We start from the raw sequence: 119,273 nt of genomic DNA, 5'->3' as shown, positions 1-119,273 counted from the left end.
CATGGTGCAGTCTGGTTTGCTTAATATGAAGAATTTAAAATTATTTATACTTTTACACTTATGTATATTTTACTTATGTGCATTTACTTTTGATACTTAAGAATATGTCAAAACCATATACTTTCAGACTTAGTAGTATTGTACTGGGTAACTTTTACTTGAGTCATTATCTATTAAGGGATCTTTACTTTTACTCAAGTAGGACAATTGGGTACTTTTTCCACCACTGTCTGTAACTAAAGTCTCCATTGGCCTCATAGTGAAATCCCTGAGTGGTTTCCTTCCTCTCCGGCAACTGAGTTAGTAAGGACACCTGTATATTTGCAGTGACTGACTGTATTGATACACTTTATGTGGTGTATGTATTAACTTCACTATGCTCAAAGGGATATTCAATGTCTGCTTTTTTATTTTACCCATCTACAAATAAGCACTGGAAAACCTCCCTGGTCTTTGTGGTTGAATCTGCGTTTGAAATTCACTGCTTAACTGAGGGACCTTACAATTATCTGTATGTGTGGGGTACAGAGTTGAGAGAGTAAAAAATCATGTTAAACACTGTTATTGCACACAGTGAGTCCATGCAACTTATTATGTGACTTTTTAAGTAAACATATTTAGGCTTTCCATAATAAAGGAGTTAAACTTGTCTTAACATTTCATCTTTAAACGTTTTATTAATTTGAAAAAAAGTAATGCCACTTTGACATTATGGGGTATTGTGTGTAGGCCAATGATAACAACAACAAAAAATCTTAATTTAATCAATGTTAAACGCAGGCTGTGAATTTTGGGGGGAAAAAGTCAAGGGGTGTGAATACTTTGAAGGCACTGTATCAATAAATCTTGTGACCTTGTTGATGCCTAATATGTACTCATAGATCACTTCCGGGTTGGAGCGAGCGGTCGCATCCGCATTTCGCTCCGCAGGTAGTATAACTTTTTCATTACATTTCATTATATCACAACGGTTTGTTTTGTCTAATCTTAGCAATTTCTTCTTAGCTAGCTACATAGCCGTCTTTGTATCAAAGATAATTGCGTAATTATCGTATTTCGCCGTCCTAACGTAGTCTTCACTAGCCAGCTAGCTAACGTCCACCGATTAGCTGCACTGTAGAACTATTACACTCAACTGAACGACTTGATTAGTGTAGTGTAGTGTTAGCTAGCTACATAGCTGTCTTTGCTGTCTTCGTATCCAAGATAATTGTGTAGTTTAGGGTGTGTAGTCTTAGAGTGATTATCTTAATTTACCGAGGTTAGCTAGCCAGCTATTTGTCGTCCTTAACGTAGGAGACTCTGCTAGCTAGCCAACAGCTAGCCAACAGCTAGCCAACAGCTAGCCGACAGCTAGCCAACAGCTAGCCAACGTCTACCGAATAGACTCACAACCCGGTCGCATTCACAGGTAGTATCACATTTTCATTTCATTTCATTACAGTACAACGGTTTGATTTGTTTGATCGTAGCTAGCTACATAGCTAGCTACATAGCCGTCTTTGTATCAAAGATAATTGTGTAGTCTAGAGCGATTTTCTAGGTTAGCTAGCCAGCTATTGTCTGTTATGCAGGTGAATGAGGACCCAAAAGCGACTTGGCGAAAACAGAGTCTTTATTCCAGTAAAGGAAAATAGGCAATACTCCTAGACAAATCGGAGCAGAAAACAAAACATAAAAAACTAATTCCACTCGTAGTGACGAGGACAGACTGGAGACTCGACCATAAACTGTAGGTTGCCTCGGGAAGGCACCGACCGTAGCAGACTCAGACACCTGCTCACACGCAGCATCTGAGGGAAACAAGACACAGCACGGCGAACAATATACAAGGATCCGACAGGACAGAAACGGAAGACAAGGGGAGAAATAGGGACTCTAATCAGAGGACAAGATAGGGAACAGGTGTGGAAAGACTAAATGAGTGAGTATGAGAATAGGAACAGCTGGTATCAGGGACGGAACGATAGAGAGAGGAGAGAGAGGGAGGGGGAGAGAGAGGGATAGAAAAAGGGAACGAACCTAATAAGACCAGCAGGGGGAAACGAACAGAAGGGAAAGCATAATGACAAGACAATATAAGACAAAACATGACATTGTCGTTCTTTTAACGCAACGTAACGTAAACAACACTGCTAGCTAGCCAGCTAGCCCCCGAATAGCAGCACTGTCGAAACTATTACACTCAACGGAACGACTTGATTAGTGTAGTGTCAACAACGCACCCACTGCCAGCTAGCCTACTTCAGCAGTACTGTATCATTTTAATCATTTTAGTCAATAAGATTCTTGCTACGTAAGCTTAACTTTCTGAACATTCGAGACGTGGATAAGAGCGTCTGCTAAATGACTTAAATGTAATGTAAATGTAAATGTACTCCCAATGATATCCCCTCTGTGTTGTGTGCAATCAAACTTGCAAACAAGGTTTGCCATAACAAAGGAGTGGAATATTCACTCAAGCCATTTCAGTTTTTCATTTTTAATCAATTTGTTGAAATCTCTAAAACATAATTCCACATTGACATGATGGAGTATTGTGTGTAGGCCAATAATGGTATGGGCTGTTTTTCATGGTTCATGCCGCATAGTTCCAGTGAAGGGAAATCTTAACGCGACAGCACACAATGGCATTCTAGACGATTCTGTGCTTTGTGGCAACAGTTTGGGGAAGGCCCTTTCCTGTTTCAGCATGGCAATGCCCCAGTTCACAAAACAAGGTCCATACAAAAAAGGTTTGTTGAGATCGGTGTGGAAGAACTTGCCTGGCCTGCACAGAGCCCTGATCTCAACCTCATCTAACACCTTTGGGATGAATTGGAATGCAGACTGCGAACCAGGCCAAATTGCCCAACATTATTGCCAGACCTCACTTAATGTGCTTGTGGCTGAACGGAAGCATGTCCCCGCAGCAATGTTCCAAAATCTAGTAAAAAGACATCCTGGAAGAGTGGAGGCTGTTATAGCAGCAAAGGGGGAACCAACTCCATATTAATGCCCATGATTTAAGGAATGAGATGTTCGATGAGCAGGTGCTCACCTACCTTTGGTCATGTAGTGTAGCTGCCACCTGGTAGAGGGCCTGCTCATTGGCGGTGCGGCCCAGGCCGGACTGGGGATCAGCCCTGGGGATCAGCTGCTGCAACTCCAGCAGCTTTGGGTCTCCTCCCATGGGTGCGCAGAGATCTGGTATATACTGGGGCCATAGGTTTCTTTGTTGGACATGAGGATGGCATAAATGCCGGTCATGCAGGATATGAGACCGGTGAGGCCTTGGAGAATATGGATGCCAGACTGGTCTTGGATCCTGAAGCTGTAACGTGTATGCAAAGAATTGGGAAGCAAGTATAGGGAGTGAGTTTTAAAAAACCCCGGAACGGAACAAAACAAGAAACATGAGTAGCGTACAGACGTGAAACACAGAAACAGAGTCAATAACGCCTGGGGACAGAACCAAAGTAGTGACGGATATAGAGGAGGTAATCAAGAAGGAGATGGAGTCCAGGTGAGTCTCATGAGGCGCAGGTGCGCGTAATGATGATGGCAGGTGTGCGTAATAATGAATAAACTGGCAAAGTCGAGCGCCGTAGAGGGGGAGCGGGAGTACATTTACATTTACATTTAAGTCATTTAGCAGACGCTCTTATCCAGAGCGACTTACAAATTGGTGCATTCACCTTATGACATCCAGTGGGACAGTCACTTAACAATAGTGCATCTAAAACTTAGGGGGGGGGTGGGGTGAGAGGGATTACTTAACCTATCCTAGGTATTCCTTAAAGAGGTGGGGTTTCAGGTGTCTCCGGAAGGTGGTGATTGACTCCGCTGTCCTGGCGTCGTGAGGGAGTTTGTTCCACCATTGGGGGGCCAGGGCAGCGAACAGTTTTGACTGGGCTGAGCGGGAGCTGTACTTCCTCAGTGGTAGGGAGGCGAGCAGGCCAGAGGTGGATGAACGCAGTGCCCTTGTTTGGGTGTAGGGCCTGATCAGAGCCTGGAGGTACTGAGGTGCCGTTCCCCTCACAGCTCCGTAGGCAAGCACCATGGTCTTGTAGCGGATGCGAGCTTCAACTGGAAGCCAGTGGAGAGAACGGAGGAGCGGGGTGACGTGAGAGAACTTGGGAAGGTTGAACACCAGACGGGCTGCGGCGTTCTGGATGAGTTGAAGGGGTTTAATGGCACAGGCAGGGAGCCCAGCCAACAGCGAGTTGCAGTAATCCAGACGGGAGATGACAAGTGCCTGGATTAGGACCTGCGCCGCTTCCTGTGTGAGGCAGGGTCGTACTCTGCGGATGTTGTAGAGCATGAACCTACAGGAACGGGCCACCGCCTTGATGTTAGTTGAGAACGACAGGGTGTTGTCCAGGATCACACCAAGGTTCTTGGCGCTCTGGGAGGAGGACACAGTGGAGTTGTCAACCGTGATGGCGAGATCATGGAACGGGCAGTCCTTCCCGGGAGGAAGAGCAGCTCCGTCTTGCCGAGGTTCAGCTTGAGGTGGTGATCCGTCATCCACACTGATATGTCTGCCAGACATGCAGAGATGCGATTCGCCACCTGGTCATCAGAAGGGGGAAAGGAGAAGATTAATTGTGTGTCGTCTGCATAGCAATGATAAGAGAGACCATGTGAGGTTATGACAGAGCCAAGTGACTTGGTGTATAGCGAGAATAGGAGAGGGCCAAGAACAGAGCCCTGGGGGACACCAGTGGTGAGAGCGCGTGGTGAGGAGACAGATTCTCGCCACGCCACCTGGTAGGAGCGACCTGTCAGGTAGGACGCAATCCAAGCGTGGGCCGCGCCGGAGATGCCCAACTCGGAGAGGGTGGAGAGGAGGATCTGATGGTTCACAGTATCGAAGGCAGCCGATAGATCTAGAAGGATGAGAGCAGAGGAGAGAGAGTTAGCTTTAGCAGTGCGGAGCGCCTCCGTGATACAGAGGAGAGCAGTCTCAGTTGAATGACTAGTCTTGAAACCTGACTGATTTGGATCAAGAAGGTCATTCAGAGAGAGATAGCGGGAGAGCTGGCCAAGGACGGCACGTTCAAGAGTTTTGGAGAGAAAAGAAAGAAGGGATACTGGTCTGTAATTGTTGACATCGGAGGGATCGAGTGTAGGTTTTTTCAGAAGGGGTGCAACTCTCGCTCTCTTGAAGACGGAAGGGACGTAGCCAACGGTCAGGGATGAGTTGATGAGCGAGGTGAGGTAAGGGAGAAGGTCTCCGGAAATGGTCTGGAGAAGAGAGGAGGGGATAGGGTCAAGCGGGCAGGTTGTTGGGCGGCCGGCCGTCACAAGACGCGAGATTTCATCTGGAGAGAGAGGGGAGAAAGAGGTCAGAGCATAGGGTAGGGCAGTGTGAGCAGAACCAGCGGTGTCGTTTGACTTAGCAAACGAGGATCGGATGTCGTCGACCTTCTTTTCAAAATGGTTGACGAAGTCATCTGCAGAGAGGGAGGAGGGGGAGGGGGCGGAGGATTCAGGAGGGAGGAGAAGGTGGCAAAGAGCTTCCTAGGGTTAGAGGCAGAAGCTTGGAATTTAGCGTGGTAGAAAGTGGCTTTAGCAGCAGAGACAGAGGAGGAAAATGTAGAGAGGAGGGAGTGAAAGGATGCCAGGTCCGCAGGGAGGCGAGTTTTCCTCCATTTCCGCTCGGCTGCCCGGAGCCCTGTTCTGTGAGCTCGCAATGAGTCATCGAGCCACGGAGCGGGAGGGGAGGACCGAGCCGGCCTGGAGGATAGGGGACATAGAGAGTCAAGGGATGCAGAGAGGGAGGAGAGGAGGGTTGAGGAGGCAGAATCAGGAGATAGGTGGGAGAAGGTTTGAGCGGAGGGAAGAGATGATAGGATGGAAGAGGAGAGAGTAGCGGGGGAGAGAGAGCGAAGGTTGGGACGGCGCGATACCATCCGAGTAGGGGCAGTGTGGGAGGTGTTGGATGAGAGCGAGAGGGAAAAGGATACAAGGCAGTGGTCGGAGACTTGGAGGGGAGTTGCAATGAGGTTAGTGGAAGAACAGCATCTAGTAAAGATGAGGTCGAGCGTATTGCCTGCCTTGTGAGTAGGGGGGAAGGTGAGAGGGTGAGGTCAAAAGAGGAGAGGAGTGGAAAGAAGGAGGCAGAGAGGAAAGAGTCAAAGGTAGACGTGGGGAGGTTAAAGTCGCCCAGAACTGTGAGAGGTGAGCCGTCCTCAGGAAAGGAGCTTATCAAGGCATCAAGCTCATTGATGAACTCTCCGAGGGAACCTGGAGGGCGATAAATGATAAGGATGTTAAGCTTGAAAGGGCTAGTGACTGTGACAGCATGGAATTCAAAGGAGGCGATAGACAGATGGGTAAGGGGAGAAAGAGAGAATGACCACTTGGGAGAGATGAGGATCCCGGTGCCACCACCCCGCTGACCAGACGCTCTCGGGGTGTGCGAGAACACGTGGGCGGACGAAGAGAGAGCAGTAGGAGTAGCAGTGTTGTCTGTGGTGATCCATGTTTCCGTCAGGGCCAAGAAGTCGAGGGACTGGAGGGAGGCATGGGCTGAGATGAACTCTGCCTTGTTGACCGCAGATTGGCAGTTCCAGAGGCTACCGGAGACCTGGAACTCCACGTGGGTCGTGCGCGCTGGGACCACCAGAGTAGGGTGGCCGCGGCCACGCGGTGAGGAGCGTTTGTATGGTCTGTGCAGAGAGGAGAGAACAGGGATAAACCGACACATAGTTGACAGGCTACAGAAGAGGCTACGCTAATGCAAAGGAGATTGGAATGACAAGTGGACTACACGTCTCGAATGTAGACGTGACAGAAGCGGAAGGTCAGGAAAGGGGCGAGATACCTGTATCCCGTGAAGCAGGCTGTGCAGACCATGACCCCCAGGGCGTAGGCGGCTGAAGGGGAGATCATCATGTCCACGGAGGCCCCAACAGTCACACCACCCACCAGAGTCACATTCTGAATGTCGGCCATGGTGATCTAGCCTCTCTTGTTGAATAGGGCAGATAAGGCCGAAGGCTGTCATCGACAAGGAGCTGAGGCTTATGAAGGTCTGCAGGACAAGCCTGTACTGGTCAAAGTTGAAAGAGGGTCAGAACACCCAGAGAACCAGGGTGCCCATCACTGACAGGATGTCTGACTGGTAACTAGTCATCCCTTTGACGTGGCCATCGTTCAGGCTTGGCTGGTACAGCACAAACGTGACCCTCAACCCAAAGTAACAGACAAACAGATGAGGATGGAGCCACCTGCGTCATTGTTCTTTAGGTATTTCAGCACAGCCCACTCTGTCACAGCAAAGATATGGACCTCTAGCAGGTCCTCTAGCGGGCTGTTCTTTCCCAGCACCGCCCCAAAGGAGATAAGCACCACGCCGCATGTAAACTCAGCATTGACCAGGTTGACGACCCCAAGGTGGATCTTTCCATCGGAGTATAACTGGAAGTAGCCATGGTCCAAGTAGCCCTTCCCACTAGATGGCGAAGTTGGCTGTCAGGAAGTTGAAGACCATCCCGCTAAAGCCGCAAAGCCACATGAAGGCCAGCAGGCAACTGCAGGAAGGCCAGCAGGCAGCCAAAGATCATCATCTGCATGTCAGGGAAGAAGCGACAGTCTCAATACAGGGAGTTGTCCATAGGGTTGGTCTCATTGTTACTGAAACTTGCCGTTGGCATTGTCGTCATAGGTGACAAAGCTGGCACAGAGACCAAGGAAAACCACTTCCATCACCAGTTCCAGCACTGGCAAACGCACCCTCAGGCTAGTGGACTTATTCATGGTGCAATGGACAGCTCACAGAGACCAATTACTCTAGCAGCAGCACTCTCTCCTTCCCTTTCTACCTCTCCTGCCAGATAAGTGTCTACTGGCATTGTGCAGAGAGCAGACGCATGCACACCACACAGCTACACAAGGACTCCACATCTCTCCCACTCAGGACAGAGTTGTACTTTGGTCCCTCAAATTAACCCGCATGTTCTACAGTTTCACAACACAATGTGTACTGATGGAATTGTTATAGATTCAGATAAAATAAATTGGTAGGGTTGTCGCCATGCAGGGTCTATTTTGATTAAGAATGTAAATGTTTTTTTGGTGGGTTTTTTGTGTTTACATTTTTTTTCTATCCCCTTTTTCTCCCCAATTTTGTGTTATCCAATTGTTAGTAGCTACTATCTTGTCTCATCGCTACAACTCCCGTACGGGCTCGGATGAGACGAAGGTTGAAAGTCATGCGTCCTCCGATACACAACCCAACCAAGCAGCACTGCTTCTTAACACAGCGCGCATCCAACCCGGAAGCTAGCCACACCAATGTGTTGGAGGAAACACTGTGCACCTGGCAACCTTGGTTAGAGTGCACTGTGCCCGACCCGCCACAGGAGTCACTGGTGCACGATGAGACAAGAGCATCCCTACCGGCCAAACCCTCCCTAACCCCGGCCGGTTACGACATGGGCGCTGGTGGCACAGCTGGCTTGGTGTTTTTGTTTTACTTCCCAACTATTTGTCACTGTAAGCCTCAAATTAGAATTTCTATTGTGAGAGGGATTCATTTTTTATTTTCTATTGTTTTATTTAACCTTTATTTTACTAGGCAAGTCAGTTAAGAACAAATGCTTATTTACAATGACGGCCTACCAAACCGGACGACGCTGGGCCAATTGTGTGCCGCCCTATGGGACTCCCAATCACAGCCGGTTGTGATACAGTCTAAATTCTGTAAAAAGCACTGAGCTAATGCCTTCAAGGTATTATAGTATTCAACACTTTTACTAAACAAAAGAATGCCCAAACAATTTACTTGGATTTTATGTATTCATTGCAATTACTAGTAATTCTACTTCATTAGAATACAGCACAATATATTCCACAACATATTTCTGCAGTCCCACCCACCAACGAATTTCTGACTACACCTCTGCGTTGGAGTAAATACCTTTGCTTTAGCCTTTATCAGTGAACAGGTGTTGGGTTGGTAAGTGATTTTGTAAACGTTGACGCACTGCAGGCAAGCTCTGTTTCAAATTGTGTTTTATTGTGGGAATATGTTGACATCTAGTGGGAATACATCGACATTACAGGAACTCTCTACAACAGTGGTCCTCCAACATCGACCCCACCTGATATAGTAATTATTTTTTGTATTCTCACAATTTGTAAGCTATGATTTATTTTCAGGGATGACATGCACTATTTTGCTGTGCCATTTTCCCACTCAGTTTAAGAGTAGGCCTACTCATTCTCATCTATGACATCTCTGAGTGGGGTTTGAGAAAACCCCAAAACTGTTTTCTTGATTTGTGCATGTCATACAATAAGATTTGTAGATTTGGCATATTTTTGCGTGTGTAATGCTTTCTATAGGATATTTAAAATGTAGCCTAGGATAACATTATCTAGCCTATCTCAATTTATCACCAACCGCTTTCTAGACTAGCCTACCCTAGCCTACGTTTTAGTTTCACATATATTAGGCATATAGGTAGCAGCCTATAACTTTAAACATATTTATCGGCAGGAACCTGCTCTAAGCTCACCAATTGCCGTTCTCCATTGTGTCCCTCACTCCCTCAATCTATCTATGCTGGCTGGGAGGAGAGGGAGAGAATCACACTGGTAGACTAGACTAGACGTAATATAGTAAATGTAAATCTGTAATACTGTAAATTAGTATGATATGTTACGTTTGGAATGGTTACTTAAGACAGATGGTTCCATAAAGCAAAAAACAAATTATGGTGTTTGGTCGGTGTGGATGGGTGTGTCACGGTTCATGAATCCACTGCCTCCCTCTCTCTTTCTCTCTCTCTCTCTCTCTCTCTCTCTCTCTCTCTCTCTCTCTCTCTCTCTCTCTCTCTCTCTCTCTCTCTCTCTCTCTCTCGTGTTTGTGTGGGCGTGGTTCCCAATCTCGGCCTGATTGTCTGCGCCAGCTGGAACCACTTATCTTCCCTTTATATGTTCTGTAACCAGTGTTTCTTGTTGTCAGATCGTTGTTACTTCCCTGAGGTTGTGTCGTTACTTCCCTGAGGTTGTGTCGTTACTTCCCTGAGGTTGTGTCGTGTGTCAGTGCTCATCTCTCGCCGCCCTTGTGTGGATTATCTGCTGTGCTCCTTCCTTCCCATCAGGACACACTCCCCTGGATTTCTCAGCACGCTATCACCGGAGGATGCGCCCTAGTCCCTGCGTCGGATTCTGTCTGAGTACAGTCTGTCTGTCCTGTTGCTGATATAATTGTATTCATTAAACCATCGTTGCTTGCATCTTGCATCCGCCTCTGTATTGTCACAGAACGATCTGACCAGACCATGGATGCAGCGAGTTCAACGAGTCTGACCGAATTCATTTCCTGCAGTATCACGAGAATAGATCAACAAGAGGAGAACGTCTCCAGCACAGGTCGGGCAGTACAAGCCATTGCGACGCAGGTATCCCAGCTGACTCAACAATTACAACATCTGAGGGGTTCCGCTGCGCCACCTACACCGGCAGTTCAATCCGCCCCGCCAGAGCCGGATTCCCAGCTAGAGCCACGGCTACCGACACCAGAGGGTTATTCAGGTGATCCTGACTATTGCAGAGCTTTTCTTACGAGATGTTCCATGCATTTCTCGTTGCAGCCACGGACCTTCAACCGTGAACAGTCTAAGGTAGCATTCGTACTCACACTGCTATCAGGCAAAGCGGCTCTTTGGGGAATGGCGGTGTGGGCGAACCAGGACCCATGCTGCACCTCTTTCCAGACACTCTCCGAGGAAATGAGAAGGGTTTTCGATCGGGCCGTGGCGGGTAGAGAGGCGGCCAGACTACTCGCTGACCTTCGCCAAGGAGACCGTTCCGTATCGGAATACTCCATCCAATTCCGCACTCTGGCCGCAGAGTGTCAGTGGAACGAGGAGGCGCAGTGGGCCATGTTCCTGCATGGGCTGGAGGACCGGATCCAGAAGGAGATTTATGTTCTGGACCTTCCCAAGAGTTTAAATGGACTAGTGGAACTAGCCTTGAGGGTCGACGCTCGTCTGAGTCGTATTGGCCGCCGAGCATGCCCTAACAGACCGTATAACGACACGGAGGGCTGGTATGCCAGCGGCGGGAACACGGCCAGTTCAGCCTCCGCTCACGAACCCATGCAGCTGGGGAGAGCTCGCCTCTCTCGGGAAGAGAGGGAGAGGCGGAGATCCCAAGGACTCTGTCTCTACTGTGGTAGAGCGGGCCATTTTATCCACTCCTGCCCGGTAAAAGATCAGGCCCGGTAGTAAGCATGAGGCTACTATCGGGTGGTGTCACCACAGAGAAGACCTCATCATCTACTCTCCTCCCGGTAAGACTAAGATGGGCCACCCACACGCACAACACCCAAGCCTTACTGGACTCAGGAGCAGAGGGTAATTCCATGGACACCAAGCTCGCTCACAAACTCCAGATTCCTATCAACTCACTTACGCACAAGATATCCGTCAACGCTCTCAATGGTCAAGAACTCCCCAACATTTCTCACACCACTGAACCTATCACACTCATCACTTCTGGCAATCACACTGAGACACTATCATTTCTACTCATGGACTCACCCCTTGCACCATTAGTTCTCGGCCACCCTTGGCTCACCCAACACAACCCCAGAGTTGACTGGGTTCAGAAATCTATATCCATGTGGAGTAGCAAGTGTCTTGAGTCATGTTTAGTGTCTGCTTGTTCGTCTGTGTCTGATTCTGTGTTTCTAGAGGAGGCAGTGGATTTGTCTAACGTGCCCGTTGAATACCTTGACCTGAAGGAGGTGTTCAGTAAGTCCCGTGCTGCTTCTCTTCCTCCGCATCGTCCCTATGACTGTGCAATAGAATTATTGCCAGGTGAGGCCCCGCCTAAAGGCAAGTTATATTCACTCTCTGTTCCTGAGAGGGAGGCTATGGAGAGATACATCTCTGATTCTCTGGCATCTGGATTCATTCGTCCTTCCTCTTCTCCAGCGGGGGGCGGGGTTCTTCTTTGTGGGGAAGAAGGACGGATCTCTGCGTCCTTGCGTTGATTACCGTGGGTTGAATAACATCAGAGTGAAGAATACCTATCCCTTACCGTTGATGTCCTCAGCCTTTGAAAGGTTACAGGGAGCATCCGTGTTCACTAAGTTGGATTTACGTAATGCATATCATTTGGTTCGCATAAGGGGGGGGGGGGGGACGAATGGAAGACCGCGTTTAACACCCCCAGAGGGCACTTCGAATATTTGGTCATGCCTTTTGGGCTATCCAACTCCCCAGCGGTTTTCCAGGCACTCGTCAATGACGTACTGAGAGATATGATTGATCAGTTCATATATGTTTACCTGGATGACATACTGATTTTTTCTTCTTCTCTCCAGGAACACGTTCAGCACTTCAGACGAGTGCTTCAGAGGTTGTTGGAGAATGGACTTTTTGTCAAGGCGGAGAAATGCATTTTTCATGCACAATCCGTTCCATTCCTAGGTTACATCGTCTCGACTGAAGGTATTCGCATGGATCCTGACAAGGTTAAGGCTGTGGTGGATTGGCCTAGCCCAGATTCCCGTAAGGCCCTACAGAGGTTTCTGGGATTCGCCAATTTCTACCGGCGTTTCGTTCGCAACTTTAGTCAGATAGTCGCTCCTCTTACCGCCTTAACCTCCCCCAGAGTGACGTTCAGGTGGTCCGATACAGCCGAGGCTGCATTCGCCAAACTCAAGAGCCGCTTTGTTTCGGCTCCCATCCTCATAGCTCCCGATCCCTCGCGTCAGTTCGTGGTGGAGGTGGACGCTTCAGAGGTGGGGGTAGGTGCGGTACTTTCCCAACGTTCCTCTTCTGACGACAAGATGCACCCTTGCGCGTTCCTTTCCCATCGGTTATCACCTGCGGAACGCAACTACGACATTGGCAACAGAGAGTTGTTGGCAGTGAAGTTAGCACTGGAGGAGTGGCGCCATTGGTTAGAGGGGTCGGGGGTACCTTTTATAGTTTGGACCGATCACAAGAATTTGGAATATATCAGAACCGCTAAGCGACTCAACTCCAGGCAAGCGCGGTGGGCACTCTTTTTCGGACGTTTTGACTTCTCTCTCTCGTATCGCCCGGGTTCCAAGAATGTCAAACCCGATTCCCTTTCTCGCATTTTTGACCATTCCGAACGCCCATCCATTCCCGAGTGCATCCTACCCGGGACCCTAGTGGTCTCCACACTCACATGGGAGGTTGAATCGAGGGTCAAAACGGCCTTAGAAGGGGTAACGCCTCCGCCCGGTTGCCCGCCTAATCGGTTGTTTGTGCCGGAGGGGTGTCGGTCCGATGTTATTCGGTGGGGGCATTGCTCCAACGTAGCGTGTCATCCAGGAGTCAGCCGCACTAGCTTTTTGGTTAAGCAACGCTTTTGGTGGCCACTGATGGCTCGTGACATTCACAGTTTCGTCTTGGCTTGCTCGGTTTGTGCCACTGGGAAGACTTCTAATCGACCCCCAGATGGGTTACTCCAACCGCTGTCGGTCCCTTCGAGACCCTGGTCCCACATCGCGCTAGATTTTGTTACCGGCCTCCCGGTAACACAAGACGGTTGTGTTGACCGTGGTGGACCGGTTCTCGAAGGCGGCTCATTTTATTCCCTTGCCTAAATTACCATCTGCCAAGGAGACAGCGGTAACTGTCGTGGATCACGTCTTTCGCTTACATGGCCTGCCGATGGACGTAGTTTCTGACAGGGGGCCCCAATTTGTGTCCAAGTTTTGGCAAGAGTTTTGTAGGTTACTGGGAGCGAGTGTCAGCCTGTCTTCAGGGTTTCATCCCCAGAGCAACGGTCAAACGGAGAGGGCCAACCAAGATTTGGAGAGAGTGTTGCGATGTTTGGTTTCTAAGAATCCCTCTTCCTGGAGTCAACAACTCTCTATGGTTGAGTACGCTCACAATTCGTTGCCAGTGGCAGCCACGGGTCTCTCTCCGTTTGAGTGTAGTTTAGGTTACCAGCCACCTATCTTTCCCAGTACGGAGTCCGAGGTCACTCTTCCCTCCGCTCACGCTTTCATCCAGAGGTGCCGTCACGCATGGAGCAGAGCCCGTGAGACTCTTCTCCGGGTGGGGGCGCGCACCAAGGCTAAGGCCGATCGCCACCGGTCGAAGCCTCCGGTATACGTTGTTGGCCAAAGAGTGTGGCTTTCTACTAAGAACATTCCACTCCGATCCGTTTTGAACAAGCTTTCCCCCAAATTTATCGGCCCGTTCAGAGTCACCAGGATCATTAGTCCGGTGGCGGTCCGGCTCAAGCTTCCTCCGGCATATAGGAGAATTCATCCTACCTTTCATGTGTCTAAAATAAAACCTGTGTTTCAGGCACGCATTAACACGCCGGTCCCGGTTCCCCTGCCGCCACGACTTGTTGATGGGGAACCCACCTTTTCTGGCAATCGTATTTTGGACTCTAGAAGGAGGGGACGCGGATTCCAGTACCTGGTGGACTGGGAGGGTTACGGCCCGGAGGAGAGAAGTTGGGTACCTGCTAGGGACATTCTGGATCACTCCCTTATCGATGATTTCAATCGACAGGTAAATTCGCCTGGGAACGCCAAGAGGCGTTCCTAGGGGGGGGGGGGGTATTGTCACGGTTCATGAATCCACTGCCTCCCTCTCTCTCTTTCTCTTTCTCTTTCTCTCTCTCTCTCTCTCTCTCTCTCTCTCTCTCTCTCTCTCTCTCTCCCGTGTTTGTGTGGGCGTGGTTCCCAATCTCGGCCTGATTGTCTGCGCCAGCTGGAACCACTTATCTTCCCTTTATATGTTCTGTAACCAGTGTTTCTTGTTGTCAGATCGTTGTTACTTCCCTGAGGTTGTGTTGTTACTTCCCTGAGGTTGTGTCGTGTGTCAGTGCTCATCTCTCGCCGCCCTTGTGTGGATTATCTGCTGTGCTCCTTCCTTCCCATCCGGACACACTCCCTTGGATTTCTCAGCACGCTATCACCGGAGGATGCGCCCTAGTCCCTGGGTCGGATTCCGTCTGAGTACAGTCTGTCTGTCCTGTTGCTGATATAATTGTATTCATTAAACCATCGTTGCTTGCATCTTGCATCCGCCTCTGTATTGTCACAGGGTGAGCGTTCAATGTGAACGTCTAGCAACACAAAGGTTGCGAGTTTGAATCCCATCATGGACAATTTTAGCTAATTATCAACGTTTCAACTACTTACTACTTTTTAGCTACTTTGGAACTACTTATCATGTTAGCTAAACCTTACCCTAACCTTAACCTTTAACCCTTCCCCTAACTTTAACCCTTCCCCTAACTTTAACCCTTTTAGCTAACTCTTCCCCTAACCTTAACCCTTTTAGCTAACCCTTCCCCTAACTTTAACCCTTTTAGCTAACCCTTCCCCTTAACCTAACCCTAACCGTAAGCCTTTAACCTAAATCCTAAACTTAACCTTAACATTCATCCTAACCCCTAACCCAGTGGTTTAAAGTACCTAAGTAAAAATATTTTCAAGTACTAATTTTAATAGTTTTTGGGGTATGTGTACTTTACTATTTATATTTTTGACTATTTTTACTTCATTACATTCCTTAAGTAAATATTGTACTTTTTACTCCATACATTTTCCTTGACACCTAAAAGTACATGTTACATTTTGAATGCTTAGTAGGACAGGAAAATAGTCAAATTCACGCACTTATCAACCGAATATCCCTGGTCATCCCTACTGCCTCTGATCTGGCAGACTCACTATACACACATGCTTTGTATGTAAATGATGTCTGAGTGTTGGAGTGTGCCCCTGGTTTTCCGTAAATTAATGCAACAAGAAAATGGTTTGGTTAATGTTAGGAATTTGAAATGATTTATACTTTTACTTTTGATACTTAAGTATATTTTAAACCAAATACTTTTAGACTTTTACTCAAGTAGAATTTTACTGGGTGACTAACTTTTACTTGAGTCATTTTCTATTAAGGTATCTTTACTTTTACTCAAGTATGACAGTTGGGTACTTTTTCCACCACTGGGCCATAACCCATAGCCTAGCTAATGTTAGCCACTTAGTCACCTAGCTAGAAGTCATAAACATTTCATACATTTTTCTAATTTGTAACTTATTGTACATTTTGCAAATGCTCGACCTGTTGTTCGTTTTGCAAATTCGTGACATTTAATACAAATTGTAATTCAGAACATATCATACGAAATGGGTGATGGACATTCACAAATGAATACATGCCATACATATCATAGTATATGATATTTCTCGGATTTACGTACACAATAATAGGAACTACTCTGAGACTAGGTTGCAGCGTTGGGTTGGTGTTGGTTAAGTAGACTGGAACTGACCTTTTTTTTCAATGATGAACGGCCTGAGTGAACTATCTTTGTTTAGCCACCTTCTTTGACTACTTGGGAGGGGTTGTCATGTAGAAATATCTTGCTTGTCAACTCCAAATGGCTCATATGCCTCATTTATTTGTCTAGATTTTTCCACGACTTTTAAATCTTGCATTGAATTGTGACATCATTCTAATCATTTAAGCAACATAAAAGACAGTACCCGTACGTACCCCTGTAGATTATTAGATATGGGTGTTCTTCTTCTGGTGATGTAGGCCTATCCCAGTGGGCACAGATGTCAATTCAACGTCTATTCCACATTGGTTCAATGTAATTAAATTGAAATGATGTGGGAACAACATTGATACAACCAGTGTGTGCCCAGTGGGATGGTTCTGATAAAGCTGTGGCTTTCCCTAATCTAGACTTCAAAAAATTATTAGGTTTAGCTATTTCATCTGGGTGTCACGCCCTGGTCTTGGTATTTTGTGTTTTCTTTATTATTTTGGTCAGGCCAGGGTGTGACATGGGTTATTTATGTGGTGTGTTGTCTAGGTGTTTTTTGTAGGTTATGGGATTGTGGTTAGTTGGGTTGTCTAGAAAAGTCTATGGTTGCCTGGAGTGGTTCTCAATCAGAGGCAGGTGTTTATCGTTGTCTCTGATTGGGAACCATATTTAGGCAGCCACATTCTTTGAGTATTTCGTGGGTGATTGTTCCTGTCTCTGTGTTTTGTTTGCACCAGTTGGGCTGTTTCGGTTTGTCATGTTACATTTAGTGTTTTGTATTGTTCGTTATTATCTTTATTAAAGATGTATCGAGATAACCACGCTGCATTTTGGTCCTCCTCTCCTTCGACGGAAGAAAACCTTAACGGAATCACCCACCACAACAGGACCAAGCGGCGTGGTGACAGGCAGCGGCAGCAGGAGCAGCGAAATCCAGATTTCTGGACATGGGAGGAAATCTTGGACGGTAAAGGACCCTGGGCACAGCCAGGAGAATATCGCCGCCCCAAAGAAGAGCTGGAGGCGGGAAAGGCAGAGAGGCGCTGGTATGAGGAGGCAGCACGGTGACGCGGATGGAAGCCCGAGAGTCAGCCCCAAAAATTTATTGGGGGGGGGGGGCACACAGGGAGTATGGCTAAGCCAGGTAGGAGACTTGCGCCAACTTCCTGTGCTTACCGGGGGGCTAGAGAGACCGGGCAGGCACCGTGTTATGCTATGGAGCGCACGGTGTCTCCAGTGCGGGTGCATAGCCCGGTGCGGTACATACCAGCTCCTCATATCAGCCGGGCTAGAGTAGGCATCGAGCCAAGTGTCATGAAGCCGGCCCAAAGCATCTGGTCTCCAGTGCGTCTCCTTGGACTGGCTTACATGGCACCAGCCTTGCACACGGTGTCCCCGGTTCGCCTGAATAGCCCAGTGCGGGCTATTCCACCTCACCGCACTGGCAGGGTGACCGGGAGCATTCAACCAGGTAAGGTTGGGCAGGCTCGGTGCTCAAGAGCTCCAGTGTGCCTGCACGGTCCGGTCTATCCAGTACCACCTCCACGCACCAGCCCTCCGGTGGCAGCTCCCCGCACCAGGCTTCCTGTGCGTGTTCTCTGCCCAGTACCACCAGTGCCAGCACCACGCATCAGTCCTACAGTGCGCCTCGCCTGTCCAGCGCTGCCAGAGCCTTCCTCCTCTCCAGCGCTGCGAGAGTCTCCCGCCTGTCCAGCGCTGCCAGAGCCTTCCTCCTCTCCAGCGCTGCCGGAGTCTCCCGCCTGTCCAGCGCTGCCAGAGCTGCCAGTCTGCAAGGAGCCGCTAGAGCTGCCAGTCTGCAAGGAGCTGCCAGTCTGCAAGGAGCTGCCAGAGCTGCCAGTCTGCAAGGAGCTGCCAGAGCTGGCAGTCTGCAAGGAGCTGCCAGAGCTGCCAGTCTGCAAGGAGCCGCCAGAGCTGCCAGTCTGCAAGGAGCCGCCAGAGCCGCCAGTCTGCAAGGAGCCGCCAGAGCCTCCAGTCTGCAAAGAGCCGCCAGAGCCGCCAGTCTGCAAGGAGCCGCCAGAGCCGCCAGTCTGCAAGGAGCCGCCAGAGCCGCCAGTCTGCATGGAGCAGCCAGAGCCGCCAGTCAGCATGGAGCAGCCAGAGCCGCCAGTCAGCATGGAGCAGCCAGAGCCGCCAGTAAGCCAGGATCTACCAGATCCGCCAGTCTGCCAGGATCCGCCATTCAGCCAGGATCTGCCATTCAGCCAGGATCCGCCAGTCAGCCAGGATCTGCCAGAGCCGCCAGTCAGCCAGGATCTGCCGGAACCGCCAGTCAGCCAGAACCACCAGCCAGCCAGGATCTTCCAGAGCCATCAACCTGCCTTCCTCTCAGTCCCGAGCTTCCTCTCAGTCCTGAGCTTCCTCTCAGTCCCGAGCGTCCTCTCAGTCCCGAGCTACCCCTCAGTCCCGAGCTACCCCTCAGCCCCGAGCTATCCCTCAGTCCCGAGCTATCCCTCAGTCCCGAGCTGTCCCTCAGTCCAGTGGGGCCCTTTGTTAGGATTACTAGGCCAAGGTCGACGGCGAGGGTCGCCAATCTAAGGACGCGATGTAAGTGGACTAAGACTATGTTGGAGTAGGGTCCACGTCCCGCGCGTCAGCCGCCACCGTGGACAGACACCCACCCGAACCCTACCTATGGGTTTAGGTGTGCCCATAGGCATAGGCACTTAGTATTTTGTGTTTTCTTTATTATTTTGGTCAGGCCAGGGTGTGACATGGGTTATTTATGTGGTGTGTTTTGTCTGGGTTTTTTTTGTAGGTTATGGGATTGTGGTTAGTGGGGTTGTCTAGAAAAGTCTATTGTTGCCTGGAGTGGTTCTCAATCAGAGGCAGGTGTTTATCGTTGTCTCTGATTGGGAACCATATTTAGGCAGCCATATTCTTTGAGTGTTTCGTGGGTGATTGTTCCTGTCTCTGTGTTTTGTTTGCACCAGATAGGGCTGTTTCGGTTTGTCACGCTACGTTTAGTGTTTTGTATTGTTCGTTATTATCTTTATTAAAGATGTATCGAGATAACCACGCTGCATTTTTGTCCTCCTCCCCTTCGACGGAAGAAAACCTTAACACTGGGATGAAATATAGACTACTGTAATGAAATGAATATTAATAGATACTGGAGTGGCCTAGCCAGTCTCCAGACCTTAATCCCATAGAAAATCTGTGGAGGGAGCTGAAGGTTTGAGTTGCCAAACGTCAGCCTCGAAACCTTAATAACTTGGAGAATATCTGCAAAGAGGAGTGGGACAAAATCCCTCCTGAGATGTGTGCAAACCTGATGGCCAACAACAAGAAACGTCTGACCTCTGTGATTGCCAACAAGGGCTTTGCCACCAAGTACTAAGTCATGTTTTGCAGAGGGGTCAAATACTTATTTCCCTCATTAAAATGCAAATCAATTTTTAACATGCGTTTTTCTGGATGTTTGTTGTTGTTATTCTGTCTCTCACTGTTCAAATAAACCTACCATGAAAATTATAGATGGATCATTTCTTTGTCAGTGGACAAATATACAAAATCTGCAGTGGATCAAATACTTTTTTCCCTCACTGTATGTATATCAGCTTTTAGTTTTGTTGCACCGTATTTGTGGAACAATCTTCAAAATGTTCTTTAATTTGGTGTTTTGGTGCCTCTAGGGCAATTCAGAAAGATAATTGAGGACCTTATTTCTAATGAATGTGTTTGTTTTTTATTACCTTTTTCTTCTTTCTGCTTGCATTTTGTATTTTATTTTGATGTGTGTATTTTCTGTAACTTATGTAATTCAGGGCTCATCTGTAAAACAGACCTTCGTCTCAGTATGACTCCCTGATAAAATAAAGGTTAAATCATATTTTGTTTTAAAGGTTAGGCTACGGGTGTAGGGAAGGCACTTCCAAAGGATGCATGATAGCACTGATCATCAACAAATTGTGATGTTTGAGGACCACGGTTCCGGTTCAGGAAAAAGATGGAGGAAGTGGATGCTGAGTTCGAATCAAGCAGCGCGTCGAGCAAAGTTGGTGAAAACAAATGTTCTGAATGGACAACAGTAATAGTGAAAACTGGAACAAAATGTCTAAATTTGGATACATATATGAATGATAATGAGTCGCTTCTTGTTGGGATGCGTTTGTTGAGTCAGGATGCATATTTTGGAAACCCGTTTGAGGTGTTGAAAGGTGAAAGTATGCGCTGGGAAAAGTGGAGCCTGTCAGAGTGACCAGGAGTGGTCTTATTTTGATTAATTGTATTTCTGAAGAGCAGCAGGAGATTGCAGTGGGCCTCACAAAATAATCAGAACAACGTAAGTTTGTGATTTGAACTTCGGAGTAGAGCACCCGTCAAAGGAGTCATCTCATGGGTGATGATGGATGTTCATGTTGAATACCTGAAGGCAATTCCTGGTGTGGTTGGTGCCCTGCGTCTGACCCACTGGGTGAATGGAGAAAAATAAGAAAGTCTGTCGTACCTGTTGTTTTTTTGATAAAGAGCAAATACCTACGCATGTGAAGCTTGGTTATAAGATACACTGTAAGATACACCGTAAGAGCTTTTGTTCCCCAAACCACTGCAGTGTAAGAATTGTAAAGGATTTGACCATGTTTCAAGTGTGTGCAGATAGACAGAGTATAATGAAGAAAGGTGTGTAGGTAGGACAACGGTGTTGCAATTGTGGTGGGGATCATGACCCCGAGTACCTGGAGTGCCCTGCAAGGGTGAAGGAGATTGCGGTGGCAAAAGTCAGAGCTGTCAATTGAATCTCCTATGTGAAGATGATTAAAAAAGAATTGAGGAAACAAGTGATGCTAGTGAAGATATGGTAGTGGACGCACCACACCTGTTGTAAATGTTTGCTGCCAGTCAAAATATACCCTGTGTGTTAAAAAGGTGGATTTTGTTGCATTCATTGCCACAGTTATAAACTGTACAGCACAAGTCTCAAAGAAATCTAAAAAACTGGACATTATTGTGGCTGCGACAGAAAAGGTTTGGGGATTTTATATCTGGGGTACTGGCGCCTGAAGACCCGACCTCCCAGGTTCCTCTTGAACCTGTGTAGGGATCAGATTTTTAAAAAAAGAAAGAAAAAACAAGTTGTATTTATTTTTTGACAGTTAGGTAGTTATTTTTTGGTGTATTTTGTTCCATTTTGGGGAATCCTATTTCCATCCCACACGTTATGTGGCGGGATGCTCATTAAAATCTGCGATTGCGAAGAAGAAGAAGAAGAGGAGTTACGCTTTCCCATAATGCATTGCAATGCCAACGTAGGCACATCTGCCATTGCCTAGCTATTTTTCAACATGGCCACCGGTTTTTGACATCAGCTAGCATTCGTAGCTCTTCTCAATGGATTTAATTTGAGCTGACACATATTTTCCATACATTTTAACTCCACAACTTTAGCAAAAAGTCATATCGAACTAAGCAAGCCAGACGCTTTCTACATTATCCGGCCTGGTAAGAGACTAGCAGTAGCTAACATCAGGCAGTTGGCTACCGGCGTTATCTAGACGGCTAGCTAGCTCCAGATACACAATATATCATACATAGACTATTGGATGCCATTCAGCTTGGTAGTTGCTGTCAGTTCGTATTTTCATTGTTTTCGAATAGTGTTGATATGTCTGTCCAAGGCTGCCTAAATGACCCGCTAGCTAGTGGTGCATTGATGGCTCGTTGATAAGAGGGAAATGGGACGTGATTTCTTCGTAAGATTGTTAATGATTACTCTCTTTCAGTGTCAGTCAAAATGGCAAGCCCAAGGACTAGAAGAGTTTTGAAGGAAGTGAGAACTCAGGAGGAAAACAACGTGAGTAACTACTGTTGGATAGCTAACGACATTCGCTTGCTGTTTGAGCAGTATAGCCAAAGATAGTATTCAGACCCCTTGACTTTATCCACATTTTGGTATGTTAAAAGCCTTATTCTAAAATTGATTGCTGATTTTGAATTTATTCAATCTACACAATACCACATGGTGACAAAGCAGAAAGAGGTATTTAGAATGTTTTGCTAATTTGTAAAAAAAAAAAAAAAACGTATTTACATTAGTATCCAGACCCTTTGCTATGAGACTGGAAATTGATCTCAGGTGCATCCTGTTTCCATTGATCATCCTTGATGTTACTACAACTTGATTGGAGTCCACCTGTGGTAAATTCAATTGATTAGAAATGCACATGCCTGTCTATAAGGCCTCAGAGTTGACAGTGCCTGTCAGAGCAAAAACCAAGACATGAGGTCGAAGGAATTGACCGTAGAGTGTTGAGACAGGATTGTTGTCGAGGCGCAGATCTGGGGAATAGTACCAGCAGCATTGAAAATCCCCAAGAACACAGTGGTCTCGATCATTCCTAAATGGAAGAAGTTTGAAATCACCAAGAGTCTTCCTAGAGCTGGCTGCCCGGCCAAACTGAGCAATTGGGGGAGAAGGGCCTTGGTCAGGGAGGTGACCAAGACCCAATGTTCACTTTGAATAAGCTCCAGAGTTCATCTGTGGCGATGGGAGAACCTTCCAGAAGGACAACCATCTCTGCAGCACTCCACCAATCAGGTCTTTATGGTAGTGGCTAGACAGAAGCCTCTCCTCAATAAAAGCCAAATGACAGCATGCTTGGAATTTGCCTAAAGGACTCTAACCATGGGAAACAAGATTCTCGGGTCGGATGAAACCAAGATTGAACTATTTGGTCTGAATGCCAAGCACACATCTGGAGGAAACCTGGCACCATCCCTACGGTGAAGCATGTTTGTGGCAGTATCGTGCTGTGGGGATATTTTTCAGCGACAGGGACTGGGAGACTATAGCTGAAAATAGCTCTGCAGCAATACTCTCCATCCAGCTTGAGAGGATCTGCAGAGAAGAATGGGAGGAACTCTCCAAATACAGGTTTGCCAAGCTTGTAGCGTCATACCCAAGAAGAATCGAGGCTGTAATCGCTGGAAGGTACTTAAAAAAAGTACTGATTAAAGGGTCTGAATAATTATGTAAATGTGATACTTTTAAAAATAAAATTGCAAAGATTTATAATTTAAAAAAAAACGTTTTTGCTTTGTCATTATGGGGGTGTTGTGTGTAGATTGATGGGAAAAAAACAAAAATGTGATCCATTTTAGAATAAGGCTATAACGTAACAAAATGTGGAATAAGTCAAGGGGTCTGAATACTTAGCAGATGCGGATGAAGGTAGGACATTACTGATTGACTGACGCAATTGGAATTGAAATTATTTTGCATTTACCGTGAGTATATTAAATATTAAGAACCCCCAGTCAACTGTTTTGACTGGGAAGCATGCTTCACAACTCACACTTTAGCCACGACTTGATTGCTCAGGGCCTAGGGTGAACTACCTAAGGTTTTATATGGACACTGGAGTTAAAACAGTAGCGAGGTCTGAACAATCTCTGCTGATATATTCAATGTGATAACTGTCCAGTGTCCATATTCACTTTTTCAATGTCAACAATGACATCAAATGGTTAGACAACATTTCCCCCTCCTTTTCTCAGCTTTGCTTTGAGTGTGGGGGCTTCAACCCTCAGTGGGTTAGTGTTACCTATGGGATCTGGATTTGTCTGGAGTGTTCTGGCAAACACAGAGGCTTGGGAGTGCACCTTAGGTGAGTTACTTTAAAGTTCCAAGATGACAAATTTGATTGTGTTGGGATTTATGCTTGCCAGCAGAGGCATGTGCATGAATGTCAAAATCCTCTCTTATCCTAGATAAATTGTTTATTGCTTTTAGCCATGCTCTTCTATGAAAATGATTAGCAGTTATGTGCTTTGTTAACCCACCACAGCCAGAAGCCATCCACATTAATTCTTTCCTGACTGTTAGTCAGTGTGTTTGGAAGTATTGAACTCCTGATGTGATCTCTATACTGTAGCTTTGTGCGCTCTGTTACCATGGACAAGTGGAAGGACATTGAGCTGGAGAAGATGAAGGCGGGAGGGAACGGAAAGTTCCGTATGTTTCTAGAACTCCAAGATGATTATGATGCCACTTGGACCATGCAGGACAAATATAACAGCAGAGCTGCTGCACTTTTCAGAGACAAGGTGAGGAAGTCTCACTCTCATGAGTCATAATTGAATGATCATGCTCAGCACAGTTGCTGGGGACACTCCAAATGTCCATTTATGGATTTCCAATGCTAATATCAGGCAGGACATATTGAATGGTCTCACTCACTGAATTCCATTCCTATGTATTCCATTGACAGGTTGCAACCATTGCAGAAGGGAAGGAGTGGTCTATTGAAGCTTCCTCTGCCAAGGACTGGACTCCACCCCAGCCCAAGACAGGACTTTCGTCGTCTCATCGGTAAGTAGGGCTGGGCGGTATCTTTTATTTATTCAAATTCATGTTTTTGTGCGATATTCCAGATGCCTGTATTGGAAGAATCAAGGTTTTTTGTAATTCATTTTTATGTCCGCTTGTATTCATGTTGTCTTTTTGGTTTTGTCTACTTCGCTCCTTCTGTGCTGTGTGCACTTTCTCATTTACGCCAGAGATCTGAATATAATGACAAGCTGTTCATGTCTCCGCCCTAACAATGGGAGTCGTTGTCCCAAAGGCGGGAAGGTAGGCAACAAGCATAAGTACAAAATAAGCCCATAGAAATGTGTTGGACATATTTTTGTTAAGTGAAACCTCCAGGGTATGGTCATGACAATCCTAGAAAAGTCATAGAATTTTAAAATGTTGTTTTCCAGGCCTGGAAAATTCAGAAAAATGATCACATCTGTGATGTTTTGGAAAAGTCCTGGTGTCGTGGAAATTTCCTCTATTTACCAAATCATGGGAGCAAACCACACACACACACACACACACACACACACACACACACACACACACACACACACACACACACACACACACACGTCAGAGTTAGTTATAAAAGTCCATCTTTAATTATGAGCTCTATCACAATCCTGTGACTTTCAGATAAATTCAGTGTCTCTCAGTGAATTCTCTGAGAGCCCCCTTACAATGCAACTGAGTTCCTTTAATAGCAAAGACACACATAGTCAGACAGCATAGACATAATTCATCGTTCAGCTTTGTCTCCTTTCCCAAACCCCAGAACCATAAACCAAATCCTCCATATCAACAGGCATATCAAATTGTCATTTAGATACAACAAACTCAAAATACAACCTCCTGGACAAACTCACGGAGAGGAGGGTGAGGCTATAGGTTAAGATAAAAGCAACATTAGAGGGAGCATAGAATGATTCCAGACACTGCAACCCTCCTTTTCCCGCTGGGAAAAGGGTAGGGAGTAAAAGATAGGTTTACACATGATGACACTTTGACCTCTCCCCTCTCTGTGGCCCATGCAACTTAGTTTTGACATAGAACAGAACTGCAACCTCGCCACAGTATTATACAAAAATACCATTCTGATGAGAATTAACTTACACACATTTGATGAATATTAAACATCTTACATATGTTACCAACAAATTCTGATCCTTCCACGACACTGGAAATTCATGTAATTTTTGTTAATGTGATGTATTTAATCACCGTTTTAAAGTATTTGATCAATCAAATAAAAATCAACACAACAGCCAGGATCAGAATGTTTGTGTGCATAACCTGCATGTGTGCAAGACGAGTGGGCTGTTGCTTAAAGGCGTCCGCATGCTTCCCAGCCGAAACAATTTGGAAGGGTTTGTGCATATACACTGAACAAACGCTACAATTTCAAAGATTCTACTGAGTTACAGTTCACATAAGGAAATCGGACAATTGAAATACATTTATTAGGCCCTAATCTATGAATTTTACATGACTGGGGATACAGATGAATCTGTTGGTCACAGATACCAACAAAAAAAATTGGTGTGGTTCAGAAGTCAGTCTCTAGTGTAGAGGTTGACCGATTATGATTTTTCGATGCCGATTATTGGAGGACCAAAAAAAGCCGATACAGATTAATCGGCCGATTGAAAACCCCCCAAAATATTTTTAAAACTTTGTAATGACAATTACAACAATACTGAATGAACACTTATTTTAACTTAATATAATACATCAATAAGATCAATTTAGCCTCAAATAAATAATGAAACATGTTCAATTTGGTTTAAATAATGCAAAAACAAAGTGTTGGAGAAGAAAGTAAAAGTGCAATATGTGCCATGTAAAAAAGCTAACGTGTAAGTTCCTTGCTCAGAACATGAGAACATATGAAAGCTGGTGGTTCCTTTTAACATGAGTCTTCAATATTCTCAGGTAAGAAGTTGTAGTTATTATAGGAATTCTAGGACTATTTCCCTCTGTACCATTTGTATTTCATTAACCTTTGTCTATTGGATGTTCTTATAGTCGCTTTAGTATTGCCAGTGTAACAGTATAGCTTCCGTCCCTCTCCTCACTCCTCCCTGGGCTCAAACCAGCAACATGACAACAGCCACCCTCAAAGCAGCAGAGCAAAGGGAACAACCACAGGCTCAGCGAGTGACGTTTGAAACGCTATTAGCGCACGCTAACTCGCTAGCCATTTCACTTCGGTTACACCAGCCTAATCTCGGGAGTTGATAGACCTGAAGTCATAAACAGTGCAATGCTTGAGGCACAACGAAGAGCTGCTGACAAAATGCACAAAAGTGCTGTTTGAATGAATGTTTACCCGCCTGCTTCTGCCTACCACTGCTCAGTCAGATAGATTAGATACTTTATGCTTGTATGCTCAGTCAGATTATATGCAAGGTAGGACACGCTAGATAATATCTAGTAATATTTACATTTACATTTAAGTCATTTAGCAGATAATATCATCAACCATGTGTAGTTAACTAGTGATTATGATTGATTGTTTTTATTGCTCGCTAGCAACTTACCTTGGCTTACTGCATTCGCGTAACAGGCAGTCTCCTTGTGGAGTGCAATGAGAGAGGCAGGTCGTTATAGCCTTGGACTAGTTAACTGTAAGGTTGCAAGATTGGATCCTCCAAGCTGACAAGGTGAAAATCTTTTGTTCTGCCCCTGAAATAGGCAGTTAACCCACCGTTCCTAGGCAGTCATTGAAAATAAGGAGGTGTTCTTGACTGACTTGCCTAGTTAATTGAAGATTAAATAAAGGTGTACCTTTTTTCCTCAAAATCGTTGTCTAAAAATACTGATTTCCGATTATTATCAACTTGAAATCGGCCCTAATTAATCGGCCATTCCGATTAATCGGTCGACCTCTAATCTAGTGTGACCACCATTTGCCTTGTCCAGAGGATCCCAAACATACTCAATGGGTGACAGCTGTTCAATCAGCTTCTTGATATGCCACACATGCCAGGTGGATTGATTATCTTGGCAAAGGAGAAATGCTCACTAACATTCATGTAAACAAATTTGTGCACAATTTGAGAGAAATACACTTTCTGTGCATATGGTATACTTCTAGGATCTTATTTCAGCTCATGAAACACGGGACCAACACATGTTGCATGTATATTTTTCTCAGTATTTTGTGACATTTTGGACTTCGGTAAGGTTTTTTTTGGTTGTTCAGACAATGTTTTGAGGCAAGTCTGTCGGTAGCCGACATCTACGACCCTTCATAGATGATTGGTCAACAGTAATGATTATTTGTCATTCATTGAACTCGTTTTCATGAAAAAATGTCATTGTGAAATACTGCACCAAACATGTTATTTAGATGTAACGTTGAGCGGCTAAGATCTCCTTGGTAAAAACATCCTATGTAATTACATTTCTTGCGTTATCTTGGATTAGTTGTGACTTTTGAAGTGTATACTGGCTACGGTGTCTCGAATGAACAAACGGTAGTCTTTTTTAAGGGAGTATGGGAGTATGTGAGTGCACTCATCGAGAACAGGAACATCCCCAAAGTCATCTATTAGCATCCCACTAGCTCATGTCTCCAAGGAAGGGGGAGACCAAGAAGGTATCCCTACAGAGTGTCGGCTGTGGACAGCCGACACGGTGGCGACACTTCCACCAGAAAGGCATCTGGCTACTGGGGTAAAAAAAAAGTAGGCGGGCATTTATTTTCCCCAGTAGCTAGTGTAGGTTCGCTACTTGTTTGCTAAGAGTAGCCACTTCACCCCTTTAGGCTTCTGCAAGCTACATTGAAAGTCCAGGTGGTCCACATTGTCCTGGAATAAAGCAAAGTAAACACAGCTCCTGCAGCGTTAAACGTTCAATAGGGACTTCTGTTTGAGACTGCCGAGCTAGCTGGGTTTCTGTGTCTCTACACATGGAATCTGGCAGGATCCCGGGACGGTAGCTTTCACAGCAACTGAGTCCAAGAGTTAGAGATTCTGCTAATGCTTTCCTTTGTTCATGCTTCCCACTTTGTCAGAGCTCTGCGTGTCATGTCTTGTCTGTGGCATTGGCAGGCAAGCTACAGAAGGACAAGGTGACAACTCCCCATTATCAGTCAAATTGACGGGCAACTAGCTGAAAAAGTTTGAGGGTTTATCTAGTTTTCTGTCATTAGATTTTAGCTCAACTTGCTCTGGCTAGCATTAGTTGTTGATGTACATAACTGATGGATAGAGAGCCTACCATTTTTCATAGTGGTTTGATCAACAGGACTTACATTTGGAAACATTACAAAGGACTCCCATGGTGTTTACTTATTTGCAGAAATCTATTCTGGTGGCTTTTGGCGACTGTGTTGTAATGATCTAAAGTCACGATGTTGCAACTGCCTGTAAACACACGGTCCAGTTCAAAGTGAATGATGGCAGGACCCTGTGGCAAATGGCTTGTTTGTATATAGGTTCTACTGTAGCTCTGATTGGCTATAGCCTTCCTGGACAAGACGATGTTTTATTTACACCAGTGTCTATTAATTGTCCAAACGCACAGCTGCTTTCTCACTATATTACTTAAGAAATTTCACAAATGCCTAAAATATACGTAATTCCCAAACATTCAACGAATTTATGAATATATGAAAATTATGAATATGTGAAAATGAAATCTAAGTGGTTTTTGTCAATGTTTAAATAAGTGATTCTTCCTGGCAATGTATATGAACAGATTTTAATAAGATTTCATGTTGCTAAAAGGTTTGGTCCAACAGAATGGGTCATATGGACACCAATACACATTGAGACATTATTTTACTATAATAGAGAAGTTATCCTTTCTAACAATACCCTTTTTTAAAGATCTCAACTACTCAAATTGTATGCAAATAAGATGCTACTTAAACAGGAGTATTAATGAACATTCATTCTGAAAAATGTATGTGCATTTTGTCAAGCGCTGTATAAATGTGGAATAAGCATACGTTTTATATAAGGAATCGGAAACTCCTAAAGTAGGCCACTTGATTTCAACATCTGAACAAAGTGGACAGACCTACATGTTGTTCAAACCATTGGAAGTGAACAGAAGTGTGTTCATAACTGTTCTGTGTTGTTAGCAAGCAAATAGATCCAAGTTGACTACACTTGAAACGTAAAGAATAGCTGCTACTCACGAGCATGCCAGTTTGCCCTTGAGAGATTGTTTGAGACCTGCGTTAATTTTCTCTAGTTAGTGCTACAAGAAGGGTCATTATTAGTGAATGCATTATGTATGGGTCTGGTTACATTAGTACATTTTTTTTCTGACATTTTCATAGACTTGAAAGCCAGATCTGTGATTATTGCAAGAAAAGCAGGTTTAACTTTTTTTAATACAATTATACAATTATTAGTGGGGCTTATTTAGCCTAATTTCATGTGACCTGAATTCATGAGATTATTGCTGGTTGTTTGAAATGCAGTGTATTTGACCTTTTTAATTGTACAACAAAGCTTATTTAGATAACTTTTTTTTTTTTTTTATCGCTATATATTGTGAATTGCCCATAATCTAGGGCTGGGCGATATGACCTAAAAATCTGTGATAGTGTTATTTAGCTAAAGTATTCGACTACTTGAATATTTCCAAAGTACTGATGTCCAATGTTATCTAGTCTCATAATATTCTGTCATCTGTTTTCCAATGTAGCTCAGGGGGCCTGGGGCAGAACTCGGGCAAACCTTCAGACAAGGCCTTTGAGGACTGGTTGAGTGACGATGTGAACTCTTATCAGAGGTGAGACCATTGTATCAATGACACTCCTCTCTGAGGCAGCTGCACAGCTTTTCTCTTATAGTACACATAAAGCACATTGTCAAAATTTCGAAAGATTCCACAACATTTTTGTTTTGTTTAAAGATGACTTTAATCTGCTTTTCTCTTATGTAATGTATTCTTAACCCTAATTAAAGAACTTAACAACTTTAAGGACTTAATCTGTGAATGCTCACCCAAAATGTAGCACAGGGTCTTAAAACAAAAGATGCCACGGAATACAACATTTTAAACATTTTGCTTAAAGCTCAATTTCATCCATATTGTTTTCTTTCCTGCTGGGGCCACCCATATGTGTATGCATGATTGTAAGTTGCTTTCCATAAAACCATTTGCTAAATGGCATATTATATGTTTTTGGTCACCTTATGAGGACTTGTCATTTATGCAAATTTACCATTTCCTCTGTAGTGGTGGCAGTTATAGTGGGAATCAGGAAAACCGTTATGTTGGCTTTGGGAATACGCCGACTCCAGAGAAGGAGGATGATGTCCTGAACAACGCGCTCTCTTCCATTTATTCGGTATGGCAGTAATACGGCACAGAATTTAGGGATCTGCATAGCTCTGCAGTAGACGGGTCTCTCTGTGTGTGTGTGTGTACAGTTGAAGTCTAAGTTTACATACACTTAGTTTGCAGTCATTAACTTGTTTTTCAACCAAATTTCTTGCTAACTAACTATAGTTTTGGCAAGTCGGTTAGGATGTCCACTTTGTGCATAACACAAGTCATTTTTCCAACAATTGTTTACAGACAGATACTTCACTTATAATTCATTGTATCACAATTCCAGTGGGTCAGAAGTTTACATACACCAAGTTGACTGTGCCTTTAAACAGCTTGGAAAATTCCTGAAAATGATGTCATGGCTTCTGATATGTAAATTAGCCTAATTTGAGCCAATTGGAGGTGTACCTGTTGATGTATTTCAAGGCCTAACTTCAAACTCGGTGCCTCTTTACTTGACATGGGAAAATCAAAAGAAATTAGCCAAGACTTCAGAAAAAATGCAGATCTCCACAAGTCTGGTTCATCCTTGGGAGCAATTTCCAAATGCCTGAAGGCACCACTTTCATCTGTACAAACAATAGTACGCAAGTATAAACACCACAGGACCACGCAGCCGTCATATCGCTCAGGAAGTGACGCTTTCTGTCTCCTAGAGATGAGTGTACTTTGGTGCGAAAAGTGCAACTCCATCCCAGAGCAACAGCAAAGGACCTTGTGAAGATGCTGTAGGAAACGGGTATAAAAGTATCTATATCCACAGTAAAACGAGTCCTATATTGACATAACCTGAAAGGTCGCTCAGCAAGGAAGAAGCCAGACTACGGTTTGCAGCTGCACATGGGGTCAAAGATGGTACTTTTTAGAGAAATGTCCTCTGGTCTGATGAAACAAAAACAGAACTGTTTGGCCATAATGACCATCGTTATGTTTGGAGGAAAAAGGGGGATGTTTGCATGATGAACACCATCTGAATCATGAAGCACGGGGGTAACGCATCATGTTTTGGGGGTGCTTTACTGCAGGAGTGACTGGTGCACTTCACTAAATAGATGACATCATGAGGAAGGAAAATGATGTGGATATATTAAATCAACTTCTCAAGACTTCTGTCAGGATGGTAAAGCTTGGTTGCAAATGGGTCTTCCAAATGGGCAATGACCTCTAGCATACTTCCAAAGTTGTGTCAAAATGGCTTAAGGATGACAGTCAAGGTATTGAAGTGTTCATCACAAAGCCCTGACCTCAATCCTATAGAACATTTATGGGCAGAACTGAAAACGTGTGTGCGAGCATAGAGGCCTACAAACCTGACTCAGTTACACCAGCTCTGTCAGGAGACATGGGCCCAAATTCACCTAACTTATTGTGGGAAGCTTGTGGAAGGCTACCCAACACGTTTGACCCAAGTTAAATAATTTCAAGGCAATGCTACCAAATACCAATGTAAACTTCTGACCCACTGAAAATGTGATGAAAGAAATCAAAGCTGAAATAAATAATTCTCTACTATTCTGACATTTCACATTCTTAAAATAAAGTGGTGATCCTAACTGACCTAAGACAGGGAATTTTTACTGGGATTAAATGTCAGGAATTGTGAAACTGAGTTTAAATGTATTTGGCTACGGTGTATGTAAACTTCCGACTTCAACTGTATGTGTGTGGAGCTTTTAAGACAACTGAGAACTCTGTCCCCCCCAAATGTCAAATCGTGGTGTGTGTTCTTCAGGTCAGAAAGTCAGAGCTCTAGGAAGATGCCCTGAGTTTCTGAGTTGGATGAGTGTTCCAAAAGTTTTTTTTTTTTCCAGTTGGAGCTCCCCCCAGTTGTCTTGAACGCACTGAAGTCTTAGATTTCAGAGTTCCCAGTTTTGAAGCTGTAATAGTACCATTTGGGAGGTATTATGACTCGTATGACATGTTTTGTTGTATAGGGCTGGAGCAATTTCACCATCGGAGCTAGCAAAATTGCTGCAGTTGCCAAGGATAATGTAAGTATCTTTAAGGAAAGTTGTTATCCTGTCATAGAACTTCATTTTATTGTTTATTAATTGCTTTAACACATCTTTTCACTGAAACAGACCGCAAAACTTGCAACTTCAGCAACCCTAAAGGTATGAATTCCTTTTGTTGAACCGTTATTTGTAACTGATGAGTTTTGTCTTTAGTTACTACCAGGGTTTTTTCTGCATAGTGTTTTTTTTGGGTCCAGTATGATTTTTTTCCCCCTCAATTTTCATTTGGCCTCATTGTAAAATTGCAGGAAATCCTTTAAACCAGCAAAACTTTCTCTCTGGCCACGAGGACCTAAAGTTTTCAGTTGGCAACTATGCCCATTGCCCCTGGTAACCTAAGCCATTTTTATCCTGAGAAAAAACCCTGACTGCGAAGATAACGTTATGAATAATGTTTTTACTGGCATAATTTTGCAATTTACTGTACACGAGCTCTAAAAACTTAGATGTATTTAGATGAGACTATTTACATGAATGTGTAGATACAAATTTTCACCCCAATTTTTTTGGTATCCAATTGTCCTGTCGCCCAGAGCCGTGCATCCCCCGAAACAGCCAAGCCATACTGCTTCTTGACACAATGCCCACTTAACCCGGAAGCCAGCCGCACCAATGTGTCGGAGGAAACGCCACGCTCACTGCGCCCGGCCCGCCACAGGAGTCGCTAGTGTGCGATTGGACAAGAAGATCGCTGCCAGCCAAACCCTCTAACCCGGATGTCACTGGGCCAATTGTGCACTGCCCCTTGTGATCTCCCGGTCGTTGTCGGCTGCCACAGAGCCTGGACTAAAACCAGGATCTCTAGTGGCACTGCGATGCATTCCATTAGACCACTACTCCACTCGGGAGCTCAAACAAACTATTTTAACCTTACAAGTCTAAGATGCCATTTAACAATGTTGATAAAGACGTGATTGTATGAATCCCCTTTTGTTGAATAAGGAAACCATTCATATGCTCATTCTCTCTCATGGCTCAAGTAATAACTAACATGATGCTCTGCTAAAGAGAGACAGTTCTAGCCCCCCTCTCTAAGGAAATACCAAGCTATGATAATTGATTTGAGTGATAAGACATTTTCATTTATCATAATTCAACCAAAGCGATATATTGATTGAGGCTCAGTCTCCTAATTCCATGTGATGTACCCACTGAAAAATATATTCTAGAACTTAATTGTTTCTATGGATGCCCTTAATGCTTGCTATTCCCTCTGCAGCAGAAACTGCAATGTAAATGTTTAGCCTTCAGAGCTCATGGAACACAATTTGTTTACCCCCCACATGTTTCCCTTGTATTTTTGCTCATAAATTAACTGGACAGAAATGACTGACCTTAATCTGTGAATTTACCATGTTGGAACTGTTTGACGCTTTTTTAACCTCACTTTCTCGGAACATAGTTAAGGGGCTATAAGCCGCCCCCAGAGCCGGTAAAACCAATAACAAATGCATGCTCTTTGTCCGTATGATACCTGCATATCTCATTTACTTACTGTTTTTATGAATGCATTCATTCCCAACCACCCAGAGCTTGTTGGCTGGTCATCAGTGTCCTGTCTGATATTCTATGTAAACATTTCTAAACCCACTCCTGTGAAATGGTGGATGCATACAGGTAGCCCAACCTGTACTGTTACTGTAAGCTTTTGCTTGGCTGCAGACTAACATTGTCCGGTCCCCTTTAAATTTTTTTATTGTAATTGTTAAAAGATGATGGATAATCTTACTGTCAAAGGTTGTAGTGTTAAATGTATTTATATGAAGTTCTTGGTCACTAACTTTGGTGGCTCATAAAACCAAATGGTTTAGAACCTGTTCTAGGAGTGTCAACATTCATGTCATTTACAAAGAAAGACATGATATCATCGTTAAAAACAAAAAGCATTTTATTTGTCACGTGCCGAATACAAGGGGTGTAGACTACTGTGAAATGCTTCCATAAGCAGAATAAAGTACAAGAACAAAGCAATATACAAGGAGTACCAGATTAATGTGCAGGGGTACGAGGTACAGTGGGGCAAGAAAGTATTTAGTCAGCCACCAATTGTGCAAGTTCTCCCACTTAAAAAGATGAGGCCTGTAATTTATCATAGGTACACTTCAACTATGACAAACAAAATGAGAAGAAAATCCAGAAAATCACATTGTAGGATTTTTAATGAATTTATTTGCAAATTATGGTGGAAAATAAGTATTTGGTCAATAAGTTTATCTCAATACGTTGTTATATACCCATTTTTGGCAATGACAGAGGTCAAGCGTTTTCTGTAAGTCTTCACAAGCTATTCACATACTGTTGCTGGTATTTTGGCCCATTCCTCCATGCAGATCTCTAGAGCAGTGATGTTTTGGGGCTGTTGCTGGGCAACACGGACTTTCAACTCCCTCCAAAGATTTTCTGTGGGGTTGAGATCTGGAGACTGGCTAGGCCACTCCAGGACCTTGAAATGCTTCTTACGAAGCCACTCCTTCGTTGCCCGGGCGGTGTGTTTGGGATCATTGTCATGCTGAAAGACCCAGCCACGTTTCATCTTCAATGCCCTTGCTGATGGAAGGTTTTCACTCGAAATCTCACGATACATGGCCCCATCCATTCTTTCCTTTACACGGATCAGTCGTCCTGGTCCCTTTGCAGGAAAACAGCCCCAAAGCATGATGTTTCCACCCCCATGCTTCACAGTAGGTATGGTTTTCTTTGGATGCAACTCAGCATTCTTTGTCCTCCAAACACGATGAGTTGAGTTTTTACCAAAAAGTTATATTTTGGTTTCATCTGACCATATGACATTCTCCCAATCTTCTTCTGGATCATCCAAATGCTCTCTAGCAAACTTCAGACGTCCAGTACATGTCCAGGCCCATGTAATGTCCCTGGCGGCATAGTGTGTTACTGATGGTAGGCTTTGTTACTTTGGTACCAGCTCTCTGCAGGTTATTCACTAGGTCCCCCCCAGTGTGGTTCTGTGATTTTTGCTCACCGTTCGTGTGATCTTGCGTGGAGCCCCAGATCGAGGGAGATTATCAGGGGTCTTTTCCTAATAATTGCACCCACATTTGATTTCTTCAAACCAAGCTGCTTACCAATTGCAGATTCAGTCTTCCCAGCCTGGTGCAGGTCTACAATTTTGTTTCTGGTGTCCTTTGACAGCTCTTTGGTCTTGGCCATAGTGGAGTTTGGAGTATGACTGTTTGAGGTTGTGGACAGGTGTCTTTTATACTGATAATAAGTTCAAACAGGTGCCATTAACACAGATAACGAGTGGTGGACAGAGTAGCCTCTTAAAGAAGTTGTTACAGGTCTGTGAGAGCCAGAAATCTTGCTTGTTTGTAGGTGACCAAATACTTATTTTCCACCATAATTTGCAAATAAATTCATTAAAAATCCTACAATGTGATTTTCTGGATTTTTTTTCTCTCCTCATTTTGTCTGTGATAGTTGAAGTGTACCTATGATGAAAATTACAGGCCTCATATTTTTAAGTGGGAGAACTTGCACAATTGGTGGCTGACTAAATACTTTTTTGCCCCACTGTAGATATGTACATGAAGGCAGGGTAAAGTGACCATTACTTTCGTACTCACCAACCATAGGGTTATCCATCCATGCATGACAATTCCATTGCTCAGTACCCTTTGGTCAGCTGTCCGTCCGCTGTGCTGACTGCTCGTTTAACATCCTAGTCAATGGCATGACAGTTCCCCGCCTGCCTCGGCTGCCTACTACTCAAACTCAGTGTCTTGTTTTGGTGTGAATGTCGATTGTTCGTTTGATTCACACATTTTCTCCCTCACTCCCAACTAGGCCACAGAGTTAGGACAGACATTAAATGAGAATGTTATCAAACCTACCCACGAAAAGGTAACATTGTGTTTGAAGTTAATGTTAATGTGGTGGTGGGTCCCTATAGGCTAATATGCTTAATTGAACCAGCTTTAAATTTGAATGTGCATTGTGTCCTTCGGAATGTCTGCTGTGGTGACTGACTCGATAGGGTGCATGTGTAATAGCTAATTGCTTGATGTTGAAACATTCCACATAGCTGCTTAAAATGGATGTTGACTGAGACTGAAATCACCTGCTCTCTCCTTATAAGTAGGCTAATCACCACATTTATTAATGTCCTCTCAGTAAAATATTGAAGCCTAACTAACCACTGCTCACAGTAAAATATGTACTGCTCTCAATAAGAAATATTGCCTGAGCTAGCTTAAGTGGGTGATGTCTTTATTTACACGCCCAACTCTTGATGCTGTGAGTTGTCTCCATTTCAATTAACGGTGATTTGGCTTGTTCAGGTAAAAGATGGCAAGTTGCTAGATGAAATGTCCGTCAGCATTGCTGGGCTGGCATCCAAGGTAGGAGAAGGCAGACCTCTGCCACACTGCAAACCGACAACCAGTCTCCTGAGCAAGGGTCATGGGAAGCTAGGCATTCATTAGAAATTTTCCCAAGTTTAGAATGACTAAATATTCAGGTGCTGTCACCCCATTACGTATCCTGAAAAGGAGACTGGTTTGGGTGTGTTGTATATTTTGAAGATAATTCAATTTGATCTCCCATTTCTCTTGCTGCCATTGTTATTCTGGTGGTGAGTATGTAGATTTGAACTACCTGTCTTGTATATCAAGTAAAGGACAATGTGATGAATACAGAGGTCAATGATTTGATTTCATTAGTTAACTTTTTATTAAAGTAATTTCATATCTAGTGATGTTTTTTGGAGTTTGACGTGTGCCCTCTTCTCAGGTCCAGGGCGCTGGTGCAAAAGGCTGGAAAGACATGAGCGACTTCTTTGCTGGAAAGCCAGAGGACGGGTAACGTCAAATATTAAAATGGACTTTGGCTTGGAGATGTGACATATCATATATGTTCTTAGTTAGGTGGGTGGCGTTATTTGATTAGCCCTCTCCCACAGGTCAGAAGGAGAGAGCTACCAGAACATGGACGCCACTGAGGGTTACCAGGGCAACTCCTCAGGCCCAGAACCAGGCCAGGCCCCTGCGCAGGACTTCTGGGAGACCTTTGGGAGCACCAGCTCCTCCAAGCCCAAGAAGTCTCCAAGCAGCGACAGTTGGACCAACGTCGACAACTCTGCCACAGAGAAGAAGAGCTCTGACAGCTGGGACAACTGGGGCTCGGAGGTAGCAACCAACAACAAACACAGCACTGGAGACAGCTGGGAGGCCTGGGACAACAACTGGGACAACAGTGGCAGAGAGACCAAAGGCAAGAAGAGCCCTGCTGCTGCCCCTGACAAACCTGCTGAGGAAACCTGGGACAATGCAGACTGGTAGAGGCTTCTCACTCCCTCTCCTCACCTGCACTATTTCTCCCTTTTTCTCTATCCCTCCTTGCCTTTTTTTTTCCTTCACTGCCTTTCCTTTTTTCTGGCACTTTTACAGTTGCACAGTCCTGTCTCTAACCTGGGCTGCGCTCAATGCCAGTTTTGTGGTGTTATTCCTCAATAAGAATCAATTGAAAGTAAATTGAGCTCCATGCATATGGAGTATACCTGAATATTCACAAACTTTAAAGCAGTCTAGTGTTTTATTTTTGCTGGATGTGTGTAAATAAAGTGACCTTTAATTGCAGGAGTTCAAAAATCAAAGTGAGAGCAGGGGAATAATCATATGTAATATTTAAAGTTGTTTCCATATTAGAAGGCAAGGTGCAATCTTGGTTTTATGACTCTATAGCAGGGCTATTCAACTATATTCTTACAAGGGCCAGATGTAAAGAAATAAAGGTTAATTGCAGGGGGGCTGGATATTTCCCATGCGATTATTCTAAGGAGACACCAATAAAGACACTTTGTCCAATTTTAAATGTTGCCAAAAGTAATTAGAAAAGAAGTGGAGGGTGCCTAACCAAAGTGAGTCTAGGTGCAACCACTTTTTCTTTATATAATTGATAAAGAAAAGGTACAATGCTTGCTCACCATTTATTTATTTAAACCACTATTAAAAGCTTCTTAAAAGTAATTAGGCCATTAGAAAATCATCCAACTAAGCATTTCAATAAAAACCATTAAAAAAATAAAGTTAATGCCAAGTATTCTTTGAATTTATTTCCCTCAGTCATTAGGTGCATGTTTTTGTCAATCTTTTCTAACGAGTCCCTGTGAGCGTCAGCGAGGGAAACAGAAGTCATGTACGTGTTCGTAGCGTTCAGGAATGGGGTCATAATATTTTGTAGCTTAAACCGTTCAAACACTAGAGACATTCATATGAACAAAAAATTATCAACATGCCACCGATGTGCTAAAAATGCCCAAAACTACACTCTAGACAACCACAACGCTGCTTGTCATTTTGGCTGGGTTTTTTTTTTGCAGATCTTTTATAAATGTTCAGAATTGATCAAAGGGCCAGTCTAATTTAATAAATGGGCCGGATCTGGCCGGCGGGCCACCAGTTTGAATAGCCCTGCTCTATATTCAGGCGTTAAAGTAATTCTAACTAAAGATGGCAGCAGTCACCTACTGAACCAGTGTCTAGAGTGAGAGGAGCTCACTGGTTGGCCCATGAGAAACGGGGATTTCCACTTTGTTGCCACATGATGCATAATGAAGTTGACTCTAGTGTGTTTGTCATGTAAAGCCAGCATCCCTGGATTGCACCCCAACAGTGCTTTAATTTAATTTAGTTTTACCAGGCAAGTCAGTTAAGAACATATTCTTATTTTCATTGACTGCCTGGGAACAGTGGGTTAACTGCCTGTTCAGGGGCAGAACGACAGATGTACCTTGTCAGCTCGGGGGTTTGAACTCGCAACCTTCCGGTTACTAGTCCAACGCTCTAACCACTAGGCTACGCTGCCGGTGTTGAAACTTAGACAAAACGTTCTGTTGTCAATTTATGACTGCAACTAACCTTGGTAGGATGTAGTTGCTGGTAAATGTAGTAGTTGGATTCATATGATGCAAGTACATTATTTGAACAATTTTTTTGATCTTATACATTCTTAGCCCTCTTTTAATTGAAACCCTAAGAGAAGACTGAGTCAGTACTACTTGGTTATTTTGATGAACAGGTGAAGTACATTTTGGTATATAGGCCATCGTAAATAAAAATGTGTTTTTAACTGACTTGCCTAGTTAAGGATAAATAAATATATACAACCCTGTCTAAAGAGGTTGATAGTATAAAAGTACTATTCCACCACTCAATCAGTGGTTGTTGATTGTATTAATCTCATCTGCTAACTGTAATATGAATGATCATGTGTTCATTTAATGTACAGTATGTATGTATGTTAATCTAACATGATTGTGTGAACTGGGAACATTTGTTTTTGGGGTAACTTATGCTTAATTGCATGTATGTAATACTGCCAAACCTGTGGGACCACCACAGCAGCCTTCTGTGACCTCTGAACTTCATTGACCCGTAGTGGGATCTAGTCTGTTGTGTCTGTCCTCTTAACACTAAAAGTCAACGCTTTCTTAGTGCGCTGAGCTTTTCAGTCTCAGTGGTAAGTGTTGCATCTGAATTTGTTGATCTCCAAGTATGCATGTTTATGAACTCAAATGTTGAATCAAACGACGGTCAAAGAACACATCTCAGGCCATTCATGTAATCTTTAAAGGAAAGTTTGATATAAAATTCAGATTTGTGCAGTGAATTTCTGACACTCATTCACTTCTCAAGGAGTGATGTTGAATACTGCTTATTTGAAAGCAAGCTATTTGCTGGACTCCTAAAATGAGCCACATGTTTTACATGGAAGTGCAGAATAAGGTGGTTCCAGAGATTCACTCCAAAATCAGCCATGTAGGCTTGGCTAGGCCTAATCATGGCCTTGTTCGAGTTATGCATGTTTTGAGTGACTTTTAAGGTCACTTTTAACAGATTAATTAAAGTTGTTTGCAATCTCCCATTGTAAGGAGGTGGAACCCTCAATTTCACCCCTGTATGTGTGTGAGAGTGAGGCGTTGCTTAGATAATTATTCTACTCCTGAGAAAGATGACGAGGCTACTATTTCTTAGTTGCACCAGATTGTTGGCATTTCCTTCCCCTGGCTTTTTTTGGTGGAACCACAGTTTATGGGCTGATGCGGCATGGCATGCATTGTCTTGTGTGAAAGAGAAGTGCTTCTGCTAAAAGGGCAACAAAGACCATCTGTTAAGAGTTGCATGTTTTCTGAACAAAAAAATCATAATGACTGGAGATGTAAACTAGGATAACTGTGCAATGTTTGTGTAGTAGTGCATCTTCTGTAATAGTGCTCCATCTCCCCTGCCCTCTATTTTAATGTTACCAGCCTTAGAGCTGACCTGTCTATTGATAAACCATTGTCCGTTTGGTTTGAAGTGTGTGTTCTCCCGTCTTAGCTGGACAGCATGTATGATAAAATATTAAAGTAAAACGAGGTGCTGCTGTTTAGTTTGCCTCCATATTTCTTATGCTTTGTTGATTTTTTTTCTTTCTTGTACTGTAAATTTTATGAAGACTTAACATTTTCAGTTAAAACTAATCAGTCTAGTGGAACCAGCTTGAAGGTGAACGTAGTGATCATGCTAGTTCCACCAGGGAAAATCGCATCTTATACAGTCCCAAAATGTGTTTATTTATTATCAATGAATTCCAGTGCTTTAAAGGATGTTTAATGTTATATCCTATTTATAGATCTACAAAATCTCACATATCATGTGGTATGTGTGAAATATAGGCCTAAAAGAACTAATCACAAAAGTACTATATGTGCTCTTTGTCTTCATGTTTTGATTGTCACATTGGAGATTGCAACCCACAATATTTTGTAGATATCATTGTTCAGTCAAATTGCTATTTTTCGATATTGTAAATTAAATGGTTATTGCATCCTAATGTAACTACGGTTTGAAGAAACAAATAGTTTAAGAGTATTTTTAAAAACACAATTGGTATTTGTAAGTGCATTGGGCGTTGGCGAGTTTTCTTTGAGTTCCACTAATTTATCTGTCTATACACGCGTTCTATAATGGTGATTGATTGAAGATCATTTTCTCCAGTGCCCTTAACCCAAATGTAAACCATAACATTACGGTAGACTTGACCCTTATAGTACTGTACTCTATAAATACTCTATAAATATATAACAGTTCCGGTTGTGGGTGTATTTCTGTGCACCACCTGTTGTCTGTATGCTAAATAAAAACGTATTACATGTATGTTTTTACTACTTTTTTCTCATGGTGGATATCTTTTTAGAAGATGGTGTCATGATGTCAATTGACTCACATTACGAGTTATATTAAATGTTTACATGTATTTCGCTGCACATGCACTGATTTAAAAAATCTAAGTGTATAAAAGACGGGAGTCTTGTGCAGCGCGGTGGACACAGACATCACCACGCCTCATAGGCGGGACACAAGGTATCATCTTACCACAGATGCTCCATTGGTGGAAGTATTAAACGGCGGCGATCAGGTCCAAGCCATGGGGTAAGTAAATACCGTTACGACGAACGATTTAATATGAGTAAATTAACAATTAGGATAAATTATCATCTGGTGGTTAAAATTGTAACTTTCGCGCGCCTGCAAACCAATAAGCCCATCGGCAATAGCCTGCTGAAAGATGTTTGCGAAGGAACAAATCTCTCGCTGAAGGAATATCGCGTGAAGGCTTTTTTTCAGTGTAGCGATTCCCTCTTGAGACGGATACGTTCTGTAAATGTAATACATGTTCCAAGTAATTCAATTACTGGGGATTCCAGTTTGTAAATATGAATGTCCTTAAACGTTTTCAATTCACTACTGGTAACAATTTAATTTAGGCTCGGTGTTTCGCCCCAAAATTAGTAACGATTTACATGGTTTGCGCGATGCGGCTCATTTGCAGCCCACTGCCTTCGTGGCTAGCTAATTACGAATGGTCACTGTATGTGATATCATGGCTTATAAAATGGGTACTAATATATATTTCACAATTGTCCATGCTTGCCATGTTTTCTAAAAATATAGCGTTGACAGCAGGAATGCCTTTTTAAAGCCAGCTCAATCCAATTAATCAAGTTACAGCCAGTCACTATGCATCCTGGCTGCAGCTCAGTCTGTCTTGAGTAACAGTGGTGGTGGAGAGCAGTCAATAACATTGTTACAAATGTATCCAGCTGCCTTGTGACATCTATGAGAGACGGAGACTCTGTCCCCGTCATTCTACAGAAGGTTCAGTATCTGTCCTGCGAGCTGGATACATTTTGTGACACAGTAGCCTATTAGATCAGGTACCTACCTACCTGTCATAATAGAATGTCAAGGTGCCAGGATCATGGATGTGATTGCGTCCTGAAAACAAAGGATGAAAGACATTACTGTACTATTGTCACTCGGGCATTGCAGTGGTAGGTAGGTGGGCTATGGGGTCTTTAGGATCAGTTATTTGGAGTCTCACATACCTTTCCTAGATTAGGTAGGCCAGTGGTTGCTAGAGTAGCTGAGCTTCGAAGCAGTAGTACTGTCCCCTTATTTTCAGCTAGGATGCTGTTGGAAATTCTTATTTTACCTTGCAGTTTTTCCATTCCCACATCAATATGAAATGCAAGACAATCCCTCCCTGGCTATAAAATAATACATTAAAAAAACTCAAACAATATCAGTTGAAAGCGTTCTCCGAGATTGAAAACAATCTGATATGTAACTGAAGCAGCTTTAGATTAAAAGTTTGTATGAAAGCAGGTTGTCAGTATTTGATTTGTTGTTAACATCAAGAAAAGACTGAAGGGAACTTCTCAAAGAAGACATTTACAGGAGTGCTCAACATAAACCTCAGAGGGTGAATATTTGACTGTACTACAGTTCCTCTGACGGTTATTTGCCCGTCTGACTTTGCAGGGGAGCTGATGCCATGTTCTGAACTGTGAGACTGCGAGAGCGAGTGAGGTGCCCACTCAACGCTCCAACAGGTGAGGTCCGGTCGCCATATCTCGTTAAGACCCAGGATCAGGGAACAGAAACAATGTACCAATTTAATGGTTTTAAGTGATTAGCAACACAGAGTTGAGATTTGCCTTTTAGCATTAAAAAAGAGCCCTGGCTGAGACTGCTCTTCAAATGTGTGGGGGAAAGTTGTTCTAGGCAGGAACAGCAGTTGTTGTTGTTGTGAATTCATGTTGAACAAGATGGCTGCTGAGACTGCTGAGCCTGAGACTGCATAGTCGTTGTTATAGGGAGAGGGGAAATCCTGCTAAATTAAGAATGGCTCTCTCAGGCTTACTGGGCATCTGTTTTCAATTCTCTCCGTAATTGCCCGGGCATATAGGTCCTGACTTGTACTGACTGTCTGATCCCCCCCCCCCCAACCTAGACACACACGGTCTCTTTCAACCTCTTAGCCCTTTCCTTCATGGACTCTGGTTTCTTAGTGGTGCTTAGTGGGTTTTCACACAATTGTGGTCGGGAGCACTTGGCCCTCTGTCAACTAATGGAATTCACAGTTGATATTCTGTCGGTGTCCTTACTATGCTGGACTTGTGTTTCATGCCATTATTGTTCACCAGGAGAATATTGACTCGGCTTCTAATTCTTTCCCTCATTTCAAATTCAATTATGATCTAGTGGTCTGACTTTTGCTACACTTGATTCAAGAATTTGAAAGACCCTCATTTAACGATTTTTGTAGAGATATTCCGTGACCTAATATAATAATAATAATAATATATAATAATATAATAATAATAATAATATAATAATATATGCCATTTAGCAGACGCTTTTATCCAAAGCGACTTACAGTCATGTGTGCATACATTCTACGTATGGGTGGTCCCGGGGATTGAACCCACTACCCTGGCGTTACAAGCGCCATGCTCTACCAACTGAGCTACACAGGACCACAAAATGAACACCATTTTGCAAGTTCATGGTATCAAAAGTCAGTTCACAAAGTGGAGCTGACAGCAACTGTACAGGTCTGGTGCTGCTCTTCAAACTGTCATTATGGAGGTTACAGTCAGTGGCTTTGGGACTGGGAATTGTCCCAAATGACACCTTATTCCCTATATAGTGCACTACTATTTTTATTTTACCTTTATTTAACTAGGCAAGTCAGTTAAGAACAAATTCTTATTTTCAATGACTGCCTAGGAACAGTGGGTTAACTGCATGTTTCAGGGGCAGAACGACAGATTTGTACCATGTCAGCTCGGGGATTTGAACTTGCAACCTTCCGGTTACTAGTCCAACACTAATCACTAGGCTACCCTGCCGCCACTATTGACCTGAGCCCTATAGGCCCTAGTTAAAAGTAATGCACTACATAGGGAATAGGGTGTGATTTCAGACTGGGAATGAACTTCTCTCATTTATACCCCCAGACAATGGCAGCATTGTGGCCCAGTTGATATATCATGGCAGGAGTTCCTGTGTAGCAAGGTTAAAGGTAGACTCAGCGATATTACATAGATGCAGAAAGTAAATAGAATAGTGGGTTGATTTCCGCAGAAACTAAAACCGTTCTAGTGCGAGGCTCAACTTTTCCGCTGTTTTGGTGCCCATGCACATATGCAGGTACTGTATGTGACTGTTAGAGCCAAATCTTGCATCTCGCTCATCTCAATATCTGCGCTGCTGCTTGTGGCAACGTCATTTCACTGAGTCTACCTTTAATTTATCCATTACATGTAGAGCCGGGACGATACCAGTATCACCATACTCGTTAGTATTTTATTATTTTACCTTTATATAGTATCGTGTCAAGGAAACAAAACACAAGGCGGATTTAACTTCTCTAGGAAAACAACCCTAGTGTTGGAAACTAACATCATGTTGTCATCCAGAGTCACATGTATTATCCAAGCTATAGCACACAATATTTGACATAGGCCTACAGCTGATTTTTAAAGGACCAAAGAGTTTGGTCTACATGGTGTTTTCATTTTTGCCATTGAAAACAATATTGTGATACTGGTATCATCCTGGGCCTAATTACGTGTGCCATGTGTCTATTTTCATGTTGATGTTTGCCTCAAATGCAGTGACAGCATGGAAAGAAAAAGATGTTAGTTGAAATAAAAACATATTACATGACTTTTAAGGAATTAAACCCTCAAACAATCCCCAACACTGTTGATGTGTTCATATAAAACTGTTTGTGTAATTCCATGCAGCAGTGGAGCATAGACTACTAGCATAAGCTTTTTGTGTAGTAGAGTCAGAGTCTCTGAATGTACACTGTTGATGAGCTATCCTGCCCCGGCCAGTCTTGTACTCAATTCTTAGTATTTCTCTGCAGCTTTTTCACAGCCTGTTTAGGAGTGGCTTTGTTGCACAATGCCCCATTATTCACTCAAAGGAAAGTCTCATTCCTGATTGTGGTTTGACTTGTTCTCATTTTGCAAAATTCTCCTATCCCCTTGAGTTGCTTAACTTGGAGAGACTCATGTATGGATATTATTGCCAGATATGAGAGCAGAAGTAATACTTTATTCAAAGGCAATATAGAATTGGACCCAGCTTGTTATTAGAGGTGTTACGAATGGGATTCCATTTTCCTCAAAGTTAACAAGTGTTGCACAGACCACTTCAGTTGATCATTATTCAACTACTGCAGAGTAATAATCACAGATTATGATTTCTGAATTGAACTGCATTTGCAGTTCAGGATTTTTTCAGTAGGATCAATCGATAATAAAACTGGTGCTTGAATTTATTAGTTCACAGAACCTGTAATTACCCTGAGATTGTATCTGCTTTGAAAATATCCCTCTTGAAAACTGTCTAGAAAACAGCAAGAGAATCAAGCCAAACAAACAGGGACACTTTTAACCACGGCCATGACAACCCACCAACAGGCTTCCCAGCCAGAGTGGGGCCCCCGGAGACAGAGTGAATTCTGGGAGAAGGATTGTTCACTGATGTCTTTGGATGCCTTCCAGTCATTGTGCATTTGGCAAAAGACAGTGTACAGACATTTCCCTAAACAAAACAGTTTTTAGAACCTCTTTCTCTCCTCCCACCGCCCAACACTCAACAAAAAGTGTTGGTTCGGAGAGTGCAGACATCTGTACCGTGCAGTGAAAAGCCCTGCTTGATTATGCGTTGTGTGGTTCCCCAGTAAAATGGAACTGATTTCTACTCCTTTGATGCGCACTCATCTGTCATCGCACTGCCTGACGACAGCCAAGTGCAGAGCAAAGATTCCCTGTGGATTTAGAATAGGGAGGCTAGCAGGGATAAACCTGAGCTCTGTGGTGCTGTTGTATCTGCAGTATATTTCGGGGCTGTTGTATCTGCAGTAGATCAGGGTGCTGTTGTTTCTGCAGTAGATTGGAGAGCTGTGGTGCTGTTGTATCTGCAGTATATTTTGGGGCTGTTGTATCTGCAGTAGATTAGGGTGCTGTTGTATCTGTAGTAGATTGGAGAGCTGTGGTGCTGTTGTATCTGCAGTATATTTCGGGGCTGTTGTATCTGCAGTAGATCAGGGTGCTGTTGTATCTGCAGTAGATCAGGGTGCTGTTGTATCTGCAGTAGATCAGGGTGTTGTTGTATCTGCAGTAGATTGGAGAGCTGTGGTGCTGTTGTATCTGCAGTAGATCGGGGAGCTGTGGTAAACCAACCCAGCCCACTTACAGGTGCTAGGACTCCTGAGTGGGAGGACTGAGCCTGCCAGAGATATGGATATGTGAAACCTGCTGTTTCTAACTACCCCAGATACCGTGCGTGTATGTGTGTGCCTGCATGCAAATCTTCTGTACAGAAATGTGCAGAAAGAATCTTGAAAGGTTCTGTAGGCGTCTGAATACAATGTTGATGAATGAAAACGTTTCTGTCGGCAACAACAGAGAATTTGACCGTATAGTGGAGTAAACACAGACCGACAAAACATTGTGTATTTAAACAGCAAGACATTGTTTTTCTTTGTCAAATGGTCATCTGGTTTTAGTGCTAGACTATTTATGTCAGGGACACAGCTGAAGTTAAGTTCAGGTTACATATGCATAATATCAGCCTGTTTTCCACTTGGTGGTCCAGGGCTTTGATGTTAAATCCCTGGCCACTGATATTTAGGGGATGTCCACATAAAAGCCCTTGTCTCCTCGTTGATGGCCCAGACCACCATACATCAGGCTGTTAAAATGGCTCTTAGTTAAAGGCAAACAAAGTGTGTAGCTACTAGCTACTTCAGGTATTGTATCTGAGGATTTAATTACACTGATAGATGCTACGACAAGCCACTACAGCCGTAAAAGCAGTCCTGGTCCCATCTTTCTACCCTAGCTCACTCTCATTAAAGTTTTGTATTGTCATGTGGGGAAGGACAAACTGGACTGTAATGAAACCAAATTGAATGGATGCTGTTTGGCAATGAAGAGAAGGGTATTCGTCTGACCTTGTGCCACTAGTAAGGAACCATTTTGATACCATGAACTGGTGTTTTAAGCCACATTTGCGCCAACAGAATGAGTGATTTAACTATGAAGTTTAAAAATGGCTGTGAAACGTTAATGCCAACATAATGTGGTCATGTTGAAATATCTAATAATGTAACATGGTGGCGGAAGTGGGATCATATCTAATAATGTAACATGGTGGCGGAAGTGGGATCATATCTAATAATGTAACATGGTGGCGGAAGTGGGATCATATCTAATAATGTAACATGGTGGCGGAAGTGGGATCATATCTAATAATGTAACATGGTGGCGGAAGTGGGATCATATCTAATAATGTAACATGGTGGCGGAAGTGGGATCATATCTAATGATGTAACATGGTGGCGGAAGTGGGATCATATCTAATAATGTAACATGGTGGCGGAAGTGGGATCATATCTAATGATGTAACAGTAATAAGGTGCTGTTTCTTCTTCTCTGTGATGTCTGTCCTCTAGTGGTGTGTGAGAAGACAGCAGCCATGCCACCCCCCTCTGACATCGTCAAGGTGGCCATCGAGTGGCCCGGTGCCAACGCCCAGCTCATGGAGATTGACCAGGTCAGTGTCCAGTCTAAAAACACCACTCGACGACAAGACATGCCAACATGAACATCAGCCGTGCACAATAGATCGCCTGCTGGGTATCGACGAACGTTGGCGATTTCAACATGTAGAATCCTAGAGAAATGAACAGAAAATGACAGCCTCTGTGGTCAGAGGCCATAGGGCAGCCAGGCACTGTGCAGTGCTGATGTTTCTGTTGGTCTGTTTTGTCTTTAACAGCATCAATCCTCCACTCTGTCTTCTCAACCAAACTTTTTATAGAAGTCTGTTTTCCCTGTGCCAGATACTTCAAATACAAGAGACTCCACATTAAATAATTGAAGGGAAAAGAAAGCTACAGTATGTTTTTTTTCTTCTGCTCAGACAAGTATAAACTACATCACTGAGATTTTGTTGGTGAGTCTAGCTCTAGCACATATCTTATTTCTCTGTATTTTGCTGGCAACACAATACAGTGGATTTGATTTTGTCCAACACAATTTCAACAGTGCCTACCCACCAACAAATCCATCAACGTTTATTTTCCTCTGATGAAAGCCAAGCAAAGCAAGGAGTGAGAAACATTGTTAAACTTATAAAAGGCTATTTTCTGACCAATCAGCAACTTTCCTGTGATTCCAGTGGCAGTGCAGAGTTTTTTTGTCTGTCGTCTGTTTTGCAGAAGAAGCCCCTGTCGTCTATCATACGGGAGGTGTGTGATGGGTAAGCACCAGCTCCACACCCAGCTGTTTCTGCTCTCGCTGGAGCTAATGGCGTGTGTGTGTGTGTGTGTGTGTGTGTGTGTGTGTGTGTGTGTGTGTGTGTGTGTGTGTGTGTGTGTGTGTGTGTGTGTGTGTGTGTGTGTGTGTGTGTGTGTGTGTGTGTGTGTGTGTGTGTGTGTGTGTGTGTGTGTGTGTGTGTGTGTGTGTGTGTGTGTGTGTGATATGAATACACACCCTGCGCTCACTTGCGTAAGACTAGTGGTAGCGAGATGGACTCAGCGGGAGTCGCATGTATAGCAGGTCCATTATAAGAACACGCAGAGAAATGTTAGTATGAGCCATTACACATGGACTGGATCACACATGTTCTTCATTACAATGCCAAATTTCTTATTATATCATTAAAGTGCAACTGACAGCATTTTATTTATTTTAAATCTGTTCATATCATTCATATCCCCAGGAAGAATATGAATAATTTGTCACACTGTGGCACGGACTCACATCATAAATTCATAAAATGTTTGGGAATGACATATAGTAAGGCATTTGTGAAAATGTTATAGCTACATAGAGTGGGAAAGTGGCGGTGTGTTTGGACAATTAATACACTGTAGTCATTAAACATAATAAAAACATCTGTCCTGTCCAGAGGACCAGAGTCTACACAGACCGTGTGACATAGTCAATCAGAGCTACAGTAGGCCTATATGCAAATAAACCATTTTCCAGATGGTCTGCCATCATTCACATTGAACTGGATTGTGTGTTTACAGGCAGTAGCAACAGCGTGACTTTAGATCATTAGAAAGCATTCGCCAAAAGCCACAAAATACACCTGAATGGATTTCTGCAAATATGTAAATACCACGGGAGTCCTCTTACATTTGGGAACTTGACAAACCTGTTGATCAAACAACCAAGAAAAGGTAGGCTATCTCTCCCTCAGTTGCCTATGCACATCCGCAAGATCAACAACTAATGCTAAACTAAAATCTAACGAGGGAACATTAGATAAACCCTCTCAAACGTTTTCAGCTAGTTGGCCGATAAACGATGGGGAATAGTATTCTGCTCGTCTTTCTGCAGTTTGCCTGCCAATGCATGCTTGTTCCAACCCATGTTTTGACAACTGAATGGGAACTTGCCTGTACGCCCATTTGATCGACAACTAAGAGATACAGTATGCTATCCACAGCTAGCTAGAAAAGCAATTCACATTTCTTGCTAGCTAACCAAATGACATCTGCAGCATTTCTAGCCATAGCCAACGAAAAACAGTTCCTTCAGAAAGTATTCATGCCCCTTGACTTATTCCACATGTAGTTGTTACAGACTGAATCCATCTACACACAATACCCTATAATGACAAAGTGAAAACGTGTTTAAAGAAAATGTTTTCAAAGTTATTGAAAAGCAAATACAGAAATGTCTAAGTATTCACACCCCTGAGTCAATACATGTTAGAATCACCTTTGGCAGCGATTACAGCTTTGAGTCTTTGTGGATAAGTCTCTATAAGCTTTGCATACCTGGATTGTACAATATTTGCACACTTAAAATAATTCTTCAAGCTCTGTGAAGTTGGTTGTTGATCATCGCTAGACAGCCATTTTCAAGTCTTTCCATAGAATTTAAAGCTAATTTAAGTCAAAACTGTAACTAGGCTACTCATGAACATGCAATGTTGTCTTGGTAAACAACTCCAGTGTATATTTGGCCATTTGTTTTAGGTTATTGTCTTGCTTGAAGGTGAATTTGTCTCCCAGAGTCTGTTGAAAAGCAGGCTGAACCAGGTTTGCCTCTAGGATTTTGCCTGTGCATAGCTTATCTCTGTTGCATTTCTTTTTATCATATAAACTCCCTAGTCCATGCTGATGACAAGCATACCCATAACATGATGCAGCCACCACCATGTTTGAAAATATGAAGAGTGGTACTCAGTGATGTGTTGGATTTGCCCTGAACATAATGCATTGTATTCAGGACATAAATTTCATGTCTTTGCCTATTATTATTCTTTTTTGGCAGTTTTATTTTAGTGCTTTATTGCAAACATGATGCACATTTTGGAATATGTTTTATTCTGTACAGGCTTCCTCCTTTTAACTCTGTCATTTAGGTTGGTATTGTGGAGCAACTACAATGTTGTTGATCCATCCTCAGTTTTCTCCTATCACTTCCATTAAACTCTGTAATGTTTTAAAGTCACCATTGGCCTCATGGTGAATTCCCTGAGCGGTTTCCTTCCTCTCTGGCAACAGAGTTAGGAAGGATGTTTGTAGTGACTATGTATATTTATACACCATCCAAAGTGTAATTAGTAACTTCACCATGTTCAAAGGGATAGTCAATGTCTGCTTTTTAAAAAACCTATCTACCAATAGGTGCCCTTCTTTGCGAGGCATTGGAAAACCTCCCTGGTCTTTGGTTGAATCTGTTTGAAATTCACTGCTCGACTGAGGGACCTTAAAATTATCTGTATGTGTGGGGTACAGAGATGAGGCAGTCATTCAGAAATCATGTTAAACACTATTGCACACAGAGTGAGTCCGTGCCACTTATTGTGACTTTTTAAACAAATGTATACTCCTGAACTTATTTAGGCTTGCCACAACAAAGGGGTTGAATACTTTTCATTTTTAATTAATTTGTAAAATTGTCTAAAAACATAATTCCACTTTGGCTTTATGGGGTATTGTGTGTAAACCAGTGATACATAATCCCTATTTTAAATTCAGGCTGTAACACAACAAAATGTCAACGGGTGTGAATGCTTTCACATGGCACTGGATATACAGTACTAGTCAAAAGTTTGGACACACCTACTCATTCCAGGATTTTCCTTTTATTTGTAATATTTCTACAGTGTAGAATAATAGTGAAGACATGAAACCTATGGAATCATGTAGTAACAAAGTGTTAAACAAATAAAACCATTTTTTATGTTTTAGATTCTTCAAAGTAGCCACTCTGCCTTGATAACAGCTTTGCACACTCTTGGCTTTCTCTCAACCAGCTTCACCTAGAATGCTTTCCCAACAGTCTTGAAGGAGTTCCCACATATGCTGAGCACTTGTTGGCTGCTTTTCCTTCACTCTGCGGTCCAACTCATCCCAATCCATCTCAATGGAGTTAAGGTTGGATGATTGTGGAGGCCAGGTCATCTGATGCAGCACTCCATCACTCTCCTCCTTGGTCAAAAAGCCCTTACACAGCCTGTATGTGTGTTGGGTCATTGTCCTGTTGAAAACCAAATGATAGTCCCACTAAGCGCAAACCATACGGGATGGCGTATCGCTTCAGAATGCTGTGGTAGCCATGCTGGTTAAGTGTGCCTTGAATTCTAAATTAATCACTGCCATTGTCACCAATCACTGACATTGGCCCACACAAGCTTCTTCTTATGGGTGTCCTCCAGTAGTGGTTTCATTGCAGCGATTCAATCATGAAGGCCCGATTCACTCAGTCTCCTCTGAACAGTTGATGTTGACGTGTCTGTTACTTGAACTCTGTGAAGCATTTATCTGGGCTGCAATTTCTGAGACTGGTAACTCTAATGAACTTATCCCCTGCAGCAGAGTTAACTCTGGGTCTTCCTTTCCTGTGGCGGTCCTCATGAGAGCCAGTTTCATCATGGCGCTTGATGATTTTTGCGACTGCTCTTGAAGAAACTTTCAAAGTTCTTGACATTTTCCGCATTGACTGACCTTCATGTCTTAAAGTAATGATGGACTGTCGTTTCTCTTTGCTTATTTGAGCTGTTTTTGCCATAATATGGACTTGGTCTTTTACCAAGTAGGGCTATCTTCTGTAAACCACCCCTACCTTGTCACAACACAACTGATTGGCTGAAACGCATTAAGAAGGAAAGAAATTCCACAAATGAACTTTTAAGAAGGCACACCTGTTAATTGAAATGCATTCCAGGTGACTACCTCATGAAGCTGGTTGAGAGAATGCTAAGAGTGTGAAAAGCTGTCATCAAGGCAATGTGTGGCTACTTTGAAGAATATTTTTTGGTTACTACATGATTCCATATGTGTTATTACATAGTTTAGATGTCTTCACTATTATTCTACAAAGTAGAAAATAGTCTATAAAGTAAAACCCTTGAATGAGTAGGTGTGTCAACTTTGACTAGTACTGTATATTATCCTGTGTAGAAATTGAACAGTTTGGAGTAACTAACTACCTATTGGCATACTGCTGAAGGTTCTGCACACAAAAACAAATCCCATTTTGAATGCCTTCTACAGTCTTGCTCCATCATACCAATTGATTCTAGTGATGCTATACTGATTCACTATGCTACGTTATTGTACAAGTTCAGAATGATTTTACATTGGATGCAGATATTTATTCAATAAAATACTAGACAGTTCAGCGTAATCCCCAGATACACATAAATGCTCTGGTACTCCACCCTTTCAGAGCTTACTCATATACTACTGCCAATAAACAGACACAACCTTTAGCCAATACTCAGGCTTCACTCACTAAGTCCAAGGTATGCCACACAAGAATATGTCCCAAATGGCACCCTATTCCCTAAATATCTATGGAATTGGGTGCCATTTGGGATGCATCCAAGGTGACCTTAATCTGCTTCTAGGCCAGACCCAGTCTAAGTAAGTGGAACCGTGTGCTTAGGGGTTCAATTTGTTTTGCTATGTTGATATCTGGCTAATGGAGTTAGGGTTATATTCATCCATTTCATAAACATTTTGATTTATTTCCCTCTTTCTCCCTATTTGTCTGAATGTTCATTTATCGCTTTCTCTTTCTGACTCGTTCTCCCCGAGTGCCTCCTCTCATTGTCTTTCCATTTCCTTTGTCTTCTAATCTACCTTGTCTGTCCATCATGAATACTGAGACTTTTGCTAACTCCCTACTTCTCCTTTCTCGCTCTCTCTTCTCTGCTTCCTCCCTCTCACATCTGAATGCATTAGATTTTTTTCTAACACTTAACGCCCACTGAATATCTCCTTGTACAATGTTCTCCATCTGATCTTCTGGCAAATAGAAATGCTGGAGCATCCGATAAACACTTTTGTTAACCTTATGCACATGGTATGTATTTTCTGTAGGGTGGAAAAACAAACGCACATCATTATAGTAATAGGTCTTATTGAGAAATGTATGGGTTTAGCTTCTGTCTGCCTCATTTTTAGGGAGGTCAGTGCGTTCTGGTATTAAGTGGAAAATTGGTGAAATCGGTCACCTACTTTTCAATAGATGTTGTGCGTGTGTGTGTCCACAGCTGGTCTCTGTCTGGCTCGGAACAGTTTGCCCTGCGTTATGCTGACGGTCCTCAGCTCTACATTACTGAGCAGGTGAGCCTCAGCGCCATGGCAGAATAAAGTGCTGTTTACAATTCTTCACAATACACTACATGGTTCCTTAGTATGTTACTATTTCTATGTGATATTACCAATGACTCTAGAGAAGTGCTGTGGTAGTAGCAATGTTCACCATTTTCTTTCTTTCCAGAGCCGTAGTGAAATCAAGAATGGAACCATCCTTCGATTAGCCATATCTCCTGTGAGACACTCTTCTTGTATATGGAGTTATTTAATCCCCCCCAAATAAATTATATTTGATTAATTCTATATAATGACGGCTTTACAGTTCACAAAAATGGTTGCTGCATTAGATAAACCCTATTGCTACGTTATAGATTTCTCAGCAACGGTTGCTGCCTGCATATATCAAGCTAATGTAGTCAGAGGTAAACCGGGTAAAAACATTAAATATAACGGCATACCTGATTCCCCCCCCCATAGGCCCGTGCAGCGCGGCAGCTCCTGGACAGGATCCAGTCCCACGGCATAGACGCCCGCCTGGAGGCCCTGAAGGAGCTGGCCAAGCTGTCAGCTGACTCCACCTTCGCCACTGAGTTCATCAGCATGGAGGGCATTGGAACCCTGGCGCGCCTGGTGGAGAGTGGCACCCAGTGAGTCTCATACAGACAGACAATCCATGGGTCTGTTGTCTAAAGCGGGGGTTTCAAACTGGCGTCGCTCAGGCCAGAGTCAGCCTCCAGGGCAGATTTAGATTGAGACCCCTGGTCTAAAGGTACTTCTACTGGCTACTAGAAATATACCTAGTCAGTTGTACAACTGAATGCATTCAACTGAAATGTGACTTCCGCATTTAACCCAAACCCTGAGAATCAGAGAGGTGTGGTGGGCTGCCATAATCGACATCCACGTCTTCGGAGCCTCTCTGGAGATGGTTACTGTGGGTTAACACTTATTGGCCCATACTGATAGCATGCTGTTTGTGGCTGTAGTTGGTGGTGGCGCATAGGAAGAGTTGACGTAGGACTTTGTTGGTGAATATGGCCCTATTTAAAAATATATATATATATTTTTTTTACATTTACATTTAAGTCATTTAGCAGACGCTCTTATCCAGAGTGACTTACAAATTACTCAGTGTGTATATAGAGTGTTGTCCTCTGACTCTAGTCTGCTCTCTCCTCAGCTTTGGGGAGATGCTGGCCTTCACTCTCACAGCCTTCCTGGAGCTGATGGACCATGGCATTGTGTCCTGGGACCTTATCTCTCTGTCCTTCATCAAACAGGTTAGAACTCGCCTCCTTACTTCCACAAAACACAACACTCTGTAAAACTTGGCATATAAGGAAGCCCAGATGTTAGATTCCTACACTGTCTGCAATGGAAAAAATGTGTAATGTATTTCTTGAATAGTTTGATGAAACTTATATGTGGAACTTTCTTCTGTAGATTCGTTTTAGTATTTTGAGGCCTATCTCAAAGTCCTCCCCTTATTTATTTTTTCTCTCTTTTCTTGAATTACTTGACATTCAACCCCTCATTGGCTGCCAGAACTGAGTTTTTTGCTGTTACCTAGCAACCCCCCCATGTTATTTGGAGCTCTTTCAGCTGTATCTTCTGTGAATGTTTTTCTCCCCGATGAAGTCCTATGATGTGTTGCACAACAACAAGCACTGTACAAGGGTTAGGGTTATTATGTATGGATAGTTTTTTTGCCAACTGTATGTCATTTGACAGACATGTTTCAAATCAAAATGTATTAGTCACATGTGCCGAATACAACAGGTGTAGACCTTACAGTGAAATGCTTACTTACGAGCCCCTAACCGACAACCCAAAAATATGGATAAGAATAAGAGATCAAAGTAACAAGTAATTAAAGGGGAGCAGTAAAAAAAATATATATATATACAGTTAGGCAAAAAAGTATTTAGTCAGCCACCAATTGTGCAAGGTCTCCTCCCACTTAAAAAGATGAGGCCTATAATTTTCATCATAGGTATACTTCAACTATGACAGACAAAATGAGGGGAAAAAATCCAGAAAATCACATTGTATGATTTGTGGCGAAATCTGCTCGGAGCCTTCACCGTGCGCTGCCACTTTAAGAGCGCATGAGCAGTAAGGAAGGAGGAAATAAAGAGAGCTTGTTCAGCTGTTTGGGGAGGAGCTCTTGGGAGGCGCGACAGTTTGATTGTGTGTGCTGCAGAAGTTTTGTTTGTTTTCAGCGTTTGAAGTTTATAAAGTATTTAACTCGATCATCGGTGTGATCGCTTTAGATCGTGGTTGTTTTTGTTTGGGACCGCGCCCGTTATGGATCGCATGGATTAGCAGCAACATTGTTGCGAAGCTTAAACCAACAAACCATCGGACAGTCAGACACCGGCAGGCCTGAAGACCACAGCTAAGATTGATCTTTTTCTCTCTCTTTCTCTTCGCTCTCATTCCAGTGCTTTACCCTGCAACAGACTCTATTTGTTAAATGCACTGCCCATTGAAGTTCATTAGAGCTGGACTATTATTTCCCTGCCAGAAGTATTTGGATGGACATTTTAGTAGGTTACTTGCAAGCTGTATATTATGTGAACTGTTGAGGTGGGGTGTACTAATGACATGTGGCCGTGAAGACTGTGGACATTTTTAAGGCCTTTGTTGTGTCGATGAACACCCCCCACATTCATACCCTCTGCACTCACCCACTAGAAAATAATACAGATTATTGCAAATCCTATATTGATGACTGGGTTCGTTCTTGTATGAAGTTGCTGTTGAATTGCTCTGCCATTATTAGTATTAGTATTATTGTATGAGGTATTCGTGTTTGGGTTACCCCTGTGCTGTGATGTGGGTTTTATATGGTGTGTATTCTTTTTTCTCTCCACTGGCTATCTGGTAAACAGGCTACACTCTAGGCAGTCTCTTCTGCTGATGTGTGTGGGTCTGGTAGTGGTACTCTCTCTATTCTACTCTTTTCCTTTTGGCAGGGTTAATACCTGCCTGGCGCCCGAACAAAATCTTTCTTTACCCCTCTCTTAAGAAATACCGCTACAGATTTTTTATGAATTTATTTGCAAATTATGGTGGAAAATAAGTATTTGGTCACCTACAAACAAGCAAGATTTCTGGCTCTCACAGACCTGTAACTTCTTCTTTAAGAGGCTCTTCTGTCCTCCACTCGTTACCTGTATTAATGGCACCTGTTTGAACTTGTTATCAGTATAAAAGACACCTGTCCACAACCTCAAACAGTCACACTCCAAACTCTACTATGACCAAAGAGCTGTCAAAGGACACCAGAAACAAAATTGTAGACCTGCACCAGGCTGGGAAGGCTGAATCTGCAATAGGTAAGCAGCTTGGTTTGAATAAATCAACTGTGGGAGCAATTATTAGGAAATGGAAGACATACAAGACCACTGATAATCTCCCTCGATCTGGGGCTCCACGCAAGATCTCACCCCGTGAGGTCAAAATGATCACAAGAACGGTGAGCAAAAATCCCAGAACCACATGGGGGGACCTAGTGAATGACCTGCAGAGAGCTGGGACCAAAGTAACAAAGCCTACCATCAGTAACACACTACGCCGCCAGGGACTCAAATCCTGCAGTGCCAGACGTGTACCCCTGCTTAAGCCAGTACATGTCCAGGCCCATCTGAAGTTTGCTAGAGAGCATTTGGATGATCCAGAAGAAGATTGGGAGAATATCATATGGTCAGATGAAACCAAAATATAACTTTTTGGTAAAAACTCAACTTGTCGTGTTTGGAGGACAAAGAATGCTGAGTTGCATCCAAAGAACACCATACCTACTGTGAAGCATGGGGGTGGAAACATCATACTTTGGGGCTGTTTTTCTGCAAAGGGACCAGGACGACTGATCCGTGTAAACGAAAGAATGAATGGGGCCATGTATCGTGAGATTTTGAGTGAAAACCTCCTTCCATCAGCAAGGGCATTGAAGATGAAACGTGGCTGGGTCTTTCAGCATGACAATGATCCCAAACACACCGCCCGGGCAACGAAGGAGTGGCTTCGTAAGAAGCATTTCAAGGTCCTGGAGTGGCCTAGCCAGTCTCCATATCTCAACCGCAAAATCTTTGGAGTTGAAAGTCCGTGTTGCCCAGCAACATCCCCAAAACATCACTGCTCTAGAGGAGATCTGCATGGAGGAATGGGCCAAAATACCAGCAACAGTGTGTGAAAACCTTGTGAAGACTTACAGAAAACGTTTGACCTCTGTCATTGCCAACAAAGGGTATATAACAAAGTATTGAGAAGCTTTTGTGATTTTCTGGATTTTTTCCCCTCATTTTGTCTGTCATAGTTGAAGTGTACCTATGATGACAATTACAGGCCTCATCTTTTTAAGTGGGAGAACTTGCACAACGGATGGCTGACTAAATACTCTTTTGCCCCACTGTATATTCAGCGGGGTGCCGGTACAGAGTCTATGTGCGGGGGCACCGGTTAGTTGATGTAGTATGTACATGTAGGTAGAGTTAATTAAAGTTACTATGCATAGTTTACAACAGAAAGTGGCAGTGGTGGGGCGGGGCGGGCAGGCAGGCAATGTGAATAGTCTGGGTAACCATTTGACTAGATGTTCAGGAGTCCTATGGCTTGGTGATAGAAGCTGTTTAGTAGCCTCTTGGACCAAGACTTGGTGCTCCGGTACCGCTTGCCGCGTGGTAGCAGTGAGAACAGTCTATGACTAGGTTGGCTGGAGTCTTTGACAATTTGTAGGGCCTTCCTCTGACACCGCCTGGTATAGAGGTCTTGGATGGCAGGAAGCTTGGCCCCAGTGATGTACTGGGCCATACGCATATGCCTTGCGGTCGGAGGCCGAGCAGTTGCCATACCAGGCAGGGATGCAACTAGTCAGGATGCTCTCGATAGTGCAGCTTTAGAACCTTTTGAGGATCTAAGGACCCATGCCAAACCTTTTCAGTCTCCTGAGGGGGAATAGGTTGTGACGTTCCCGCTTCACGACTTTCATGGTGTGCTTGGACCATGTTAGTTTGTTGGGGATGTGGACACCAGGGAACTTGAAGCTCTCAACCTGCTCCACTGCAGCCCCATCAATGAGAATGGGGGTGTGCTCGGTCCTCTTTTTCCTGTAGTCCACAATCAACTCCTTTATCTTGATCATGTTGAGGGAGAGGTTGTTGTCCTGGCGCCACCCGGCCAGGTCTCTGACCTCCTTCCTATAGGCTGTCTTGTCGTTGTCGATGATCAGGCCTACCATTGTTGTATTATCGGCAATTTTAATGATGGTGTTGGAGTCGTGCCTGGCCGTGCAGTCATGAGCGAACAGGGAGTACAGGAAGGGGATGAACACGCACCCCTGAGGAGCCCCTGTGTTGTGGATCAGCGTGGCGGATGTGTTGTTACCTACTCTTACAACCTGGGGGCGGCCAGTCAGGAATTCCAGGATCCAGTTGCAGAGGTAGGTGTTTAGTCCCAGGGTCCTTAGCTTATTGATGAGCTTTGAGGACACTATGGGGTTGAACGCTGAGCTGGAGTCAATGAACAGCATTCTCACATAGGTGTTCCTTTTGTCCAGGTGGGAAAGGTCAGTGTGGAGTGCAATAGAGACTGCGTCATCTGTGGATCTGTTGGGGAGGTATGCAAATTGGAGTGAGTCTAGGGTTTCTGGGATGATGGTGTTGATGTGAGCCATGACCAGCCTTTCAAAGAACTTCATGGCTACAGACGTGAGTGCTACGGGTCAGTAGTCATATAGGCAGGTTACCTTAGTGTCCTTGAGCACAATCTTAAAACATGTTGGTATTACAGACTCGGACAGGAAGAGGTTGAAAATGTCAGTGAAGACACTTGCCAGTTGGTCAGCGCATGCTCGGAGCACATGTCCTGGTAATCCGTCTGGCCCTGCAGCCTTGTGAATGTTGACCTGTCTAAAGGTCTTACTCACATCAGCTGCGGAGAGCGTGATCACACAGTCTTTCGGTACATCTGGTGCTCTCATGCATGTTTCAGGGTTATTTGCTTCGAAGCGAGCATAGAAGTAGTTGAGTTTATCCGGTAGGCTCGTGTCACTGGGCAGCTCTCGGCTGTGCTTCCCTTTGTAGTCTGTAATGGTTTGCAGGCCCTGCCACATCCGACGAGCATCAGAGCCGGTGTAGTATGACTCGATCTTAGTCCTGTATTGACGCTTTGCCTGTTTGATGGTTCGTCGGAGGGCATAGCGGGATTTCTTATAAACTTCCGGGTTAGAGTCCCATTCCTTGAACGCGGCAGCTCTAGCCTTTAGCTCAGTGCGGATGCTGTCTGTAATCCATGGTTTCTGGTTGGGGTATGTAGTCTTAATCTCAAACCTTAGTAAATCAAAACTACCTCATAAACCTAGCTGTAATCAACAAGCCTCTAGTTATAGGTGTCCATTTTAATGGAGTGTTTCCCCTCCTGTCAGATTGCGAGCTACGTGAACCAGCCGATGGTAGACGTATCCATCCTGCAGCGCTCACTGGCCATCCTGGAAAGCATGGTCCTCAACAGCCACAGCCTCTACCACCGGGTGGCGCAGGAGATCACCGTTGGACAGCTCATCGGGCACCTGCAAGTGTGAGCACACACACACGCACTGGGGCCTCCCACATACAGCTGTGTGGGGGATGTAGCCTGAGTTAGTGTGTAGAAATGTAGTGGCGTAACTAACTAACGTCAGTGCAATAGAGCGTAGATGACAAGCCTTGCCTTGCTCTGCCTACTTGTAATTATGACTAAGCTTAGAAGTGTAGAACCCCAGACTAATACTATATGAGTACTGTACTTTTACACTTAACCAGTGGCAACTTAATGTTTTTGTGCCCCTGTGAGAATTCCTAGAACCAGATGCTTCTAACTGGTGTTGCTGTGTCTGATGTGACTTTTAGGTCCAATCAGGAGATCCAGACATACGCCATCGCGCTCATCAACGCCCTCTTCCTCAAGGCACCGGAGGACAGGCGGCAGGTCAGTACAGTACCTGTTCACCAGCACACCGGAAGGGTCCTCTTGCAAAATATTTATACTGAACTACGATCACTCATACATGAATACCACCTATAAAGGTTAGACAATGTCTTAACCTAGTTTTCATATATTTTAGTCACTAGTACATGACCCCCACTGAACTGGTCCTCTGCAACATATTTACACTCAACCATCGTCACTCGTACATGCATAGCACCTATAAGGGTTAGAAAGTCATAACATAGGTCTCATATATGGTACAATCATTAGCACACACATCAGGGTAATGTAATACATATCTCACTGTTACATCACACTTCATGGTCACTCACACATATCATGGTCAGTAATAAATAACCCATGTCATATAGGCCAACCCCACTGTCACCGAGTTTAATAATCTCTGGTCATTCTGTGCTCTACTCTCTATGCTTAGTTAGTCCACCTATTTTCACCTTAGTCAGCATCTATTTTCCTTATTGAAGAAAGTCTTTACCTTGAAATGTGCACACACAATATGAAAGGTGGTGTTCTGCCACCTCTGGTCTCTTGGCCCTCCCACCTCTACGGGAGGGCAGCTCCCACTCAGCCCAGTCCAAGCTCTTCTCTGTCCTGGCACCCCAATGGTGGAACCAGCTTTCCCCTGAAGCTAGGACAACCACGTCCATGCCATCTTCCAAAAACATCTGAAACCCCTACCTCTTTGAAGAGTATCTTAAATAATCCTACAGCACCCCCCACCTAGCTATTTTAAGATCTTAACTGTAAGTCGCTCTAGATAAGAGCGTCTGCTAAATCACTAAAATGTAAAATGTTATACATCATAAAGTAAACTGTCAAGCAACCACTCTACTCTGAGAAACAGTGTGAGACAGATGTGGATACAAGAGTTTGTGTACTATGACATCATGTAGGAAGTCACCCACGCAATACTTTCTTCTCCTACATCCTATCCTGTCTGGTAGATGCATGGGAAAAAGATATAAGATTTTGATTTCCAAATTTGACATCATGCAATTTAAAAGAGGCAAGCTATTTTAAATTTGATGTCAAATTTGGAAATCACAGTGTAAAAAAAGTAATTATTGTCAGACTCAGAACTTTATCGAAATACACTGAACAAAAATATAAATACAATATGTGAAATGTTGGTCCCTGTCAGTGAGCATTTCTCCTTTGCCAAAATAATCGATCCTCCTGACAGTTGTGGCATATCAAGAAGATGATTAAACAGCATAATCATTACACAGATGCACCTTGTGCTGGGGACAATAAAAGGCTAATCATTACACAAATGCACCTTGTGCTGGGGCAATAAAAGGATACTCTAAAATGTGCAGTTTAGTCACACAACACAATGTCACAGATGTCTCAAGTTTTGAGGAGTGTACAATTGGCATGCTGACTGCAGGAATGTTCACCAGAGCAGTTGCCAGAGAATGTCATTTTAATTTCTCTATCATAAACTGCTTCCAACATCTTTTTGGAGAATTTGGCAGAACGTCCAACCAGCCTCACAACCGTAGACCATGTGTAACTACACCAGCCCAGGACCTCCACATCTGGCTTCCTCATCTGCAGAATGGTCTGAGACTAGCCACTTGGACAGCTGATGAAACTGTGGGTTTGCACGACCAAAGAATTTCTGCATAAACAGTCAGAAACCTCCTCAGGGAAGCTCATCTGCTTCCTCGTTGTCCTCACCAGGGTCTTGACCTGACTGCAGTTCGGCGTCGTCACCGACTTAGGTGGGCAGATGTTAACCTTCGATGGCCACTGGCACGCTAGAGAAGTGTGCCCTTCACAGGTGAATCACGGTTTCAACTGTACCGGGCAGATGGCAGACAACATATATGGTGTGGGCGAGTGGTTTGCTGATGTCAACGTCAATGCCCCATGGTGGCGTTTGGGTTATGGCATAGGCAGGCATAAACTATGGACAACGAACACAATTAATGGCAATTTGAATGCACAGAGATACCGTGACGAGATCCTGAGACCCATTCTCATGCCATTCATCCACCGCCATCACCTCATGTTTCAGCATGATGATGCTGAACATCTAGGAGCAACAACGGCTCAGCCACGAAGTGGTAGGCCAGACAAGCTCACAGAACGGGATCAACGAGTGCTGGAGCGGGAGTTCCAAACGGCCTCTGGAAGCAACGTCAGCACAAGAACTGTTCGTCGGGAGCTTCATGAAATGGGTTTTCATGGCCGAGCAGCCACACACAAACCTAAGATCACCATGCGTAAAGCCAAGTTTTGGCTGGAGTGGTGTAAATCTCACCGCTATTGGACTCTGGAGCAGTGGATGTGCATTTTCTGGAGTATTGAATCGGGCTTCACCATCTGACGCCTCTGGGTTTGGCGGATGCCAGGAAAACGCTACCTGCCCCAATGCATAGTGCCAACTGTAAAGTTTGGTCGAGGAGGATTAATGGTCTGGGGCTGTTTTTCATGATTCAGGCTAGGCCCCTTAGTTCCAGTCAAGGAAAATCTTAACGCTACAGCGTTCAATGACGTTCCACACGATTCTGTTCTTCCAACTTTGTGGCAACAGATTGGGGAAGTCACTTTCCTGTTTCAGCATGACTATGCCCTCATGCACAAAGCGAGGTCCATACAGAAATGGTTTGTCGAGATCTGTGTGGAATAATTTGACTGGCCTGCACAGAGCCCTGACCTCAACCCTATCAAAGACCTTTGGGATGAATTGGAACACCGACTGCGAGCCAGAACTAATCGCCCAACATCACAGCCTGACCTCATGAATGCTCTTGTGGCTGAATGGAAGCAAGTCCCCACAGCAATGTTCCAACATCTAGTTGAAAGCCTTCCCAGAAGAGTGTAGGCTGTTATAACAGCAAGGAAGGAACTCACTCCATATTAATGGCCATTATTTTGGGAAGAGATGTTTGACGATCAGGTGTCCACATACTTTTGGCCATGTAGTGTATTTGTGACCAACCGATGCATATCTGTATTCCCAGTCATGAAATCCATACATTAGGGCCTAATACATTTATTTCAACTGACTGATTTCCTTACATGAACTGTAAGTCAGTACAATCTTTGAAATTGTTGCGTTGCGTTGCAAAGATTAAATTTGACATCCAACCTACATGCATACTATTCATACAACCAGAGGAGCAGGTCAGTCTGAGCTGTCTTTCGGCTCTAGACTCCATGCTATGCTGTACTGTGCTCTGCTGTGCATGCATTGCCACATAACACTGCATTGTTGTACATCTCATTCAGTGCTGTGCCATACTACGCTGTTGTGTCTAGAGGTCGACCGACTATGATTTTCCAACGCCGATACCGATTATTGGAGGACCATAAAAGGCAGATTTTGTATTTTTTTTAAATGTTTTTTAAATGTATTTATCTTTTTTTCTATTTAAAAAAAATGTATCTATTTGTAATAATGACAATTATAACAATACTGAATTAACACTTTTATTTGAACTTAATATAATACATCAATAAAATCAATTTAGCCTCAAATAAATAATGAAACATGTTCAATTTAGTTTAAATAATGCAAAAACAAAGTAAAAGTGCAATATGTGCCATGTAAAAAAAGCTATCGTTTAAGTTCCTTGCTCAGAACATGAGAACATATGAAAGCTGGTGGTTCCAGCTTGGTTAACATGGTCAACATGAGTCTTCAATATTCCCAGGTAAGAGGTTTTAGGTTGTAGTTATTATATAGAAATTATAGGACTATTTCTCTCTATACCATTTCCATTTCATATACCTTTGACTATCGGATGTTCTTATAGGCACTTTAGTATTGCCAGTGTAACAGTACAGCTTCCGTCCCTCTCCTCCCCCCTACCTGGGCTCGAACCAGGACACATCGACAACAGCCACCCTCGAAGCATCCATTACCCATCGCTCCACAAAAGCCTGCAAGGGGAACAACTTCTTCAAGGTCTCAGAGCGAGTTACGTCACTAATTGAAACGCTATTAGCGCGCACCCCTCTAACTAGCTAGCCATTTCACATCGGTTACACCAGTCTAATCTCGGGAGTTGATAGGCTTGGAGTCATAAACAGCTCAATGCTTGAAACACAGGGAAGAGCTGCTGGCAAACGCACGAAAGTGCTGTTTGAATGAACGTCCCACCAGGCCAACATCCGGTGAAACTGCAGAGAGCTAACATTTTAAATACACCATTTGTTGTATTAAACATTCTTGTAATTACATGTATCTTACATCGTTTAAAAGATGAACGTCTCACACAAGTATTACTAGCATTTTCCAACCAAGCATTAGCGTCACGAAAGTCAGAAATAACAATAAAATCACTTACCATTGAAGATGTCCTAACTACATAGTGAATGTCCGTTTTGTTTGATAAAATCCATTTTTATAGCCTAACACAAAACATTTGTAAACCGGTTGTGTCGTGATTTCCGTCTCATTCAACTTTTGACGAAGCGTTCGTGGTAATTACACACAATAAACAAACGTTTATCCAGTCATGGTTGGTTTCATAGCAATCCTCTGGTTGTTACTAACACAACCATACATGATGGTTCTTTTCCCGGGACGTATTGACCGAAACAAACCGATTTGAACACCCCAATCAATTTAATTTTAATTTTTTAATTTTACCTTTTTAATTTTACCTTTATTTAACCAATAAGAACAAATTCTTATCTTCAATGACGGCCTGGGAACAGTGGGTTAACTGCCTGTTCAGGGGCAGAACGACAGATTTGTACCTTGTCAGCTGGGGGGTTTGAACTCACAACCTTCCGGTTACTAGTCCAACGCTCTAATGACCTTATTGCGCACCAATGGTAGGACCGGGCTATTGTTGATTGACTGTATTTTAGCCCAATGACCACTGATCATCTTGAAATCTAGCTTGGAAGATAGCCAATGAGCTGAGGTAAACGGCAATATGTAATGGTCATACGTTCGAAGACCAGCCTTTGTCGTAAACTCTGGCGTAAAAGAGGTTCATTCGCCATTGCAAATCCTACTTGACGAAGCCACGAGTGTTACGCATAGCAGTACATATTCAATAGCATTTTCAACAAGTTTATATATTTAAATTATGGCGAATAAATCAGGAAAAGCTCATTCAAAGTCTAGGTATACAAGTCTGGACAGCCCCCTATTTCACAGCTAGCCTTCAGGGACTGCTCATCCAGGAGCATGCTAGCTACAGCAAGTCCACTGCAGCACCTTCTGCTCCAACCAGTGGTGTTCACCTGCCCAGATTCATCTCTGCAGACATTAATGTGCCACAGGGCAAAATGGGCACAGTAGGGAGACGTCCTTGTCACAGGAAATGCCCCATCACCTGCACCACCTGTTCAGTAAGCCTCTGCTTTACAGCAGAAAGAGACGGCTATGGGCCATGGCACCAGCAGCACAATATTGTGTAGAGGACTGAGGGTCTTCACAATATTGTAAATAGAAAATGTGTAAATAGTTACCCGTGTTATTTGTTTGTTTATTTTTCTTTTTTTTCATATATATATACATTTTTGGGGGGGGTGTTAGAATAGCATTTATGTATTTTGTATGTAGTTCTTTCCTTCAAAATGTATCACTGTACCAATTCGGCCACTTGGGTACATTTGTGTGGGACACCTGTGTGACTTCATGCTCAATGCCATGTAGCTTGCTCATTTTTGAAGTTATCTGTCTAAAACTTTGCTCGGCTATTGTTTCCATCTTATGTTCTTCATTCAAACCATCCACAGCATCCTATCTGTATGTTTGGCTGTTCTTGGCCATTTGAAAGATAATGCAGCAACAATAAAAAACAGAAAACGTATATTTATTTCCTTGTAGTTTATTCTACCAGATCTATTGTGTTATATTCTCCTACATTCAATTCACATTTCCACAAAATTCAGAGTGTTTCCTTTCAAATGATATCAAGAATATGCATATCCCTGCCTCTGGGCCTGAGCTACAGGCAGTTAGATTAGGGTATGACTCTGGGCGGAAATTGAGAAGAAGGGGAGGGGGTACCCCAAAGAAGTTAACTAAATATGCAGGTTTAAAAATATATATACTTCTGTGTGTTGATTTTAAGAAAGGCATTGATGTTTATGGTTAGTGTGCAATGATTGTGCTTTTTTCGCAAATGTGCTTTTGTTAAATCATCATCATTTGGCGAAGTTGGCTAGCTTTGTTAGGAACAAATAGTCTTCATACAGTTCAACGAGCCATGCGGCCCAAACTGCTGCATATAGCCTGACTCTGTTGCACAGAATTCAAGAGAAGTGACAAAATTTCCCTTGTTAAAAGAAATTAATGTTAGCAGGCACTATTAACTAAATATGCAGGTTTAAAAATATATACTTGTGTATTGATTTTAAGAAAGGCATTGATGTTTATGGTTAGGTATACATTGGTGCAACGACAATGCTTTTTTCGTGAATGTGCTTGTTAAATCACCCGTTTGGCGAAGTAGGCTATGATTCAATGATAAATTAACAGGCACCGCATCGATTATATACAACGCAGGACAAGCTAGATCAACTAGTAATATCATAAACCATGTGTAGTTAACTAGTGATTTGTGTTAAGATTTTTTTTTATAAGATACGTTAATGCTAGCTAGCACCTTACTTTGTCTCCTTGCTACACTCAGTTAACAGGTAGTCAGCCTGCCACGCAGTCTCCTCATGGAGTGCAATGTAATCGGCCATGATCGGTGACCAAAAATGCAGATTACTGATTGTTATGAAAACTTGAAATCGTCCCTAATTAATTGGTCATTCCAATTTAATCGGTCGACCTCTAGTTGTGTCACATACTGTTGTGCATTGCCATGACATATTGTGCTGTGATGTGCTGTTCTTCACTACCAAGGTGTACTGTACCATGCTGTGTCTTGTGATGTGTGCCTATAAGTGTGCACTCTTTGTTTCCATTGCCGTCACGCCTGCACCCCTCCTCCCAACTCACCCCCCTAAGGAGGAGCATACTAACCCCCTGGACCAGCGGCTCACAGTGAGTACACATCATTCCACAATCCTTCACTCCATCCCCTCAACCCCCCCTCTTTCTTATCCAAAGGGTCCCCCTAGTTGTAGCAGCTGCATTCTGCACTTAGACATGTCTCACTGCTGTAAGGGTTTCTGATGATGTGACCCCACCAAAAAACAGAATTGTAGCAGTTATGGACCCCTTTCAGGGTTGTGTGAAATGGCTGTAAGCCTTTTCTCAAATTATCTTTTTGATATTGCTGTCTGGTATTAAGCTTATTGGCCAACTATTTCCATACCAGGCCTCACTTTTGAGTCTCACTGTCTTTGTCCATTTATCTTCCTCTCAGGAGATGGCGAGCACCCTGGCACAGAAACACCTACGATCCATCATCCTCAATGTGAGTTTCAGGGAAAGCCTGAGTGTACTTGTCTTGGATGGCACAAACCAGAGCCACAACCAAACAGCCCTTCATAGTAACATGATGCTTTCTAAACAGCCCTTCATAATAACATGATGCTTTCTAAACAGCCCTTCATAGTAACATGATGCTTTCTAAACAGCCCTTCATAGTAACATGATGCTTTCTAAACAGCCCTTCATAATAACGTGATGCTTTCTAAACAGCCCTTCATAATAACATGATGCTTTCTAAACAGTACAGATCCAGAACTCCTAATATATGTCATCTTTCACAGCATGTTATCCGAGGCAACCGACCTATCAAAGCTGAGATGGCACACCAGCTGTACGTGCTGCAGGTGCTTACCTTTAACCTTTTGGAAGAACGGATGATGACCAAGATGGATCCCAGTGACCAGGTAAAATGACCAGAAACTAACAGAAGCTGTATTTTCTTTCTTTGGATTCCCTGAATCTTTAAGCTGAACCCTTTTAGCCCTATTCATACCGATTTTATGTTCTGCCCTCATCCATCTCCAGGCCCAGAGGGACATCATTTTTGAGCTGCGCAGGATTGCGTTTGATGGGGAAAATGACCCTAGTGGCACGGAGAAGAGAAAGGCCATGTACACCAAGGACTACAAGATGCTGGGCTTCACTGTGAGTCCAGCTAGTGGGCTGTTTTCTTCTGTATAGCTTTCTAGAAGTGTTGAGTTGGAGTGTGAGTGGATGCATTAAAGTGGTTGTTTAGTGGTCATAAAGGGATTGTTTGCTTCTGTAGAGGTGTTGTTTGGGTTGGTACAGCTGCTGCTCTCTAGAGGAGTTGTTAGGAGTTACGGTCTGTCTTTCATTGACTCTCATGTCGGTTGTCGCTCCAGAACCATGTGAACCCTGCCATGGACTTCACTCAGACCCCTCCAGGCATGCTGGCCCTGGACAACATGCTCTACCTGGCCAAGCTGCACCAGGACACCTACATCAGGGTGAGTCTGTGTGCTTCACAATTGGCGCCCTATCCCCAATATAGGGCACTACTTTTTTACCTATAGTGCATTACTTTTGACCATTTGAATGGCTTGCCATTTGAGACGCAGCCTGTACCACAAGGTTTTCTGGAGGGGAAAAAAATGAAAAAGTAATTAAAGATTTCAAATGGTCGAAATTCAGTTTTCCCAAGTATGACCATAGTGTGTGTTTCTCACATCAGATTGTTCTAGAGAACAGCAGCCGTGAGGACAAACACGAGTGTCCCTTCGGACGCTGTGCCATCGAGCTCACCCGAATGCTGTGTGAGATACTTCAAGTGGGAGAATTGCGTGAGTACAATGCTCCCACTTCTCATACATGGACTCAACACATCACAGGTGGCTTTACGGCTGACATGGCATTCAAACAAGCCTCAATCTGTTTGGAGCTTTCCAAGCTAATCAGAATGGCCAAACTCATGAGTTCTATTGTACATGTATCGTCAGAGGGATAACTGATTCATTCTGTTCATGACAACCACGTGTTATAATAAGCGTCCATTGTGTGTGTGTTCCCTCTCTCCAGCCAATGAGGGCTGCAACGACTACCACCCCATGTTCTTTACTCACGACCGGGCATGGGAGGAGTTCTTCTGCGTCTGCATCCAACTGCTCAACAAGACCTGGAAGGAGATGAGGGCCACGGCTGAGGACTTCAACAAGGTCAGAGTTCAACCACCTAGAGGCCTTTGACCATCGCAGAATCTCTGAACCTCATAGGCTGAGTCACAATTCTCCACCCTTGTCCGGAAGTGTGCACTTGCACTCTTTCTCGTATGGATTTAACAATGTGGAAACTCCCTCCAGCCAATGTTTACACCAATCCTATGCTTTTAAAGGGCACACTACTGGAAATATGTGGATGTAGCCATTGGCTCTGATGCATGGTTGACTGTGGTTGGTAATCCATTGTGTTGCTAACCCTTGGTTGGCCAGGTGATGCAGGTGGTTCGGGAGCAGATCACCCGGACTCTGGCTATGAAGCCCTCGTCCCTGGACCAGCTAAAAGGGAAACTACGAGGCCTCAGCTACTCTGAGATCCTGCGTCTGCGCCAGTCAGAGAGGATGAGCCAGGACGACTTTCAGTCACCACCCATCATGTCAGTCCCACATCCACGTTAACTCTTTGACTTTGGCAATCAGATTAGTCTGCCTCTGTGTTAGGCTTCTTAACCCCTCATGTTATTTTTTTAGCCTTGCCTCAGTCTTGTATTGGTTTCTGTTCAATACTATGAGACCTACTGTGTGTGTGTTGCAGTGAACTGCGTGAGAGGATCCAGCCAGAGATACTGGAGCTGATTAAGCAACAGCGACTGAACCGCCTGTGTGAGGGAAGCTGCTTCCGCAAGCTTGGCAACCGCCGCAGACAAGGTGAGAACCTTACACACATGCACAATAACAAATATGTCAGCATTTGCCTGGAGTTTTAATACAAATATTTTCTTACTGTTGATTTACTTCATAGGACTGATCACTACCTTTGTCTTTATTCCTAACGTTGTCCTTTGTTTTGTCCTCAGAGAAGTTCTTGTTCTGCCGCCTGTCTCTGAACCACAAGGTGCTGCACTATGGAGATCTGGACGAGTCTCCCCAGGGGGAAGTGCCTTTTGAGCTGCTCACCGACAAGAGTGAGTCTTCTGGCTACAACCCTCTGTCTCCCACTGACTCTCTACAGTGAGATTTGAGTGAGGTTGTCTATCTTAAAGCTCATCAGGTGAAGTCTCAAAATCACATGGAAAGGCATCAGCTCTGAGGTCTGTTGTAGGCTTTATTTTTAGGCAAAAGCCACACCTCATGTTGTTCTCAGTCTATCTCTGAGCTGATGTTGCACAGATATGGATGGCAAATAACCAAGTCTTAAAACGGACTGATCCACATCACGCCTAGATCAGAGGAACTGTGGAACTGACCTAGATACATGCCTGTTTCATCTCTTTTTGATTTCCTGCTCTTTCTAATCTTCCCCTGCAGTCCCTGTGTCTGATATCAAGTCAGTAGTGACGGGGAAGGACTGTCCCCACATGAAAGAAAAGAGTGCACTGAAACAAAATAAGGTACTGTAGCCTACCAGCAGAGGGCATGCCTGTTAGTATGACTGATACAGTGGGGCAAAAAAGTATTTAGTTAGCCACCAATTGTGCAAGTTCGCCCACTTAAAAAGATGAGGCCTCTAATTTATCATAGGTACACTTCAACGATGACAGACAAAATTTGAGAAAAAAAATCCAGAAAATCACATTGTAGGATTTTTAATGAATATATTTGCAAATTATGGTGGAAAATAAGTATTTGGTCAATAACAAAAGTTTATCTCAATACTTTGTTATATACCCTTTGTTGGCAATGACAGAGGTCAAACGTTTTCTGTAAGTCTTCACAAGGTTTTCACATACTGTTGCTGGTATTTTGGCCCATTCCTCCATGCAGATCTCCTCTAGAGCGGTGATGTTTTGGGGCTGTTGCTGGGCAACACGGACTTTCAACTCCCTCCAAAGATTTTGCGGTTGAGATATGGAGACTGGCTAGGCCACTCCAGGACCTTGAAATGCTTCTTACGAAGCCCCTCCTTCGTTGCCCGGGCGGTGTGTTTGGGATCATTGTCATGCTGAAAGACCCAGCCACGTTTCATCTTCAATGCCCTTGCTGATGGAAGGAGGTTTTCACTCAAAATCTCACGATACATGGCCCCATTCATTCTTTCCTTTACACAGATCAGTCATCCTGGTCCCTTTGCAGAAAAACAGCCCCAAAGCATGATGTTTCCACCCCCATACTTCACAGTAGGTATGGTGTTCTTTGGATGCAACTCAGCATTCTTTGTCCTCCAAACACGAGGAGTTGAATTTTTACCAAAAAGCTATATTTTGGTTTCATCTGACCATATGACATTCTCCCAATCTTCTTCTGGATCATCCAAATGCTCTCTAGCAAACTTCAGTCGGGCCTGGACATGTACTGGCTTAAGCAGTGGTACACGTCTGGCACTGCAAGATTTGTGTCCCTGGCGGCGTAGTGTGTTACTGATGGTAGGCTTTGTTACTTTGGTCCCAGCTCTCTGCAGGTCATTCACTAGGTCCCCCGTGTGGTTCTGGAATTTTTGCTCACCGTTCTTGTGATCATTTTGACCCCACGAGGTGAGATCTTGCGTGGAGCCCCAGATCGAGGGAGATTATCAGGGGTCTTGTATGTCTTCCATTTCCTAATAATTGCTCACACAGTTGATTTCTTCAAACCAAGCTGCTTACCTATTGCAGATTCAGTCTTCCCAGCTTGGTGCAGGTCTACAATTTTGTTTCAAGTGTCCTTTGACAGCTCTTTGGTCATAGTGGAGTTTGGAGTGTGACTGTTTGAGGTTGTGGACAGGTGTCTTTTATACTGATAACAAGTTCAAACAGGTGCCATTAATACAGGTAAAGAGTGGAGGATAGAGGAGCCTCTTAAAGAAGAAGTTACAGGTCTGTTAGAGCCAGAAATCTTGCTTGTTTGTAGGTGACCAAATACTTTTCTTCCACCATAATTTGTAAATAAATGTATAAAAAATCCTACAATGTGATTTTCTGGATTTTTTTCCTCCCCTCATTTTGTCTGTCATGTACCTATGATGAAAATTATAGGCCTCATCTATTTAAGTGGGAGAACTTGCACAATTGGTGGCTAACTAAATACTTTTTTACCCCACTGTATTTAACTACTAGCCCTTTCTCTTATTCATCTCAATGGTTATGGATTGCATCCCAAATGGCAACCTGTTCCCTTTATAGTGCACTATTTTTGATCAGGGTCCATCCATGGAATATCTAGTCATTCTAGTGCATGTGGTTCATATTCGAGTTGTGGACATGAAATGTGCTCTCTGTTCGGTGTGTAGGAGGTGCTGGAGCAGGCTTTCTCCATCCTGTACGATCCTGATGAAAATCTCAACTTTGTGGCTCCCAACAAATACGAGGTAAGCAACCCGTTTTATCCCCAGAATAAATACACCTCTGAAGACATGTACAGTTGAAGTCAGAAGTTTACATACACCTTAGCCAAATACATTTAAACTCAGTTTTTCACAATTCCTGACATCTAATCCTAGTAAAAATTCCCTGTATTCCCTGTCAGTTAGGATCACCACTTTATTTTCAGAATGTGAAATGTCAGAATAATAGTAGTGATTTATTTCAGGTTTTATTTCTTTCATCACATTCCCAGTGGGTCAGAAGTTTAGATAAACTCAATTGGTATTTGGTAGCATTGCCTTTAAATTTCTTATGGCTGAAATCCTGTTAACGAGATCGATTTGACAACAGCCAGTGAAAGTGCAGGGCGCCAAATTCAAACAACAAAAATCTCATAAATAAATTCCTCAAACATACAAGTATTATACACCATTTTAAAGATAAAGAAATTGTTGTTAATCCCACCACAGTGTCCGATTTCAAAAAGGCTTTACGACGAAAGCACACCATGCAATTATGTTAGGTCAGCGCCTAGTCACAAAAACACAGCAATTTTCCAGCCGAAGAGAGGAGTCACAAAAAGCAGAAATAGAGAGAAAATTAACCACTAACCTTTGACGATCTTCATCAGATGGCACTCTTAGGACTTCATGTTACACAATACATGTATGTTTTGTTCGATAAAGTTCATATTTATATCCAAAAATCTCAGTTTACATTGGCACGTTATGTTCAGTAATGTTTTGCCTCCAAAACATCCGGTGATTTTGCAGAGAGCCACACCAATTTACAGAAATACTCATCATAAACGTTGATGATAGATACAAGTGTTATGCATAGAATTAAAGATATACTTCTCCTTAAAGCAACCGCTGTGTCAGATTTCAAAAAAGCTTTGCGACAAAAGCACACCATGCGATAATCTGAGTACAGCGCTCAGCTACCAAACAGATACCCGCCATGTTGTGGAGTCAACAAAAGTCAGAAATAGCATTATAAATATTCACTTGCCTTTGATTATCTTCGCAATGCACTCCCAGAAATCCCAGTTCCACAATAAATGTGTGTTTTGTTTGATAAAGTCCATTTATGTCGAAATACCTCCTTTATGTTCGCGCGTTTAGTTCAGTAATCCAAATGCGCAAGCACTAAGTCCAGACGAAAAGTCAAAAAAGTTCTATTACAGTTCGTAGAAACATGTCAAACGATGTATAGAATCAATATTTAGGATGTTTTTATCACAAATCTTCAGTAATGTTTCAACTGGACAATTCCTTTGTCTTTAGAAATGAAAAGGAACAGAGCTCGTGCTCACGGCCCCGCGCGTGACTAAACTAATGGCTTTCAGCCAGACCCCTGGTTCAAACAGCTCTTATTCGGCCCCCCAACACAGTAGAAGCCTGAAACAAGGTTCTAAAGACTGTTGACATCTAGTGGAAGCCTTATGAAGTGCAATTGGACCAAATTTTACACTGTATATTGGATAGGCAATCACTTGAAACAACAAACTTCAGATTTCCCACTTCCTGGTTGGATTTTTCTCAGGTTTTCGCCTGCCATATGAGTTCTGTTATACTCAGACATCATTCAAACAGGTTTAGAAACTTCAGTGTTTTCTATCCAAATCTACTAATAATATGCATATCGTAGCTTCTAGGCCTGAGTAGCAGCAGTGTACTCTGGGCAAGCTTTTCATCCGAATGTGAAAATAGCTCCCCCAGCCATAAGATGTCAAATTGTTTAACTTGGGTTGAATGTTTTGGGTAGCCTTCCACAAGCTTCCCACAATAAGTTGGGTGAATTTTGGCCCATTCCTCCTGACAGAGCTGGTGTAACTGAGTCAGGTTTGTAGGCCTCCTAAAGTTCTGCCCACAAATGTGCTATAGGATTGAGATCAGGGCTTTGTGATGGCCACTCCAATACCTTGACTTTGTTGTCCTTAAGCCATTTTGCCACAAATTTGGAAGTATGCTTGGGGTCATTGTCCATTAACTTCCTGACTGATGTCTTAAGATGTTGCTTCAATATATCCACATAATTTTCCTCCCTCATGATGTCATCTATTTAGTGAAGTGCACCAGTCTCTCTTGCAGCAAAGCACCCCCACAACATGATGCTACCACCCCTGTGCTTCACGGTTGGGATGGTGTTCTTCGGCTTGCAAGCCTCCCCCTTTTTCCTCCAAACATAACGATGGTCATTATGGTCAAACAGTTCTATTTTTGTTTCACCAGACCAGAGGACATTTCTCCAAAAAGTCTTTGTCCCCATGTGCGTTGTCTGGCTTTTTTAATGTCGGTTTTGGAGCAGTGGCTCTTCTTCCTTGCTGAGCGGCCTTTCAGGTTATGTCGATATAGGTACAGATAATTTTGTACCTGTTTCCTCCAGCATCTTCACAAGATCCTTTGCTGCTGTACTGGGATTGATTTGCACTTTTCGCACCAAAGTACGTTCATCTCTAGGAGACAGAACGTGTCTCCTTCCTGAGCGGTATTACGGCTGCGTGGTCCCATGGTGTTTATACTTGCGTATAATTGTTTGCACAGATGAACGTTGTACCTTCAGGTGTTTGGAATTTGCTCCCAAGGATAAACCAGACTTGTGGAGATAGTCATAATCATAATCACTAGTTAACTACACATGGTTGATGATATTACTAGTTTATCTAGTGTGTCCTGCGTTGCATATAATCGATGCTGTGCGTATCGTTGCTCCAATGTGTACCTAAGCATAAACATCAATGCCTTTCTTAAAATCAATACACAGAAGTATATATTTTTAAACCTGCCTATTTAGCTAAAAGAAATCCAGGTTAGCAGGCAATATTAACCAGGTGAAATTGTCACTTCTATTGCGTTCATTGCACACAGAGTCAGTGTATATGCAACAGTTTGGACTGCCTAATTTGCCAGATTTTTACGTAATTATGACATAACATTGAAGGTTGTGCAATGTAACAGGAATATTTAGACTAATGGATGCCACCCCTTAGATCAAATACGGAACGGTTCCATATTTCACTGAAAGAATAAACGTTTTGTTTTCGAGATGATAGTTTCCGAATTCGACCATATTAATGACCTACGGCTTGTATTTCTGTGTGTTTATTATGTTATAATTAAGTCTATGATTTGATAGAGCAGTCTGACTGAGCGGTGGTAGGCAGCAGCAGGCTCGTAAGCATTAATTCAAACAGCACTTTTGTGTGTTTTGCCAGCAGCTCTCCGTTGTGTGTCAAGCATTGCGCTGTTTATGACTTCCAGCCTATCAACTCCCGAGATTAGGCTCGTGTAACCCATGTGAAATGGCTAGGTAGTTAGTGTGGTGCGCGCTAATAGCGTTTCAAACGTCACTCACTCTGAGACTTGGAGTGGTTGTTCCCCTTGCTCTGCATGGGTAACACTGCTTCGAGGGTGGCTGTTGTCGTTGTGTTCCTGGTTCGAGCCCATGGAGGAGCGAGGAGAGGGACGGAAGCTATACTGTTACACTGGCAAGACTAAAGTGCCTATAAGGACATTCAATAGTCAAACTATAATACTATAATACTATAATAACTACAACCTAAAACTTCTTACCTGGGAATATTGAAGATGTTAAAAGGAACCACCAGCTTTCATATGTTCTCATGTTCTGAGCAAGGAACTTAAATGTTAGCTTTCTTACATGGCACATATTGCACTTTTACTTTCTTCTCCAACACTTTGTTTTTGCCTTATTTAAACCAAATTGAACATGTTTGATTATTTATTTGTGGCTTAATTGAAGTTAAAACCTCTCTGGGATAGGCCGGACAGTCGCGTCCCACTTGGCCAATAGCCAGGGAAAATGCAGAGTGCCAAATAAAACAATAATACTATAAAAATCTAACTTTCATTAAATCACACATGTAAGATACCAAATTAAAGCTACACTCGTTGTGAATCCAGCCATCATGTCAGATTTCAAAAAGGCTTTTCGGCGAAAGCATAAGTTGCTATTATCTGATGATAGCACAACAGTAAACAAAGAGTAGCCAATTTCAATCTGCAGGCGCAACACAAAAAGCAGAAATAAAATATAAATCATGCCTTACCTTTGACGAGCTTCTTTTGTTGGCACTCCAATATGTCCCATAAATATCACAAATGGTCCTTTTGTTAGATTAATTCCGTCGATATATATCCAAAATGTACATTTATTTGGCGCATTTGATCCAGAAAAACACAGCTTCCAATTTGCGCAAAGTCACTACAAAATATCTCAAAAGTTACCTGTAAACTTTACCGAAACATTTCAAACTACTTTTGTAATACAACTTTAGGTATTTTTAAACGTTAATAATCTATCAAATTGAAGACTGGACTTTGTGTTCAATACAGGGAGACAACAAACTGACGCTAGTTTTCAAGTTATGCGTCTCTTTCAAAAAGTACACTTCAAATGACACTCATTCAAGATGACCGTACTTCTTCATTACACAAAGGAATAACCTCAACCAATTTCTAAAAACTGGTGACATCCAGTGGAAGTGGTAGGAACTGCAAAGAAGTCCCTTAGAAATCTAGTTTCCCAATGAAAACTCATTGAATAGACAGTGACCTCAAAAAACAAAAATCTGAATGGTTTGTCCTCTGGGTTTTGCCTGCTACATAAGTTCTGTTATACACATAGACATGATTCAAACAGTTTTAGAAATGTCATGGTGTTTTCTATCCAAATCTACTAATAATATGCATATCTTATATTCTGGGGATGAGTAGCAGGAAGTTGAAATTGGGCACGCTATTTATCCAAAAGTGAAAATCCTGCCCCCTATCCCGAAGAAGTTAAAATAAGTGTTCATTCAGTATTGTTGTAATTGTCATTATTACAAATACATTTTTTTAAATCGTCCAATTAATCGGTATCGGCTTTTTTTGGTCCTCCGATAATCGGTATCGGTATTGGCGTTGAAAAATCATAATCAGTCGACCTCTATAACAGATTTCTACATTTATTTTGCAGCGCATGCGACACGAGAGCAGTGTAATCAGCCTGTTAGTGTATGTAAACTTCTGACCGACTGGAATTGTGATACAGTGAATTATAAGTGAAATAATTTGTCTGTAAACAATTGTTGGAAATATTACTTGTGTCATGCACAAAGTAGATGTCCTAACTGACTTGCTAAAACTATAGTTTGTTTACAAGAAATTTGTGGAGTGGTTGAAAAACAAGTTTTAATGACTCCAACCTAAGTGTATGTTAATTTACGACTTCAATTGTATGTGAGTGTGTTGCAAATGTACTGTATGTTATCTGACCTGTGCTCGCTGTCTGCTTTGTCTGTGTTCCTGCCTGCCTGCTTGTGCATGGAGCAGTACTGTATCTGGACTGATGGGCTGTGTGCGTTGTTGGGGCGAGAGATGGGCAGTGACCTCACACGCAGCGACCTGGACACACTCATCTCCATGGAGATGAAGCTCCGCCTCCTGGACCTGGAGAACATCACCATACCTGAAGCCCCTCCCCCCGTGCCAAAGGAGCCCAGCACTTACAACTTCACCTACAACTATGGCTGAGAAGTGTGTGTGGAAGGCCTGTTTTTGTTTACATATGTATGAGTGAGAGAAAGACTATAGTGTGTGTGGGCATAATTGCAAGTGTGCGTCTTTATGTATAGTAAGACAAGGAAACCACACACATCCCCTAACCACTACATCTTGAGCTCGACGTCGCTTGTCTAATGATCTGAAATCCAATCTCCCAAAAATAATCCAGGCAGGGTACTACCAATAAGTCTAACATCGTATTTAAATCGAGATTATGATATGTGCTTGATACAAACCTTAACGTTTTGTTTTGTAACACATCATTTCATGGCCTTATCAACTGTATGTGTGAAAAGAAGCTCTGTGTGTTTTGAACAGTTACAGCTGAGCCCTACTATTGCGTCATGCATAACAACAGAACCAGATCTGTTTGAACGAGACCTGGGTTCAAATACTATTCCAAATATCTCAATTACTTTCACATACATTTCAAAGTAAATAGTCCGATATTTTTTATTTGATAAGACAAGTAATTGAATATTCAAATCTATTTGGAAATATACTTGGAACGAATTGGCATGTATTTGACGAATCTCAAATGCACTGACTTAAATACACTCCCATGCATTTAACCCAGGTATTTGAAAATAGTATTTGAAATAAGTACTTGAAAATATTCTCAAATAGTAGACTTCCAATAGAAGTAGTTGATTCAGGCCACATTATTTGAAAATACTCAAACACAAGTAAATAAATATCAAATAATCAAATACACATGCATTTGAACCCAGGTGTGGTTTGAACTGATACTTCATGGGCCAAGGTGTTGTTTTCAAGTCACTCCATGTCCTTTCATCTTCTAATTCAGTACTAATCTATATTATTGATGTTTGTTATGCAGAATATAATTATATTTTTGTAAATGATTGTGAATTCAGCAGTGAAGAGAAGGAACACTAACTTTCTAGCAACCTACTATTTGACTTCAGAGACGTGGTTATTGAGAAAGACTAATAAGCTAGGTATCAAACTGTCTGTTCTCTGCAACAGAGTTCTCAGATCAAGCAGTAAGCCATTTGTAGGCTTGTCACATGTTTTTCTTCTATAATTATTCTACTTTGTATAGTCCCAGTTGCCAAATAGCGATCTGTATGTGGAGATGTTTTACACTAAACAAATGGAGCTTTCACCATGCAAGCACTCTGAAGTCATCCGTCATATTCTCTGGCATTAGTAGGTCAGGAGATTGCCAAAATGTCTCTAACATAAATCCTCAATGATCAAGATGTTCAATATCGGGTGTGTTTTTGTTGTATCTTACACAGCTAATGAAAGTAACAAGAAATGTGCTCAGTATATGCTATTGGAGTTTGGTTGCGCTGTACGTAAATTAATAGGATTTAGTGGTCTTGTATTGGAAGTTATTTCAACAAAAGTGTTTCTGTTCTGAGTCTTTCCTTTGGAAAAGGGTTCTGGGTCTTGATATTTGATGTCCCATTGTTCATAGTACACAATCGGAAAGGGATGTTATGTAAGAGACATCACTTTCAAAAGCTTGTAGCTGCTTAGAGAATTCTACAAAATTCCACATTGAACCAAGTGGGGTTTCTAATGGACACCAACAATAAGGAGACTTTTGAAGAGGCTTTAGCATCTGGTACTCTTTTACATGACTTGCTGAACCATGACTGTGTTCAGGCTATTGCTGGTACTGAATGACATGTTTGTCATGAAATAACTTTACATTGAAATATGGTATTCATATATAAATAATTGTCTGTATATATTGTGTTGCCTTATTAAAAAAAATGTTTTGTGTGAATAAATACAAAGCTAAACTGGTATGGTATTTTGTCCTGGAAAAGAGGGTTTTTAAATTGTCTTTAGCTTTTCACACCTGTTTACCACTGTATATCTGCATATATCCAAGTTGATTGACTCCTCTACATTGTATTGGAGAGTCAGTCATCTACTACAGGATCGACTCAACAAAACTGTAGTCAATGTTGTACAGTATAATACTTAATTTCATCAGTTATCTTTATAAAGAATTCAAGAATGTATCAATTATCTTTGTGAAGAATTCAAACTTCACCAATACATTTCTAACTAATTTAACTGATTCTCTTATCAAAATACAGGTTTTAGTACAGAAAAAAAGATGCAATACATCCAAGGCAAACTGGAAATGCCCACAATGTTTTCAAAAGTTGTAATTAACAGTACACCACATCAAGCTCCATTTAGAGTGCAACTCTCCTGGTGTTGAAGGTCCCATATGTAGTCCTTTGCAAAATGTGTGATTTGGATGATAGGTTTCAGCAGCAGGACATCTACATCCTCATTTACATCTCCCTCCTTATCGTAGTCCTTTAGGGGAAGGATGCAGTTCATTGGGATGCCCAGCTGATTACTGCATTCTTCCATCCAGAGAAAGATGATGAAATCAAGTAGAAATGTGTTGCTTCTCTATGTAACGGATTTAGCTTCGTAACCTCATTCCCCAGTTTGAAATTTGACATCTACAGATGATATTTGTTGGCCAATAAATGCTGGCATAACTGGCAAATGATGGTACTTTTAAAGGAACTTCAACAGTGTTAAATGATCTGACTCACCTTTCGTTAGATTTTCTTGCTTGTAAAGATATTTCTCAGGTTGCCATCCACCAGGTTACAGGTCTTGTCCACCATAGTCATTACACAACCGGAGGAATATCTGGTATGGGTTGAGGTGAAATACACTGCTCAAAAAAATAAAGGGAACACTTAAACAACACAATGTAACTCCAAGTCAATCACACTTCTGTGAAATCAAACTGTCCACTTTGGAAGCAACACTGATTGACAAATTTCACATGCTGTTGTGCAAATGGAATAGACAACGGGTGGAAATTATAGGCAATTAGCAAGACACCCCCAATAAAGGAGTGGTTCTGCAGGTGGTGACTACAGACCACTTCTTAGTTCCTATGCTTCCTGGCTGATGTTTTGGTCACTTTTGAATGCTGGCAGTGCTTTCACTCTAGTGGTAGCATGAGACGGAGTCTACAACCCACAAACGTGGCTCAGGTAGTGCAGCTCCTCCAGGATGGCACATCAATGCGAGCTGTGGCAGGAAGGTTTGCTGTGTCTGTCAGCGTAGTGTCCAGAGCATGGAAGCGCTACCAGGAGACAGGCCAGTGCATCAGGAGACGTGGAGGAGGGCAACAACCCGGCAACAAGACCGCTACCTCCGCCTTTGTGCAAGGAGGAGCACTGCCAGAGCCCTGCAAAATGACCTCCAGCAGGCCACAAATGTGCATGTGTCTGCTCAAACGGTCAGAAACAGACTCCATGAGGGTGGTATGAGGGCCCGACATCCACAGGTGGGGGTTGTGCTTACAGCCCAACACCGTGCAGGACGTTTGGCATTTGCCAGAGAACACCAAGATTGGCAAATTTGCCACTGGCGCCCTGTGCTCTTCACAGATGAAAGCAGGTTCACACTGAGCACATGTGACAGACGTGACAGTCTCGAGACGCCGTGGAGAACGTTCTGCTGCCTGCAACATCCTCTAGCATGACCGGTTTGGCGGTGGGTCAGTCATGGTGTGGGGTGGCATTTCTTTGGGGGGCCGCACACCCATGTGCTCGCCAGAAGTAGCCTGACTGCCATTAGGTACCGAGATGAGATCCTCAGAGATGAGATCCCTGAGATCATATGCTGGTGCGGTTGGCCCTGGGTTTCTTCTAATGCAAGATAATGCTAGACCTCATGTGGCTGGAGTGTGTCAGCAGTTCCTGTAAGAGGAAGGCATTGATGCTATGGACTGGCCCGCCCGTTCCCCAGACCTGAATCCAATTGAGCACATCTGGGACATCATGTCTCGCTCCATCCACCAACGCCACGTTGCACCACAGACTGTCCAGCAGTTGGCAGATGCTTTAGTCCAGATCTGGGAGGAGATCCCTCGGGAGACCATCCGCCACCTCATCAGGAGCATGCCCAGGCGTTATAGGGAGGTCATACAGGCACGTGGAGGCCACACACACTACTGAGCCTCTTTTTGACTTGTTTTAAGGACATTACGTCAAAATTGGATCAGCCTGTAGTGTGGTTTTCCACTTTAATTTTGAGTGACTCCAAATCCAGACCTTCATGGGTTGATAAATTTGATTTCCATTGATAATTTTTGTGTGATTTTGTTGTCTGCACATTCAACTATGTAAAGAAAAAAATATTTAATAAAAATATTTCATTCATTCAGATCTAGGATGTGTTATTTTAGTGTTCCCTTTATTTTTTTGAGCAGTGTATGTTAGTACAGACGTTTTAGGCTTGGTACACGGGTAACAAACGTTTCCAGAACTTTAGAGAACGTTCCGTTAAGAGTCTCATTAGGTCGTTAATGTTTTCATAGGTATGTTTCCTGATGTGCATGGAATGTTTCCTAGAGACTATTCCCTTAATGTCAAATATCAAAATATACTCAGAATGTGGTTACCATGTTCTTATAATTTAAGATATGAATGTTCAAGGCACGTTTCATGGGAATGTTGCAAGAACATTGTCTCCAGTTTTCGGTGGGTTCTGAGAATATTCCATCAACGTCCTCATAACCACTGTCCTAATAAGGGATAGCTCTAGGGCATGGGTTTACTGGGCCAGTAGTTATGCTCTGTCCTGTCTAGAAGAAACCCTAACCTCTACTCCGTAGGCACATGTGTAGATTTGAAACAAAACTAATCTAATTTATTTGTCACATGCGCCGAATACCTTACCGTGAAATGCTTACTTACAAGGCCTTAACCAACAATGCAGTTTTCAGAAAAATAAGAGTTAAGAAAAATATTTACTAAATAAACTAAAGTAAAAAATAAAAGAGCATCAATAAAATAACAACGAGGCTATGTACATGGGGTACCGGTACAGCGTCAGTGTGTGGGGTACAGGTTAGTCGAGGTAAATGAGGTAATTTGTACATGTAGGTAGGGGTAAAGTGACTATGCATTGATAATAGATAATAAATAGTGAGTAGCAGCAGCCTAAAAAAAGGGGGGGGGGGTTGTCAATGCAAATAGTCCGGGTAGCCATTTGATCAGCTATTCAGCAGTCTTATGGCTTGGGGGTAGAAGCTGTTAAGAAGCATTTTGGACCTACACTTGGAGCTCCGGTACCTCTTGCCGTGTGGTAGCAGAGAGAACAGCTTATGACTAGGGTGGCTGGAGTCTTTGGCAATTTTAGGGCCTCCTCTGACACCGCGTGGTATATAGGTCCTGGATGGCAGGAAGCTTGGCACCAGTGATGTACTGGGCCGTACGCACTACCCTCTGTAGCGCCTTGCGGTCTGAACCCAAGCAGTTGCCATACCAAGCGGTGATGCAACCAGTCAGGATGCTCTCGATGGTGCAGCTGTATACGTTTTTGAGGATCTGCGGACCCATGTCAAATCTTTTTGGTCTCCTGAGGGGGAATAGATGTTGTCGTGCCCTCTTCACGACTGTATTGGTGTGTTTGGACCATGTTAGTTTGTTGATGATATGGACACCAATTATGCAGAGGCTGTTGATTCTGCTCTTCACAAGTCCTCACTGTCAGCCCAACTATAACACAAGGGTGTATACACTCCACCCTTTTTTTAGAAACGAAAACTTCATTATTGAAATTAAACTGGTCCATGAAAATATGCATATAAAAATAATCAGAGGCGCAACATAGGTTTTTAGAAGTGGGTGGGCATTATTATTATGATTAATTTTTTATCCTTTCGGATAAACACTCCAAACAGCCTACCCAACCGCTCAGAGGCAGTCCTCATGGTCCTAATATTTTGTGAACTGTATGACTTAGATAAGGAGAGATTGTGTGAAAATGTTGGAGAGGCTGAACAGGGTTGAGGTGGTGTAGTGTGGGGAAAAAAGGTGGAGACTAGGGCTCTAGTTCAATTTCTTAGAGAAACACATGAATGTACTGTAGGAAGGCCGTGACCTTCCACACACTCCAATACAGTAGGTGGCGGTGTAAACACCTTAAATGTTGGCTGCGATCCGACAACCCAATCCCAAAGAAGAAGGAAGCAGCAGCAGCAGCAGCAGCAGCAGCTAGCTACCTTGTGCAGGCAATAATGATATGGCCTATTTCACTGGACCAGCTTGGCAACTGGCTATCTCTCTAGCTTGTAGGAGTAACCATTTCTAATGTATAATCAATTTGGTGGTGGAAGAAAATTATATCGATCGAGTAATCTACGATGACAATAGGACTATCGTGGAAACCATGAAAAGATCTAGAAGTGTTGGTGCGTTTTCACCTTTGAATGGGATAGGAAAACAAGGTATGTATTGCTAGATGGCGTAATGGACATTTGTTTAAAAATGTATATATATATATATATGTGTGTATTTTATATATATATATGTATATGTGTGTGTGTGTGTGTGTGTGTGTGTGTGTGTGTGTGTGTGTGTGTGTGTGTGTGTGTGTGTGTGTGTGTGTGTGTGTGTGTGTGTGTGTGTGTGTGTGTGTGTGTGTGTGTGTGTGTGTGTGTGTGTGTGTGTGTGTGTGTGTTTTTAGTTAACGTTAGCTAGCTAACTAGTTACCTGAATTAGTCGGAAGGTGTCTCTGTCTAACTAGTTTGATATTTGTCATGTTTGCGCGTAATTCGTGTTAGGTTAACTAGCTAGCGAATGTCACGAGCTGGAAAAAGTAGCTAGCTAACTAGCTAATTGCATTAACGTTCGCTAACGTTAGCTAAAAACATATAATTGATTGGTAAGGTTACCCGTTGATTTGGAGACATGGTCTCCTAAGTATTTCATCAAACATAAGGACAAGAATAAATACTACTAGTAATTACTGGCTTCCTTGAAAGACATTTTAGGTACCTAAATAACTCATTTCTTCATTCTGTAAACACACAATTATTCCCATTGTGTGGCATAGTGGCATCACTATCAAGCAAAGTGCAGGGGGACTGTCTTACAAATCCAGGCGTAAGGTCATGAAGTGTGCTCACTACTACATTACATGATGGCTGGCAACTCTGAGAATTTGGTTATTTTACTGGAGTGCTCCCCCACTTTAGCGAGCTGGGAGTCTGCAGTTCAGTTTTGTGAGTGATGTACTTGGTTGTCTGTTGGCCGTTTGGCCTCTCCACTTCCGAGTATAGCTATCTCCGGAGGATGTTCTGGCTAATGGCCACTGTGTTACTGTAGCTGCTGTGGGTTGAGGGACCTCAGCTGAACCATTGTCATGTGGACAGATGGTGACTCCCGGAGGAAGAGGAAGGTGGCAGAGATCTCTCAGGCCCTGAATGTGACGCCTGTGGATGTGGCGGCACTAAGGAGGATGGCCATCAGTGAGGGGGGGCTGCTCACAGACGAGATCCGCTGTAAAGTGTGGCCCCGACTGCTGAATGTGCCTACCGACACCCTGCCTGAGAAACCAGGTAAGCTGCCTGGGCAGTGGGCACTGCTACTGACAGACCATAGATGCCAATGAGGCTACAAAGGATACTAGACCACAATTAAGTGCAGGGGTACATATTCACCCTTTTCTCATTGTCTTTTCTCCAGAGGAAATAGAGAGGGAGAATAATAAGGACTATAACCAGGTGCTGTTGGATGTCCAGCGTTCCCTTAAAAGGTTCCCTCCTGGTGAGTGACACACATTTGTATTTATTAGGGATGCCCATTAGCCAAGGCAGCAGATACTCTTCCTGGGGTCCAAACACATTAAGGCACTCACATTTGTATTTTTAATTTAACCTTTATTTAACTAGGCAAGTCAGTTAAGAACAAATTCTTTTTTACAATAACGGCCTACCGGGGAACAGTGGGTTAACTGCCTTGTTCAGGGGCAGAATTATTATTATATATATTTTTTACCTTGTCAGCTCTGGGATTCAATCCAGCAACTTTTTGGGTTACTTGCCCAACGCTCTAACTACTAGGCTTACCTGCCTCCCCACATTACACATAAAACAAAAGATAAAACACTACATCATATAACATTGTTACACCACTACATATCTACAACACAAAATGTATGATACCACCATACAATATTACAATGTGCATGTGTGTGTAGAGTGCATTTGCTAGCGCCTGTATGCGTGTGTCTGTACCTGTGTCTTATCAGTCCCTGCTGTTCCTTAAGGTGTATTTTTATATTTTTTTTGTTATCAGATTCTACTGCTTGCATCAGTTACCTGATGTGGAATAGAGTTCCATGTAGTCATGTCTCTGTAGTACTGTCGCCTCACATAGTCTGTTCTGGACTTGGGGATTGTGAAGAGACCTGTGGCATGTCTTGTGGGGTATGCATGCACACCTTAGACTGTGTTCTTAGAATAGCACTAAATCATGTCTGGTTGTGTTTTGTCATTGTCTGTTTTGGCTGTCCCTCCTGAATTTGACTTGTGTGATGCAGATGTACAGGTACGCAACTCTGTCATTTCGTATTTGTTTCTTTTGGAGGATGTTCTATGTGTCACTACTTTCTTTATTAAAGCAGCAGCAATCCTAGCGGTTGGAGCATTGGCCGAGTAACCTAAAGGTTGGTAGTTTGAATCCCGTAGCCGACAAGGTGCAAATCTGCCGGTGTGCCCTTGAATATAGCACTTAACCCCAATTGCTGCAATGTTGCTGTTGCTAATGGCGGAACTTGAACGAGACACCTCTCAGAGGGTGTCTCGGGAGTTGGGATATGCAAAAAGCACATGGACAAATATGCACCCACCTAATAATAATAATAATAATAATTATTATTATTATTAAGAAAGTCCAAAAATTGATAAAGAAGAATCTATTTACTGAGCGCTTTGAAATTCTGCCATGCTTGTTTCTCGGGCATGGCCCGGGAAAGTTTTGCCATTTTTGTAAATTAAAGGCATGATGGTTTTATGGCGAAATCCTGCACGGAGTCTTCACCGTGCGCTGCCACAAGAGTGCAGCCGCAGTCAGGAAGGAGGAAATAAAGATGACTCTTCCGGCTCTGTGTAGGGGCTATCGGTTAGCGCGGCAGTTTGACGATGTGTGCAACTCTGAAGAAGTATTGTAGTTTCAGCGTGCTAAGTTTATATATTTTAAAGTTTGATCGTCTTTATCGCGCTACCCCTGATGCGTTAGAACCGTTCAAGCCTCTGATCACATGGATTACTAGCAACATTGTTGCAAGCTTTTGTCAAACAACCAATGATTGTGTCAGATGGACGAATGCATGTTCAAGCCTGGATGCAACAGCTAAAAGGTTCATTATTAGTTCGCCAAATAGAAAGAGCTCTTTCTATTATCTCCTTCAGTTCTTTACACTGAAATAATTGATCTCTTTGTGCTGTGTTCTCTTTTATTTTCAGTACCTTTGGCGAACTAATAATGAACTTTTTGACTTTTTAGTTAAAGGGAGGTTACGTGAGTTTTTGTTTTATTGAACTGTTGATTTTGTGTGGGACTATTGACATTTGGCCAAGAAGCTTTTTGGACATTATAAGGCCTTCTGTTTTGTCTATGGACACATTCCCATTCACACTCCTCCACTGGGAGGTAATACAGTATATTGCAAATTCTCTAAGGTGTATGACTGAGTTCCTGTTGACATCAGTGCATAAAGGCCAAGTTATTCATTTATTTCACCTTTATTAAACCAGGTAGGCCAGTTGAGAACAAGTTCTCATTTACAACTGCGACCTGGCCAAGATAAAACAAAGCGACACAAACAACACAGTTACACAGACTTGTAGACTTGTAGATGACCTGGAGCCAGTGGGTTTGGCGACGAATATGTAGCGAGGACCAGCCAACGAGAGCATACAGGTCGCAGTGGTGGGTAGTATATGGGGCTTTGGTGACAGAACAGATGGCACTGTGATCGACTGCATCCAATTTGCTGAGTAGAGTGTTGGAGGCTATTTTGTAAATGACATCGTCGAGGATCGGTAGGACACTCAGTTTTACGAGGGTATGTTTGCCAGCATGAGTGAAGGAGGCTTTGTTGCAAAATAGGAAGCCGATTTTAATTTTGGCTTGGAGATACTTAATGAGTTTGGAAGGAGAGTTTACAATCTAGCCAGACACCTAGGTATTTATAGTTGTCCACATATTCTAAGTCAGAGCCGTCCAGAGTAGTGATGCTGGGCGGGTGGGTGCAGGCAGCGATCGGTTGAAGAGCATGCATTTCGTTTTACTAGCATTTTTAAGAGCAGTTGGAGGCCACGGAAGGAGTGTTGTATCGCGTTGAAGCTCGCCTGGAGGTTTGTTAACACAGTGTCCAAAGAAGGACCATATGTTTACAGAATGGTGTCGTCTGTGTAGAGGTGGATCAAAGAATCACCCGCAGAAAGAGTGACATCGTTGATATATAGAGAGAAGTGTCTTTGACCCCTCTCCCTGTTTAGGCATGCCAGACAAGCAGCGTGAGGGCCTCCAGGAGGAGCTGATTGACATCATCCTGCGGGTGCTGGGAAGGAACACCCAGCTGCACTACTACCAGGGCTACCACGACATCGTGGTCACCTTCCTACTTGTGCTGGACGAACGTCTGGCCACTGCTCTGGTAGAGAAACTCTCTACGCACCACCTCAGGTGGGTCTTTGTCTGTTTTGGTGTTCCATTCACACAGGAGCTTGGCTTTAAAATGGGGGTTACGAGAAGAGAACAGAAAAGAGAACGTAGCCAGCCTAATCCTGGTTCAATTTGTCACGTTGTGGTCCTTTGCTGTTCCTTTACTGCAGGGACTTTATGGACCCAACCATGGACAACACTAAACACATCCTTAACTATCTGATGCCAATCATCGAGAGGATCAACCCAGAGGTGCATGACTTCATGCAGCAGTAAGCATCTCTTCTCTTGTTCTTTTAGTACAATCAGTAATTAGTCAAATAATCAATGAGCACAACTAATGAAGATACAATACGAATAATTTTACTAATGTTCCACTGAATGTGTCTCCAGGGCAGAGGTGGGCACCATCTTTGCCCTTAGCTGGCTCATCACCTGGTTTGGCCACGTCCTATCAGATTTCCGCCACGTTGTGCGGTTGTATGACTTCTTCCTGGCCTGCCATCCTCTGATGCCAATCTACTTTGCTGCTGTGGTGAGTGTCCTCTAAAGTGGAGCCCAACATAACCCTCTCCTTTTTTCCTTTGGTCAAGGGCTAGATCATTCTTAGAGTTCAAATGTGCCTCAAATCAAGTGTTTGCTTATGAAAAACATATTTTTTATTTTTGCAGCAGAGCTTAGCTGACCACTTATGCTGTGCTCTTCCCTTTGGACAATAGCTTCTAAATTGCCCCTGAGGAGTTTAATAAAACTGCAATAGATTAATAGACCAGGGTTTCCCAAACTTTTTGCCCTAGCACTAAAATTCTGATTCAAATAATCAAACCTTGATGAGTTGGTTATTTGAATCTGCTGTGTTAGTGGTAGGATAAAAACCCAAACGTACACCGAGGGGGCCCCAATACAGAGTTTGGGAAACCTTGGCATAGGCCATATACCGCATGCTGTTAACGAGTTGTTGTATTGTGTGTGCACTGTTTGGTCGGTGTCTATTCTAGATTGTGCTGTACCGAGAGGACGAGGTGTTGGACTGTGAGTGTGACATGGCGTCGGTGCACCACCTCCTGTCCCAGATCCCCCAGGACCTGCCCTACGAGACACTCATCAGCCGTGCAGGAGACCTCTTTGTCCAGTTCCCCCCCTCCGAGCTGGCCAGGGAGGCTGCCCAACAGTACAGTCAACAGTAAGATTGTCTACCTATTTTCTCGCTTGTCTCTTTTTGCCACAGTCTCCCATGGATCCCCCCCTACAGATCCTCTACCTCCTATCTCCTGTCTGTCTTTTGCTCTCTTTCGCACCCTCCCTCTGCTACCTGCTGTTGAGTCACAGCCCCTCAACACGCTCGGGTGAGATGGTGTGAACTGTCGCTTTAATAACCTGATACTAAGATAATTCTGTTCCTTCCTTCTCATTAGCCTGTATGACTGTTACTATCATGTACTTATTCCCAGCATATTTAAACAATAACACATTAATTTTAACTTACACATACCCCAAGCTAAGGTACTGTATATTTAGGAAAATACATGTCCGTCCTTCTGAGGTTTGCTCTCCTATACCACTAGTAGTATAGGTGAACTATAGAACTAGTTTGTTGTAGAAGTAACAAGGTTTGCCCCAAACAGCTGTGACTTCCCCTGCGTTGTCCCAACAATAGCTGGCTGGCATTAATGTTTTCCTTGGTCTCTCAGGACAGCAGCTTCCACCTTTAAAGACTTTGACCTGGTCTCAGAGCAGCAGCGGCCTGACTCAGTCCTGCGAAGGCGGCTGAGGGAGAAGCAGGCGCTGGAAGGAGCAGCTGCAGGGGCCATGGTGGCGATGGCACAACCCACTGTGGCCCGACGCTTTGTACGACTGGCCGTCATGGGGCTCACTGTGGCCCTGGGGGCAGCTGCCCTCACCCTGGTCAACACAGCCCTGGAGTGGGTGCCCAAACTGGACTTGCATCTCTTCCCCTGAGCGAGCGGGGGACTTGGAGGGAACAAATGGGGGCTGACGTACAGACTTAAACAGGGCGGCTATTACAGCAGAAGACGTACACGAGAGGGAAAGAGAATATGGAGTTATGTTCCTTATCATGAAGGACGAGAATGGAACAGAGACTTGACTGTTAACTTTGTCTTTAATTTATATTTGTAAATAAAATAACTGGATACTGATAAATGTCGTGCACAGAGGGATTAAGCTATTTATGTGATGGCAAGCGGCAACTATTAAGGCTTTGGGTTACTAGTTGAAGAGCAGTCACTGGGGTCGAAACTGCTGCCAATGAAGAGTGTGTGTGTGATTGTGTCCGAGACGGCACACTTGTCCCTATGTAGTGTACTGTATAGGGTGCCATTTCAGATGCTGTGTGTGCATGCTATTCGGTTCAAGGGTGAGTTAAATGACCCTCTGAGCCTCACATGGGCCATGTTGGCACAATGACAGAGTTCTCGCAAGCCTCCCCCTGGCCTGCCCCCCCCCCCCCGCTGTTCAAGTCAAATTGCCTGCCCTAAAACACGTCCTTTTCATTACTGTACCAAGACCAAATACACAACTCCCATCTTTGTATGTTTAGCACTTAATTGTGTCATTTTCTAAAGCATTAACTTATAGGAAATATAATTTTTGCACAAACACACCACCCATATTTATCATGGATGACAATTTGCATAAGTTATGCCTAAAATAAATGAGTAATAGGTTAGCTTTGTGATCTCGGACAAAGCACCAATGGCACTGCCAGATATCCCATAATCCCTGACTGGATCCCATGCTTTTATTGCACAATAATTAAATCCTATTTAGTTAGTTCCACATGTATTCACATTTCAGCAGAACTCATTATACTCACCAAATGGCTTGGTTGAAGAAAGGACAAGGTTTTTGCACATTTAATTTTTAGCAATGTCACTTGAGCTTGTTGACAGAGTTTTTAAAAAATGTGATTCATTAGACCTGCTCATTTGTTCAACATTTACATTACATTTAAGTCATTAGAAATACATGTGTATAATCATGTGTAGTCGACTTGATTGCGACACAGATACTCAGTAGTGCCTATTTTGGATATCAAACAATAAAGCTCCATCAGTCTTATTTACAATAGGTGGATTTTGTTGCACAGAAATTGCCTCATTCTGTATCATTGTACTAAATGTTTTTTTTCTGCCTTTTATGTTTTCTGTTACTTGTCATGAGAACAATTAAAACATTCACAAGATCAAAGCAAATAAACTACCTAGGTTGAGTGGACAATTGTATCTGTTTAGTTCCCTATGTGCTTATACAGTATTTCTTCAGGGTCAATGCAGTCTATTTATGGTTTATACAGTCTCTGCTTACACTAAGGGCTAAAAATGAATCTTCCAAGCAGTAAAAGTAGAACATCTATTTTGTTTGATCATTCATCAATAAAAGTTTTTCATTCCCAAAGTAAATAATAAAAATAATGCTTTACATTGGTCTGCAATGGTATTATCCTTTAAAAAAGTACCTTATGAACACACGACTTGCAGTGTTAATTGTCTACGCTGAACAGATTGGCTGTAGTCATCAATGACAAAAATGTATGGCTTCTGCTTGGAGTGTTCAAGCAAACACTTCCAAGATCAGGCTGGAGGAATGGTCAAACCATACTACAGAAGAAATTTGATTGTTCATTACCACCTTTTGATAACAACTTGTAAAATCTAACAGAACAAATGAATGTTAAATACTCCATTGGAGTTGTACATGCTCTGTCAACAGTCAAATTAATCTGCTTGACTTGTAGCTGTGTATAGTTATCCCTGTTATATGTATCTTTTACATTGTCTAGTATTGATGAATTAAGGTCCTGACTAGCACTTTATGGAGACCCGTCTCAGTTTACTACTTAAGTTAAACAATTAGCCAACATGACATTTATTTTCTACATCAAAGACAATATTCAATATTTTTCCAGGGTCGGAGACTTGCCATTCAACAAAAACATAAAGAAAACATGCTTCTTGAATTTATATCACAACCCTGTTTTGTTCAAATGGAGTGTCCCCTGTCAGATAAAGGTGGTGATATGACAATTTACAAATTGTTTTGCATGTACAGTGCAAAATAATATCAATCTCCCAAATAGGTAATACAATTAGTGATATAGCAATGTCATTTGAACTCTCAGTTAAACACCAGGATAATGTTATTCCGTTAGGTTATTCTCATATCGGGAATCATCAGACACTCAATTGTGTTCAAAGTTCCAACATAAAATGAATATAAAGTTCCTTTGGAAGTAAGACCAGCCAGTGTCTTCACAAAGAACTGAACAGAATCCTAACAAGTTATGTGCACAACTTTACAAAAATAATCCCTTGACATCAGTGCATGAGTTTTTCAAAATCCAGGTTAGGATTGAACCCATACTGAACCCATACTGAGCAGGGCCAAATGGGAAACTCCAGAGTTAAGTTCCGGACAGGTCGGGACAGGATCAACAGTCCACACGAAGTACAGGATTCAATTTTTTTTATAAGCCGTTTTAGAAGGCCATATTGTTTCGAATTTTTTGGCCCCTGTCCCTCCCAACAGTAACACGCGTTCTTCAGTCTTCAATCACTACCTTTATCAGTAGGCAGGCATAAAACAGTAGCTAGCTAAAGGTTCTCTCATCTCGTGAGCACTGAGCATGCAATTAAAATGAGCAAGGGACAGGAGTGATTTGTATTGGGACAAGACAAGAAAGTAATAGAACTGTTACGCATTATATAATTGTTGTGGGATCAGTACAGTACGGGACAAAATTGACAGGCTTAGACGGACAGGAATGAATTCTCACTCCCGTGTCAACCTCTAGGGGACAATATTTTTTAAATGTCAATAGTTCCACATTTCAACGACTTAACCTCAAACCAACTATAAAGTTCCTTCAGAAAGTGTTCACATCCCCCACAGCCTGAATTTAAATGGATTAAATTTAGATTTTGTGTCAATGGCCTACACATAATACCCAATAATGTCAAAGTGGAATTATGTTTTTGGAAATGTTTACAAATTCATAAAAAATGACAAGCTGAAATGTATTGAGTCAATAAGTATTTTTTTTAAACATATAAAATAATAACTTTGTTATGGCAAGCCTAAATAAGTTCAGGAGTCAAAATTTGCTTAACAAGTCACACAATAAGTTGCATGGACTTTCATTTCTTCTCTATACCCCACACATTATCTGTATGGTCCCTCAGTCGAGCAGTGAATTTCAAACATATATTCAACCACAAAGACCAGGGAGGTTTTTCCAATGCCTCGCAAAGAAGTGCACCTGTAGTTAGATGGGTAAAAAAAAATAAAAGCAGACATTGAATATCCCTTTCAGCAAGGTGAAGTTATTAATTACACTTTGGATGGTGTATCAATACACCCAGTCACTGTAAAGATACAGGCATCCTTCCTAACTCATTTGCCGGAGAGGAAGGAAACCGCTCAGGGATTTCACCATGAGGCCAATTGTGACTTTAAAACATTAGAGTTTAATGGTTGTGATAGGAGAAAACTGAGGATGGATCAACAACATTGTAGTTACCCCACAATACTAACCTAAATGACAGAGTGAGAAGAAGGAAGCCTGTACAGAATACAAATATTCCAAAACATGCCTGTTTGCAATAAAGCACCAAAGTGAAACTGCAAAACGTGGCAAAGAAATTAACTTTTTGTCCTGAATACAAAGCATTATATTTGGGGCAAATCCAACACAACACATCACTGAGGACCACATTTCATATTTTCGAGCATGGTGGTGGCTGCATTATGTTATGGGTATGCTTGTTTTTTAGGATAAAAATCAACTAATAGAGCTCAGCAAAGGCAAAATCCTTTAGGAAAACCTGGTATTCCAACAAACACTGGGAGACAAATTCACCTTTCAGCAGGACAATACCCTAAAACACAAGGCTGGTATAAGGCATACACTGGAGTTAGTTAGAGTTTAGAGTTTTAGTTAGTTTTAGTTTTGACTTAAATCGTCTTGAAAATCTATGGCAAGACTTAAAAATGGCTGTCTAGCAATGATCAACAACCAATTATTGTACAATTCAACTGTGCAAAGCTCTTAGAGACTTACCCAGAAAAACTCACAGCTGTAATTGCTGCCAAAAGTGATTCTAACATTTATTGACTCAGGGGTGAATACTTATGTAAATGAGATATTTCTGTATTTATTTTTCAATACATTTGCAAACATTAAAAAATATATATGTTTTCACTGTCATTATGGGGTATTGTCTGTAGATGGGTGAGAAAAAAATAATATTTAATCCATTTTGAATTCAAGCTGTAACACAACAAATGTGAAATAAGTCAAGGGGTATGAATACTTTCTCAAGGCACTGTAAATTGTATAAATTCATATAAAATATTTAAAGCATTTAATGAGACAACTAAAAGATGTGCAACATGAAAATATAGTTCCATTTATATTGTGTAATTTATTGACGGTCCCTAACTAGCACCAGAGATAGGCTATCTAATGTCAAACCAACTTTGCCATGGTCACACACCAGCCGGCTGAAGCTACACTACCGTTCAAAAGTTTGGGGTCACATAGAAAGGTCCCTGTTTTTGAAAGAAAAGCACATTTTTTGTCCATTAAAATAACATAAAATTGATCAGAAATACCGTGTAGACATGGTTAATGTTGTAAATGACTAAAACATGGCAAAATGTGTAGAATTGTAGGAAATGTGCTGTTTTCCTGCCCTGCATGTTGGTGACCCGGGGTCCCAGATGTGTCAGTCCGGCCCTGTAATTGAGGATTGAAAATGAGTCATCCTTGCCCGGTTTGTACCATAGAAAATGATAGAGGACACTTCTTTGTATCTGTCCCATTATGGTGACTGTGCGCACACGAGCAGTGCCAATGAGGCCAACTCCATTTTGAAGTGGTCCATTTTCTTATTCTACTACTTCTATGAGTTGGTAAACAAACTGAAAGGATCCACACTGCCACCTGGAGTTGTCTGAACAGGTATAAAGCCAAGGTTGGCGATTTACTGCCACCTGCAGTTATGGAATGTTTGCTCACAAACATAATTCATTAGCTGGTTCCTCCTGATGACCTGGATGGAATTATGTAATCCTTCTTTAACCCATAAGAAGTCCCACCCAGTTGACTACTTCAAAATGATGAAAGTCCTCAATGGCGCAGCTCATGCTAAAACAGGCTTTTGGGCATTCGGGTCCTCTATGATTCTTTATGCTGTGTCCCCATATGGACTACCCACCCAGCACTACATTGAGATGGAGTGGGGCCCCTCAGTGGCAGTTCTGGCATTTAGGTTGGCAACGCACCCCATTGACTCAACATCCACAGCTTCCTGAGTTATCCCTGAGTTGTAGCTCGTAAAAATTTGTTGCAACACTCACTACCGAGTGCCGAACTGCCTCTGGAAGCACGTCAGCACAATAACTGTTTGTCGTGATCTTCATGAAATGGGTTTCCATGTAGCAGCAGCACACAAGCCTAAGATCATCATTCGCAATGCCAAGCGTCAGCTGGAGTGATGTATAGCTCGCTGCCATTGAACTCTGGAGCAGTGGAAATGTGTTCTCTGTAGTGATGAATCACGCTTCCCCATCTGGCAGTGCAACGGACAAATCTGGGTTTGGTGGATGCCAGGAGAACGCAACCTGCCTGAGTGCATAGTGCCAACTGTAAAGTTCGGTGGAGGAGGAATAATGGTCTGGGGCTGTTTTTCATGGTTCAGGCTAGCCCCCTTAGTTCCAGTTATTGAAAATCTTATCTTATCTTAGCCCTACAGCATACATGACATTCTAGACGATTCTAAGCTTCCAACTTTGCAGGAACAGTTTGGGGAAGGACATTTCCTGTTTCAGCATGACAATGCCCCCGTGCACAAAGCAAGGTCCATACAGAAATGGTTTGTCGAGTTCGATGTGAAAGAATTTGACTGGCCTGCACAGAGCCCTGACCTCAACTCCATTGAACATCTTTGGGATGAATTGGAACGCCGACTGCGAGCCAGGCCAAATTGCCCAACACCAGTGCTCGATCTCACTAATGATCTTGTCTCCGCAGCAATCTAGCGGAAAGACTTCCCAGAAGAGTTGAGGCTGTTAGAGCAGCAAAGGGGGGACCAACTCCATATTAATGCCCATGATTTTGGAATGAGATGTTTGACGAGCAGTTGTCCACATACTTTTGGTAATGTAGTGTATTTTAGGTTATCACTGGGAAGTGTTTACCTACTTAGATGTAAAATGAGAAATCAGATGGATTATATCTGATCTAAGATATCGGAATGCCTTAATAAAGAGTATAGCAGTCAAACTGGGCATGGTAAGTTTATCTTAGCTCAAATCTGGTGACCATAGTGATATGTTTGAAATGGAGCCATAGCATGGTGAGGTATTAGAGTGGGGAGGCAGAGTAGCTGTAACTGTAAGAGTACAGTTTGGAGTAAGTGTATTTATAAGAGTAACTGTAACTGAAGAGTAATTGTCTTATGTTCGGAGTAGCTGTAAATGTCAGAATAACTGTTACTGAAGAGTAATTGTCTTATGTTCGGAGTAGCTGTAAATGTCAGAATAACTGTAACTGAAGAGTAATTGTCTTATGTTCGGAGTAGCTGTAAATGTCAGAATAACTGTAACTGAAGAGTAATTGTCTTATGTTCGGAGTAGCTGTAAATGTCAGAATAACTGTAACTGAAGAGTAATTGTCTTATGTTCGGAGTAGCTGTAAACGTCAGAGTAACTGTAACTGTCGGATTAACAGTAACTGTAAGAGAAACTGTCTTACGTTTGGTCCCCAGCGAGCCGGCCTGGTGACCCAGCAGATCTCAGTCTTACACATCAGTCAAAAGATCCAGTCACAGCCATCCTGCTTCTGAATTACTACTTTGGACAGTGCATGGCCTCCCCGTTCTGCAGTAAGGACTATCGAAGAAGACAACAGAAGCTCACGGTTAGGTTTACCCATAAATATCATATCACAGTTCAATAGTGTAATAAGCCAATTGTTGGTTTAATCAAGGTCAGGTTCACCTTTAGACTTCTCATAATAGTTCAGTAGTGTAATAGGCTATTAGTATGTGTAATCAAAACCCATATACTCCATATCACAGTTTAGTAGTGTGATAGGCGGATAGTATGTTTCATCAAAACTCGCTATATGCTTCATATTGCAGTTCAGTAGTGTAATAGGCCGATAGTATCTCATTGTTCAATCAAAAACAGGTTTGGTGGAAATCAACTGGGATTCTCTGCCTCAAACCTTATTACAGGGGCTGAGTCACTGGCTTACTGGTGCTCTTTTATCACTGACGTGATCTTCCTGTCCGGGTTAGCGCTCCCCTTTGGGTTTGTGCCGTGGGCGACATCTTCGTGGGCCTTGTTTCAGGATAGTAAGTTGGTGGTTGAAGATATCCCTCTAGTGGTGCTTTGGCAAAGTGGGTGGGGTTATATCCTGCCTGTTTGGCCCTGTCCGGGGGTATCGTCGGATGGGGCCACACTGTCTCCCGACCACTCCTGTCTCAGCCTCCAGTATTTATGCTGCAATAGTTTATGTGTCGGGGGTCTAGGGTCAGTCTGTTATATCTAGAGTATTTCTCCTGTCTTATCCGGTGTCCTGTGTGAATTTAAGTATTCTCTCTACCTCTACCTCTACCTCTACCTCTACCTCTACCTCTACCTCTACCTCTACCTCTACCTCTACCTCTACCTCTACCTCTACCTCTACCTCTACCTCTACCTCTACCTCTACCTGATCCCTAGAACCAGGACTCCTAGCCTGATGACTCCTTGCTGTCCCCAGTCCACGTGGTCGTGCTGCTGCTCCAGTTTCAACTGTTCTGTCTGCGGCTATGGAACCCTGACCTGTTCACCGGACGTGCTACCTTGTCCCAGACCTGCTGTTTTCAACTCTCTAGAGACAGCAGGAGTGGTAGAGATGAAAAAATACTTTGAATGATCGGCTATGTAAAGCCAACTGACATTTACTCCTGAGGTGCTGACCTGTTGCACCCTCTACAACCACTGTGATTATTATTATTTGACTCTGCTGGTCATCTATGAACATTTGAACATCTTGGCCATGTTCTGTTATAATCTCCACACGGCACAGCCAGAAGAGGACTGGCCACCCCTCATAGCCTGGTTCCTCTCTAGGCTTCTTCCTAGGTTCCGGCCTTCTAGGGAGTTTTTCCTAGCCACGTGCTTCTACACCTGCATTGCTTGCTGTTTGGAGTTTTAGGCTGGGTTTCTGTACAGCACTTTGTGACATCAGCTGATTGATTGAAATCGTGAGCAGAAACAGGGCTCTACCACTTAGAGGGAAATAACTATCTGTCTATTACCACATTACCTCCAGCATCTGTGTGGTCTGTTTTGCAGCCATGTCTTTCTCAGCTCTGATCCGGAGGTCGTCTTGAAACTCCTTGCAGTTCATATCTTTGTGGATGGCCTTAAAAGGAGGCAGACAAAAAGGTTGTTGTCCAGGCACCCATCTTTATCTTCATAATTTATTTTAGCATTCAAGGGGGGACCAGGGAGGAGGAGTGAGAGAGAAAGTTGACATACCTTGCAGAGGAGACAGTTGTTCTCTGCAGAGCTCACACATAAACCCGTTGACTTCGTCCTCAAAGATGCCCCAGCCAGCGCAGTCAGGAGTTTTGCACTGGTAGCTGTTTTCACTCCACGTCTCAGTGATACTGAGCCTCAGCTCTAGAAACTTCCGGTTCTCCTCCCGAGAGAGAAGCTAAAGAGACAAAGAACAGGTCACTGTGTAAAGTACAACAGAATTGACTAAATATGTGTTATGGTGATGTGTATCTTTCACAAAAACATCTTTGGGTCTTTTAAAGCACCCTTCATAAATTATACAAAGTAATGTCACTTGATACAGATAACCATCGTGAGATAGCCTGGGTACAGGTTGTTTTTTTCCTTAGCCAACAAAGCATAAACAGACTGGCTGCCAGGCTAAGAGTGAGAGCACCAGAAGGACTCACAGATTTGATCTCCCGGTCATGCAGCTTGCTATCTATCACAGCTGTAGTTTTCATCCTCATAAGGGCAGGTCACCTCTGCATACATGTTGTTCACTATGGTTCCTTTAAGACACTACCAGCTTAGAAAACACACCCAAATAAGAAGGTCTTTAACCTGTACACATCTCTAATTACTTTATTATTTAGATGGCAGTTTTGTTATTTTTTAAAAATTTATTACAGATGAAACATTCACAGGAACATATTTTAAATTGATACAAGGTGAGTAAGACAACAATCCTATTAGATTTCCATTTATTTCAGATTAAACATAAATGAGTATTTCGTGTCTATATTATTAATAGCAGTGGAGCGACAGTGATCTACTCAAGAGAATACCAGCCAGGGCTTTGTCTCAATAGTTGTAGCTTTATTTCTTTGTGCAGGAGACAATGGAAGCCAGTAGTCAAGATGAGTCATACCTGCAGAAAACGTGCAGGCACTACCGCAGTGTGGCTCCCTCCACTGGCAGAAGGGAGCAGTAGCAGATAGGACAGTCCAGCTCCTCCACGTTGGAGACGAGGACACAGTGTCCGTTTCCACCACTCAAGACATTCTTCTCCCGCTCTTCCTCCAATGCCTTTATCATCTCACTTACTTAAGTATATTTTAACGATGACATTTACTTTTGAGACTTAAGTACATTGTAAATAAAATACAAATAGTATTTTACTGGGTGACTCACTTTTACTTGAGTCATTTTCTATTAAGGTATCTTTACTTTTACTCAAGTATGGGTACTTTTTCCACAACAGCAAATGTGTTTAAATCCCTGTTAATGAGCCTTTCTTCTTTGCCAAGATAATCCATCCACCTGACAGGTATGGCATATCAATAAGCTGATTAAACAGCATGATCATTACAGGTCTCTCAGACCCACACGCCCGGGCCGTTGGCATGTTAGCATAGGTGTACACAGGGCATGACCAGCCCACCTGGTTGTACACACACACACACACACACACACACACACACACACACACACACACACACACACACACACACACACACACACACACACACACACACACACACACACACACACACACACACACACACACGCACAAACATTAATGTAGAAACAAATGGTTATTGTATATACAGTGGGGAAATTTGGGGGAAATTATATTATTTTAAACTAATACAATTGCTCAGAGAAATATATTTTGTTTAGGGCAATTCCACAGTAACAGAGTGATGCGATTTTTCACTTTAAAATGTATGCCAAACAAAAACTAATGATTGCAAAGTTAAATAAACCATACAACTCTATGCACAAGGACTACTTATAACAATTTCCACCGAAAATGTTAGATGAACATATTTCAGAACAGTGCAGATATAAAGTTTGATAACAGCATGTTACCAAACTTTGCAATATACAAGTCAGAAGTTTACATACACTTAGGTTGGAGTCATAAAAACTTGTTCACCAGCTATCCGTAGCTAAGGGAAGAAATCTGTGGGCATGCGCAGAGAGTGAACCATAGAGAGTGAACCAGAGAGTGAACAACAGCGGCAGCAAAAGGTAAAGCCCTGTATGGGATTGTTTAGAGTACATTGCTGGAAAGGACAAAAGAAAATGTATTGTAGTGTCAGAAGATGGTTGCGTGTGTGGAACAGAGATAAAAGGGAAACCCAACCTACCTCAAAGTTCATCTATACAGCGCCCACAAAGAATCATACAAACAGTTTCAGAATAAAGACAAGGTGAGACAGTCAACAGCTATTCGTAGCTGCACATCAGGACAACCAACTTGAACAGTTTGCATGAAAAGAGCAGAAACATGGCAAGCTCATTCAAATGAGTTTACAAAAATAAAAGCAAGACTGTGCGGTGAGACAGCATTCAGGAAATTCAACCAAACACTTGATCCCAAATGTAATAGTCCTGGCACGAGTTGATTGCTTTGCAAATGGATACAGCAACCCTTAAAGTTAAGGAAATTCTGAAAGAGGCATGAAAAACAACCCTGTGTGTTTATGGATGGAGCAAGAAAGTACTGACTGCTTCTTTTATGTGCGTATCAGTCTGCTTCTATCACCCCTCCTCCAACAAGGCACAGCATAGGCAAGGCACAACAGATCACCGACCATTTCGAATCCCACCGTACCTATACTCCTCTATGCAATCTGGTTTCCGAGCTGGTCATGGGTGCACCTCAGCCACGCTCAAGATCCTAAACGATATCATAATCGCCATCGACAAAAGACAACACTGTGCAGCCGCATTGATCGACCTGGCCAAGGCTTTCGACTCTGTCAATCACAGCATTCTTATCAGCAGACTAAACTGCCTTGGTTTCTCAAATGTCTGCCTCGCCTGGTTCACCAACTACTTCTCAGACAGAGTTCAGTTTGTCAAATCGGAGGGCCTGTTGTCCGGACCTCTGGCAGTCTCTATGGGGGTTCCACAGGGTTCAATTCTTGGGCCGACTCTTTTCTCTGTATACATCAATGATGTCGCTCTTGCGGCTGGTGATTCTCTGATCCACCTCTTCGCAGATTACATCATTCTGTATACTTCTGGCCCTTCTTTGGACACTGTCTTAACTAACCTCGAGATGAGCTTCAATGCCATACAACTCTCCTTCCGTGGCCTCCAACTGCTCTTAAATGCAAGTCAAACTAAATGCATGCTCTTCAACTGATCGCTGCCCGCCCGCCTAGCATCACTACTCTGGACGGTTCTGACATAGAATATGTGGACAATTACAAATAACTAGGTGTCTGGTTAAACTGTAAACTCCCATTCCAGACTCATCTCCAATCCAAAATGAAATCTAGAATTGTGCAACAAAGCATCCTTCACTCATGCTGCCAAACATACCCTCGTAAAGCTGACTATCCTACCGATCCTTGACTTCGGCAATGTCATTTACAAAATAGCCTCCAACACTCTACTCAGAAAATTGGATGCAGTCTATTATAGTGCCATCTGTTTTGCCACCAAAGCCTCATATACTACCCAACACTGTGACCTGTATGCTCTCGTTGGCTGGCCCTCGTTTCATATTCGTTGCCAAACCCACTGGCTCCGGGTCATCTATAAGTCCTTGCTAGGTAAAGCCCCACCTTATCTCAGCTCACTGGTCACCAAAGCAGCACCCACCGATAGCACGCGCTCCAGCAGGTATATTTCACTGGTCACCCTCAAAGCCAATTCCTCCTTTTGGCCCCTTTCCTTCCAGTTCTCTGTCGCCAATGACTGGAACGAATTGGCTTTGGGGGTGACTGAAAAAACGATTTCCCCCAAAAACACAACTTGTAACGTATAAGCAGGGAGTCAGGAAGCAGGTGCAGTAGGTGAGTTTAATATACTAAGAAACATGAAGATAATCAAAACAGGAGTAATGTACAGAACGTAAACAAAACCAATACTGCCTGAAGATTGAGGCTACTGAAGGCTAAATAAAGGGAGCGTAATCAGGGTGATAATGAAGTCCAGGTGTGCGTAACAAAGGGTAGAAGGTGTGTGCAATAATGGCTGCTAGCTGTGCATAATGTGGGTTGCCTGGACAGGTGGTTAGTAGACCTGGTGTGAGAGAGCGGGAGTAGGCTTGACATAACTATAGGCCTACAGCACATAAATGGCTCCTAGCCTCCCATGCATAAGGCTACACTAAAACTGAAACTTGACAATATAATCACAAAATATAAATAATTGTATGAACTCAAAATCAATAAAAACTAGTCAACCAAGTCTGAAATCTAAACTGAAACTAAACTGAATTTCAAATATAAATATAAAAACTATAATAAAACTACAATAACCTTGGTGGAAACTATTTGTTTTAGTTTTATTTGAAGTTATACATTTGAAGGTATTTCTGTTGGAGTTTACACAGAGAGAATATGCTGGCTTGCCGGGTCTTCCATATTATGTCACATCCCGCAAAACAAAATTCTTCATTCTTCGGAATTGTGATCAGTTTTATTTAATAACTCAAAAGATGTTAAAGGAAGGTGTAACCTTTCATTGGGACTTTTGATGCATATACTAATGCAAATCCATATAATACATGTGGTTACCTTTAAGCTACATATCCTTTAAGTGTGCATGTGTGTGTGACAGGCCTTGCTCATTTTATTTTTTGAAAACCAAATGGTGCTGTAGGGTGGAGTGTCCTTACGGTGTAGCCGATGGTGCTCCTCCTGGTTCAGTTGATCCCAGCTGAGGTTGACAGCATGGGCAGACTTGATGTACAAGTAGGCATGGTCTTCATTATTCCTCAACCAATGGCTGAGTCTTAGTCCTCAGCCAGACGCTTCCCGATCACCCAGCTCTGCAGAGATGGATACAATTCATGGTTAGTATTGATCTGTGGAGAGATTCAAGAATACATGGGAGCTCTGTCTCTACTTGTTTTCATACAAATATGTGTATTAAAGACACTGAATAAATATCAGAGAAAAAATATACGACATTTAAAAAATAAATATGATATTGTTTAATTGCTGTTGGTGAAAATGGAGTTGCATTAATAATTTGTTTTTACCTTCTCTTTCAGATCTGAAATGGTCATGTCGAGTGTTACCAACAAGGCAACAGGAACATAGTTATCTGAATGTGCATCCCTGACTCCCAACTTCAAACTGCAGCAAAGCAACCATAAAAGGTAACTGGGTTTGAATTACTCTGCACTTAAAGAGAGAAAAGAGAAAGGTAATATAATATAATAATATATGCCATTTAGCAGACGCTTTTATCCAAAGCGACTTACAGTCATGTGTGCATACATTCTACGTATGGGTGGTCCCGGGGATTGAACCCACTATCCTGGCGTTACAAGCGCCATGCTCTACCAACTGAGCTACAGAAGGTGGGAGCTAAAGTGTAAAGTAAGTAATCCACAATCCCTTGTACCTCGTGGTTACATGTCGATTATTCCACTTGTGTTTGCTCTCATATACAGTATAGGCCAATCCTATGTAATGTTAAGTATGACCAACAGAACACTACTAAATGATTCCACATACCGAATAGAGTCCTGGGAGTAAGCCTTGTGGGAGATCCTGACAGACATTGGTACACACAACTCTGCCAGCTGCTCCAAACACCTCTTGGCTTCCTCTTTGTCACCACAGCAGATGGCCTCACTCAACAACTGGGCTAGCTCCTCCACTGGAGTAGAAAAATAACCTTTTCATCAATGCATAGAACAATGCTAATTTTAACTTGGTCAGAGACCAGATATTGCATGCGCTGATTTTCACATATTACAGTATGTCATAGTATGTGTCACTATCATTGCTCTTTGGCCCTTTATTGACCTGCCTATTTAGACATTATCAGGAAATCAGAAATGTGAACCACACAAACATAGGCTATGCCTAACTTTATTATGAATAACCTTTATTCTTACCCTCCTTTTAATCTTAAATTGCTTGTGAATGTCACCTCATGAGAAGACATAGTTTGACCTATTTTATGAAATTACAAGCAAAAGAAAATCATGATACAGAAGAATAACACAAAGTGAAAAAACAACATTATGCAAAATGGAAACGTTCACTTTGACAGCACCCTTTCACTTTGACAGCACCCTTTCACTTTGACAGCACCCTTTCACTTTGACAGCACCCTTTCACTTTGACAGCACCCTTTCACTTTGACAGCACCCGTTCACTTTGACAGCACCCGTTCACTTTGACAGCACCCGTTCACTTTGACAGCACCCGTTCACTTTGACAGCACCCGTTCACTTTGACAGCACCCTTTCACTTTGACAGCACCCTTTCACTTTGACAGCACACTAAGGGCAATATTTATATTGTATTGTTAACTAAATAACATGATATTCTAGCCATAAGTATACTTTAACTATAAAAGTGCAAAGGGGTGCAAAGGGGATTCTCAGCTGATCAGCTTTCAGTTACGTAAAATGGCTATCAGACTTCTTCGTACAGTTTCCACAACTGTTTACAATAGAAAACCTTTCCTTTGCCTCAACATTTGAATGTAATTATAGAACTTGAACCTTCTCTTTACGTGTGTAGCTATTATCAAGATCAGAAGCAGTAGCGGTGAGTGGGTAAAATCCCTGGTGAAGCCAACCTCTGTCCAGTGTAGTCCACAAAGCATATTGCATGTACTGTACAGTAACAGACAGTTACATGACCTACATCATGGTCAAGCAAGTTAATGTTTCTGACATTTTCAGACGACTAAACAACTATTGATTTAGAACCACAGAGAGTTACCGCAAGTCGTAAAGAAAACAGGAGGTGCCTCCACTATTCCAGCACCATTTCACGTTTAAACGTTCAACATCATCAAATCACCTCTTCTTAGTCTAATACTGTTATGAATTTTACTAAATGATGTATACATTTAATGTAGAACTATAACTAACAGAATTCTGCCCTGTCTCTGTATAATGATAAATAAAGTTTGTCCATAAGAAAGAGGGACTGTTAGCAGGCAAGGAACTGTGGCAGACAACTTGTGACCACTGTGAAACTGATAACAGGGAAGGAAGTCTCCCCACCTAGGGAGGGGAGAAACCTTGGACTTGCAGTAGATTGTGTAACATGTTGTAGGATGTGATAAGCAATGTATGAAGACATGTAAACTATATTGTCATTGTCTGAGAGGAGGGACATTTATGACGAAATGAGAGGTATATAAACCAATGTACATGTAACGATGGGCAGAGTTCTCTTAAAATAAACGTTGCTGACTATTGTAGACTGGCCTCTGTCTGTTTCATTTCAACAAGAACCTTACAAATTCTTGGTAACAGACCGAGTAGTTTAATTGAAGTTCAGTTTATGGACATTGAAAACATAATTCTCTTAATAAATACAGTGACAATTAAAAGATACACCCATTTTAGTCCAATCAATATAAGCTAAATATGATGTGGCTGTCCATGATTCTGATTTCTGTGTGCGTGTGCGCATTTGTGCAAGCAGAAAACATGTTGACTCACCCTACTTGTAGAGAAACACCAATGCCATCCTCATCTCTTTGATGTTGATGAAACGGTCTATCACTCTGTCATACTGTAAAATACTTATATGTTTTGTTGTCCTAGGCTACCTGGCTAAAATGCTTGCTCTCTAACCTAACATGAATGGGCAACTTTAGCTAGTTAACATTAGCCTTCTACATCTAGCTACATATTGCACTTCCATCCTCTCAGGCCAGGGGCACAACAATGTATGAATTAATAATAATAATATAATAATAATATATTATTATTATTATTATTAATTAATGATTGGATCAGAATCGCATTATAGTCATTGGCCAGTATGGGGAATTACGTAAAACCAGAAGTCCAAATCACTATCTCCATCTATAGTTAATTTAGGAAAGGGACAATTGTAGCTAGATGGCTAGCCAGCCACCGGAGGACAACAACACAACGAGATGCAAAAATTCGATTTTTTTCAATTATTTATTTATTTATTTCACCTTAAATGAGGTATGATAGGAGTGAGGCCAAATCCAAGCTGGCTTCCATTTACATTTACATTTAAGTCATTTAGCAGACGCTCTTATCCAGAGCGACTTACAAATTGGTGCATTCACCTTATGACATCCAGTGGGACAGTCACTTAACAATAGTGCATCTAAAACTTAGGGGGGGGTGGGGTGAGAGGGATTACTTAACCTATCCTAGGTATTCCTTAAAGAGGTGGGGTTTCAGGTGTCTCCGGAAGGTGGTGATTGACTCCGCTGTCCTGGCGTCGTGAGGGAGTTTGTTCCACCATTGGGGGGGCCAGGGCAGCGAACAGTTTTGACTGGGCTGAGCGGGAGCTGTACTTCCTCAGTGGTAGGGAGGCGAGCAGGCCAGAGGTGGATGAACGCAGTGCCCTTGTTTGGGTGTAGGGCCTGATCAGAGCCTGGAGGTACTGAGGTGCCGTTCCCCTCACAGCTCCGTAGGCAAGCACCATGGTCTTGTAGCGGATGCGAGCTTCAACTGGAAGCCAGTGGAGAGAACGGAGGAGCGGGGTGACGTGAGAGAACTTGGGAAGGTTGAACACCAGACGGGCTGCGGCGTTCTGGATGAGTTGAAGGGGTTTAATGGCACAGGCAGGGAGCCCAGCCAACAGCGAGTTGCAGTAATCCAGACGGGAGATGACAAGTGCCTGGATTAGGACCTGCGCCGCTTCCTGTGTGAGGCAGGGTCGTACTCTGCGGATGTTGTAGAGCATGAACCTACAGGAACGGGCCACCGCCTTGATGTTAGTTGAGAACGACAGGGTGTTGTCCAGGATCACGCCAAGGTTCTTGGCGCTCTGGGAGGAGGACACAATGGAGTTGTCGACCGTGATGGCGAGATCATGGAACGGGCAGTCCTTCCCGGGAGGAAGAGCAGCTCCGTCTTGCCGAGGTTCAGCTTGAGGTGGTGATCCGTCATCCACACTGATATGTCTGCCAGACATGCAGAGATGCGATTCGCCACCTGGTCATCAGAAGGGGGAAAGGAGAAGATTAATTGTGTGTCGTCTGCATAGCAATGATAAGAGAGACCATGTGAGGTTATGACAGAGCCAAGTGACTTGGTGTATAGCGAGAATAGGAGAGGGCCAAGAACAGAGCCCTGGGGGACACCAGTGGTGAGAGCGCGTGGTGAGGAGACAGATTCTCGCCACGCCACCTGGTAGGAGCGACCTGTCAGGTAGGACGCAATCCAAGCGTGGGCCGCGCCGGAGATGCCCAACTCGGAGAGGGTGGAGAGGAGGATCTGATGGTTCACAGTATCGAAGGCAGCCGATAGATCTAGAAGGATGAGAGCAGAGGAGAGAGAGTTAGCTTTAGCAGTGCGGAGCGCCTCCGTGATACAGAGGAGAGCAGTCTCAGTTGAATGACTAGTCTTGAAACCTGACTGATTTGGATCAAGAAGGTCATTCAGAGAGAGATAGCGGGAGAGCTGGCCAAGGACGGCACGTTCAAGAGTTTTGGAGAGAAAAGAAAGAAGGGATACTGGTCTGTAATTGTTGACATCGGAGGGATCGAGTGTAGGTTTTTTCAGAAGGGGTGCAACTCTCGCTCTCTTGAAGACGGAAGGGACGTAGCCAACGGTCAGGGATGAGTTGATGAGCGAGGTGAGGTAAGGGAGAAGGTCTCCGGAAATGGTCTGGAGAAGAGAGGAGGGGATAGGGTCAAGCGGGCAGGTTGTTGGGCGGCCGGCCGTCACAAGACGCGAGATTTCATCTGGAGAGAGAGGGGAGAAAGAGGTCAGAGCACAGGGTAGGGCAGTGTGAGCAGAACCAGCGGTGTCGTTTGACTTAGCAAACGAGGATCGGATGTCGTCGACCTTCTTTTCAAAATGGTTGACGAAGTCATCTGCAGAGAGGGAGGAGGGGGGGAGGATTCAGGAGGGAGGAGAAGGTGGCAAAGAGCTTCCTAGGGTTAGAGGCAGATGCTTGGAATTTAGCGTGGTAGAAAGTGGCTTTAGCAGCAGAGACAGAGGAGGAAAATGTAGAGAGGAGGGAGTGAAAGGATGCCAGGTCCGCAGGGAGGCGAGTTTTCCTCCATTTCCGCTCGGCTGCCCGGAGCCCTGTTCTTTTTTTACATCTTTTTTTTGCAACGCCAGGACCATTCACATTTGTGCTCGCTCCGTTTATCTCAACGCTGATTGGCTCATTTTTGTATACTTTTTTTGTCAAGGGAGACCGGATGCTTCCTGTCTTCCGTGGGCTTCAATGCTCGGGCGGCAGCAATGTCATACTCGTTTGGACCAGACAGCATCAGATAGATGGCTTACACGTAGAGAGACAGAGGGGCGCTGTTTTGCTCCCGGAAGCTTTCTCGTGTGAGACACATTCAGCCTCTTGCGAAATGAAGGCAAATTATGAAACACAGACAGACGAAATATACATTATTTTATTTTAGTATTGGCTTTCCCTTTGCATCAATGAATACACGCCACTGATCAGAAGTCTAAATGAAAAGCGAAACGAAACGTAACTATATTCAGGAAATACGTTTTAAAGGAGCCATTTGCACATTCCAATTTATGACAGATCAGTACTGTACATATATAGTGATGACATACTGCCGTTTAATGACATCAATATAGACCGATACATAGTTTAATAATTTAAATATATTTGTGTATGTGTTTGAACTAACTAACGCAAGTGAAAGTCTGTAGCTGGACGATGAGCAAGGGGGTGTTATAATTACTAGCTACGTCATTGCATGTTTATCTGGCCCCCATGGCGCCCTCTCGAGGAAAAATCCGGTAAAAGAGGAACTGGCCTTGGAGAGAAGAAGGAAGTGCAGTTACATTGAGGAAGGATCAAAACATCAAAACTGGGTTGCCGTTTTTACAGACAAATTCAGGTGCATAGCGAAGGCGAAAGGCTTCGAGAAGCCTGGGATTTCTCTTCAAATTCTGATACAAAAGCTGGGATGAAGAACTGTCTATCTAATTTCAGTTTATTTAATGGCAGATATTGGAAATTTCACAGTAAAAAGGAAGACATTTTTATCAGACATATAAGTGCCATAAGCCCTCGACAAAGATCTTTACATCATCCGTAAATGAATCATGCAATATTGAATTTAAAGTTTGTGATTGAAATTGATTACTTTGGTATTGCATTGAGTGAGCGCTAGATACAACAGACTGTTTTGTGTGCGGGAGCTGAGGATCTCCACGACCAGTTAGCTCTGTGATCGGAGGTATTTAAATTCAAGGCAATCATTGTTATTGCACGAAATGTTTCCAGCTGGATACAATAAGGCCTGAAAAGTTTGTGTGTTCGCTGTTTTTGAACGACACATTTGACCGAGTTTATTTGATGTGGGCCAGTGCATAGTTAATTGTTAGGTTAGTTAAATTCGTACAACCATTGTTGCATATCTAACTAACGTGTAAAACAGAGGATTGCGAAAAAGACAAGTGTCATTTTGTTTATCAGAATTGTCTACATGACCTCCTGGTGGTGGCAGATTATAGCCTTTTACGGTCGTCTCTAAGCCTAGGGGCTAGATAGGGAATGAGTATATTTATTTTAAACACTTAATATTTTCGTGATAAAAATAAATAAACTGTCAAGATGAAACTCCTGGAGAATTCTAGTTTTGAAGCCATAAACACCAGACTCACCATTGAAACGGGGGACTGTCAGATAATAGGAAGGTAAGTTATCAACAGGTAGATGGTGCCAATAGCCCATTTGCTATGTAGACCTACAAATGAACAACATTTGCACAGAATTGGCCAACACTTCAATGGCTCGCTATGAAGATCTAACGTAACTAAACTGCTACACAGGAAATAGATTTTCAGCAACCACATAGTTTAAGTGTATGCATGATGTGATGAACCATGCTCTGTCTTTTCTCAGGATCGAGAGCTACTCTTGCAAGATGGCAGGCGAGGACAAGCAGATGTTCAAGCAGTTCTGTCAGGAGGGACTGCCTCATGTCCTGGAAGCCCTGTCCCCTCCACAGTCCTTAGGAATAAGCCCCAACAAGTAAGACTTCAGTCCACACTACACCATCACCATAGGAACTCAGAGGTCTATTCAGTAATGGAGAAAAATGGTCAGTGTTTTGTAAATGTAAATAATGAATGTAGAGATCACACTAAAGTAGATATATAACATAGTGAAAGTGAATTGAATATGTTCTAGTCATTAGATTTCTATCTGTATTATGTAATGCCCATGGCCTGGTCACATGAAGAATCCTGAAGTTCCTGTCAAGCACAGTTCAAATGACAAGAATGCACTACAAGTATGAATGAGTTTGGACTGAGCATGTTCATAACACTAACAAGTGTGTGTCTGTGGTTTTGTGCTGTGGTTGCAGGTTGAGCCAGAGTCAGAGTGGAGACGAGGGGGAAGGGCCTCTCTCTGACAAGTGCAGCAGGAAGACCCTCTTTTACCTGATCGCCACCCTCAACGAATCCTTCCGCCCCGACTATGACTTCAGCCGCACCAAGAGCCACGACTTTAGCAGAGAGCCCAGCGTTAACTGGGTGAGGATCTATTTAAAATCTCATACCTACACAACAGTACCTGTACCTGTACATGTCTCGCTTTGCTGTTATGAATTGCTTACACCTGAACCAGCATATTCTGCTGGTTTTGCATCGTGGCTTTCACTACACAGCAGCATGAGTTGATTGGGCTTGATATGCTGAGGCAGCTTGTACACAACCCAAAGCCTGTCTGGTCTTATATGGTATGAGACTGTAATCCATTACCTGGAGGACAAAAGGCTACAGAAGGGGACTAACATATTAACTCAAAAATGTAAAGTATAGCACACAGTGCTTGAAACTATATGTCTAGTCATGGACAGTCTTGGCTGAATTCTTACCTGTCGGGATATACACGGAAGTTATGCATTTTGTATGCCATTATTAACATAGTGTGTGACCTCAGGTGTTCAACGCGGTGAACAGTAGTCTGTCGGCGGCGGCTGGGGAGGATTATAGTCTGCTTCAGCCCCAGCTGTGGGAGGCCATCGACGCTGAGATCTGCCTGTCCGAGTGTGACATCTACAGGTGAGCAACGCCACTTTTTCTTAACGATAGAGAGGGTATTTTTGGTCCGGAGTTGGCAGAACTATTACTAGAAACTCTGGCACAAGCATCAGAGTGCTATAGGTGGAGCCACTACCATATTGCTTACACCCATCCAATCCTTTCAGGTATATGACAAGTGTCTTGGGGAGTGGTACTGTTTTCACAGAGCAATAATCCATTTTCTGTGTTATTTTGTTTTCCCTTGAGGGGAGGCATACATGCCATTTGTAAACCAGAATGTAAAGGCCGTATTGTTTTGGACGTTGCAGCTACAACCCAGACCTGGACTCTGACCCGTACGGAGAGGAGGGCAACATGTGGTCCTTCAACTACTTCTTCTACAACACGAGGCTGAAGAGGATCGTCTTCTTCACGTGCCGCTCGGTCAGGTAAGACTGAAGACTGAAAAACACATCACCACCGTTTTGAAAGTGCTCCACCTTGAAAAGTTGACTGCTGACTACACAATTATTTGGGATTGTATTAACAGTTTACATAGGAACAAAATAAAACATTACGTTTTTGAGTTGAACTATACCTTTTTAACTTCTAATGTCCATTTGACGTGTCGGTTATCTGGGTATGGTATTCTTTTATCTGAGTGGAAATCATCGGTTTATAATCTGTACATGGTTGGTCATAGACAATATAACTGCATACTGACAATATATTTTTTACATTTAATTGTACCTTTATTTAACTAGGCAAGTCAGTTAAGAACAAATTCCTATTTACAATGATGGCCTACCCCGGCCAAACTCTAACCCGAATGATGCTGGGCCAATTGTGCTCCGCTCTGAGACTCCCATTCACGGCCAGTTGTGATACAGCCTGGAATCAAACCAGGGTCAGTAGTGATGCCTCTAGCACTGAGATGCAGTGCCTTAGACCACTGCTTCACTCGGGAGCAATAAATACTTTGCTCAAAGCTAAATTGATACATGTATAAGTGTCCTAGGCAGTCATTCAAAATATTCAAAGAACCAGGGAAGGGATAGATATTAAGCTAGCCCCGTACTTGTACTTTTCATTCTGGGCCAGTAGAAAATGAGCCAGACCAGTGCCGTCTGAATGTTTACTGGCCAATGTCCAAAATACTTCTATGCCATCCCTGAAATAACTGCTTATACATTGACGTGGTCTATAGTGAGCAACATTTGCTTTTGTCCTCGTGTGTTAGTTTATTCATGGCCCCACGGGACTCTGGCATTGACAACGAACTGGACCTGGAGCTGGATGAAGATTGTTATGAGAACATGGATGAAGAGAGGTGAGGAGGACACAGCCTGGATTCTTCATAGAAAACCCTAAAATATGATCAAGCATGAAACTGTTTTTCTTTTAAGTTACAAAGGTATGTTGTATGTTGAATTAGTACTGTTCATGGATGCATCATTTGGGTCTGTCTAGTCCTTTAATCTAAACCATGTATTTTCTTGATCAGCAGGTATGGTGCCCTGTGTGCCCAGTGAAGTATCAGTCTCATACAGGACCAGACAGTATACTGGATGTCTGTCTGTACCCACATCACCATTTCTTTAACAACTCATCTTAAACTCATCATATTTCGTGTTGGGATTATACTTCAGTTTTTTTTCTTCTGACTATGTGTGGTGAACCTCGCTCTATTTTACTGCGGAAATCAGACTATGAGCTTGGAGATCTGTTACTCATGTTCAGATGAGGATTATTCCCATTTATTTGTGTTTATCATTTTAATTTTCCATCGCTACGTTCTCCTTACCTTGATTATCAGAAGCAAAAGCTTTGTTTGGTGTGTTTGACCTGGTATCGGAGCATGTCCTGGCACTCATTAATTTGCAACATATTTCACATTCTCTTTGCTGGTTTTGATAATGCATTAATTAAGCAAAGTTTTAGATTTTATTATGTTTTTCAAGCTTTACCATTCCAAAGTGTGAGCTGTTCTCATACCAAATTGCCACTCAAGGTTTATGTATCGGACCATTCTCTGACTGCATGCTTGAGCACATGTTTGAACACCAGGGGGCAGACTCAATTTAGGTTTCCTCCACTGTAGCTACATCCATAAAACTGAAGTTTGCAGTTGGCCAACCAATACTGTCACTTCAATCTCAGCTGATGGAAAAGTCATATAACAGCTTGAATTAGTCTGCCTCTTGGTGATGTTCTACCTTTCATACCAATGCTACTCAAGCCTGCAATTGTTTATTTGTTTTTATTTAGCGACAAGTGCAGTCTATAGTTTTATGGGTCAAGCCAGCAAATACGATTCTGCTGTATCTGTTCCAAAAGCACTCGAGAATCAAGACTAGATTCTGAATTCCATCGTGTGTTTTAAGGACTTATGTGACATGTGACTTCTCATATGTAGTACAAACTCTGCTTGTAGAGTATACTGTTTGAATGTACATATCTTGTATTTTAAGATAACTTAAAGCCTTTTTTATGTATTGCTTTAGTTGAAGCATTTTTTTTGTGTGTTTAGTTAGAGCAGTGCCCCCTGTGTGTGGCATTTTTAAATGTAATTTTAGACAGTCTCAAGACAAATCTAAAGTCTGATTTATAATTTCCACTGCAAAACCTCACTGTAGAGATCAGTGATGCCTATGGTCCAACTTTCCTGATCAAATGAAGCATGTACTGAATATACAATAATGCATTTGTGACTAATGGGTGGACTGAAGAGCAAGGATGCCTATTTAGGCTCAGTAGTGAGTGGTTGGTTAGTCGAATTTCAATGGTCACAGCTCCTGTATCAGTATTTTGGTTGTCTTATTGACTACCAGCTGGACAGTGTTGTGTATGTGGCATACGTCTTGCTCTTGCCTGGTTCTGTATAAGTAAAATGTGAAAGACTCATATCCTTCGTACATTAGGTACAAAATGGTAGAATGATACAGTAGGTATTGTAAAGTTTCATCTAGTCCCTTCTATGTGATGTATATCTATCTGCCTCTAGTGACATTGAAAGCACAAACCTATTCCTGAATTTGATTTCAAATGTCAACAACATCCAAAGTTATCAGCATATTGACAAACACTTTGCAGGCAGACATGTCTACAGTACACATTTTCTTGTTGATTATCTTTGTCGACAGAGCAGCTGTTTTAGACTTTCAACACTGATTTGTGTGAAAATGAGGTGGTTGTCATGGCAAGGACATGCAAGCTTATTGCCTCCGACTTCCGGATGATATGGTCCAATTACATTCTAAGAAGCGAGATAATATTGTTGCATCATTGGCACATTTATTTTAGTCTTGTGCTATTGACTGGCAGCTTACAAGACCTCATACTTGTGGTTTTATTTCACTAAACTTGTATCCATTTGATTTGTCACCATGTATAATAAAGGTCTTGACTAAAACTGCCTCGCTTCCCTGTTTTTATTACACTGATTAAATAATGTAGATGTCAAAATAATTACACAAACTTGGGTGAGATTAGTTTTCCTTTCAAAATTGGTGTAATCCAACCAGTACACGGTTTGGGACTAGCTAGATCAGTACTATAAATTGTGAATAGTAGCAATAATCACATCTTTAATATGAATTGGTCATAACCTCTGTCCTTGTATGCTACTCTTGATAATAATCAGGTCGCCTGTACATCCTAGTATTAATCAAAGCTGAATCAAGCTCTGTGGGTTTGTAGTTTTAAATAATATTTATATAACCCTGAAAACAGAAATAGAGATGGGTAATGAACAAGTGAGTTACAATCTCCAACGACAAAGTTTGGTCTTATTTCAAAAAAATATTTATTGGCAAACCGTTTGAAGGATTTATTTTTACTGGAAAATGACAATACTTTTACATAAGTACATCCTCCAACCTAAGAAAAACAAATGTAGTGTACTTTCTTTTGCATCATATATAAATATATATAAAAAAGTATTTAAAGTCTCACGATCTATGGCATAGTGAAGTAGGATCTGAGATCTATTTAGGGTTAGTGAACTGCATGCAGGCATCACGACTAACACCACATATTACTGTGTAATGTATGTGATGCCCTTGTTCAGTTCAACAGATACTAAACAGTCTCACCATTATATGGGTGTTTAAAGTACACTACAGCACTGTATCCTTCAGGATCTAACCCACTGCACTATATACTATAGACATTAATTCACACTTGAGGTCATGACTACACTTGTCTTGGGATCTAGGACACCACGCTGAACTATCACTGAATCACAGCTCACTATAAACCTGGATCATCACACCATACGTAATAAATGAGGGTAGCTTAATTCTTTGGTAAAGAAAAGCTTGGTGAACTTCTGATAGGGATATAAGAGAGGGGAGAGGGTCTACAACAAACTGTGGTTATGAAAACAAGGCACTTTAATGGTTGAAACGATCCAGATTTGTCACTCAAATATGTAAACAACAGTACACACAAACAAAGGCACAAAATGTGCTTCAAGTATTCTAGGATTTTGTCAAGTTCAGAGGCATCAGGTATCAGTCCTGTCAGATATATACTGAACAAAAATATAAACGCAACATGTAAAGAAGATCACATGTTTCATGTGCACAATTGGCCCAGCATCGTCCTGGTTTGGCCGTGGTCGGCTGTCATTGTAAATAACAATTTGTCCTTAATTGACTTGCCTAGTTAAATAAAGGTTACAGTTCATGAGCTGAAATAAAAGATCCCAGACATTTTCCATAAGACAAAATGCTTTTCTCAAATCTTGTGCACAAATTTGTTTACATTCCTGTTGGTGAGCATTTCTCCTGTGTGTCATATCAAGAAGCTGATTAAACAGCATGATGATAACACAGGTGCACCTGCTGCTGAGGACAATAAAATGTAGTTTTGTCACACAACGCCACAGATGTACAATTGGCATGCTGACTGCAGGAATGTCCAACAGAGCTGTTGCCAGAGATAAAATGTTCATTTCTCTACCATAAGCCACCTCCAAAGTAATTTTAGAACATTTGGCAGTATGTCTAACCGGCCTCAGAACCGCAGACCTCATGTAACCATGCCAGCCCAGGGCCGCCACATCCGGTGTCTGTAATTAAGCTCTTTTGTGGAGAAAACCTAATTTTGATTGGCTGGGCCTGGCTCCGCAGTGGGCTCCTCCTGCGCCCCTGCCCAGTCATGTGAAATCCATAGATTTGGGACAAATTAAATTATTTCAGTTGACTGATTTCCTTCTATGAACTGTAACTCAGTAAAATCTTTGAAATTGTTGTGTTTACATTTTTGTTCAGTATACAGCTTCAATTTAGTGTTCCCAACAGAGTTGCTCACAATCAGAAATGGGTCAAATTACTGCTTCCAGCAAAAAGGGAATACTGCTAGACAGTCTGCTTCTATATGGGGCAAGGGATCCCGAGGACTGTTTTCATCTGTTATTCCCATTGAGTCAACAAAACAATGTCCATTGGTTAAAGCACAATAGTTGGGTAGCTTTTGAAAAGCGCTTTTCTTGAGGTTACACTGCAGTGTGGAAATAACTGCATTGGACCCTTGACAAGCAGATATACATCTAACTCAAAGGAGGCGTCTGTTACACGTGGCCGGGAGATCCAGTAGTTAG

The 119,273-nt window shown here is 42.8% G+C and overlaps 5 protein-coding genes, 1 long non-coding RNA gene and 2 pseudogenes across 23 annotated transcripts in view; 4 read left to right on the top strand and 4 right to left on the bottom strand.

Moving 5' to 3' along the window:
* Window positions 1–3,040: 3,040 nt before the first annotated feature.
* On the bottom strand, window positions 3,041–7,746 carry LOC124016706 (annotated as a pseudogene).
* A 13,796-nt stretch (window positions 7,747–21,542) lies between these two features.
* Window positions 21,543–42,068, top strand: LOC124030644 (ADP-ribosylation factor GTPase-activating protein 1-like). 8 transcript variants are annotated; one of them, XM_046341892.1, is made up of 14 exons: window positions 21,544–21,744; window positions 22,026–22,096; window positions 23,800–23,909; window positions 24,177–24,348; window positions 24,513–24,613; window positions 30,266–30,352; window positions 30,803–30,914; window positions 32,833–32,889; window positions 32,980–33,012; window positions 34,316–34,345; window positions 36,718–36,774; window positions 37,212–37,271; window positions 37,663–37,730; window positions 37,832–42,068. In XM_046341892.1, exons 2-14 carry the CDS (start codon window positions 22,037–22,039, stop codon window positions 38,208–38,210), a joined length of 1,326 nt encoding a protein of 441 aa, XP_046197848.1. In that variant the 5' UTR covers window positions 21,544–21,744; window positions 22,026–22,036; the 3' UTR covers window positions 38,211–42,068. The 8 variants fall into 8 exon arrangements, with proteins under 8 accessions (XP_046197853.1, XP_046197848.1, XP_046197858.1 ...); XM_046341897.1 differs by lacking the exon at window positions 37,212–37,271 and having other exon boundaries at window positions 21,543–21,744; window positions 37,669–37,730; XM_046341894.1 differs by lacking the exon at window positions 34,316–34,345 and having other exon boundaries at window positions 21,545–21,744.
* Window positions 42,069–42,258: 190 nt separating this feature from the next.
* On the top strand, window positions 42,259–81,505 carry LOC124030583 (engulfment and cell motility protein 2). Of its 7 annotated transcripts, none has more exons than XM_046341876.1 (23): window positions 42,259–42,344; window positions 43,737–43,807; window positions 48,733–48,833; window positions 49,501–49,541; window positions 54,804–54,876; window positions 55,034–55,084; window positions 55,327–55,496; window positions 56,030–56,129; window positions 61,277–61,422; window positions 61,740–61,818; window positions 68,774–68,809; window positions 69,135–69,185; window positions 69,484–69,606; window positions 69,728–69,847; window positions 70,066–70,170; window positions 70,395–70,503; window positions 70,739–70,875; window positions 71,149–71,312; window positions 71,471–71,583; window positions 71,733–71,840; window positions 72,184–72,266; window positions 74,081–74,158; window positions 79,493–81,505. In XM_046341876.1, exons 3-23 carry the CDS (start codon window positions 48,756–48,758, stop codon window positions 79,691–79,693), a joined length of 2,166 nt encoding a protein of 721 aa, XP_046197832.1. In that variant the 5' UTR covers window positions 42,259–42,344; window positions 43,737–43,807; window positions 48,733–48,755; the 3' UTR covers window positions 79,694–81,505. The 7 variants fall into 7 exon arrangements, with proteins under 7 accessions (XP_046197832.1, XP_046197820.1, XP_046197825.1 ...); XM_046341864.1 differs by having other exon boundaries at window positions 68,669–68,809; XM_046341869.1 differs by having other exon boundaries at window positions 61,277–61,428.
* A 4,206-nt stretch (window positions 81,506–85,711) lies between these two features.
* Window positions 85,712–93,647, top strand: LOC124030560 (TBC1 domain family member 20-like). 2 transcript variants are annotated; one of them, XM_046341850.1, is made up of 8 exons: window positions 85,712–85,979; window positions 86,907–87,092; window positions 87,220–87,300; window positions 90,039–90,225; window positions 90,375–90,476; window positions 90,598–90,739; window positions 91,203–91,387; window positions 91,896–93,647. In XM_046341850.1, exons 1-8 carry the CDS (start codon window positions 85,922–85,924, stop codon window positions 92,161–92,163), a joined length of 1,209 nt encoding a protein of 402 aa, XP_046197806.1. In that variant the 5' UTR covers window positions 85,712–85,921; the 3' UTR covers window positions 92,164–93,647. The 2 variants fall into 2 exon arrangements, with proteins under 2 accessions (XP_046197806.1, XP_046197809.1); XM_046341853.1 differs by having other exon boundaries at window positions 86,860–87,092.
* A 6,884-nt stretch (window positions 93,648–100,531) lies between these two features.
* LOC124016690 lies at window positions 100,532–101,817 on the bottom strand (annotated as a pseudogene).
* Window positions 101,818–105,382: 3,565 nt separating this feature from the next.
* LOC124019383 lies at window positions 105,383–106,346 on the bottom strand. Its single transcript, XR_006835770.1, has 3 exons — window positions 106,209–106,346; window positions 105,728–105,872; window positions 105,383–105,514 (listed from the first exon to the last, which is right to left on the bottom strand). It is a non-coding gene; the product is annotated as an uncharacterized LOC124019383 (long non-coding RNA).
* Window positions 106,347–111,432: 5,086 nt separating this feature from the next.
* On the top strand, window positions 111,433–115,218 carry LOC124030531 (repressor of RNA polymerase III transcription MAF1 homolog). Of its 4 annotated transcripts, none has more exons than XR_006837983.1 (7): window positions 111,433–112,333; window positions 112,542–112,670; window positions 113,008–113,176; window positions 113,586–113,707; window positions 113,998–114,117; window positions 114,909–115,082; window positions 115,176–115,218. XR_006837983.1 is itself a non-coding variant. In XM_046341841.1 (7 exons), exons 1-7 carry the CDS (start codon window positions 112,251–112,253, stop codon window positions 115,198–115,200), a joined length of 738 nt encoding a protein of 245 aa, XP_046197797.1. In that variant the 5' UTR covers window positions 111,433–112,250; the 3' UTR covers window positions 115,201–115,216. The 4 variants fall into 4 exon arrangements, 2 of the variants coding, with proteins under 2 accessions (XP_046197797.1, XP_046197792.1); XR_006837984.1 differs by having other exon boundaries at window positions 115,173–115,196; XM_046341841.1 differs by having other exon boundaries at window positions 114,909–114,998; window positions 115,176–115,216.
* A 2,236-nt stretch (window positions 115,219–117,454) lies between these two features.
* The window catches only part of LOC124030521 (tribbles homolog 2-like), an 11,781-nt gene continuing 9,962 nt past the window's right edge, over window positions 117,455–119,273 (bottom strand). The window contains exon 4 of the mRNA XM_046341831.1: window positions 117,455–119,273. This exon is cut by the window's right edge and continues 836 nt beyond it. The gene's annotated coding sequence lies outside the window, so the exon portion shown is untranslated.

This window comes from Oncorhynchus gorbuscha, linkage group LG03, assembly GCF_021184085.1.
Source record: "Oncorhynchus gorbuscha isolate QuinsamMale2020 ecotype Even-year linkage group LG03, OgorEven_v1.0, whole genome shotgun sequence".
Lineage (NCBI taxonomy): Eukaryota > Metazoa > Chordata > Actinopteri > Salmoniformes > Salmonidae > Oncorhynchus > Oncorhynchus gorbuscha.
Note: the sequence above shows the minus strand (reverse complement) of the source record. Positions and strands in the feature narration are given on the sequence as shown.

Bases quoted from the DNA above. Each gene is read 5' to 3' on its own strand.
- LOC124030531 (XM_046341836.1), top strand. From the start codon at position 112,251: ATGAAACTCCTGGAGAATTCTAGTTTTGAAGCCATAAACACCAGACTC. The intron at 113,177-113,585 runs GTGAGGATCTAT...GTGTGACCTCAG, and splicing joins GAGAGCCCAGCGTTAACTGG to GTGTTCAACGCGGTGAACAG. The intron at 114,999-115,172 runs GTGAGGAGGACA...TTTCTTGATCAG, and splicing joins GAGAACATGGATGAAGAGAG to CAGGTATGGTGCCCTGTGTG.
- LOC124030644 (XM_046341892.1), top strand. From the start codon at position 22,037: ATGGCAAGCCCAAGGACTAGAAGAGTTTTGAAGGAAGTGAGAACTCAG. The intron at 24,614-30,265 runs GTAAGTAGGGCT...TTTCCAATGTAG, and splicing joins GGACTTTCGTCGTCTCATCG to CTCAGGGGGCCTGGGGCAGA. The intron at 33,013-34,315 runs GTATGAATTCCT...CTCGGAACATAG, and splicing joins CAACTTCAGCAACCCTAAAG to TTAAGGGGCTATAAGCCGCC.
- LOC124030560 (XM_046341850.1), top strand. From the start codon at position 85,922: ATGAAAAGATCTAGAAGTGTTGGTGCGTTTTCACCTTTGAATGGGATA. The intron at 90,226-90,374 runs GTGGGTCTTTGT...CCTTTACTGCAG, and splicing joins CTCTCTACGCACCACCTCAG to GGACTTTATGGACCCAACCA. The intron at 90,740-91,202 runs GTGAGTGTCCTC...TGTCTATTCTAG, and splicing joins CAATCTACTTTGCTGCTGTG to ATTGTGCTGTACCGAGAGGA.
- LOC124030583 (XM_046341857.1), top strand. From the start codon at position 48,756: ATGCCACCCCCCTCTGACATCGTCAAGGTGGCCATCGAGTGGCCCGGT. The intron at 55,085-55,326 runs GTGAGACACTCT...CCCCCCCCATAG, and splicing joins TTCGATTAGCCATATCTCCT to GCCCGTGCAGCGCGGCAGCT. The intron at 70,876-71,148 runs GTCAGAGTTCAA...TTGGTTGGCCAG, and splicing joins CGGCTGAGGACTTCAACAAG to GTGATGCAGGTGGTTCGGGA.